This window comes from Euleptes europaea, chromosome 18 (genome assembly GCF_029931775.1).
Source record: "Euleptes europaea isolate rEulEur1 chromosome 18, rEulEur1.hap1, whole genome shotgun sequence".
NCBI classification, from domain to species: domain Eukaryota; kingdom Metazoa; phylum Chordata; class Lepidosauria; order Squamata; family Sphaerodactylidae; genus Euleptes; species Euleptes europaea.
Window position 1 is genome coordinate 6,470,759 of NC_079329.1, and position 119,225 is coordinate 6,589,983.

The following is a 119,225-nucleotide window of genomic DNA, read 5'->3' on the forward strand; positions in this document are numbered from 1 at the left end:
CAGATGAAGCTCTTAACTTTACTAGTGTGCCCCCTTAAGATCCAGCGTGGTGTAGTGGTTAAGAGTGGCGGACTCTAAACTGGAGAACCGAATTCGATTCCGCACTCCTCCACATGACGTCTGCTAGGCCAGTCACAGTTCTCTCCGAACTCTCTCAGCCCCACCTACCTCACAGGGTGTCTGTTGTGGGGAGGGGGAGGTGATTGTAAGCTGCTTTGAGATTCCTTAAAGGTAGAGAAAAGTGGGGTATAAAAACCTCCTCCTCCTCCATACAGATTTTTCCTCTGCGTAGAAAACCATCATGACAGTAGCTTCACTTTGACATTTAGCTTTTTGTATGCTGGAATTTTTTGTTTGTTTGTAGGAAAATAGTGGGAGCAGTCTGACATGGCCCAAGTCAGATGGAAGTTTTCCGCTTCCGTGCAAACTGGGTCAGAACCACTAGGCTGAAAGTGGCCAGCCTGTTTGCACCTGGATCGAAACCAGGCTGGACGGCATTTTCCGTAGATGGCTGATTTTTCATTACCGGTTCTCTAATCTAGTCCATTTTCATCCCGCCCTTCCTCTAAGGCGCTCAAGGTGGCATACATAGTTCTTGCTGCCTCGTTTGATCCTCACAACAACAATCCTGCGAGGTAGGTTAAGCGGGGAGTGAGTGCCTGGCCCAGGGTCACCCAATACGCTTTATGGCACATGGGGGATTTTCTAACCGAGCAGTTCCTCAATGGAACAGGCTTCCTTGGGAGGTGGTAAGCTCTCTTTCCCTGGAGGTTTTTAAGAAGAGGCTAGATGGCCATCTGTCAGCAATGCTGATTCTATGACCTTAGGCAGATCATGAGAGGGAGGGCATCTTGGCCATCTTCTGGGGATGGAGTATGGGTCACTGGGTGTGTGTGTGGAGGGGAGGTAGTTGTGAATTTCCTGCATTGTGCAGGGGGTTGGACTAGATGACCCAGGTGGTCCCTTCCAACTCTGTGATTCTATGATTCTAACCCAGGACTCGCAGATCCCGCTCCATCCCTCTCACCATTACACCACACTGTCTCCCCCCCCCCCCCCCGCCGTTTTGGAAAGTCTCTTTCTTTCCTTTAAGGACACTTTTGGTAGGTGGAATTTTGCTTTGGGACTCTTGGCCAATGGCACTAGGGGGCGCTTGTCTTACGGCACTTCCAGTTCACTCCCAATGTGTTTTGCAACTGGGTTTTACTGTGAGAAACGGCAAAATCCACTTGCGAAATGATCACTAAAGTGCATTCAAAGTCACTTGGAAATCTGGTGGCAGCGAAAGGGCTTGTTAGCTTTGAAGCTGGCCCTTTCTCAGTGGGTTGTTAATGACTAAAGGCAGGAAAAGGACTAACTGTCTCTAGAGACAGGAGACATTCCTTTCTTTCTGCCATTCAATAGGGCCGATTGGAGGAAATGAGTGAGTTGTGGGAGAAAGGACAATAAACTGAGACTGTGTTTGGGCCTCTCCTCTTTCCTGGAAGGTGACTCATCAGCCTACCCTCTTGGAAAACTCTGACAGTTTTTCATTTCCAGATAGCCAGGATCCTAAAATATAACCAAACGGGCATGCTCCCTCACAACATGGACTTCGTCCGGTGCTCCGGGAACGACAAAAACGGCCTGTGATTGTGATCGAAACATCCGAGCGTGCAAGGCAGAGACTCACTCATTTCTCTTTGTGCAAAGATGCGGAAGCACTTTGCAATGCAGAGATGCAGAAGCGCATTGCAAGGTGGAGCGCGCATGGACGCCGTGCGTAAGCCACGAGGCTGGAGTACAAGAAAAAAAAATGGGTTGTTATGGGCCTCAGAATTCAGATGCTCATGTTTCTAGCCATTGTGGATGGAATGATATGGCTCGATGTGTCAACTCCTGGTAAATCACATAGCCAATGACAGCCAGCGTGGGGTACTGGTTAAGAGTGGCGGACTCTAACCTGGAGAACCGGGTTTGATTCCCCACTCCTCCACATGAGCGGTGCACTCTAACCTGATGAACCCGGTTGGTTTCCCCACTCCTACACACAAAACCTGCTGGGTGACCATGGGCTAGTCACAGTTCTCTTCGAACTCTCTCAGCTTCCCCTACCTCACAAAGGTGTCTGTTGTGGGGAGAGGAAGGGAAGGAGATTGTAAGATGGTTTGATTCTCCTTAAAAAGCAGAGAAAATCGGCATAGAAAACCAACTCTTCTTCAACTGGAGTTAAGATTTCCAGTGGCTGGAGGGTGGATCTTCTACACAGCTCTTCCTTGTGACAAGCAGCATAAATTATGCAAAATAAGGGAACACTTGAAAATGCTCTTAATTTATGCAGGTTGAAAAACCCTACTTTTTGTTGCATTAAAAAAAGACTAATGTCATTCCTCTCTTTGTACAGAGACTCATCTGATTCCCTGGTTGCGTTTGATTCCCTTCCCCCTTCCGTAAGGTACTCACACAAGACGCTTGTGCCAGGGAAATAACCGTCTCTGCATGCAGAAGCCTGTCTTTGTACCCAGAACAGGTTTTGTATCCTGGCCCTTGAAGATAATTGTCAAAAGACTTGAGGCCTGATGACTAATAGCAGAAGTGTGAGAGCAGCACACATTAAGATGTGGTTTGCTGGTGGAAGGTATTTTAGGAAGTTGGGCCTGTCCATGTGGTTTCGCTGAGCTGGGGATTATTTTCTATCAAACAAAAATTATACTGTATATTTTGAAAGACCCATGCATGCACTGTCTAAACATGAGAGGGTGGATTAATGTGGCTATGAACGTTCTGTTTTTGAGGGGAGATGACAGAATGAGCTCTCTCGCAAGCAAACTTCCAAGCAAATTCCCCTCCAAAAGGACACTTTTTTTAATTAAAAGGGGACATTGGAGAAAACGACAGTGAGGGGTGGCTTGAAAAAAATCGGGCCACATCAGGGCTGTCCTAGAGATCTGTGACACTTGAGAAGTGGTATCTTAGCAGCTAACTTCTAAAAGAAGAGGTGTCAGCACAATTTCCTCCTAACCCCAGACATTTGGGGCGCGTGGAAATTGGTGACGATGACTCATCGGTGAAAGGCACTCTGTGCATGCTCAAAAGTACTCTTTTTATTCAAACTTTGCTTGGCCCAGGGCCAGGAAAGGTCAGCTGACTTTCTACGACTAGAAGAAGAAAAAGAGTTGGTTTTTATATGCCAACTTTCTCTACCACTTAAGGGAGACTCAAACCGACTTACAACCCCCTTCCCTTCCCCTCCCCACAACAGAGGCTTAGAGAACATGACTTGCCCAAGGTCACCCAGCTGGCTTCATGTGTAGGAGTGGGGAAACAAATCCAGTTCACCAGATTAGCCTCTGCCACTCATGTGGAGGAGTGGGGGAATCAAACCCTGTTCTCCAGATCAGGGTCCACCGCTCTTAACCACTACACCACGCTGAGAAGAAATACACCACGAGAGAAGGAATAATTAGGAGCAGAATCACTCCTCTTTTGGTTCCTGGAGGCTGCAAACATAGGCTTTCTCAAAAATGAGGCTTATCACATGAAGGCAGGCTGAGGATGTCCCAGCAGCCTGTAGCTAATGTTAACCAATTAGCAAACGTTTCTTACAAGCCGAATGTGAAGATAGCAGCTCTTCCCACCATCTCTGTTTCCTGGAGCTGGCATCAAGAGGTACACTGCATCTGAACATGTGAAGTGCCGTCAAGTCAGTTCCAACTCACGGCGACCCTGTGAATCAACGTCCTCCAAAACATCCTATCGTTAACAGCCTTGCTCAGATCTTGCAAACTGAGGGCCGTGGCTTCCTTGGTGGAGTCAATCCATCTCATGTTGGTCTTCCTCTTTTCCTGCTGCCCTCAACTTTTCCTGGCATTATTGTCTTTTCCAGTGACTCTTGTCTTCTTATAATGTGACCATAGTACGACAGCCTCAGTTTAGTCATTGTAGTTTCTAGGGTCAATTTAGGCTTGATTTGATCTAGAACCCACTGAGTTGTCTTTTTGGCAATCCGCAGTATCTGTAACACTCTCCACCAACACATTTCAAATGAACCAACTTTCTTCATTGTCCAGCTTTCACACCCATAAGTAGTAACGGGCAATATGGTAGCATTATCTTGATCTTGGTCGCCAGCGACACATCCTTACACGTAAGGATCTTTTCTAGATCCTTCATGGCTGCCCTTCTCAGCCTCAACCTCCTTCTGATTTCTTAGTGGCAGACTCTCTTTCGGTTGATGGAGCCAAGAAACAGCAAACCTTTTAACAATGTTGATCTGTCCCTCAAGCGGAAAGTTGCGCAATTCCCCAGTAGCCATTGCTTTTGTCTTCTTGACATCCAGCTGTAATCCTGCTTTGGCGCAAGAAGCCAAGGGTTTGCCAAAGCACTTTGTGCTTGGATTAGAGCATCTATCAACAATTGATTGGAGGGAGCACGTTGCAGCCAAAGTTGGAGCCCTCTGAAAGCCCCATTGATCTGGGCAAGAGAAACTGGAGAGAGTTCTTAACTCTCCCACTGAAATGAATGTTGAGAAATGCTCTCTGCTGGCTGGCTGGAATGTGCTCTTATCTATAAGTACCCCCAATTGGATATTGACAGAGCTGTAAAAAGGTAAAGGTAGACCCCTGTGCAAGCACTGGGTTACTACTGACCCATGGGGTGACGTCACATCCTGACGTTTACTAGGCAGGCTGTGTTTATGGGGTGGTTTGCCAGTGCCTTCCCCAGTACAATATGGAGGCTCAAATTAAGGCAGGGATTGTGTATATTTATTTGCACAACACACTCCAAAGACTAGGTGCTTTCACAAATCCTAAATAATGCACTTTCAATCCACTTTAATGATTGTTTGCAAGTGGATTTTAGCCGTTTCACACAGTAAAATCCAGCTGCAAAGTGCATTGAAAGTGGATTATTTGGTATGTGTGAAAGGGTTTCCAGGCCCCTCTTAGCTACCAGTGGGAGGTTTTTGGGGTGGAGCCTGAAGAGGGTGGGGTTTGGGGAGGGACCTCAATGCCAGAGAGTCCAATTGCCAAAGCAGCCATTTTCTCCAGGTGAACTGATCTCTCTTGGCTGGAGATCAGTTGTAATAGCAGGAGATCTCCAGCTGGTACCTGGAGGTTGGCAACCCTAGTGAAACTGCCCTGTGTGTGTGGTGGGGGGGACACACCAAGAGAGTGTGCAACCATCATACTGGCTACTGAGGAACAACTATGATAAGAACAAAATGCAGGTGGGGGGGAGGAGAGCCATAGTTTATTTTATTTATTTTATTAGATTTGTATCTTGCCCTTTTCTGACCACGGTCGGGCTCTGGGCGGCTACCAAGCCAGGACAAACTATCAGTTTTGAAGTACATCCTATAAAGTTTAAAACCTCATAAACCTTATACAATCTAAACTTCAGCTGGCTCCCTATCAATAAAGGACAAAATAAATACAATGTAGTGACAGGGACAGGCAACAGGAAGGAGTGGAGAGGAAGGCGAGGGAAAACAAAACCCAAGTCAGCTAAAGAAATGAAAGGAGGTAAATAAACATGGGGATAAGGACAGGGAGGCCAGCCAGAGTGGAACCATTGCGACTTCAACCTTCTTGCAGTCCCTGTGGAATTGAGCCACGTCCTGCAGGGCCCGGGTCTCACTCAACAGAGAGATCCACCAGCCGGGATCTCTGGCCCTGCTTGAGGAAACTGCAGGAAAGGGAACAGTTTTGAAAAGGTAAAGGTCCCCTGTGCAAGCACCGGGTCATTCCTGACCCATGGGGTGATGTCACATCCCGACGTTTCCTAGGCAGACTTTGTTTACGGGGTGGTTTGCCAGTGCCTTCCCCAGTCATCTTCCCTTTACTCCCAGCAAGCTGGGTACTCATTTTACCCACCTCGGGAGGATGGAAGGCTGAGTCAACCTGGAGCCGGCTACCTGAAACCGACTTCCGTCGGGATCGAACTCAGGTTGTGAGCAAAGCTTGGACTGCAGTACTGCAGCTTACCACTCTGCGCCATGGGGCTCAACAGTTTTTCCTTTTGGTTAATTTACAGTCGTATTTTTTCCTGCATGTCTTGGCTGCAGTCGCCAACCCTGGTGGAGCTGGAGATCTCCTGGAATCACAATTGCTCTCCAGGAGAGGGAAATAATTTCCCCCTAGAGAAAATGTGTGTTTTGGAGGGTGGACTCTCTGGCATTATACCCCGCTGAGATCTCTCTCCTCCCTAAATCCTAACCCTCCCCAGGCTCCATTCCCAAATCGCCAGGAATTTCTCAATCCGGAGTTGGCAACCCCAAACTACACCACACTGGCTCCAGTACATGGGGTAGGCAAAGAACAACTTAAGCAGAGCAGATCCCTGCTAGAGTTGAACACACATGAACACATTAAGCTGCTTTATACTGAATCAGACCCTTGGTCCATCCAAGTTAGTATTGTCTACTCAGACCGGCAGTGGCTCTCCAGGGTCTCAGGCAGGGGTCTTTCACATCACCTACTTTACTAGTCCCTTTAACTGGAGATGCTGGGGATTGAACATGGGACCTTCTGCATGCTTAGCAGATGCTCTGCCGCTGAGCCACAGCCCTGGTTGCCATCATTGGATTGGGAAATTCCTGGCGATTAGGGGCTGGAGTCTGGGAAGATCAGGATTTGGGGAGGCCAGGGCCCTTAGTAGGGTATAACGCTATAGACCCCACCCTCCACACCCGCCATTTTCTCCCCGGGGGACAGATCTCTGTAGTCTAGGGTTGCCAGATCTGGGTTGGGAAATACCTGGAGATTTTGGGGGCAGGACCCGAGGAGGGCGGGGTTTGGGGGGAGGGACTTCAATGCCATAGAGTCCAATTGCCAAAGTGGCCATTTTCTCCAGGGGAACTGAGCTCCATCAGCTGGAGATCAGCTGTACTAGCAGGCTATCTCCAGCTAGTACCTGGAGGTTGTAGGAAACGACTCACTCTACTGTAAACCAACAATTAGTAAAAAAGAAACAGTATAGACTCAATATATATCAAACATTGTATTCTGTGCAACTAACTATAAAACTAAGTGCAACAAGGACAGTCAAAAATGACAGTCAACGACGCTTGCAGCATAATAGCTCTCTCCAAAGGAAGATGAAGGCAAGAGAGTCCAAATAAGAGACGATGGTTGATAACCTAGCGTTTCCGATGGCAAGTTGCTCCAAATTTGCTCTTCGTTCTTCGCCTTTGCCATAGAGCAATTTTGGAGCAACTTTTGGAGCAACTTGCTCCAAAATTGCTCTATGGCAAAGACGAAGAACAAAGAGCAAATTTGGAGCAACTTTTGCCATCGGAAACGCTAGGTTATCAACCATCGTCTCTTATTTGGACTCTTCTTGCCTTCATCTTCCTTTGGAGAGAGCTATTACGCTGCAAGCGACGTTGACTGTCATTTGTGACTAACACTTGTATACATTTGTATATTGTATGTAACCACGTGTATTGTCCTTGTTGCACTTAGTTTTAGAGTTAGTTGCATAGAATACAATGTTTGATATATATCGAGTCTATACTCTTTCTTTTGTACTATTTTTTTTTTTTACTGCTTGTACCTGGAGGTTGGCAACCCTATGGATTGGCTCCATGAAGGAAGCCACGGCCCTCAGTTGGCAAGATCTGAGCAAGGCTGTCAAGGATAGGACACACAGAGAGGCGTTTTGCACAATCCTGCGCGGGGCGGGTTTTGCACGCAGCCTGCTTTTTGCTGCCGCCGGCCACTCCCTCCCCGCTGCACGAAGGCGAAAGCGCCTTTTTGCACAAGGCATCTGGCGGAGGAGCCCTTCCTTTGTGCCAATCCGCGCCGGCTCAAGCTCTCGCCCCCCCCCTTCCCCCCGAACGGGAACTCCCAAAGAGCGCGGCCGTTCTCCCTTTTGCAGCAGCCGGCTCTTCTCCGGCGCGCCGGGAGGGGCTTGATCCCTTCCCGGCGGGAGGGGGGCGGAGAGGCCGGGTCCTGGCGGAGGATCTGGTGCCAGATGGATCGCCCCTGCGGGGAAACGGCTCCGGAGGAGGTCTGGCTGGGGTAAGGGATCCCACCTCCCCTACCCTCTTGGCTGTAGGAGCCGCGGCAGGCTTCGCGGAGGCGGTTTGTCGCTGGGCTTGAACAAAGAGGGGGGAGATCTGAGTCGGGAGAGAAATCTCCCCGCAGGAGGTTAAGGCCGTTTGTGCCTGGCAGGTTGGGCCTTGGGGTTGCTGCGCTCCAGACGCACCTTTCCCCCACCCCCCCCCCGTCTGAAATCTCAGAACTCAAAAAGAAGCCCCCCGTGCAGAGTTTGGACAATTCGGATGGGGGAAAGGTGCGTCTGGAGAGCCGCAAATCCAAGGCACAACCTCCCAGGCATCAATGGCCAGAGAGATCCCCCTGGGTGGTGGATGGGTCTAAGCTGTCATAAGAACCTAAGAAAGGCCCTGCTGGATCAGACCAGGGTCCATCCAGTCCAGCAGTCTGTCCGCACAGGGGCCACCCAGGTGCCTCCAAGAAGCCCCCGAACAAGACGGCTGCAGCAGCATTGTCCTGCCTGTCTTCCACGGCACCTAATGTAATAGGCATGCTCCTCTGATCCTGGAGAGAGCCGAAGCTCTCTTTGTCAGACGCGTGTAGGAACGGAGATCCCTCAGTCCTTATACCCCTGTGGGGAGGGCGTTGCGAAGAAGGGGCTCGGACGCAAAGGTACACACTGCAAAAATGCAAGCAGCTGGATTGGAGTAGCGGGGAGAGACTCAAGGGCTTGGCATGCAGAAGGCCCCAGGTTCAATCCACTGACCACTGCATCTCCGGTTAAAGGGACTAGGCAAGTAGGCGATGTGAAAGATCCCTGCCTGAGATCCTGGAGAGCCGCTGCCGGTCTGAGTAGACAATACTGACTTTGATGGACCAAGGGCCGGATTCCGCATAGGGCAGCTTCATGTGTTCAAGGGTTGTTGCTTCTTGTGCTGAATGGCGCGGCCAACCCTTACTGGGGTTTGGTCCTGGCAAGGGTTTTCCCCATCTCCCATGGCACTCCTGCTGTGTGTGTCTGAGAGAGAGAGAAAGGGAGGCTGGATTTCTTCTCCCAAGAGATCGGGGGATTTCCTTGGCCCTCTTCCTGCAGAATTGATCTGGTTAAGAGTGTCTTCAGTGACAAATTGCGGAGACCAGCCGCTAGGGAACGGATCCACCCTGGGGGTGTGGTGGCAGAAAGGAACTAGTTGCTGGAGCAGGTGTGGAAGGGGGCGAGGGTTTGAACATCATCGAGGGTTGGAACACCATCGAGAAATATCTCCTTTTATTTCTCCGAGGAGCAGAGGAACGGGACCCCCCCCCCGCCCCCTACTCCGTCCCCAGACACCTGGAGGAAAGGGAGACATGTCCTCCAAAGGAAAAAGGGGCACGCTGCAAAACGGTGTTTCTCCCCCGCCCCCAAGGCACAAAGCATGTAGGACAAAAGAAGGAAAATGGGAGGTTTTTCCTGGCATTCCAGTCTTGCTGTGGGTTGTCCTAACCAGCCTTTTTCATGTGGTCCTGATTTTGAATGATTCACCCAAGCCGTTTGATTTCCACATTTGGAGCAGCGGCAGACCGAAAGACGCAGGGAGGACAGAGACTTCTAGCCTTTGAGCAGGGAAGAGCATAAATCTAGGATGCGGAGCGGGGACTACAGGAGGCGATCAAAGGCGTGCTTTCGAGCTTGTGCAGAATTGCCAAAAAAATACACACAAGCCAGATTTAGCAACTGGATTCCACCTAGTTTGAGGCAAGAGAGATTTCCCCCAAAGCTAAACAGCGCCATTTCCCAACCTGTTGCACAAATCAGATAGTGAGTCATGGGAATGATGCACCTGGCTCTCATCATTCATGCCAGGTGTAAAACCGGTAGTATGTCTGTTGCAGCGGCCGGACTCGATGTTTCTCCTGCCCTCCCTTGTAGTAAATCAGACGTAATCCCAATCCACCATTTGTATTTTGTTCTGATATGAAGCACACGGGACAGTTCTTTCTTAGTCACTTTAGTGTAAAGCAGGAGTGACAAATTTGGTGTCTGTTGTACTGGTGACTCCCCCTGTATTTTTAGTTTCTGTAAGAATCCTGGGGGGGGGGGTCTTGATTATGGCAACCCCCGAGAGATGTTCAGAGGTGGTTTGCCATTGCCTGCCTCTGCGTAGTGACCCTGTTATAATCTTTTGTGGTCTCCCATCCAAATACTGACCAGGGCCGACTCTGCTTAGCTTCTGAGATCTGATGAGATCGAGCTAGCTTGGGCTATCCCGGTCAGGGCCCCACCATTTTACCTTGGAATAAATCAAGAGTACCCTTTTGAGGTCAGTAGTTTTTTTCTGGAGTGACCCTTTCCGCCTTTAAGTGACACAACTCAGTTGGTCCTATAATATACCTCCGGAGTGAACGTTTGTCCATGTTTTACCTTGGGGTAAATTTGGCTGGGGGTGGAGAAGGCAGCATGGTATAGGCCGATCTCGTCAGATCTTGGCAGCTAAGCAGGGTCAGCCGTGGTTAGTATTTAGATGGGAGACTGCCAAGGAAATACAGGGTTGCTATTCAGAGGAAAGCACCGGCAAACCACCTCTGTTAGTCTCTTGCCCTGACCTGGCTGGCCCAGGCTAGCCTGCTCTTGTCAGATCTCGGAAGCTAAGCAGGGTCGGCCCTGCTTAGTACTTGGATGGGAGACCACCAAGGAAATCCAGGGTTGCTATGCAGAGGAAGGCACTGGCAAACCACCTCTGCTAGTCTCTTGCCTTGAAAACCCCATAAGGGGTCGCCATAAATCAGCTGCGACTTGACAGCACTTTGCACGCACAAGTTTGGTGGGAGTTTGTTCCCCTCGGATAGTATCTTTGTTGGAGCCAACAGGGCGGGACTATCGCTTTGTTGCTCATCCTACTTTAAACGAGGAATAACCTCCTGTGGTCAGCCAGTACAGATTCTGCTCTTTCTTCCCCCCTCCCGTTCACATTTTCGTATAAACTGGTGTAAAGAAAAAGTCCCTTTGTAGACTTTGAATGAATCCCTCCCTTGGTCTGGATAGATTTGACAACTCATGGCATAAGAATCCAAGACTCTGAATCTCCTTTCCTCTCCAGCAGACTCCCTTCCACTGAAGCCGGTGTGAACTGGCAGCAGAAAATGAATGGGAGGGGGTTATATTTTTTGGCAATACATGCAGGGCCTGCTGTTTAAAGAGGGAGAGAGGTGTGGGCTGGCAGCTGCTCCCAAAGGTTTGGGCAGGATTCTGAGCTCCTACAGCATCCGTGCAGGCAGATGTAGGTACAGTTGCCTCTGGATGAGCCACAGGGAGAAAAGAAGAAGAGTTGGTTTTTATACGCCGACTTTCTCTACCACTTAAGGGAGAATCAAACCAGTTTACAATCTCCTTCCCTTCCCCTCCCCACAACAGACACCCTGGGAGGTAGGTGGGGCTGAGAGACCTGTGACTAGCCCAAGGTCACCCTGCTGGCTTCATGTGTAGGAGTGGGGAAACCAACCCTGGCTCACCAGATTAGCCTCCACCACTCATGTGGAGGAGTGGGGAATCAAACCCGGTTCTCCAGACCAGAGTCCACCTCTCCAAACCACTGCTCTTTACCACCACACCAAAACACAGGAGCCCCAGCTGTATCCATGAATAGAGGTGGTGGTGGTGGCAGAGAAGACGAGATCGCTGGTGAATCTGACCCTAGAGTTGATCCTTGTTGAATCCTGGTATTTGATTTTGTTGGAGAGGCTAGGAGGATCCTGAGACCGGGAGTATGTAGCCTGCTCATAGAGTCTCTTCTCCTGACAGATTGCCAAGATTTAGCTATAGAGTCATCTCAGATCAATAAACCCAGATTGGGGGAAAAATTGTTTCGGAGGGCTAGACCTGGTGCCGCAAGTCCTGAGAGTTTCCGTTCCACTCTTGGACCAAATCTCCTGGTACCAAAATGAACACATGTTGCATTACATAAACATGAATTCAACTATTTTAAAACTTCTTCTTTAAGCCTGATGTTGAGAATTGCTCCTTCTGTTCGATTCCCTTTTCAAGCTGTCTGTGGCCATCCTGGGGCGGTGAATTCTGTATTTTAACCACCCGTTTAAAAAAGTATTTCCTTTTGTCCATTCTGAATTTACTTCCTGTCAGCTTCATTGGATGCCCCCGAGTTCTAGTATTTGGGGAGAAGAAAAAGTCCCTCTGTCCATGCATAATTGTATAAATTTCTATTGTGTTCTCCCTAGTCATCTCTAAACAGAAAAGGCCCAGACTCTTCAGCCTTTCCTAACAGGAAAGGTGCTCCATCATCTTGGTTTTCCTCTTCTGTACAGCCAGTGGTGTAGTGGTTAAGAGCGGTGGTTTGGAGTGGTGGATCTGGAGAACCGGGTTTGATTCCTCACTCCTCCACGTGAGCGGCGGACGCTAATCTGGTGAACTGGGTTTGTTTCCCCTCTCCTCCACATGAAGCCAGCTGGGTGAACCTTGGGCTAGTCACAGCTCTCTTAGAGCTCTCTCAGCCTCACCTACCTCACAGGGTGTCTGTTGTGGGGAGGGGAAGGCGATTGTAAGTCAGTTTGATTCTCCCTTAAGTGGTAAAGAAAGTCGACATATAAAAACCAACTTTTCTTCTTCCTCTACAAAGAGTGAAGAAGCTGTGGGGTTGTGACAGGGTCAAAGCTCAGAAGGGAAACTGAACGTTGTCTGCAGCCTAATTTTGGTTGCAGGATATGGGTTCACATTAGGTTTTATAATATAAATAACTTCAAAATGTAGCTGCTGAGGGGGGAGGGGAAAGTGTTTACAGTACTATATTTAAAGGAGAGTTTTAAGAGTTGGATGATCAGCCTCTAAAATTGGTAGACGGGAGGATTAGGATGGAAGCGACATCACATGGAGTACTGTCGTTCCCTTGAACCAGTTGCCAATGGTTATTGTGTTGCTGGCCAGTTTTGGACTAGATAAAAGGAAGCATTTCTTCACACAGCGCATTGTTAAATTGTGGAACTCCCTGCCCCAGGATGTGGTGATGGCTGCCAATTTGGGAGGCTTCAAGAGGGGAGTGGACATGTTCATGGAGGAGAGGGCTATCCATGGCTACTAGTCAAAATGGATACTAGTCATGATGCATACCTCTTCTCTCCAGGATCAGAGGAGCATGCTTGTTATATTAGGTGCCGTGGAACACAGGCAGGATAATGCTGCTGCAGTTGTCTTGTCTGTGGGCTTCCTGGAGGCACCTGGTTGGCCACTGTGTGAACAGCACTGTGTGCTGGACTGGATGGGCCTTGGTCTGATCCAGCAGGCTTTTCCTTATGTTCTTATGGAGGATGGGGCTATCCATGGCTACTAGTCAAAATGGATACTAGTCATGATGCAGACCTATTCTCTCCAGGATCAGAGGAGCATGCCTATCATATCAGGTGCTTTGGACACAGGCAGGATAATGCTGCTGCAGTCGTCTTGCTTGTGGGCTTCCTAGAGGCCCCTGGTTGGCCGCCGTGTGAACAGACTGCTGGACTTGATCGGCTTTGGTCTGACCCAGCAGGGCTTTCCTTATGGTGGGGCATGAGGACCACAAGTGGGGGGTGGGAGAAAAAACCTCATAAAGGGGCCCATGGATAATTACGCCCAAGACCCATAAATACCTGAAGTGAGCCGTGCAGAGGGCTTTTGATGGGGAGAAGCATCCTGTGCTCTTCAGTGAGCAGTCCAGGAACTGAGTGCCCCTATTCAAGATGGTACTAGAGTCCGAGCCCCGGTTTGCATGATACCTGAGCTCTGATGAGCAAAGGCCAGGGAGGGGGGATGGATATTCCCATCATGCTCTGCTCCTGAGCCTGCTTTGCTGGCTGCTGATGGGTGACGGGATGCTGCATAGCTAAGCCAATGTTCCAGCTCAGCAGGGCAGTTCTTACTGCTTGCTGGGCAAGCTCAAGGCTCCAAGATATCCATTTAAGTGAAATGTGTGTTTAATGCCCTTTACTGCAGACAGCAGTGGGGATTTGGCCAGGATTGTGGCGACATGCTCTAAATGAGATGGATGATTATGCATATTCTTTTAAGCAACTAAGTGGTTACTGGACTGTACGCACGAACACCACGGTGGGGGGAGGGGAACGGTGTGTTTTATGGGGCCAGCTAACTATTGCTGAACTTGCTGGAAGCGATCTCTTTGAGGAACAGTGGCTGGAGTGTTAATACTAGGATCGGGCAACCAGGGTTCGAATGCCGACTTACAAGTGTGAGGTATCTTACAACATAAGAAAAGCCTTGCTGGATCAGACCAAGTCCCATCAAGTCCACCAGTCCATTCACACAGTGGCCAACCTGGGGCCTCTAGGAAGCCCACAAACAAGATGACGGCAGCAGCATAATCCTGCCTGGGTTCCACAGCACCTAATATAATAGGCAAGGCTACAAGATGCAGGGTCTGTCTCTTCTATGCTCCCCTTTGCCATCTGGGGGAGGTTGCGGGGGGCCCTTATTCACAATGCTAGCCCAGGGCCATGATCTGGATAAGTTGAGCGTGCGATTCTTGCCTCTCGCCTGATCCTTTTGTTAGCGTTTCCTCGGCTTCCTAGCAAGCCAAATCCAAGCTGAGGCTCTTCATTTCCTGCCTCCGGAAAGACGCATTTCCCTTCGATGTGGACAGGAAGGACCTAGCCTCTTCTCTAGGCTGCCCATGGTCTGAGAAAGCTGCTTCTTGGCTTTGTCCCTGGAGGAGAGGAAGGAGGCTGGCTGGATCTCTCCAGGTACTGTTGGTCCCCCCTGCTTTTACTCCGGTCCTTCATTCCACCTTTCTTCTCTGACACCTGACAGATAGGAGTCTGGGGAGGGCAGTAAAACCTCTTCCAACGGTTTGGAGATGAACCATGGACTATATTGCAGTTAGCCACAGGTTTGATTTTGTAACTAGTGAGGACTAGAAACCTGTTCTTTGCAAAGTGAGCTCTGGCCTATTATTTGCTACTGCGCAAGTGAGCTACTGTTTATAGTGTAGGTATGTGCCTCTGTTTATGGTGTAGGCCTATGTTCAATAACTTCAGGGGGGTAACTGTGGTCAGGCCCTCTTTGGTGTTCTGGAGTCTGCGCACTTTAAATTGGTCAACCATTAGGCATTTTGTAATGATGTGCCCTGAGTGATAACAGGAAGGGTACTGGGGTGGAAAGTGGAAAGAGGTGTCCAGTTGCAGCTGACTTATGCCATTTATGCATGGGCAGTTTTGCCTTGGATTTGCCGTTGTCTCTATGCACATTTTCCCCATCCGAATTCTCAACACTAAAAAATAAATCCCCATGCAGAGTTGTGAGAACTCAGATCAGAGCGGCAAATCCAAGGCAAAACCTCCCATGCGTAAATGGCCTTGCAGTGACCCATAGGGTTTCCAAGGCAAGAGACTAACAGAGGTGGTTTGCCATTGCCTGCCTCTGCATAGCAACCCTGGATTTCCTTGGTGGTCTCCCATCCAAGTACTAACCAGGACCGACCCTGCTTAGCTTCCAAGATCTGACAAAGTCAGGCTAGCCAGGTGAGGGTAATAGGGAGTTGTTACATGAATAAAATGAATGTGATTGTGCATAATCTAGACCCTCTTCCTTCTTTTAAGGAATTCCTTTCCTGCTAAGGCTGGAACTCGGCACTGTTAAACATAAACCAGGGTCTTTAATTCCATGCGACTGAGTCCCTGGGTGTCTCTTAGATGTGCTGTTTCAACTCAGTTGCACAAGACTTGCTCGGCATTTTCTGACCTGCCGCCTTCTGGAGTTGGGCGTGAGCTTTAGAGCATTGTAACCCAAACAAAGCGAAGCTGCTCCTATTCCCAGGTCACCCACGGAGGAGCTGGAACAATCCAGGCTTCTAGGGCACGGCCTAGATTGCAGCCGGGCGGAGAGCCTGTTTTGCATTTAATCCAGAATGGGGCTAGGATGTGCTTTTCTGCTCCAGACAGTCCTCAGGGAGGTTGGAAGCTGGTGTGTCACAAACACAGTGATTCCAGAGGTGGAAAGAAACTGGTACAGGCCGGTGCACAATACTGGTGAGTGCCACCTCTTTATCTTCTGCTTTAAGCCCCCTGAGATAGGCAGTACCAGTAAGAGGTTCAAATTACTTTCTGCCCTTATCAGTTCTTATACGTTCTGCTTAATGAGGAGAGGCCTTGGCTTGGTGGTAGAGCACACGCATTTGCACGCGCAAGGTAACATGAGCATAAGAAGCTGCATATGACGAATCAGACCCTTGGTCCATCGAGGTCAGCATTGTCTACTCAGACTGGCGGCGGCTCTCCAGGTTCTGTCTTCCAGTGTGGTGTAGCGGTTAAGAGCTGGATTTGTTTCCCCACTCCTCCACATGAAGCCAGCTGGGTGGCCTTGGGATCGGCACAGTTCTCTCAGCCCCACCCACCTCACAGGGTGTCTGTTGTGGGGAGGGGAAGGGAACGTGATTGTAAGCTGGTTTGATTCTTCCTTAAGTGGTAGAGAAAGTCAGCATATAAAAGCCAACTCTTCTCATTTGAGGGAGACCTGGAAGATCGTTTTAATTTTGTCGTTGTGATTTTCTTTTACTTCTTCACTGCAAGCCAGTGAGCCTGCAGTGGTGTAGTGGTTAAGAGCGGTGGTTTGGAGCAGTGGAGTCTGATCTGGAGAACTGGGTTTGATTCCCCACTCCTCCACATGAGCAGCAGAGGCTGATCTAGTGAACTGGGTTGGTTTCCCCACTGCTACACATGAAGCCAGCTGGGTGACCTTGGGCTAGTCACACTCTCTCAGCCCCACCTACCTCACAGGGTGCCTATTGTGGGGAGGGGAAGGTGATTGTAAGCCGGTTTGATTCTTCCTTAAGTGGTAGAGAAAGTTGGCGTATAAAAACCAACTCTTCTCCTTCTTCTCATTCGAGGGAGTCCTGGAAGATAGTTTTAATTTTGCCGTGATTTTCTTTTACTTCTTCACTGCAGGCTGGTTCTCACCCACCCCCAAAAAAACCTCTGAAAGTCTCAGCTGCCGGCAGGCGGCTCACAAGCTGTCAAGGGGAGGGCAAAGCAGAGGGACGTGAGCCACCCAGATCCCCCGGGGGAGGATGTGGGAAGCGGCCGGCTGGTTAGCGGGTGGAGCAGATCCTCAGCGGGTTTGTTCCCTCTCAGTCATCGATATCATGAAGCAGGCGGGTTAGTGCAGCGGGAGACGGGGAACGAGTGGATGAGGAAGACCTCAGGCAGCGCTTCAGACGCGGGACGAGGTCTTCCTTTTTAAGCGGTGCCCAGATTTATGCAAACAGGCCCGAGCGGGCATCAGGGCAATGCAGGGACAGAAAGGTTCGACACATTTTTCTCTGCTCTGGACAGAAACCAGACTTTTTATTGCCGCCTGTACCAAAAGATGCAGGAGAAGGAAGGAAAAGCGTCCTGGTTGCCGTGGCCACCCTTGTGGCTTGCAAGGGGTACATTTCCCCACCCAGACTGAAACTTGATGCCATGAACCGCTGCTCAAGGGGAGGGGCGGTGGCTCAGCGGCAGAGCATCTGCTGGGCATGCGGAAGGTCCCAGGTTCAATCCCCGGCATCTCCAGTTAAAGGGACTAGGCAAGTAGGTGATGCGAAAGACCCCTGTCTGAGACCCTGGAGAGCCGATGCCGGTCTGAGTAGACAATGCTGACGTTGATGGACCAAGGGTCTGATTCAGTAGAAGGCAGCTTCATGTGTTCAAGAGGCAGAAATTCAACAAGTGAGGGATGTGTCCTACTGCATGACACGGCAGAGCAGCAACAGGGAAAGGCCACGTTTGTTGAATAGCTGTCTGTCAGCTAGCAGTTAAGATCACGGAAAAAAGCACGGCAGCCCTTAGAATCATCGAATCATAGGGTTGGAAGGGAACGCCAGGGTCATCTAGTCCAACCCCCTGCACAATGCAGGAAATTCACAACTACCTTCCCCCTACATCCCCAATAACCCCTACTCCATGCCCAGAGGATGGCCATTAAAAAAAAAAAAAAAACCCCTCCAGGATCCCTGGCCAATCTGGCCTGGAGGAAAATTGCTTCCAAGTGGCCATTGGCACTAACCCGGGCCACGCAAGAAAGGGCCACGAGAGCCCAACACTGATGCAAACCTTCCTGCCCTCCCTACATTCCTCCTCTGGGCTGGGCTGTCATGTTTCCTTTCTTCCTTGGCCATGCTCCATTTCATGTTTTGTCCACCTTCTAGGAGAAAAGTGCCTTCCAAAACATGAAGCTTATTGCCCCAGTTTTTAAAAGAAACGTTTAATCCCCCACCCACCCACCCCCCGTAAACCCCAGGTTTTCTTCCAGTGTTGCCAAAACATAAGTGGTTCCGTTGTGTGGATTAAAAAAAAAAATCAGAAGGGGGGGGATACCCATTAGTATTAAATATATAGATACTGCCTCTGAACATGGAGGTTCCATTTAATCACCATGGCTAACAGCCGCTGATGAAGTGATCCTCCAGAAGTCAGATTAAATGCTTTTCTTTTTAAAAATTTTTTATTCATTTATATAGGGGATACAGAAAAGAAATAAAGTGGTAAAACAGATAGAGAAAGTTTACATATCATTTTGCATAGCCCTTCTACATACCTTTACCCCAAAGCTCAACAAGCGTTTACTAGATACAACTTCTAATTCAAGCCCCTTAATACTTCATTTCTATTCTGTATTCTTCAATTAGTAACTTATAGTTAGTTCTATACTTCCTAAACCAGTGATGGCGAACCTTTTAGAGACCGAGTGCCCAAACTGCAACCAAAAACCCACTTATTTATCGCCGAGTGCCAATGCGGCAATTTAACCTGAATGCCACCCCCAGAGGGGGCCCAGAGGGAGAGGCTAGGGTTGCCAAGTTCCTCTTCACCATGAGTGGGAGGTTTTGGGGTGGCGCCTGAGGAGGGCGGGGTTTGGGGAAGGACTTCAGTGCCATAGAGTCCAATTGCCAAAGTGGCAATTTTTTCCAGGGGAACTGATCTCTATTGGTTGGAGATCACCTGTAATAGCAGATCTCCAGCTAGTACCTGGAGATTGGCAACTAGTTCCTTAGTGTTTTCTCTCTACATATCAAGACAAATGGAAAGGTGTTTGGAGGATAGCTTGTGGGCACTTCAAAGGTGGAATAGGACTGCACTCCCCTCCGCCCGCACAGACCCAGAGGGTGCCGGAGAAGCCGCTGGAGGGAAAGAAGGAAGGAAGGAAGGAAAGAAGGGAAGGGAGGGGGAAAGGGAAGGAAGGGAGGGAGAGAGAGAGAGAAAGAAAGAAAAAGAGAGAGAAAGGGAGAAAGAAATGGAGCAAGGGAGAGAAAGAAAAGGACAGAGGGAGACAGAAAAAGAAAGAGGCCATTTATGCATGGGAGGTTTTGCCTTGGATTTGCCACTCGGTGGGGCGCGGTGGCAGGCTTGTGAGAGGCGAGCAGGGTGGGGCAGAGGGCGCCTCCTTCGCACCCACCGACCAGCCATGCCCCTCCGCCCGCACAGGCCCAGAGGGCGCCGCAGAAGCCGCCGGCCATGCCGAGTGTGAGCGCCCGGCTTCTGTTCCCCGCTCTCCCACCCGCCTGGCCGGCCGCGCACGCTCCAGCGGCGGCAATGGCGGCAGCTTCTGTGGGAGAGTCCGGGGGCCACCGCCAATGATGTCGGAGGTTCCCCACCCCTGGGCTACAGCCTCCCCCATCTGGGGCGGGGCAGAGCCGGAAAGGCCAGCGGCTTGGAGGAACCGTGCGTGCCGGCAGAAAGGGCTACGCGTGCCGGAAGTGGCACCCGTGCCATAGGTTCGCCAACACGGTCCTAAACTGTTTAGCTTCTGAACATCAACATATTCTCAAAGACCTTATAATTCAATTTGTTTAAAATGATTTAGCCCTCTCATTGCAACATCATTGTTTTATGTTTTATGTTTTATCAAAGAATAGTTGCCATTTCAGTTTGTACTCCTCAATCGGTATTCCTCTGAGCAAGTTTGTCAATTTTGACATAGTTGCAAACTCTTTTCAAGGCTACCAAATTTCGTGCTCGTTACTACATCCAGCGGCAGTGAGTTCCACAGTTATCAGAGCGACTTTGTGAGGAAGCTGACCAAAAAATGCTTCCCGTAGTCCCTCGCAGGCCGTGGGCGAGTAGCGGGCCAAGTAAAGACGGTACGGAGGCCGGACTTGGTCTGTGGGCCGTCGGTTGCTGTCCGGGGCTGTCCCTCCGGCCCCTCATGTTTTTTCCATTCCTCCCTCGCTGATCTGTTTCCTGACCCTCTCTCTGGGCTCAAAGCCCATCTCTCTCCACCCAGGCGGTGGGCCCAAAAATATCTAGCCAGCAGCTGACACCTTCCAACTGTCTCCTCGGAGGCAGCTGGCCCGGGGGTTTGTTTCCCCCCCTCCGCCCTCCCCGGTAATCGCAGCGCATTCATGTATGAGAGCGCATGAAGTTCGCGTGTCTAGCATTCTTCTTCAGGAGGCATCAGATGGCCGTCGAGAGGGAAGTCTCTAGAATAACAGGATGGAGGTTAGAATTGTTCAAGGGAACGGCTCTGTGCGCGCACGCATGCGTGCATGAATTGTGCAAGGGTGTGCCGGCGTGGTCGGCTCTTGAATGCTTTTCTGGAGTTGAAATCTAGGCCGGATTTAAACAAGAACAGTCGGCCTGGGAATTAATTTGCTGGGGTGGAGGTGGGAAGGGTGGTGGTGGAGGAATCACATTTTTCCAGCCCGGCTCAGCCGTGGATCCAGAAGGCTTTCTATAGAGCTGATCAGAAAGATACTGGGCAGAGGAATCGAGGCTAGTCCGAAGGGAAGCCCTGCAACCCTGCGTCTCCTCTATAAAAAGAGGTCTCTGATTCCTTCATCAAGCAACCAGTTATGCAAAAAATGCTTTATTAGCTAACAGTGCTAATATATTACAATGAACCCCGTGGCACAGAGTGGTCAGCTGCAGTACTGCAGTCGAAAGCTCTGTTCACGACCTAAGTTCGATCCCGACGGAAATTGGTTTCAGGTAGCCGGCTCAAGGTTGACTCAGCCTTCCATCCTTCCGAGGTCGGTAAAATGAGTACCCAGCTTGCTGCGGGTAAAGAGCGGTGGACTCTAATGGGGAGAACCGGGTTTGATTCCCCACTCCAGCACGAGCGGCGGACTCTTATCTAGAGAACAGGATTAGATTCCCCGCCCCTCCACATTCAGCCTGCTGGGTGACCTTGGGCTAGTCACAGTTCTCTTAGAGCTCTTTCAGCCCCACCTACCTCACAAAGTGTCTGTTGTAGGGGGTCACTGGGTGTGTGGGGGGGAAGTAGCTGTGAATTTCCTGCATTGTGCAGGGGGTTGGACTAGATGATCCTGATGATCCCTTCCTACTCTATGATTCTATGATTGTGGGGAGGAGAAGGGAATTGTAAGCTGGTTTGATTCTCCTTAAAAGTAGAGAAAATTGGCATGTAAGAACCAACTCTTCTTCGTCTTCCTTTGGAAAATGGAAAGAGAGGAAAGCAATCAATGCAGAAGCAATGTGGCACTATCCATGCCCCATGTAGGACTATTCTCTTGTGCCCAAACCAGGCAGAGGTATGAGAAAGGGGGTGGTATCAGCATCTCTCCTTTCTAAACACCCCCTGCAATCTTGCATGAGGGGGGGTCAGTGTACTTTTTTTCTGCTGTCTCCCAATAGTCTGTTTCATTTCTAAATTTCCGAGGCAAGCTCCGAGCGGCCTGCGCAATCCTGTTGTGAGATCTTTCCCAGCTGGAAGCGTGAGCCGCGCCCTGGAGAATGCCGTCTGGCCAGAGAGCCTGCCTTGGCGGGCAGCCCGGGGGGAGGGTAGCGTCAGTTAGACAGGCGTGCGCAAGCCTCCCCGAGAGCAGGATGCACACTCTGCCTGCCGAGCGGCGATGAATGATGTGGCCGAGCAGGGACCGGGCAAACACCGCCAGGACTATGCGTCCGCTTGCGGAGAGAGGTTTGGGAAGCCTAAGTCAACCACTACACCACTCTGGATAGTAGAGGATTGTATGCTTATTTATTTATTCATTCGCCAATCAAATTTTAATTTCGATACATTAGCAGCTCTGAATAAAAATCAAAGTTAGGTTAAAATAATAAAAGTTGATGGTTCTGGGGGTGTGATTTGAAGGAGAGAAGGAAAGATCTTCTCTGGGGAGAGGTTTTCAATCAGCCGTTTACGAATCCCACTAGACCGGAGGCACAATTTGGCTACTTGAGTGGTTATCTCCCGAGAGGAGTCTGCTAAGAGAAGGGAAACTTTAGCTTCTTCCCATCTCCCAGGAAAGGATGACAACATGGGGAGATTGTACTGCGATCTTACATCGTTGTAGAAAGGACAGTGCAACAGAACATGTCCTATTGTTTCCACTTTCTCTGTTTTGCATGGGCATAATCATTGATGAAAGGGAGTGCGGAGATACCGGCCTTCCAGGAGAGCTGAAGGTAAGGCACTAAGAACATAAGAAAGGCCCTACTGGATCAGACCAAGGCCCATCTAGTCCAGCAGTCTGTTCACACAGTGGCCAACCAGGTGCCTCTAGGAAGCCACAAACAAGATGACTGCAACAGCATTGAAACGCGCAAGAGTAAAGGTCCTTTGATATTCTATTGATAGGCTATACAGTAGCCAAGCAAATTGGGAATATGTATTCTGCATACTGTATTTATCTATATACTCAATGTATGTGCTTTCTGATAGACTTATTTTACCAAACTTCTGCTATTATTAAGCATTCAAATTTTAATAGTATACTGCTTTCGTTCTACTTGATATTAATTAGCTATGTACCGCCGCATTCCCCCTCCCCATTTTTAAGTATCTAAATTTTAGTTGTATTGGTTGGTTACCAACTTCCTGAAAGAAAGAATGATTGAAGATTAACAGAAGAAATGGGAATGCTATTTTGAATATATTAACTGGAAAGGGTAGAATAAAAATTTAACAGAGATAGAAAATAATAGTTATACATGCTGAATAAGTTATAGCTAAAGATAAATTTAGAGTATAAACATAGACAAGTTCAGTAATGTATAAGTAAATATTATAACAGTAGAATACTGTTCATGTAAACTGACCCCTGAAGTAAGCACAAAATGTATGAATGGAAGTGTATGTATATGTTTGTTTGTTATCTTTTCTTTTGAAAACGTTAATAAAATATCTTTAAAAAAATTAAAATAAATTTTAATTGTATTTTGTTCTTGTTTTACTTTATATTATTCAGTTTGATGGTCTATGACTGCAAATAAAATGAGGATGATATTCTGTTGATTCATTAAAACATTTATATCCCACCTTTCCTCATGGTTCATGCTAGGGTTCAGCATTCCCCCTCTTCAGGTAACTCATTAATAGGACCATCCAGTGCTCTACAAGAAGCCTGGACTTCATGCACAGTGGAAAGAGGAGTTAAAGTCACGGGGTAGTCAAATTTGGAAGTGATCAGACCTTGAGGGTTCTGCTAACACCGTCCCTCTTTCCTTGCAGGACATGAAATCATGGTGCCGCACCCCGTGACTCTTTCTCGGTGAAGATGTCCTCCCTGGACCCCCTGCCTCCAGCCACCCCTCCCTCCCAGAAGCCCACCCGGATCATCAAACCTCGCCCACCCACCAGGCCCCGGCCTTATTTACCGCCCAGGCCGGACTCGAGCAAGCTGGGCCAGGGCCCCACGCCGCCGTTGCCGCCGGAGGACTCCACGGCCCAGCCGGCAAACGACGACGGATGCCGCAAATTCCCCGAACCCCCGTGCAGCACCGAGCGGCAGCTCCACATCCTGCAGAATTCGGGGGCCGTCCGGAAGATCGTGGTGCGCTTTGACCATACAGGGCCGGAGAAGGACGAGGCCGACAAGCCGGCGCGGCCGATTCTGAATGGCAGCCAAGCGCCCGCCCCGGTGGCTGAGAATGGGGGAGGGGAGACGGAGGAGGAAAAAGAAGCACAGGGCCAGTTGGGTAAGCGAGCAGGGTTGTGGCGATCGCGTGCTTTAGCTGTTGCCACCTTTCTTGCCTTGGCCCGGGAGAAGAAGAAGAAGAGTTGGCTTTTATATGCCGACTTTCTCTACCACTTAAGGGAGAATCAAACCAGCTTACAATCACCCCCTCCCCACAACAGACACCCTGTGAGGTAGGTGGGGCTGAGAGAGTGTGACTCGCCCAAGTTCACTCGGCTGGCTTCATGTGTAGGAGTGGGGAAACCAACCCGGTTCACCAGATTAGCCTCCGCCGCTCATGTGGAGGAGTGGGGAATCAAATCTGGTTCTCCACATCAGATTCCATTGCTCCATACCACCACTCTTAACCACCACACCACACTGGCTCTCAAGAGATGGTCTCTGGCCCCGCTGGCTTCATTCAGCTTTAAGAGCTGTGAGCACTGCGCTGAAAAATAAAACTCTCATTTCTGCATTGGGCAAAACTCAACCTGAAGACATTATTTCTTATTTTGCATAATCTGCTTTTGTAAAGGCCTATTATGCAATGGTTTTTGCAAGGCACTGCCGCTTCAACCTTTGCCTCTCAGAATTGAAAGCATGAAGCTGCCTTCTACTGAATCAGACCCTTAGTCCATCCAAGTCAGTATTGTCTACTCAGACCGGCAGCAGCTCTCCAGGGTCTCAGGCAAAGGTCTTTCACATCACCTACTTGCCTAGTCCCTTTAACTGGAGATGCTGGGGATTGAACCTGGGACCTTTTGCATGCCAGGCAGATGCTCTACCACTGAGCCACCGCCCCTCCCACCTCACCCAATCCTGGCTTCTGAAATTGTACTAGAAATTGCCTGTGATCTTCAAAGCCATAAGTAATCAGGAGGACTAGAAACTTACCTTTTTCTTTTAAAATGAAAGCTACAATTCCTGGGATGCTGAATTCTCCAAAATTATTTCATTGTGATTGTGAAACAGCTATTTCTGTTTTATATAGGCTTTATTCTAAAGGCCCAGGGCTGAGCCTGGCTGAACCAAGGAGGGGCGGGATAGAAACCAACTAAATAATAGTGGTTTAGTGGTTAAGAGCTGTAGTTTGGAGCGGTAGACTCTGATCTGGAGAACTGGGTTTGATTCCCCACTCCTCCACGTGTGTGGCGGAGGCTAATCTGGCGAACTGGATTTGTTTCCCTGCTCCTACTCATGAAGCCAGCTGGGTGATCTTGGGCTAGTCACAGTTCTCTCAGCCCCACCTACCTCACAAGGTGTCTTGTGGGGAGGGGAAGGGAAGGTGATTGTCAGCCGTTTGATTCTGCCTTAAGTGGTGGAGAAAGTCAGCATATAAAAGCCAACTCTTCTTTTTTTCTTCTCAAGGCATCCTACCAGTAAAAGCGTCGTGCTGACCAAAGATTTATCTTCCTATCTAATATATTTCTTCTTTCTTCTTCCTTCTTCTTCTAATATTGGAATGTCTTCACCGTATAGAAGAGCAGCTCCTTGTAAGTTTTAAATTTTGTTTCATTCCTGCAGATCCTAGTGATGGCACGCCGCCGTCCACGTTGGCTGTGGTGGAGCAGAACGGTGTAGAATCCCCATTTTCCTGCCCCTCGGTCTGCCCCTGCGTGTGCCACCAGCAGCGAGCAGGCATGGTCTTAACCTGGGTCCCGGCACCTTCTCAGCAAGCCAAGCGAGACAACGGCGAGGAAGAGCCCGCCTCGGACCTCTCGTCCTCCGCCGACGAGGGGGGACCGCTCTTCCACCGCTTCCTGGCACTCAACCCCCCGCCCGCCAAACCCCCTGCCAAAGGCGGCAGGGCCCCCAAATCCCGCCGTTCTCCCCGGAGCAAGAAGCCCCCCGACCCCCCGCCCTCGGCCAACGGGCACGCCGAAGGCAGCGTGGTGCTGACTGGATACCGCTCCACCGCTGAGCCCCTGCCCCCGCGCTGCCCCCCGCTGATACCCAAGCCCCCCCGTCGCAGCAGGGGGGTCTCCCCTGCCTTTTTCGACAGCGAGCCCGTGCCCCCGGCCATCCCGCCCAAAGCCCCGGTGAAACCGCCTCGCAACTCCTTGGGGCCCTTTTCCTTCCCCCGCAGGGGTTCCCTCCAGTTCCCCCTGGAGTCCAACCACGTTCACGGCGAAGCCTCGCCCCTCTCCCCCGGGGAGGGCCTCCTCCTTTCGCCCCCTTCCCAGCCCCCGCCGCCCCCACCGTCTTCCCAGGGGTTGCCCCCTCCACCCCTCCCTCATCAGCAGCCTCACCCGCTTCCTCCCTCCCAACTCCCCGCGATCCTGACTCCACCCCCTCCATCCCAGCCTCCTCCTCCATTGCCTCAGGGGCTGCCCCCACCGCCAACTCAGCCCCCGCCACCCCTGCAGGACACGTCGCCGGATGGAAGTCCGTGTCAAGGTAACAGCTGTGCTATGTGAGGGGAGGGGAGGTGGGGTGTGGTGGGAAGATGGCAGGATCTCTCTTCAGGGTCTTGCGATCCACAGAATGACTACTTTTAGTTTGACCTCAGATTAGAGCCAGCGTGGTGTAGTGGTTAAGAGCAGTGGTTTGGAGCGGTGGACTCTGATCTGGAGAACCGGGTCTGATTCCCCACTCCTCCACATGAGCGGTGGAGGCTAATCTGGTGAACCGGGTTGGTTGCCCCACTCCTCCACATGAAGCCAGCTGGGCCACCTTGGGCTAGTCACAGCTCTCTTAGAGCTCTCTCAGCCCCTCCTACCTCACAGGGTGTCTGTTATGGGGAGGGGAAGGGAAGGGGATTGTAAACCGGTTTGATTCTTCCTTAAGTGGTGGAGAAAGTCAGCATATAAAAGCCAACTCTTCTTCTGCTGCTGCTGCTTCTTCTTGTGGAGACTGAAAGCCATACAAAGGCAGCCATATTTGGCCATCAGGAAAGAAGAGTTGGTTTTTATACCCCGCTTTTCTCTACCTTTGTCTCAAAGCAGCTTACAATCATCTTCCCTTCCCCTCCCCACAACAGACACCTTGTGAGGTAGGTGGGGCTGAGAGAGTTTGGAGAGAACTGTGACTACCCCAAGGTCACCCAGCTGGCTTCATGTGGAGGAGTGGGGAATCAAACCCAGTTCTCCAGATTAGAGTCCACCGCTCCTAACTGCTATACCACACTGGCCTTGATTAAATCGGTTGGAATATTTATGACATTGCCCAGGGTTGTCAGTGGCTTAGCTCACTTGTTTGAGCCATCTAGTGTGCTTCACACTCGAAATGGGGTAAAGGAGGGTACTTGCATGTTGTTTGCAGAGCTGCAATGGTTTTTTCCCCTTACCTTTCACTGGAAAGGGTAGACGAAATAAAGTCGCCTTCATCCACCCCTCGTTTTACCAAGCTTTACTCTGGGCCGGCTTAAATTACAGGCTCCCTAACGGTTCTCCTAAATGTGGCGAGGGGGTTAGAGGGAGTGAAAGTATGCCCACTGGGGGATAGAACAGACAAGCTGGGCAAATGTATGTACAACCTGACACATGCATGGCCAGCTTTCCTAGATAAAGCCTTGGAATCACCCATCCACTTAGTATAACCTTCTTGTTTAATATTGTACATGAGTATGCTTGCTTCAGACATTAAGCTGCTGCATGGATGTTCAGGGGTGGGGTTAGCATTCGGGGGGGGGGGTAAAGGACGGGCCCATCCTTCTCCCCCTTCCTTGTCCCTCCCCCCACCATAGGTAGGGGAGAAATCGGGGCACGTTTTATCTTAACCCTACCCTAATTCCGCAAAATTTCTCTCTCCAGGTGGCTGCGAATCTGACTGCCCGGAATCAGGCGAATCTGACGCAGGGACCCCAAAGGACAGGTGTGTTGGCATCCCCCACCCCCCTCCAGCTCCCATCAAGTCTTGGAAGAAAGATTTGCCTTTCTCCAGTCTTTAGGGATGCAGGAGCTGTGGGGAGGGACCAGGAGGAGAATAGCTTAGCCATCCTCTCTGCTGTCAGGGACGGGTTTTGGTAAACTGGGTCCTTTATCACCACGCTGGGTAAGGACAGCGAGGAGCGAAAGTAGATGCGGCAGTGTCCTGGTGTCCAACACTAGGACACTGCCACCATATTGCTAAAATGGGTGAATTAAAAATACTGCTGGGGCCCAATGGGGCCCATTCAATTTGGGGGCTTCCTGCGTTCCATACTTCTTTGTGGAAGCAGCCTTTGAAACTAGATTGCTGGACTAAACAGGTCTGTGATGTGACTCATTTTTGGAGGTTTCTTAGGGTTGCTGGTTTCTGACTATTGCATTTGTTGTCTGTCGCAGATCCTCCTCGGTGCTGTCCCCTAAGGGCCCTGACTGGGGTCTTTGCTTACAGGACGGTAAGTGGGAAATTGGGAGCAGGAAAAGATCAGGTGGTAGAGGGGAACCCAGTTCAAGACGTTTTGCTCATTAAAGGTGGAGCCCAAAATGTTGTCCCTCTCCACCATCCTGCCTAGGATTGCCAAATTGACATTGAGAGATTCTGGGGATGGAGCTTGGGGAGGACAGGATTTGGGGAGGGACCTCCACAGGATATAATGCTACAGAGGCAACTCTCCAAAGCAGCCATTTTCTCCAGGGGAATGGATCGCTGTCATCCGGAGATCAACAGTAATTAGGGGAGATCTCCAGGCAACCCTACTCCTGCCTGCTGTCCCTCCCCCCAGGTGTTCGAGTTCGCCCAAACAGTGCACTTTTACCACCACTACCACCTTCTGTGTCTCCCTCCACCCAAGAGCTGGACCAGTATATGCAGCCAGCTTGGTGTAGTGGTTAAGAGCAGAGGACTCTAATCTGGAGAACCGGGTTGATTCCCCACTCCTCCATATGAGTGGCAGACTCTAATCTGGTGAACCAGGTTTGATTCCTCACTCCTCCACGTGAAGCCAGCTGGGTGACCTTGGGCCAGTCACAGTTCTCTTAGAGCTCGCTCAGCCCCACCTACCTCACAGGGGTGTCTGTCGTGAGGAGGGGAAGGTGTTTGTAAGCCGGTTTAAGTCTCCCTTAAGTGGTAGAGAAAGTCAGCATATAAAAACCAACTCTTCTCCTCCTCCTCCTCCCAGCCCCACCTCCCTCACAAGGTGCCTGTTGTGGGGAGAGGAAGGGAAGGCGATTGTAAGCCGGTTTGAGACTCCTTAAAGGTAGAGAAAGGCTGTGTATAAAAATCAACTCCTCTTCTTCTTCCCAGCTGCACTGGCTCTTTGGTGCCACCATGAATGACCCCCGTTTCCCAGTCCTGGATTGGCCTCAATGGATATTTGGGTGTCATCTAAGGTTGCCAGTCTCCAGATGGGGCCAGAGACCTCCTGGACTTACAGCCGATCTCCGTACGATAGAGATCAGTTCCCCTGGAGAAAATGGCTGCTTTGGAGGGTGGATTCCAAGGTCTTCTACACCACTGAGGTTTCTCCCTTCCCCAAACACCAGCTTTTCCAGGCTCCGCTGCCAAATTTCCAAGAATGTCCCAATCCAGAGATGGCAACCCTAGTCTCGCCTATGTAGCGCCTTTCTCTCTTTTCCCTAACCTTTGCCCGCATCTTCCCCACCCCCTGCAGAGCCCTTGTACCAAACCTACCGCCAGGCTGTCATCTCCAAGGAGATCAAAAGGCAAACGGTCCCTCGCAATAGCAGCTTCAGCAGCTCGGACTACGGGGCCCCGTCCCCTGGCGAAGGTCCTGCCGGGCCCCGCGGCCCCATCCCACACAGCACGTTGTGGCAGGAGCTGCCGGCCGTGCGGGAGAGCGGCCTTCTGGGAAACATGGGCCCCGAGGAGAGGAAGATGCAGGAGGTGAGTGACCCAGGGGCACCGTGGGACCCATCCCTCTCTCCCCCTGCCTCGCCAGCGTGGTGTGGTGGTTAAGAGCGGCGGTTTGGAGCGGTGGACTCTGATCTGGAGAGCCGGGTTCGATTCCCCCACTCCTCTACATGAGCGGGCGGAGGCTAATCTGGTGGACTGGATTGGTTTCCCCGCTCCTACACACAAAGCCAGCTGGGTGATCTTGGGCTAGTCACAGCTCTCTTAGATCTCTCTCAGCCCCACCTACCTCACAGGGGTGTCTTGTGGGGAGGAGGAGGTGTTTGTAAGCCGGTTTGAGTCTCCCTTAAGTGGTAGAGAAAGTCAGCATATAAAAACCAACTCTTCTCCTCCTCCTCCTCCTCTGTGCTTGCCATAGGGCTCAGAGTGAGACAAGATCTTATCTCCTCTGAGCTCAAGCCTGGAGGAGGCAAGAAACAGCAGATTCTCCTCCAAATACCAGTGGGAACGAGGTCAGAAGCCGCCTGTCCCTCCAGCATGCTGGGGCATGCAGAGAGCTCAAGGGAGAGAAGTTTTCTGGCATTTGACGAAGAGTGCTTGTTAATGGTTCCTCATCCACTTGGAGAGGAGTGACTAGTGGAGTGCCTCCGGGATCTGTCCTGGGGCCTGGAAGCTCATCCAAGTCCGTATTGTCTACTCAGATTGGCAGCGGCTCTCCAGGGTCTCAGGCAGAGGTCTTTCCCATCACCTACTTGCCTGGTCCCTTTAACTGGAGATGCCGGGGATTGAACCTGGGACCTTCAACATGCCAAGCAGATGCTCTACCACTGAGCCACAGCCCCTCTGCATGGCTCTCCAGGGTCTCAGGCAGAGGTCTTTCCCATCACCTACTTGCCTGGTCCCTTTAACTGGAGATGCCGGGGATTGAACCTGGGACCTTCTGCATGCCAAGCAGATGCTCTACAAACTGAGCCACGGCCCCCAACTAGTCTTAGCTTGCTCCTCTCCTACCACTGACCCTGCTGCTCCGCGTTTCTTCTCCCCCACACCCAGAGCCTTTTCGAGGTGGTGACGTCGGAAGCCTCCTACCTGCGTTCGCTGACCCTGCTGATCGAGCACTTCATGGAGTCTCGGGATCTGGCAGCCACCATCCTTCTGCGCGAGCACCGCATCCTCTTCTCCAACATCCGCAAGGTCAAGGAGGTCAGCGAAAGGTCAGTGCCGCCTCTTCCCTTTCCCCTCTGACCCTTTGGCTCGTGCTCCCCGGAATTCACCCTGGGGGGGAAAGGACGACGACGAAAGGCAGAGCTACAATCCCAGCCTGTTCATTATGGGTTGAGGTACAGGTTTGGAAGAATCGTATGGTACAGCCCTGCGCGGGCATTCTGGAAGGGCTGTACCGCTTGATTTTTCTGATCCATAGTGAACATAAGTTCACCCTTTAAAAAAAAAAAGATGAGACTGATTAAAGGTGGGGCTACGTTCCCAGCCTGTTAGAGTTCATTATGGGATGAGATACAGGTTCAAAGGAGTTGCATGGTACAGCCCGACATAGATATCCTGGAAGGGCTGTACCACATGATTTTTCACATCCATAATGACCATAAGTCCACCCAAGGAGACTGATTAAAAGTGGGGCTACATTCCCAACCTGTTAGTGTTCATTAATTATGGGATAAGGTACAGGTTCAGATGAATTGCATGCTACAGTCCTGCACGGGTATCCTGAAAGGGCTGTACCATGTGATTTATTTCCTAGTCAGTAAGGAACATGAACAGATTGGGAATTCAGCCCATCTTGATGTTGGAAATGGGGTTGTAGGATCATGCTTTCAAAAGCTGTGCCGTGAGGAAAGGGAAATCCCCGTGTCCCATTCGATGTTGTTCCTAAACCCTCCCCTCCCCATTCTGCACCATCAGGTTCCTGCAGGACTTGGAGGGTCGCCTCGCCGAGAGCCTGCAGATCTCAGACGTCTGCGACATCGTGGAGGACCATGCGAAGCAAAGCTTCTCCGTCTACATCGACTATGTCCGCAACCAGCTGTACCAGGAAAAGACCTACAGTACCCTCATGTGAGTGTGACCTCGAAAGAGTCTGTTGGATGGTTGTGGCTCAGTTTGTAGAGCATCTGCTTGGCACGCAGAAGGTCCCAGGTTCAATCCACGGCATCTCCAGTTAAAGGGGCAAGGCAAATAGGTGACGTGAAAGACCTCTGCCTGAGAACCTGGAGAGCCGCTGCCGGTCTGAGTAGACAATACTGACTTCGATGGACCGAGGGTCTGATTCAGTATAAGGCAGCTTCATGTGTTCATGGAATCCATGGCTTCTGCATAGCAATAGGGACATTTGTGAAACTCCCCCCCCCCTTGGTCTAAATAATGCAAGGTTCATATTCACCATTCATGAATTAAGGTGGCCCTAATCTGCTGTCTCCTTAAAGGTAGAGAAAAGCGGGTTATAAAAACCAGCTCTTCTTCTTATAGTTATTGACATAAATAACCACGAGAGCCAGCGTGGTGTAGTGGTTAAGAGCGGTGGTTTGGAGCGGTGGACTCTGATCTGGAGAACCGGGTTTGATTCCTACACACAAAGCCAGCTGGGTGACCTTGGGCAAGTTTCAGTTCTGTTAAGAGCTCTCTCAGCCCCACCTACCTTACAGGGTGTCTGTTGTGGGGAGGGGAAGCGAAGGTGATTGTAAGCCAGTTTGAGTCTCCCTTAAGTGGTAGAGAAAGTTGGCATATAAAAACCAACTCCTCTTCTTCGTCGTCTTCTTCTAAATAAAAAGAGAGAGCTTGCTGGCATCACAGCTCAATGAGCTGTGTCCGTATCTCATGAAGCCTCGTATTTCCTGCAATCACGGAAGCTGGCGTTGGACACAGAATCCTATGTCCTGTTTCTTGGCCTACAAGGCCTCTTGATACCAGGACTGACCCTTGGTCTGTGTCGCTTAGTTTTCTCTGCTCCGCCCTGCCCCGGAGATCCTTAAATGGGGCCTGTCAAGCAACGATCCTTGCCGACCATCTGCGCAGCTGTGAGCTTCGCCCACTGACTCCGCCGGCCTCCTCTCTCCCCTCCCAGGGAGAAGAACCCCCAGTTTGCCGTTGTCGTGACCCGTCTGCAGGAACTGCCGGAGTGCCAGCGGCTCCCTTTCATGTCCTTCCTGTTGCTTCCTTTCCAGAGGATCACGCGGATCAAGATGCTCATCGAGGTGGGAAGAAGTCCTAAACCGATCGCTCTGCTCATGTTGCTTTCTTGAGTGCCATTTCTGTTCCACCTGGGAAGGCATTTAAGTGGGATTGGAGTGTAGGGTGTGCTGAAAGATACGAGAGCCAGCGTGGTATAGTGGTTAAGGGTGGCCGAATCTAATCTGGAGAACCAGGTTATATTTCTCACATGCAGCCTGCTGGGTGACCTTGGGCTAGTCACAGTTCTTTCCGATCTCTCTCAGCCCCACCTACCTCACAAGGTGCCTGCTGTGGAAGGGAAGGTGATTGTAAGCTTCCACAGAGAGCCAGTGTGGTGTCGTGGTTAAGAGCGGTGGTTTGGAGGGGTGGACTCTGATCTGGAGAACTGGGTTTGATTCCCCACTCCTCCACAAGAACAGCGGAGACTAATTTGGTGAACCGGGTTGGTTTCCCCACTCCTACACAGGAAGCCAGCTGGGTGACCTTGGGCTAGTCACAGCTCTGTCAGCCTCACCTACCTCACAGGGTGTCTGTTGTGGGGAGGGGAAGGGAAGGTGGTTGTAAGCCGGTTAAGTGGTAGAGAAAGTCGGCATATAAAAACCAACTCTTCTTTTTCTCCTCCTCCTCCTCCTCTGCTTTGAGACTCCTTTTGGTAAAGAAAAGCAGGGTATAAAAACCAACTCTTCTTCTTCTTTGGCAAGGTTGTTGGGGCAAGGATTTCTCTGAAGGCAGAATGATTGAAAATCATTATCCCTAGTGCATGAGAAAGAAATCAGACAGCCCAAGAAACCCAAGTGTGGTATAGTGCTTAAAGTGTTGGGCTAGGATCTGGGAGACCCGGGTTCCAATCTCCTACTCTGCCATGGAAGCTTACTGGGAGACCATGGGCCAGTCACACACTCTCAGCCTAACCTACCTCGCAGGTTGCCATGAGGATAGAATAGAGGAGAGGAGAAGGATATAAGCCTCTGGTCGTCCCCGTTGGAGTAAACAAATTAATAAACAAATGAAAAGATTTGTCCCACTCCTCGTTCCCCATCTAATTTTGTTCTGTCTTGTAGAACGTCCTGCGCCGGACGGAAGAAAACTCCTTGCGAGAGCAGAACGCCATGAGAGCGCTGGGCTCCGTTTCCAAGGTGAGCCAAATGAGAACAGGGAACGTTATTGTAATCACGAGAAGAGGATTAGCAAGGACTCGAGAAGGGGAAATCCTGTTCCCCCCTCTGGGTCTGGTTTCTCTCCTACCTCCCTTCCTTCCTCCTCCTTCCCCTGGTATTCTTAGCGTGGTTGTAGTGGTTAAGAGTGGTGGTTTGGAGCGGCAGGCTCTGATTTGGAGAACCGGGTTTGATTCCCCACTCCTCCACGTGAGCGGCAGACATTAATCTGTTGAACTGGATTGGTTTCCCCACTCGTACACATGAAGCCAGCTGGGTGACCTTGGGCTAGTCACAGCTCTCTTAAGAGCTCTCTCAGCCCCACCTATCTCACAGGGTGTCTGTTGTGGGGAGGGGGAGGGAAGGGGATCGTAAGCCGGTTTGATTCTTCTTTAAGTGGTAAAGAAAGTCGGCATATAAAAACCAACTCTTCTTCTCCTTCTCCTCCTCTGCCCAAATGCCAGGGAGTGGTTTTTCCATAACTCGTAAAGTTATGTATTCATTTTTAAGCATGTATATGCCACTTTTCTCCTTGAAGGGAACAGTAGAATACAAAAATACAAGCCCTGTTTGCAAACCCAAAATAGTAGCTGCAGCGGACCCCATTTTGCAGATTTTCGCAAGGATTGGCCCTTGGGTATTAGAACCTGCGATGCGTAAACAATACCTAAGTGTTCTCCTTCCCTGGCAGCAAAGCAGCAGGTCTCTGATTCTCCTCCTTCTTCTCCCCCTTCCCCAATCTCTGATCCAGATAATAGAAGAATGCAACTCGGAAGTGGGGCGAATGCGACACATGGAGGAGCTGATCCACATCGCCAGCAAGATCGAGTTCGACAAGCTTAAGGTCAGGGATTTAGCCTGGTGCCTTTTCTTCTCTGGGTTTGCTCCGACTTGCCTGGGCCGCGTTCCCCCTTTCTCCGCTCGTTGCTCTGGGCAGATTAAAATTGTGCTTCTTGAATTGAGCAACATAGCAACAGTACGTTAAATAAGCCGTTTTCTCACGGTGAGCTCCTGTTTTTCTTCCCCCGTTGCCGCTACATCTGTCCTTTTGTCAGCCAATAGAAATCTTCCTACCGGGTTTCCCTGCAGTCATTCAGCTAACCCCGGAGAGGTCCTCCAAAAATGCTCTCAGTGAATCTCTAATTCTCCAATTCATTCAGTTGCTGATTCTAGAGTAGCAGTTCTCTTCCAAATAGATTTCAAAGGGAGATTAGAAAGAGAGACTGCTGAATTACAACTAATAATGAAGCTCAAGACTATGCATTCTCTGGGACTGAATAGGGACCTGGGATTCCTGTCTCATTACCAATGCTGATTTCTCCATGCCTACTACCCCTCTGCGTATCACACCTAATCCAATCACACCTGCTAATGTCATTTACTTGCTTTTGACATTTACATTGCGTATCTAATTCACCTGTCTCTACTTAAGGACAGATGGACTCACATTCTAGCTGTATCTGAAGAAGGGAACTGTGGCTCACGAAGGCTCATGACCCTGCCAGAAATTTTGTTAGTCTTGAAGGTGCTACTGGACCCTTCTCTTTTATACTGCTAATTCTCCAAGGCATTATTTACACAGCCGAGGGTGGTACCCCTGAAATTTGGCTTCATTGTTTGGCTCTCTTTTTTAAAAACACTAGGGCTACCAAGGCCCTGCTTGGGGCAAAAGATCCCCCACCGAAAGCATCCACTGACTGCTGCCCCTTCAAGGGGCATCAGGAAGAAAATGTAAAAAACCTCACCAGTGTTGCTAGTGTGATGGTGTCACTTCCGGGGAAAATCTGGAAGCAATGTTGGTAGCTCTAGGAATTGCTGGGAGGTCTGTGGTTTTGCCATAGAGTTTCCAGCGATTCCTAGAGCTCCCGCCATCACTCGTGGGTTTCTTCCAGGAAGTGACACCATCACACTCTGGCAATTCCTAGAGATTCCTGCAATTCCTAGAGGTGACATCACTTCCTGGAAGAAACCCACGAATGATGGCGGGAGCTCTAGGAATCGCTGGAAACTCTATAGTTTTACCATAGAGTTTCCAGCAATTCCTAGAGCTCCCGCCATCACTGGTGAGTTTCTTCCAGGAAGTGACGACACCACCCCCACACACCCTGTCCTCGCCCCTTACCCTAGCCCATACCTTGTGTATATATGAATGACCTGCGGAGTTTTGTTTCAAGCTCATATCTGTGGTAAGACCCACGGTGGCCTGGGCAACAGAGGGCCGATGTGTTATGGACCACTTGTGTTATGGACCGCTGAAGGAAAGAACAGAAGACCCCCTTAGCGGGGCCCTCTCTTGACTCCTCTCTTTGGCTCTCCCCCGCGATTCAGGCGGTGCCCATCATCTCTCAGAGCCGGCAGCTGCTGAAGCAGGGCGAGCTGCTGGAGGTGGTGCATCGGGGCACGATCTTCGGCAACAAGCCCAAACTGGTCCCCATATACCTCTTCCTCTTCAACGATCTGCTCCTCATCGCCCAGCGGAAGAGGTGAGGTGCCCTTCCTTGAGCCTACGGGCCAAACCGGAGGTGTGCTGGAATCTCCATACCAAAGATTTCCGTGTGGCTGAGTGCTCTCTCTCTCTCTCTGTCTCCCTCTCCCTCCCTCTCTCTCTTTCTGTGTGTGTGCAAAAGGGTTGTCAACCTTTGGCAACCCCATAAGGTTTTCAAGGCAAGAGATGAACAGAGGTGGTTTGCCATTGCCTGCCAGTGTGTAGCAACCCTGGACTACCTTGGTGGTCTCCAGCTCCTCACCTGCACCCTTCAGCCAGCGTGGTGTAGTGGCTAAGGGTAGTGGTTTCGAGCGGCGGACTCTGATCAGGAGAACCGGGTTCGGTTCCCCACTCCTCCACATGAGCGGCGGAGGCTAATCTGGTGAACTGGATTTGTTTCCCCACTCCTACACTTGAAGCCAGCCGGGTGACCTTGGGCTAGTCACAGCTCTCTTAGAGCTCTCTCCACCCCACCTACCTCACAGGGTGTCTATTGTGGGGAAGGGGAGGGAAGGAGATTGTAAGCCGGTTTGATTCTTCCTTAAGGGGTCGAGAAAGCCGCCATATAACAAACAACTCTTCTTTTTCTTCTTCTTTTTCCCTCCAGCTCCGAACGCTTTGTCGTGCTGGACTACGCCCACCGCTCTCTCGTTCAGGCCCAGGGCTGCGGGGACGCGTCTGTGGGCAGCAGCTCCGAAAACAGCTTCTACCTGACCCTACTGGAGAACCACCAAGGCCGGAGTATCGACCGCCTCTGCCGCGCCCCGACACAGTGAGTCGTTGGGGTGGGCGAGGTCGAAAAGGATAGCGTCTCCAAGGGCACAGATGGCGCGGAGGGAGTGAAGGGAGTGGATTGTTTTTCCTTGGTGTCCTCAGAGATGCCCTGCGGTGCGAGAATTTTGCTAAGAGTAGTAAAATATCCTATGTTATTGGGCGGGGAAATCTAAGGGAACTAGGAACTGGCTCCGTTTTGCAGGGCCTGCAAGGCTGAGATGTTTCACCAGGCCTGTGGCTGAGGACAGCGACGGTTCTGCTCTGGCTAACCTCCCTGTCCCTTCCCCTCCTCTTTCTAGGGAGCCAGCGTGGTGGTGTAGTGGTTAAGAGAGGTGGTTTGGAGTGGTGGACTTCTGGAAAACCGGGTTTGATTCCCCCACTCCTCCACGTGAGCGGCGGAGGCTAATCTGGTGAACTGGGTTTGTTTCCCCACTCCTGCACACGAAGCCAGCTGGGTGACCTCGGGCTAGTCACAGCTCTCTTACAGCTCTCTCAGCTCCACCTACCTCACAGGGTGTCTGTTGTGGGGAGGGGAAGGGAAGGTGATTGTAAGCTGGTTTGAGTCACCCTTAAGTGGTAGAGAAAGTCGGCATATAAAAACCAACTCTTCTTCCTTTTTCTTTTCCTTCCTTTCCCGCTGCCCTTCTCTTTCTCTTCCCTTTCCTTTTTCCTTTCCCCTTCCTTAATGGTTCTCCCCCTAATTATAATTATTATGCATTCGGTAGGGGCGCTGTCTTGAATTTTAATGGGGAGAAAGGATTTTTAAGGTCTGTGCAGAGTACTTCATTGAACTGTATTTTATTGGTTGTCAGCCGCCCTGAGGCCTGGCTTTGGTTGGGAAAGGGCGGGGTAAAAAATCAACTAAACTAAACTAAATCTTGTATGGCGCAAGAGGATGAAAGAGGAGCCGCTGGCTGCTTTTTCGACCTCCCCTTTTATCTCCCCTTTATCTCTTTCCTTGGCAGCTGATTTCCCCTGCTCCCCACGCCCCCCTGACTCTCAGGGAAAATTAGCTGCCGAGAAAAGAAATAAATGGGGGAAGGAGGAAAAACAACTGAAGAAAAAGGGGAACAAAGAAACTTGACCTCACCGTCGGGAGAAACCGAAAGGTGTTGAGCTAAACACTGTCTAATATAACAACCAAATACATCTGTTTTTATTATACATTGTGCACAATTGTATTTAAAAACACAGGGCCTAAAATACAGGCTTCCTAAAAGCACACACATAGTTGCAAATATTACCAATGCCAGTTGATGTTGGTACATAAAATGACCAAAATCTGACCAGACGCATTTCGGCCTTTTACAGGCCTTCCTCAGTGGTCATACATACACAGTTTTACAATATACATCCTGACATATACACAAACGTTATACAAGGTTAAATATATATATATATAAAAGCCTTTTATTCTGTCTGGCTTTATGTTAAAATAGTTAGTCCGTGTGCCTTAAAACTTGGCTCACGGCTCACACCTGAATGTATAGGGTGTCCAGCATTTCAGGATGCGTATAACATCAACAGACGTGAAGAAAAAAATATATATGTATATGTCAGGATGTGTATTGTAAAATTGTGTATGTATGACCACTGAGGAAGGCCTGTAAAACGCCAAAACGCGTCTGGTCAGATTTTGGTCATTTTACGTACTAACATCCACTGTGTTGGTAGTATTTGTAACCATGTCTGTGCTTTTTAAAAAGCCTGTACTTTAGGCCCTGTGTTTTTTAACACAGTTGTGCACAATATATAACAAAAATAGATTTATTGGTTGTGATATTAGATAGGATGGAGGAAAAAGCAGCCCTTAGCTGGGGAGGGGCGGGGGGGGGGGGCATGAGTCTTTTTCAATGCCTGCCCCTGCAATCCTTTTAGCTGGAGGTGACTGACTCTGAATGCAGCACCTTCTTTGGGGCAGGGCATTTGAGGTACCAGGATGCTCCTTTCCCTGCAGGCCTCCATGGTTTACGCCTTTGATTTCAGATCAGACATGCATCGCTGGATGGGCGCTTTCCCCTGCCATGAATCCCAACCCAACGGCAAGCAGGAGACCATATATGAGGATTGGGGTGAGACCCTCAGCTCCCTCCCTCCTTCCTTCCTGCTGCTGTAGCCTGCCGGAAGAATGTTATCAGTACTTCAGTTAGGGTCGCCACCCTCCCAAGTGGGGCCTGCGGATCTCCCAGTATCAAAGAGAACAGTTCCCCTGGAGAAAATTGCTGCTGTCAAGGGTGGACTCTATGGTGTCATAACCTATTGAGGTCCCTCCCTTCCTCCTTGAGAGCCAGAATAGTGTAGTGGTTAAGAGCGGTGGTTTGGAGTGGCGGACTCTGATCTGGAGAACCAGGTTCAGTTCCCCCACTCCTCCACGTGAGCGGTGGAGGCTAATCTGGTGAACTGGATTTGTTTCCCCACTCCTACATGAAGCCAGCCGGGTGACCTTGGGCTAGTCACAGCTCTCTTAGAGCTCTCTCAGTCCCACCTACCTCATAGGGTGTCTGGTGTGGGGAGGGGAGGGGAAGGGAAGGTGATTGTAAGCCGGTTTGAGTCTTTCTTAAGTGGTGGAGAGAATTGGCATATAAAAACCAACTCCTTCCTTCCTCAAACCCTGACGATGATGGAAAGCCAGGATTCACTTTGTTTATTCCACATGCGCTGGGAAAATAGTATTCCTCCGCGTAACTTGTGCTGATGTCTCTTCCTCCCTCTCCCCCCCACAGATTGCCCCCAGGTGCAGTGCATTGAGGCTTATGTGGCAGTCCAGGCTGACGAATTGAGCCTGGAGCCGACCGACATTGTCAACGTTCTTCGCAAGACCAACGAGGGTAAGGAGATGCTTTAGTCCAACCTGTGCCAGTATTGAGTCAGTACTTAGTATTTAGCCTGAAGTCAGTGTTTAGCCTGGAGAGGAGAAGAGAGGGGATATGATAACCATCTTCAAGTACTTGAAGGGCTGTCATATAGAGGATGGTGCTGAGTTGTTTTATTTTGCTCCAGAAGGTCGGACCAGAACAAATGGATTGAAATTAAATTAAAAGAGTTTCCATCTAGACATTAGGAAGAATTTTCTAACACTTAGAGCTGTTCCTCAGTGGAACAGCCTTCCTCGGGAGGTGGTGAGCTCTCCTTCCCTGGAGGTTTTTAAGAAGAGGCTAGATGGCCATCTTCTGGGCATGGAGTATGGGTCACTGGGGGTGTTGGTGGGGAGTTAGTTTTGAATTTCCTTCATGTGGAGGAGTGGGGAATCGAACCCAGTTCTCCAGATTGGAGTCTGCTGCTCTTAACCACTAAACCGTGCTGGCTGTCTTTACAAACAATACGAGAAGTGAAATACCACCATTGAGATCTTCTAGTTATTTGGCAGCTGGGCAGGGATTTAAAGAGGGGAAAGCTAACACTCCCCTTCCCCCCCCCCCATTTGCAGGCTGGTATGAGGGTCTCCGCCTAGCTGACGGCAAGAAGGGCTGGTTCCCTTCGCGCTACGTGCAGGAGATCACGAACGAGCACGTGCGCCGGCGCAACCTCCGCGAGCGGTACCGCGTCCTGCAGGCCGCCCGCCAGCTCCAGCTGACCCGCACCAGCCACAGCAAGGGCAAATACAGTTCCGCTTGAGACTACGAGGGCAGGTGGACGAAGTGACCAGCGGGAGCGCCGGAGACACCGGCCTACGCATGCGCCTCTCGAGCCTACGCGGCTGGACGCGGAAGGATTGCCACGAGGAGATGTCAAGAGACGGTAGCCGCCAGTGGCTGTAATGTTGACTGAAGGCCTCTAGGGGGAGGTAGAGGGACGTTGCCTTCCTGACCAAAGACAACAGCAGTTGTAATGCCGTAAACGGGCCACCGGAGGTGCCAGAGCGATGCCTCCAAATGAATGTCTTCTCTGCATATGGCCAACACTACTTCACTGTACACGGAACCCCTCATGGTTCCGTTAACCCCGAGAACTAGTCCAGACTCCTTAGACACTGCCTTGCTGGGGAAGGGGATCTCAGTGCTTGAGAGTAACGACGGACTTCCTAACTGGGTTGACGGGGCGTGGAACCGTGGGACAGACCCACAATTGCTTGGGGGGAGGGAGGGCATGAAGATCATCCCTGGCGCGGTGTCATCGCCGGGCTTGGAGTATAGAGGTAAGACATCACAAGAGAGGAACGGTATCAGCTTGGCTTTCCGACCAACTTCCACAGTGCGGGAAGCGCCGGCTCATTTCCTCTCCTGCGTTTGGGGGAGAGGGAGTGACTGACACGCTTATGAAGGGGATGCCTTTGCTTATGGGAAGGCGGAATTGGGCCCACGTGCCCCTTTTCTCCAGTAGTGCACCCAGGGGTGGACCGTGAGAAATTAAAGTGGGCCTGGAGCCAGCCAAGCCCAGGGGACGCTACAGAGTGACCGGGGCTGCTAGGGTCAGATCCAGCGGTGATCGTGGGGCAATCCCACACCTCTTGTCATGGGCACCGGCCCGGTGGGACCCAAGTGGTCCTTGTGTTGCTGCTACCTGGCTGCCAGTGGTTCCCCAAGGCTCCAGCCCACCAGGAAGTTTCCCAGTGAGTTAACGGGCTAGTCCCATCGGGCAACGCGTCTGATGTCACAAGAGAGATCAGCTTTTTGTACAGACCAGTGTGGTTCCCCCGGTTTTTTTACGCAGTTCGAATTGTACAACTGTGCGCAATACTTTCCTCAGATGCTGCCTGAGAGGCAAGGTGCAGCTCGGGTGCTAGCACGCGCGCATGCACAGACCGTTCCTTATGCACCAAGCCGAAGCTGTGAGCTTGAGGCTGTTTGCCGGCTCTCGGGATTCCTGTCCCTGCCCCTCGAGGGTGCCCTTAACGGCTTTGTGTGCCATGCCTTTTCCTCTCGGTCCCCCTTAACGGTCTGGTGGACGCCGCCCCACCCCTCCGTTTTGCTTTTGGCCCATATAAGATCTGCACTGTGACCTTTACCTGCCTGCAGATGGGGTCCTGTCTCGCCGCCACCTCTGCCAGTATTTCATGGGCCCTTCCTGGCATTTTGCTCAAGGCCCTGTCTACCTCAGTGGGGATGCTGCTTTCCAACTTGTGCCCTCCCCCTTAGCCCCCAATTTCACGAAAGGGTCACTGGCTCGGTCCAGATGTGGAGCCCAGAGCATACATTCTCTCCCCTCTGGCGCTAGCGTCTGATCCACTGCCCCCAAACAGATTTCCCCTCTAACAGCCTGGATGAGACCTTTGCAGCTAAGGAGTTTCCCCTCTCCCGTGCCACGGACCAGTTTGTATTTATTAGGGTAATGCTATCTGAATTCCCAGTACGCAGAAAGGAATTCTACAGCTACCCCTATGAACACTCCAGAGCTCTGGTAACCTCAGAAGGGGTGAAGGGGGGGGGAGTGTTTAATTTATTCTGTATCATATTTGCCTGGATTGTCATGTCTTTTCGTTTTGATAGAGGAAAAGAAACCACCCATGGCTTGTTTTGTTTAAAAAAAAGAAGATGGAAAACTGGTGGACTGGTGCCTGTTGTAATTCTTGTTTTCAAAAACCACAGCATTGTGGTCGATCGCGATGGTTAGCCATGTTAGTCTGTCAATAGCAATAAGAACAAGAGTCCAGTAGCACCTTAAAAAAAGGGAAAGGTCCCCTGTGCAAGCACCAGGTCATTCGTGACTCATGGGGTGATGTCACACCCCAACGTTTACTAGGCAGACTTTGTTTACGGGGTGGTTTGCCAGTGCCTTCCCCAGTCATCTTCCCTTTACCCCCAGCAAGCCGGGTCCTCATTTCACCGACCTCGGAAGGATGGAAGGCTGAGTCAACCTTGAGCCGGCTACCTGAAACTGACTCCCGTCGGGATCAAACTCAGGTCGTGAGCAGAGCTTGGACTGCAGTACTGCAGCTTACCACTCTGTGCCCGGGGCTCCTAGTAGCACCTTAAAGACTAATAAAGTTTTTGGCAGGGTATGAGCTTTAGTGAGTCACAGCTCACTTATGCAGATACTACGCTGCTCAGATACTGTATCTGAAGAAGTGAGCTCACAAACGCTCACACCCTGCCAGAGATTAGGGGACTAGAGCAACTGCCTTATGAGGAGCGGTTAAAACACTTAGGGCTGTTAAGCTTGGAAAAAAGGCGACTGAGGGGAGACATCGAAGTCTATAAAATTATGCATGGTTTGGAGACAATGGACAGGGAGGAGCTTTTCTCCCTCCCATAATACTAGAACACGGGGTCATCTGCTGAAACTGGAGGGTGAGAGATTCAAAACAGATAAAAGGAAGTATTTCTTTGTGCGTTGAATTGTGGAACTCCCTGCCCCAGGATGTGGTGATGGCTGCCAACTTGGAAGGCTTGAAGAGGGGAGTGGACATGTTCATGGAGGAAAGGGGTATTCATGGCTACTAGTTAAAATGGATACTAGTCACGATGCATGCCTATTATATTGGGCTCTGTGGAACACAGGCATGATGGTGCTGCTGCAGCCGTCTTGTCTTTGTGGGCTTCCTAGAGGCACCTGGTTGGCCACTGAGTGAACAGACTGCTGGACTTGATGGGCCTTGGTCTGATCCAGCAAGGCTCTTCTTATGTTCATAGTCTTTAGGGTGCAACTGGACTCTTGCAGATAACATTGTGGGTGCAGACAGTCACTGCCCGCTGTGTTTTCAGTTGTCAGCAGAAGGGAGAAATTTTATGGCCTCGTAGTGTCAACAGTGACAACCGGCGGTCAGTATTTACCAACCCACATTGGACAACAGCGGAGAAATACCATCTTCAACCTTTGTCGTCCCCCTTGAGATCTTTGACCAGTCAGAGAAACTTAGCCCCTTTTACAGGCACGGGGGGGGGGGGAGACTTTGCTCTGAAATATAGCTCCTCCTCTCCCTTCCACCTCTCGAGCGCCGTCGACCCAGAAATAGGCTTGTATAAAAGGTACATTTATTCGGTGAGCTGTGGCACGGCCCTGCCAATAACTTAATGCACGCTTTATACAGGAAGCTGCTGACGCAAAGGAATATGGGAGATGGAGCAACACCCCCTGGTAGTCAAGACTTGCCCAGAACCTCCCCGCTGCCTCCTGACACTTCTTGGTTCAGCCATCCCAAAGAAGACAGAGGCACCTCAAAACATCTCTCCACCCCACTCTTGCAAAGGCATCATTCACACTTTAAGAAGCACTTTGGGTTAACCTTTCTGGCCCCGTGACTGGTCAGTGTGTCGTGTCCGCTGCCGGCCTCAGTGCGATAAATACCTGAAGGATGTAAGTGGGTTATAGCTCCCCCAGCCTCCAGGTGGGACCTGGGAATCTCATGGAATTACAGTTCAGCGCCAGACTACAGCGATCCGTTCCCCTGGGGGAAATGGATGCTTTGGAGGGCGGGCTCTTTGGCATGGTACCCCACTGAGGTCCCTGTCCTCCCCAGGCTCCATCCCCAAATCTCCAGGAGTTTCCCAACCTGGATCTGGCAGCCCTATTCCCCATCCTTCACCCCTGGCCACGGGTACTTAGCAACCCTAGCTCTGCCAGTGGGCACTGCTAGAAGAAGAGTTTGTTTTTATACCCCGATTTCCTCTACCTTTAGGGAGTCTCAAACTGGCTTACAATCACCTTCCCTTCCTCTCCCCACAACAGACACCTTGTGAGGTAGGTGGGGCTGAGAGAGTTTGGAGAGAGCTGTGACTAGACCAAGGTCACCCAGCTGGCTTCATGGCGAGGAGCGGGGAAACCAACCCAGTTCACCAGATTAGAGTCCGCCGCTCATGTGGAGGAGTGGGGAATCGAACCCGGTTCTCCGGATCAGAGTCCACCGCTCTCAACCACTACACCACGCTGGCTCGTGATCCTCACAAGCTCCTTATATCCCTTCCCTCTGGGCTGCCGGTGCGCGTTACCGCTCTTTCCCTCCTTCAAGTTTCTTAAAGGAAGTGCTAAGACTTATGCTCACGAGGACACTGGGGGAATCTCTGTTCAAACCTCTATTCTACCGTGATGCTTGCTGGGTGATAGAAGACTGCAAGTTTGGAAGACCTACTGGCTAGCGACAGCGGTAAATCTTGAGGGGGAAGCCCTCTTAAGAGAAGTGGTCGTTGCAGTTCCACAGAAGAGAAGCAACCAGCCTAGAACAATTTTGATCATGGTACGGGGCCGTGCGGTTCAGACTTTGGCTGGACAGGCAGAAGGCAGCGACGGCTCCAGACGCTAGTGGCGACTTAAGTCCAGCACAAGGCAGGGCTGTGACTGCTTGTCTGTGCCAGACAGGGGGTCCCTCTGTCTTCCTTTCAAAGGCACGGTGGAAAGTGGGCAGTGGCACCAGGGGGAGGACCCCTTCTCCCCCATCTCGCAAGTCTCTGGCTTTCAGTGCTTTGACCACGGCGGCCCGTTCTACACCCCAGGACCGAGGAGGGGCAAAATTGGCATTAGGGGTCCACAAAAGAGACCATGATGTAGCGGGTGCCGCTGGTTGTGGGCAATCCTTCGTGGTAGTGAGTGAGGCGTCCGGGGTGCATCAGGCTCCATCCCTTACGGGGGGATTCCACGGTGCAGTTGTAGCGGATAAACCGGCAGCCGCCTCCCTGTGGGGGGACACAGAAAAAAACATATCAGTCCTGTGTAGCAGTTTACAATTCCTTGTAGCCGGAGAGTAGAGTAGCAAGTGGGAAAAATTATGGATTTCTTGTTACCAAACAGTAGTTTAAAAAAATGATATTTTTCAACTTGAGAGAAGCCACAGTCTATTAGAGAAGAAGAAGAGTTGGTTTTTCTATGCCGACTTTCTCTACCACTTCAGGAAGAATCAAACCAGCTTGCAATCACCTTTCTCCTCCCCTCCCCACAACAGATACCCTGTGAGGTAGGTGAGGCTGAGAGAGCTGTGACTAGCCCAAGGTCACCCAGTTGGCTTCATGTAAAGGAGAGGGGAAACCAACCCTGTTCACCAGACTAGCCTCCACCGCTCATGCGGAGGAGTGGGGAATCCAACCCAGTTCTCCAGATCAGAGTCCACCGCTCCAAACCACCACTCTTCACCACGCGGAAGTGTTTTGCTGCAGTGGCTTTCAATCTTCCTCCCCCCTGGATTGCCCCTCTTCATCGTTCCATCTGCCCCGCACCTCTATGCCCTGCAAAGGATTCTTGCTTGTGTTCTAAGCTGCACAGCCCCGATCATATAAACCTAGAATGTCTCCGTTATCATCCCATTTCAAGAGCACGGATGCTAAAGAGCAGAGTTGGTATGATCTAGGGCAGGGGTCCCCAACGTGGTGTCCATGGGCGCCCGCTGACCCCTTTCTTGGCCTGCGTCAAGTATTTTTAGAAAGTGGCTGGGGCCAGGCGGGGCTTCTGATTGGCCACTGAAGATCTGATCAGCTGCGTGGATTAAAAGGAAGTTTCCGTGGCAGCTGCCACTGACAAGTGCTCTGAACATCTGTTGTCTGCAAAGAGAACGTACCCTTGCAACGGCCATAGAAAAGAGCAAGAGTCCAGGAGCACCTTGAAAGGCTAACATCATTTCTGGCAGGGTATGCACTTTTGTGGGTCACAGCTCACTTCTTCAGCTACCCTTGCAAGGGGGCGTTCGCCTCCCATCTCCCTCAACCCCACAGGCTTTAGCCACCCTCTCGAGGGGGATGCTCACCTCGTAGTCGACGCCTTTATGGTTGAGAGCAACGTTGATGGTAAAAGTGGACGAATCGTGGTGAGGGCGGAGGAAGGGCTGCTCGTCGGGACGGTACCGGACCATGAAGTTCATGATTGCCCGAGCCTGCGAGGTGAGAGAGAGTCAGCGTTTGCCTGCCAAAGGAGACCCTTGCCCCCAGTTACCCACGCGTCCCTAAAATGGGGATTATAACTGGGTCGATCCCAGATTCTACTGTAGCGAGAAAGCGTACTGGAGAAGCGTTGGTTTCCTTCACCCCACAACTGACTGATGCGTGAGCCTAGTAACAATTTACTGCCTTGCAAAGCAGTAGGCAAGTTTCCCAACATCAAAAGAAGTAGCCATTTATTTTCAACTACATTTTTTTCCTAATCGGTTTTTAAAAAATATCTAGAAGAAGAGGAGTTGGTTTTCATATGCCGACTTTCTCTCCCACTTAAGGGAGAATCAAATCGGCTTACAATCACCTTCCCTTCCCCTCCCCACAACAGACACCCTGTGAGGTAGGTGGGGCTGAGAGAGCTCGAAGAGAGCTGTGACTAGCCCAAGGTCACCCAACTGGCTTCATGTGGAGGAGGGGGGACACAAATCCAGTTCACCAGATTAGCCTCTGCCACTTATGTGGTGGAGTGGGGAATCAAACCTGGTTCTCCAGATGAGAGTCCACAACTGCTCCTAACCACCGCTCTTAACCACTACAACCACACTGGCTCTCTCACTACACTCATGCTGGCTCTACTTAATCAACTGCTTGCCCTGACCTGGATGGCCCCAGCTATTCCGGTCTCAGAAGCTAAGCGGGATGGTCGACCCTGACAAGTATTTGGATGGGAGGTCTCCATGGAATACCAGCATCATGTTACAAAGGTGGAAAATGGCAAACCACCTCTGAACATCTCTTGCCAGGGGTCACCATAAGTCAGATGTGACTTGACGGCAAAAAATCAATCCAGAGGAAGGCAACCACCTCAGTCTCGTGCCTTGAAAACCCTACTGGGTTGCCACAAGTCAGCTGCAACTTGGCAACGCTTTACACACACAAGCAACTACTTTGATAGCCAGTGTGGTGTAGTGGTTAGGAGCAGTGGACTCTAATCTGGAGAACCGGGTTCGATTCCCCACTCCTCCACATGAAGCCTGCTGGGTGACCTTGGGCTAGTCACAGTTCTGTCTGAACTCTCTCAGCCCCACCTACCTCACAAGGTGTCTGTTTCGGGGGAGAGGAAAGGAAGGTGATTATAAGCCACTTTGAGACTCTTTAAAGGTAGACAAAAGCGGGGTATAAAAACCAACTCAGTTTAATGGACGAAGAGGGCTACGGTGACCGACTTTTCCAGTTCTCCCTGCCCCTTGCTGCATTTTCTTTAGAGATTTTTTCAGCTCCCCCTGTCTGGAGTTGGTACCTTGGTGTAGTAGCCAGGATAGAGCTTCTCTGTGACGGGTGCAATGTAGTCCTGCAGGAAGCGAAGCCACTCCTTCTCAAGGCCAATTTGATTCATGTGGATATCGACAGTCGGGACGTTCTCGTAGCCGCCAGCCAGTCGCGTGTCCTAGAGCAGGCAAGGACGTGGAAAATCAGTAAGGTGGAAGGCCCTTTAAAAGGTGTTGTTCTATTCATCTGCTAACAACCCTCATCAAGCAAGATTCGATCGAGCTGCACTTATTTATTTACACATGAAGCGACCTTATACCAAACCAGATCCTGGGTCTATCGAAATCAGCACTGTCTATTCAGACAGGCAGGAGCTGTCCAGGTTCTGAAGCCGAGGTCTTTCACATCACCTGCTACCTGATCACTTTAACTGAAGAGGCCGGGGATCGAACCTGGGACCTTCTCCATGCAAAGCAGATGCTCTACCACTGAGCCACAGCTCCCTACTTCCTTTATAGCCCATCTTTCTTACTGAGGCTCAAGACAGAAAACAAAATATAAAAAACAATTGAAACATATGGCAGGGACCCCCAATAAACCAAGAAGGAGGGCAAGGAGCCCCGTGGTGCAGAATGGTAAGCTTTGCTCACGACCTGAGTTCGATCCCGACGGAAGTTGGTTTCAGGTAGTCGGCTCAAAGTTGATTCACCATTCCATCCTTCCGAGGTCAGTAAAATGAGTACCCAGCTTGCTGGGGGTAAAGGGAAGATGATTGGGGAAGGCACTGGCAAACCAACCCGTAAACAAAGTCTGCCTAGAAAAATTTGGGATGTGACATCACCCCATGGGTCAAGAATGACCTGGTGCTTGCACAGGGGACCTTTACCTTTTAGGGCAAGGATTAGCAAAAGTGGAGAACAAGGCAAACAAAAAACCTCTCTGTGATATGAAATAACACCCCGCAGAAAGTTGGGTTATAAAGGTAGAAGACAGTGGAGTAAAAGGAAGGTGGACTTGATGGATCATGGGTCTGATTCAGTATAAGGCAGATTTATCTGTTCAAGGTGATAGGGAGGGGCTGTGGCTTAGTAGTTGAGCCTCTGCTTGGCATGCAGAAGGTCCCAGGTTCAATCCACTGCATCTCCAGTTAAAGGGACTAGGCAAGGAGGTGATGTGAAAGACCCCTGCCTGAGACCCTGGAGAACCATGGAGGGGCTGTGGCTCAGTGGTAGAGCATCTGCTTGGCATGCAGAAGGCCCAGGTTCAATCCCCAGCATCCTCCAGTTAAAAAGACTGGGCAGTAGGTGATGGTAAAGATCTCTGCTGGAGACCCTGGCAAATTGTTGCCAGTATGACTAGACAGTAGTACTGACTTTGGGAGGCTGTAGCTCAGTGGTAGAATCTCTGCTTAGCACACGGAAGGTCCCAGGTTCAAACCCCGGCATCTCCAGTTAGAAAGGACCAGGCAGTAGGTGACATGAAAGACCTCTGCTGGAGACCCTGGAGAGCTGCTGCCAGTCTGAGTAGGAAATACTGACCATGACAAGACAAGGGTCTGATTCAGTATCAGGCAGTTTCACGTGTGGTCACTCAGTCAGCCTTGCAACAGACTACAGTCATACATCGCCTCATGCTCACCTCATGCTTCCCCCCGGACCACTGGCCAAAGTGTTCAGCCTCTTCCACCAGTTCATCACACATCTGGTCGGTGAACACCGGGAACCAGTAAACGTCAGGGCACGGCTGCAGCGGGGAGAAGGGATACGGATGGAGTAATGAGAATGCAAAAGATCGAGAGAGAGAGATCTGCATCACATGCAAAAAGCCCCCAACAAAAACAAACACCAGTGACTACCTGCTTGTAGTGTTCCCCCTCCAGCACTTGCGAGTAATTCTCATGGATGTATTTCTCCTGCCAGTCCTGAGCCAAGCCAAAGGGGGAAAGATGCCAGGGTTACAACTGATTGATTTATTGCATCTATAGCCCTCCCTCATTCCCAGCAAGCCAGGCTCACAAAGCTGGTCACAATATTTCAGTTAGGTCCCGCAGGGCCCTGATGTTACTCGGGAGACTGTTCCACCAGGCTGGGGCCAGGGCTGAAAAAGCCCTGGCCTTTGTTGAGGACAGCTGCGCACTCCGTGGGCCACCAAGAAGAAGAAGAAGAGTTGGTTTTTATATGCCGACTTTCTCTACCACTTAAGGCAGAATCAAACCGGCTTACAATCGCCTTCCCTTCCCCTCCCCACAACAGACACCCTGTGAGGTGGGTGAGGCTGAGAGAGCGTGACTTGCCCAAGGTCACCCAGCTGGCTTTGTGTGTGTGTGTGTGTGTGTGTGTTAAGTGCCGTCAAGTCGCCTCCAACTCATGGCGACCCTATGAATGAAAGTCCTCCAAAATGTCCTATCTTTGACAGCCTTGCTCAGATCTTGCAAATTGAAGGCTGTGGCTTCCTTTATTGAGTCCATCCATCTCTTGTTGGGTCTTCCTCTTTTCCTGCTGCCCTCAACTTTTCCTAGCATGACTGTCTTTTCCAGTGACTCTTGTCGTCTCATGACGTGACCAAAATACGATAGCCTCAGTTTAGTCATTTTAGTTTCTAGGGTCAGTTCAGGCTTGATCTGATCTATAACCCATTAATTTGTTTTTTTGGCAGTCCACATAATCCGTAATATTCTCCTCCAACACCACATTTCAAAGGAATCTATTTTCTTCCTATCAGCTTTCTTCACTGTCCAGCTTTCACACCCATACATAGTAATAGGGAATACAATGGAATGAATTAATCTAGTCTTGGTGGCCAGTGAAGTAGGAGTCTTAGTGGCTTCGTGTGTAGGAGTGGGGAAACAAATCTAGTTCACCAGATTAGCCTCCGCTGCTCATGTGGAGGAGTGGAGGAATCAAACCCGGTTCTCCAGATCAGACTCCACCGCTCCAAACCACCGCTCTTAACCACTACACCACGCTGGCTCCAAACATTCATAATCTGAAGAGCTACCCATCCTGCCCCTTCCTGGCAGTCCAGCAAACGGTTATCTCCTTGCAGGAAACTCAGCTCTGCTGGCAATTTGGGCATTTTATGGCCCTCCTCTTTGGAAAACCGCATTGCTCCCCCGAGCTTTGGGGACCCCTCAGTGAGCTTCAGAGCACCTTACATCTCCTAGGCGTGACGGGGCAGTGTGGTTTTGGGATGTTGGTCATCATACCCCAGTGTATCTTGGGGTCATCCAGGATGGGTAATTGGCCTGCTACTCACCAGGGGGTTCTCTATAATCTGCCACAGCTCTGGATGCAGACGGGATGTGTTGAAGCCGACGGTGGAAAGGAGACGCCCAAACTCATCCCGGTTGCTGATGTGAAGAAAGATACCCTGGAAAGGAAGAAATTTGGAGGGAGTGAGGAAAGGGGGGAGAGGAAATTAGTAGAAACCCATGGAAGCCCAGCATTCAATAACAGAAGGGTCAAACGTGGAATTTTCATTTAAAAAAAAAAAAAGGTTCCTAGTCCTTAAAGGTAAAGGTCCTCTGTGCAAGCACCGGGTCATTCCTGACCCATGGGGTGATGTCACATCCCAGCGTTTACTAGGCAGACTTTGTTTGCGGGGTGGTTTGCCAGCGCCTTCCCCAGTCATCTTCCCTTTACCCCCAGCAAGCTGGGTACTCATTTGACCGACCTCGGAAGGATGGAAGGCTGAGTCAACCTTGAGCCAGCTGCCTGAAACCGACTTCCGTCGGGATCGAACTCAGGTCGTGAGCAGAGCTTTTGACTGCAGTACTGTAGCTGACCACTCTGCGCCACAGGGCTCCTTCCAAGTGTTTAAACATGCCTATATCTACCAAAGTTGCAGCATTAAGTTCTTTTTGAGTGAAGAATTCATACGGGGCCGGATGAACACAGGCCTCCAATGGATGCAGCTCCTCACCTTCTCACGCACACTTTTGCAGAAGGCCATGTCAGGGTCCGTGTCATCCAAAGTGAAGACGTTGTGCTGGACCAGCTCACGCCGTAACGTCTCCCCCCTCAGCAGGTAAGCCAGAGAGATGTAAGGGACATTCCACACCCCTCTGCAGTGGAGAAAAGGGACGAGAGATTGAATCATAGAGTTGGAAGGGACTACCAGGGTCATCTAGTCCAACCCCCTGCACAATGCAGGAATTTCACAACTACCTCCCCCACACAGCCCCAGTGACCCCTACTCCATGCCCAGAAGATGGCCAAGATGCCCTCCCTCTCATGAACTGCCTAAGGTTATAGAATAGATTGTTCAGTCCCAGAAGCACCAGCGGCTGCCACATTACACATACATATAACCCACACATGCAATTGCCTTATACTGAATCAAACCATTGGTCCATCAAGGTCAGTATTGTCTACTCTGACTGGCAGCAGCTCTCCAAGGTATCAGGCAGATATCTTTCTCATCATCTCCTGCCAGATTCTCTTTTTAACTGGAGATGCCAAGGATTGAACCTGGGACCTTCTGCATGCAAAGCAGAGGCTCTTCCACTGAAGCCGCAGTCTCTTCCTATGTGTGGAAGGGTCAACTGAAGGGACTTTCATGCCCAGAAAAGCCAGTGTAGCATAGTGGTTTCAGCGTCGGACTAGATAGAATCTGGGAGAGAGCTAGCATGGTGGAGTGGTTAGAGTATCAGACTAGGATCTGGGAGACCCAGGTTCAAATCCCCCACATTGCTGTGGAGGCTTTCTGGGTGATCTTGGACCAGCTGCAGTCTCTCAGCTAGCCTACCTCACAAGATTGTTGTGAAGATAAAATGAAGGAGAGGCCAATTGTGTCAGCTACCTTGAGTCCCCATTAGGGAGAAAGGTGGGATATAAATAAGGTAAAAGAGGGATCATAAAGGAAGCCACAGTCCTCAATTTGCCCTCAATAAAGGAAGCCATAGCCTTCAGTTTGCAAGATCTGAGCAAGGCTGTCAAAGATAGGACATTTTGGAGGTCAAAGATTAGACATTTTGGAGGACATTGATTCATAGGGTCGCCATGAGTCGGAAGCGACTTGACGGCACTTAACACACACACACACACAAAAGAGGGACATAAATAAGGTAAAGGAATCAGTTAAATAGGAGACCGGGTTCAAAAACTACGTCACTGCGGAGAAGCTTTCCTCCCACCCCGCCGAGACTCACATCCTCTTGCCCTGCACCAGTTCAACGTAGTCCTCGGAGCGGGCGTAGTATCCGTCGGGGCTCAGCGCTCCCCAGAAGTTGGACCAGAGCTTTCCGTGACGGGACATCATGGGGGCGATCACCTTCCTGGAGGGCAGCGGGAAGCAAAAGGGAAGTCACGGGAGTGAGAATGTTGAGCTGAGGGTTGCGGGCCGTCAAAACTGCCATAAGCCAACCTGAGCATCCCTCACAGATTACAACACTAGGCTATTATCATATTATGTACTATATTCACTAAGAATTTCTATCAAACATGACAGGAATGCATAGAAACCAAAGTACTCTTTCAATATTTTACATGCAACTGCTCAGAACCCAACCCTCCAAAGGAGGTAAAGGCAAACCCGAGAGTTCAACAGGTAAGTCAATAAGTGTTCAACAGGTAAGTCAATAGCAGTGCATTCCTAAGGAGAGTTACTCCAGTCTATGCCCATTGAAACAAATAGGCTTAGACCGGAGTAACTCTCCTTAGGAATGCACCGTTAGTCTGTATCTTAAAGAACCAAGTAATATTTCTTCCTCCTTAGGTGCAAGGTTCCTTGAACACATGAAGCTGCCTTATACTGAATTGGACCCTTGGTCCATCAAAGTCAGTATTGTCTACTCAGACCGGCAGCGGCTCTCCAGGGTCTCAGGCGGAGGTCTTTCATGTCCCCTACTTGCCTAGCCCCTTTAACTGGAGATGCCGGGGATTGAACCTGGGACCTTCTGCATACCAAGCAGATGCTCTACCCCTGAGCCACAACCCCTCCTTGTTTTGAGCATCTCCCACAGGCAGTGCCGGATTTACCTATAGGCTTGGCAGGCTGAAGCCTAGGGCCTGAAAATCTAGGGGGCTTCCGGCCAAGGTGTATAATATTTTTGACACTGTCATAGGCCTTTCTTACATATGCTGTCATAATGCACTATAGTCTCTAAAGAACCCTTCAGTGATGTTCCTCGCACTCCATTTCAGAATAATTCAATTTGCCTAAAAATCCCTGCTTATTCCACAAAATGTTTACTAAGTTAGGTGACTGCTGAAGTTTTTCACAGCGTTAATTTTAACATTTATGCTCCCCCGCCCCCCGCAATTCACTACAGTATTTAACAATAACATATTATGTCCTTTATAGGAGGAATTATGAACTGCAGAATCTGGTGAACTGGATTTGTTTCCCCACCCCTACTCATGAAGCCAGCTGGGTGACCCTGGGCTAGTCACAGCTTTCTCAGCCCCACCTGCCTCGCAGGGTGTCTGTTGTGGGGAGGGGAATGGAAGGTGATTGTAAGCCGATTTGAGTCTCCCTTAAGTGGTAGAGAAAGTCAGCATATAAAAACCAACTCTTCTTCTTATTAAACACCTGTCATCGTCCTCAGCTTCACTGAATTTTGTTTAAAACACTCTTCCATCTTCCTCTAGCTGTGACAGTGGGGCATTGGGAGGGGTCTCACAAGTGGAATAGCCTAGGGCCTCTCTTCATCTAAATCTGGCCCTGCCCACAGGGAACGGCCCTTTTATTTAACTTTCTCACTGAGCCGGCAAATACTTCTTGTAACCATTGGCTGGCTGGGTCCAAGCCAAGTAGCCACTGCGGAGTTGCCGGGGCTCTGCTCAACTCAACTCGTTCTCAGCCACCAGCCCCCCTTCCAGGAAACATTCCCGTAAGATAAAGGGCCAGTCCATCCCCGGCTGCATGTGGTTTCACAGGGTCAGGGCTCTCACTTGTTCTCCTGGATGAGAATCTGCAGAATTTCTGGGTTCACCACGACCACGTCAGCATCCAGGCTAAAGTAGTAGTCACAGGCGGAGTCCTGGCGGCAGAGATCCCTGTTGCAAAGAGAGGGGAAGAGGGTCTTGTTAGATCCAGCCCGAGGGTTGCCAGGCAGTGGCTGGCACCAGCTGGTGGGCTGAGGAGGGGGCAGCGTTGGGGTTGCCACTGGCAGGGGATGGGAGGTGGAATTGCCAGTTCCACATAGGGAAACTCCTCGAGATTTGGGGATGGAGCCTGGGGAGGTCAGGGACCTCAGTGGGGTACCATGCCAGAAAGTCCACCTGTCAAAGCATAGGTAGGGTTGCCAGATCTGGGTTGGGAAATACCTGGAGATTTTGGGGGTAGAGGCTGAGTAGGGTGGAGTTTGGGGAGGGACTTCAGTGGGATATAATGCCATAGACTCCACCTTCCAAAGTGGCCATTTTCTCCAGGTGAATGGATCCCCACTGAAGATCAGTCTTAATAGCAGGAAATCTCCAGCCACCACGTGGAGGTTAGTACAGGAGCGAGAACGTAATTAACAAAAGTGCAAAATGATTTTATAAGCTACATAACACATAAACATTACTATGAACAAACATGACCTACACTATGCATCCTTACCCTGATGGGGATGTGTGATATTATTGACAACATTTGGATTAAAATATAGGAATGTAAGAAGACCATTATTTGAAGGACTGATGAAGAATTACTAATTAAGAATTTGAAACGGCCGTATCCTCATCAAGATTTTGGCTTCTACAGGACTACCTACTACCTAATACCTCATTTGAAGGAACTTCAATGTACTCTTACAGGAGACTATCTTGAACTTTATGTATTCACTGCACCTTGTCACTTTACATGTTTGCTACTGTGTAGGTCATGTTTGTTCATAGTAAAGTTTATGTGTTACGTAGCTTATAAAATTATTTTGCACTTTTGTTAATTACGTTCTCGCTCCTGTACTAATTTCCTAATCTTTTGATACCAGTACAGTGTTGCCTATTTTCTCCCCACCACCTGGAGGTTGGCAACCCTAGCCATAGACCATTACCCCATTCCTCTGGGGTTTCTTCCCCACTATTGCCCTCCCCTTTGCTGGTACTTACATGGCCATATCTCTGGCCTCACCCTCACTCATTTCCTCTTCCGGCCCAACAAGCTTGATGCTGTCGAAGGCCCCCCGAAGCTGTTCCCACTCAGCCTGGATGTGCGGCTCATGATACACCTCCTGGAAAAAAGTTCTGACTTGTCACACACGAAGGTGCCTTATAGCAAATCCGGCCGTCGGCCCATCGTTCCAGGCAGCGAAGGAAGGGTCACTCACCCGGTTGTGGATGAAGAGGCTGAGGTGAGAGTACGGGTAATCGAAAGTCAGGAGACGCTGAAGAAACTGAGGCAGGAAGGGAGTTGGCTGCTCAATGAACACGCCAACCAGCACATTAGGGTAGGAGTCGTCCTGGAAAGGAGAAGCCATGGGAAAGATGAGTGTGCCCCAAAAGACCCCCCCTTCAAGTGGAACGTGAAAAGGCATCCAGGAAGCTACTCTCCTCTCCCTAAACAAATGAAGCTGCCTTCTACTGAATCAGACCCTTGGTCCATCCAAGTCAGTCTTGTCTACTCAGACCTGCAGCGGCTCTCCGGGGTCTCAGGCAGAGGTCTTTCACATCACCTACTTGCCTAGTCCCTTTAACTGGAAATGCCAGGGATTGAACCTGAGACCTCCTGCATGCCAAGCAGATACTCTACCACTGAGCCACAGCCCCTCTCCTAAATCATTTCCCTCTATTAAACCTGATGTTCTCCTACCCACATTCACACATGAAGCTGCCTTACACTGAATCAGACCCTCGGTCAATCAGAGTCAGTATTGTCTCAGACAGGAAGCGGTTCTCCAGGGTCTCAGGCAGGGGTCTTTCACATCACCTACTTGCCAAGTCCCTTTAACTGGAGATGCTGGGAATTGAACCTGGGGCCTTCTGCATGCCAAGCAGATGCTCTACCACTGAGCTGCAGCTCCTCCCTTACATGCCAACTGGGCTTCTTTCTAAATCCTTCATCCTCCATCAACTCACCGCCAAGCCAGACAGGTCCAGGAGTCCTTGGTCACACACTTCACAACCGCCCTCATACGTCCAGACATTGGGGATGTAATTCCCCAAGTAATTCAGCTGCAGCTATTTGGGGGGGGGGGCGTGGAGGAGAGAGGAGCAAGAAGTCAGCAAGCAGAAGGTTAAAATGGCTTCCTCAAATGGCTCCAAAGCTTCTTCAGCTGGGGATATGGGCAGAAAACCCAGGGGGTGGGTGCTTATTCAAACAGAAACTCCCCACCATCACCACCACTGAAAGAAAAGTGTTACCTTGGTGGGGCCATTGCCGTGGATGACAACGGGTAGGGTGTCATAGGCGACATTTCGGGCACGCACCCGGGTTGGCTCGAACTTCAGAACGACCTCGTCTGTTAGAAGAAGTGGATATGGGGTGCAAAAATGGACCCGATGCTTTTATTCCCTTCGCTCAAGAAGGAAACAGAAGCTTTGCTTCCCAGGACATGCCCATGAGCTCCTTCTGACTTTGCGGTGAAAAGTTGCAGCCGACTTATGGCAACCCTGTAAGGTTTTCAAGGCAAGAGACAACCAGCTGCTTCTATGCAGCAACCCTGGACCTCCTTGGTGGTCTCCCATCCAAGTTCTAACCAAAGGCCACCCTGCTTAAGCTTTGGGGATCTGATTAAATCGGGCTAGCCTGGGCCATTCAGGTCACTTCTGACTTTACAGTTAGGGTTGCCAGGTCCCTCTTTGCCACTGGTGGAAGGTTTTTGAGGAGGGCGGGGCTTGGGGAGGGACTTCAATGCCATAGAGTCCAATTGCCAAAGCAGCCATTTTCTCCAGGTGAACTGATCTCCATCAGTTGGAGATCAGTTGTAATAGCAGGAGATCTCCAGCTAGTACTTGGAGGTTGGCAACCCGATTTACTGTTCTATTAAAGGGGTGCCAATTAAATAATCTGCATCTCAATGGTTTTTCAGTCAGAGTTTGAAAACTATAAACATGCAAATAGGGGAGGCAGCAAAGCAGTGATTGGCCAGTTGGCAGATGTCAGATGCTGTCACAATGAGTCTTAATATGATTAAGAGAGATCCTTTCCCCTTGCTGCCATTCCTAAGGGGGGTGCTGCAATTTGGTGGAGGCTGCATTCCATGTGAAAACTCCCCAAACTGTCCTGCTTTCCCCTCCTACTCAGCCCAGCCATGCTGGCAAAGAAATTCGGGAGGAGCAGCTTGGTAGACTAATGTGCTTTCTTGCAGAAATCTGGAACATTATTACAGAAAACACCGACCACTCACCAATGGCGCCATTCAGATTCTGAAATATTTTTGACTTGTGATCCAGGGTGATTCCGTATTTCTCCTATAGAGGCAGAAGAGCAAAGAGCAGAAATTAGGAACACATGAAGTCGCCGAGTCAGACCGCTGGTCCATCTCCCTGCAATGAGTTGCAGGGACTCAGGCAGAGAAACACCTGAGATCCTTGAACTGGTATTCATTTTTATCCTGCCTCTCCATATAAACATATTCGAGGAGAATCGCATTGTAAATCTGAAACAAAACATCAAGTAAAAGTAGGAAAAAAATCACTATACAGATAATAAAGTAAAAAGCATCCAGTTTAAACAGAACAAAAAAAATCCTTTAAAAAAGCATTTAAAACCACAGCCTAAAAGCAAGAACAACAGGACAGGGTAGCTAAAACCAACATCAGGGAGTCTAAAAGGCTTGAAATAATTTTTTTACAGTATGGCACTTGAAAGAATACAGATTTGCCCCTAGGCAAGTGTTCCGGGAAGGGACCTCCAAAGCGATAGTGCCACCTCTGAGAAGGCCCCGTCTCTGGGGTGGGGGGTTCACCCACCTCGCATCAGAACATGTACACAGAAGCAGGACCTCTGGCAAAGACCTCCATGGCTCAGCAGGTTCACCTTCAGGAGAAGGTGACCCTTCAGGCGCGTGGTCCCAGAGGTTTCAGTGAAGCATCATGACCGAGAGTCATCGATGGACCTATCACTAAATCCTGAGGCGGTGAGTTTCAGTGAGGCATCATGACCGAGAGTCATCGATGGACCTATCACTAAATCCTGAGGTGGTGAGTTTCACATGTCAGTTGTGCTAACAAGTATATCAGCAGGTGTGTGAACTGAAGTATCTTCCGGGGCCAAGCAGGAGCCCTCTCGTGCAGGGGCAGCGTCAGAGACCCCCGCTCCTGACCACTCTCACTAGACTCACCCGCAAGGCAGGATCCAAGTAAATGCGCGTGTAGAAGAGCTGGTCATCGTCGTCATCCTTGTACTTCCAAAGCTGGACGATGCGATTGATGATGGCCGCGGAACCAATGAACCCTGGCATGACAGAGGAGCAGGGATTTGGCTTTCGGTTTGCCGCTTTTCAAGCACACGTTTTTCACGCGCAATAGCATTGTTCTTCTTAAGATCTAGAAACTTGTGTTTTAAAGCCCAAATTCTCAGGATTCCAGACCCCACAGGAGTTCGGACTCTCGAAAACGTATGCTCCCAAAATTCTTGTTCGTCTTTAAGGTGCTAATGGACTTGAATCTGGCTCTTCTACTGTAGACCAACACATCTACCCACTTGAAACAGACTCTATGAACACATGAAAACATGAAGCTGCCTTCTACTGAATCAGACCCTTGGTCCATCAAAGTCAGTATTGTCTATTCAGACCGTCAGCAGCTCTCCAGGGTCTCAGGCAGGGGTCTTTCACATCACCTCCTTGCCTAGACCATTTAACTGGAGATGCCAGGGATTGAACCTGGGACCTTCTGCATGCCAAGCAGTTGCTCTACCACTGAGCCACAGCCCCTCTATAGCAGGTATGACCAAAGGGAACAGTATCCCTGTTCACAAGTTACAGGGAATGCACGTACAATCCATGTACAGTGTACACTTGATTCCCCCCCTTTTTGTGTGCATTTAATAATTCTCATGTTACATCCCACGCATGTTACATCCAACACATGTCATTGAAACCACACATTTAAACAGATACTGGTCCCTGGTTTCATTTGTAAAGTCAACACACATTGGCTCTTTCTCACAAAGAGATGTACGCACATACAGGCAGAACACAGGTGTGTTCACTGTAACATGAGAACAGGACTGTTCTTTACCTGGATTCGCTCATACTCTGTTAAGGATAGTTACACACATGGCCCATTAGAATTTTAAAGCATACCCACTCTATAATTCAACCCAAGGAGGGCATCTATTGATATACTCATCCCCCGCTTTTTAACTCACTGGGAACCCAAAGAGGCTTAAAGCATCATTCTCCCGCCATCTGTTTTTATCCTTACAACAACAACCCTGCGAGGTAGGTTAGGCTGAGAGAGAATGACTGGACCACGGTTACCCAGCAAGCTGCCACAGCAGAGCAGGGATTCGAACTTGGGTCTCCCAGATCTTAGCCTGACCCTCTAACCACTCCATCACACAGTCTCTTGCACATCTTTGTTTGGATTGCACTGATAATTCACAGAACCTTTTCCTGGCAGAATTAACAGCCCTCCCCACACACACACATTTTACCTCCGGAATTGAGAAACCGGTTTCCCACAGCTACCGGTGGGTACTTTTCCGCCAGCGACCACTCCGGCCAGCAGAAGCTTTCCGCAGAGAAGACTAGGTTGCTCTTGAATTGCCAGAACTTCTGCAGGAGTTCAGTGGGGCTGCCAGCCAGGATCACGTCATAGCTGGGAAAGAGGGCAGATCCAGTAGCTGGGTTTAGTGTACTGAAACCAACATTTCATTTCGGGGGGGAGGGTGGGCGGTGGAGAAAACACATGAACACATGAAGCTGCCTTCTACTGAATCAGACTGTTGGCCCATCAAAGTCAGAATTGTCTACTCAGACCGGCAACAGATCTCCAGGGTCTCAGGCAGGGGCCTTTCACATCACCTACTTGCCTAGTCCCTTTAACTGGAGATGCCGGCGATTGAACCTAGGACCTTCTGCATGCCAAGCAGATGCTCTACCACTGAGCCATGCCCACCCTACCCTATGAACGAGCAAGCAAAAATGTGTCCCTAAACCATACACATATTCCCCTCATCTCACCTGCTCTTAGTTTTTAGCTAAATAATAAATAAATAAATCCCGTGTAATCCTCCTTACAGCCCTGAGAAGCAGCTCCCGATGACGCCTTTTCTGCCATCCCGTTCCTGAGGCACGTGTTCAGAGACCTGGACCAAATAATCCGGATCCCAATGGCCAGATTGCGAAACCACCCCGAAAGATCCAAAGCTCTCAGTCTTGGAAAGTTGCATTTCCCTAGGATGAATCCACAGCCATGTTTCCAAGCTCACCTGTCCACAAACATGACTATCAGATCTTCCTCGTTGGCATACTTCGTCATTTCTGTTTTCAGCCAGCGGACCTTCTGTCCTCCGCCGACCGTCCGCGCAACATCCCCTCCTCTCCAGTCTTCCCCTAGGCCGAGGGTCTGAAAGGCAGGAGAGCAACAGGAAAGACAGGTTGTGTGTGTGTGTAGGGGGGGTTTCCAAAAAGATAAATTCTCACCCTAATTCAGATACTCCTATGCCTAGGAGAAAACTCTTCAGACATGATGGTAGAGTCCTGAGAGGACAAGGTGGCAGAGGCAAAGATACTTTTATACCTAGCAGCAAACTCTTTAGGCAAGGTGGTAGAGGCAGAGCTACTTCCATACCCAGGAGCAAACTCTTTAGGTAAGGCAGTAGAGTCCTGAGCAGACAAGACTGCTTCAGACTGCAAAATGAGGGAAGCCGATGCAAAAAGCTCCTTGCAAATTAAAAGTCGGCAGGAAAGACCCTAACTGAGGAGGAAAAAACATTTTTGGACTGGGCGACCCCCAAGCAAAAAATATTGTGCTCACAAACAAAAAGGGGAGGGGGAAAGACAAAATGCTTGGCCAAATAAATCTCTAAACTAGGTATGAGGTGTATTTATTATGGTTTTCCAGGGGAATCAAGGTCTAAAGCCCTGACCTGGATAGCACAGGCTAGTCCAATTGAATCAAATCTCAGAAGCTAAGCAGGGTTGGCCCTGGTTCGTACTTGGATGGGAGACCACCTTGCTTGGTCCAGGGTTGCTGCAAAGAGGAAGGCGATGGCAAACCACTTCTGTTCATCTCTTGTCTTGAAAACCCCTACAGAGGGTGGCTATAATTGATCTGACACTTGATGGCACCTTTCCACCACCAAAGGTATCAAATGAGGCTACTTTGGACGTGTCAGGCTAAAAGCACTTATGGTTTCAGGGCCCACAGTGATGTGATTGCGGTGGAAGAAAATCCATCCTTCATATCCTCTTTTGCTCTCCCCTTAAGTGTGACATCTTACCAGGGGCTTAGATTTTAAAATGCCTGCCCAATTTAAAAACAAAACAAAAAGAGATTGTTAATTTGCATTTAGTTTCTTGGGTGAGCATGAGGATGGGAGGCTCATAGTACCTTAACAGTGTAGTTGAAGTATTTGGCTGTCCGTAGGAAGCGTTGGTACCCTTCCGTCTCCTCTGTGGCTGCTGTCAAGACCAACAGCTTTCCTAGAGAAAGGGAGACAAAACAAATTAAAACAAACGTACATTACAAATTCCTGAAGATATGTGATGGACATCTTTCCGTCTCTATCAGAGTTTGGATAGCAGCACTATACAACTCCCAGGCTCCGGGTTGCCCGGGTTCCTAAAAATTTTTGACTGGCGGTTTTGATGGGTACAGCGTAAACCTTTTTCTCCCCAGACCAACCATTCTGTGATTAACAGTCTTGGACTAGGATTGTGAAGATACAGGTTCAAATCCCCATGAAGCTCACTGGGTGGCCTTGGGCCAGTTCCTGGCTAACCTTAGCTAGTCTACATCCCAGGGCTGTTGTGAAAACAAAATGGGGGGGGGGGCAAAATTAACCTACACCACCTTGATCTCTCTGGAGAACAGGTTGGATAAACACAGAAAACAGGTGGCACTAAATCGACTGCTAGCTTTCCATAGCCCTATGGATTAAAGATTGTGGATCTGTTCACTCCAGTTCAAACTAGAGTTCCAGATTCGACTTCTGCTTTCCAGACACACTAGGGTTGCCAGGTCCCTCCTCGCCACAGCAGGAGATTTTTGGGGTGGAGCCTGAGGAGGGCAGGGCTTGGGGAGGGACTCGAATGCCATAGAGTCCAATTACCAAAGCGGCCATTTTCTCCAGGGGAACTGATCTCTATTTGCTGGAGATCAGTTGTAATAGCAGGAGATCTCCAGCTAGTACCTTGAGGTTGGCAACCCTAAGACACACAGATGTGTCAATCAGAGTGTGGCCTTTGTAGGAAGCAAATTGGGAGGTGAGGCCAGGTGATGTTTAACCCCACACCAACCTGTAGGGAAATGCTGCGGGTAAAAATCACAAGAGTTCAAATTCAGTGGGTTGAATTTTATAGTTACCAGCACCCTCCTATTCCGGGCCCAGATTATCCTCTCCACAGTGGGGAGGGGGGGATGCACTGAACACGAAAGCTGAACTCTAAAGCCCCCCCACTTATACAACATCCAGCCTCAACTCAACCCCACACCTCCTCACCCCACCAAGCTATCACATTCCTGGCCAGGAGGTGGTTGAAAGATGATTCTCTGTCCTCAGGGCATCCAGCTGCTGTGAGAATCTAAAAAACTGGGGGGCTCCACTCTCCATGGGTGTGTGTGGGGGGGGGAAGGCAGAGAGGGGCCTCCGGGGGATCGAGGGGAGAGAGGAGGAACACAGGATCCCTGTTCAACTGGAATGAAAATATCATGCGCTCGGCGAGCCAGATAATGTTTGTTTTGGGCCTACACCTGAGCAGAGAAGGGGGCACGGCTTTCAGGTGCCTGTTACGTGTCGGGCAAGCAGAGGATGAGGCAACTCTCCCCCCTTCCCCAGATCCCACCTCCTTAGCAGCAAACATGATGCGCTCTTTTTCGTGCGCTCGTGTTCCCGTCCAGCTGGTGAACATGATTTATGGGCATAATCGACTGGAGCTTTAAAAGGAGGGGGGAACCAAACACTCGATCCCCACCCCCCTGCCTCTCAGACCGATGATGCAGAAGCCACAGGTCTGGAGAGAGGATGGGGAGGCCGTTCCATGCGCGCGCACCATCCCATAGTTAGGGGGGGAATCCACACAGCTGCAGTGCTGGCTGGAACCTGGGCCGCTCAGCAAGGACGACGTGTCCATCCCGCCTTGTCTCCAGGGCTCCCTCAGTCCAAACCAAGCCAGATGCTGGGAAGGCTTTGATCCAAGATTTATTTTCTGAAGTTTCAAGGGTCTAAGGGCTAGTCACTTCAGATACAAGATTAAACCCAGGTTATGCACAGGGGGCTTCTTTAGTTCACAGCGGAGGGGTTACAGCCCACCTTTGCGGATTCCAGAATCAGAGGAAAGGGCTTCCAGTGGGAAGCACGTAACACCAGACAGGTTTTGTGCCTCCCTTGCCGAGGAGATTGACGTGGGAACTCCTTGCTACTCTGCGTCTCTAGGGCTCCTCGCTGCCCAAGCTGTACCTCCTAGGCCCCATACAGCTAAGTGGCTCAAGGGATTCTTGAGAGACAGCCAGTGTGGTGTGGTGGTTAGGAGTGGCACATTCCAATCTGGAGAATGGGGGTTCGATTCCCCACTCCTCCACATGAGCGGCGGACTCTAATCTGGTGAACCGGGTTGGTTTCCCCACTCCTCCACACGAAGCCAGCTGGGTGACCTTGGGCCAGTCACAGCTCTCTTCGAGTTCTCTCAGCCTCACCTACCTCATGAACACACGAAGCTGCCTTCTACTGAATCAGACCCGCGGCCCATCAAACTCAGTATGGTCTACTCAGACCGGCAGCGGCTCTCCAGGGTCTCAGGCAGAGGTCTCTCACATCACCTCCTTGCCTAGTCCCTTTAACTTGAGATGCAGTGGATTGAACCTGGGACCTTCTGCATGCCAAGCAGATGCTCTAACACTGAGTCACAGCCCCTCTCCACGTCTCTCCAGGGTTTCAGGCAGGGGTCTTTCACATCACCTCCTTGCCTAGTCCCTTTAACTGGAGATGCCGGGGATTGAGCCTAGGACCTTCTGCATGCCAAGCAGATGCTCTACCATGGAGCTACAGCCCCTCCCCTCACAAGGAGTCCGTTGTGGGGAGAGGAAGGGAAGAAGATTGTAAGCCACTTTGAGACTCCCTAAAGGTAGAGAAAAGCAAGGTATAAAAACCAACTCTTATTTTTTCTCAGCAGAATTGGCCATGATATTCTGGGCTGCTTCTCACTGTGATTCATTTCTCCTCCCTTAACCTGATGCCGCTCATCTTTCCATTTGGCTCCGACGGGCAGCGGCAGAGCCAGGCAGCAGCAGGGCATTTGGTTCCTCAATGAGTCTTTCATGGGGCAGGAATGTCGTCTTGGGGGGAAGCCAAGGCTGCTGCTCTGGCGGAGATACCTGACACGTTCTGGAAGGTTCTTCTTGCCAGTTAAGCTGGTGCTATATGGGGATGACTGGGCTGCTTTTGGCAGGGAGGGTAGAGAGGCGGAGCAGCTCCGCGTCGAGTCTTTCTCTGCCCTTCCACTGCAGCCTGGCACAGTGCGTACGGGCATGGCTACATGCCACAAAGCAAGGCTGTTGAAACAAGAGAGCCTGTGACCACTGAAGCCATTCTCCGATTACACTTCCACATCTTTAAACTATGTATTTACCTATTTATGTATTTACCTATTTATTTATTTTCAGTACTGGGCTCACCCTTGCAACCCGCAGAGGACATTGTGTGCCTCTGAGCTTGTGCAGAGTGCCCACCTCTCACCGCCAGGCTCTTCTTATCTGGAATGTCCAGGTTAAAGGACCCGGAGCTTCCAGCAGTTGTGGACTTTAGCACTGCTCTCCGCTTGAGAATCAGCTGCCAATTCTGTCTCTCCCTATAGAATCCTATTCTACCCTTTGCAAGCACAAAATTACTGTATGTCAATTTCAGCCTCCAGCTGAAATTGACTATCCTTTGAGAATTTGCCCCAAAGTCCGCCCACAGATCATCAATCCAAACTTCTTCAGAATTCGGCTTTTCCTTTCTTGGCCTTCAATATTACTGCCTGGCCGGACAGCAAATGACACAATCCTCCTGGCGCGGTTCTCCCAACTACCATGTCTCAATCTGTAAACATAGGAAAATCTGTCTACAGGCTCCTCTGCACGTCTCCAGCCCACAGCCAGAGATTCAACAACTTGCCAGCGATGGCTCCAAATTGCTAGTTTGCAAAGGCAGGAGCCAAACACGGGAAGGCAAACCAGTCGGTCAGATGGGAAGGCAGGCAGGAGAGAGGGAAGGACTCGGACAGTGCAGAGTTACTAAGCCGCAGCCTGAGAAATCTGCCTTGGGAGCAGGGAATCAGGATAACAAAACAGTATTTGTCTAGTGACAACACTAGAATATTGTCATCGTGATTACTGAGCCAGGAAGATCTGCCCATACGGCGCCCGACGGGATGACATAGGCAAAAATAGAGGTCCCTACCGCCAAACAGCATACTTTAATGATATTGTTCACATGGCCAATTCAGCCTTGAACAATGTCGCACTGAGATCAAAATGAGAAAAAAGTAACTCTCTAACTAGCCCATAAAGAAATTAATATTTTTTAATCTTAATTGTCTGGGAAAGGAATTTGGCAATTGCCAATGTAATATTAAAATCCACCCCTGCTAAAATAACCCTCAGATTATCCAATTTAGAGACAGATCCGCAGATAAAAGGCTTTCTCCATCTGTCTCTAGCCTCACTGAGCGAGTCACAGCTAAACAAAGCGTGCTGAAGAGTTAGGGTTGCCAACCTCCAGCTATACATGGCTGCCTTAATGATAACTACCCTTCGTGGGAACTAACATGCATCCAGTATTTTGAAATTTAATCTTTAAGATGTGCAATATTAGAGGAATCTATATGAAGGACTGATGAAGAATTCTACCCATAAGAATTTGAAACGGCCGTATCCTCCATCAAGTTACTCCTCTAAAATTGGTATTTCTGCTAGATTTGCACACTTACCTGCATGGGACATATAGAAGAATGCAGCACCTTGCCAAAGATCTTGCATTTTTTTTGTGAATTTTGTTAGTGTCTGTGTCACCATCTATGTGGACTTGTTTGGTTGTGCTTGTTAATTTTGTATGCTTGTATATAACACTGTATGTTTATATGTATAGTTGTATTTAGACACCATAGGATAAACATTGGTTACACTTAATAGTAATTGTTATTGTACATTTTTGTCGCCCCTGTACTGAATTCCTAATCTCCTAACCTCCAGGTAGTAGCAGGAGATTTCCTGCTATTTCAACTGATCTCCAGCCGATAGAAATCAGTTCACCTGGAGAAAATGGCCACTTTGGCAATTGGATTCTATGGCATTGAAGTCCCTCCCCTCCCTAAACCCTGCCCTCCTCAGGCTCTGCCCCCAAAACCTCCTGCTGCTGGCGAAGAAGGACCTGGCAACCCTATGAAGAGTGTCTATTTGGCCAGAACCACATTGACATACTGTCTCACAGTACCGCCAAACAGTGTACAATCTAAGACAGAAGAGATCACAAAAGTGGGGGAGAATGAATACCTGCCAGTACTGTTATTAAAAACTGGGTTACTGGGCAAGGAAACCCCTAAATTCTGCTACCAGATCACCTCCACTTCTGTGGCTGCATTCTGCTAAAGGGCCAGAGACACAGCAGCATGTGAACTTTGGCTGCCCGCTGTGAGCAAAGGGCTCTTTAATATCTTCCTCCCAGGAGTGAACAGCAACAGAGCCCTTGGCAGAGGCCCTTCCTCAATGCCCTCAGCTGCTCATTATGCACAAACAGGAGGGGAGTCAGCCAAGGGCTCCACCAAGACCTTGGCTGTAGGGATGCCAAACTCCAGGTAATGGCAAGAGATTTCCTGCTATTACAACTGATCTCCAGCCGACAGAGGTCAGTTCACCTGGAGAAAATGGCCGCTTTAGCAATTGGACTCCATGGCATTGAAGTCCCCCCTCCCCAAACTCCTCCCTCCTCAGGCTCCGTCCCAAAAACCTCCCACCGGTGGTGAAGAGGGGCCTGGCAACCCTACTTGGCTGCCATTTGCCTTTAGGAGGTTAAAGAGCCTTTGGCTCAGGAATTGCATACCGACTACACTGTGTATACTTGAGTGCTGGGGATGCCAGGTCCCTCTTCACCACCGACAGGAGGTTTTGGGGTTGGAGCCTGAGGAGGGTGGGGTTTGGGGAGGGACTTCAATGCCATAGAATCAAATTGCCAAAGTGGCCATTTTCTCCAAGGGAACTGATCTCAGTAGTCAAGAGGTCCGTTGTAATTCTAGGAGATCTCCAGCTACCACCTGGAGGTTGGCAACCCTAATCTGCAGGCCCAAAAAGGTTGGGGACTCCTGTTTTAAATGAGAGCCACAATCCTACGCACCCTTATGTGGGAGAAAGTCCCACTGAACTCAGTAGGGTTCAATTCCAAGTAGACCTGCTTAGAATTGCTCCTGCTGAGGGTTTCAAATAATGTCATTATGGGCGTTCTTGTTTTTAGGCATCATTGTGAGTTTTGGGTCCTTAATTGGAGAAGAGGGGGACAAATATCCTAAATAAATAAAAAGCATTCTGCTTCTGTTTAAAACAACAACATGGAAGAGTTAATACGCTCCACTCTTGTGGACATTGAAGCATGAGGTGGGTCTCCCAAAGGGGATATGGGTGGAAGGCCCAAGTCCCACCCATATCTAGGGTTGCCAGCTACCAAGTACTAGCCAGAGATCTCCTGCTGTTACAACAGATCTCCAGCCAATAGAGATCCGTTTCCCTGGAGAAGACGGCTGCTTTGGCAACATGGACTCTATGGCATTGAAGTCCCTCCCCTCCCCAAACCCCACCCTCCTCAGGCTCCGCCCCAAAAACCTCCCACCGGTGGAGAAAAGGGACCTGGCAACCCTACCCATATCCCTCCCAGCCACAAAACAGCACTCTTGTGTGAACTCTGTGTGTGTGTGTGTGTGTGAGAGAGAGAGAGAGAGAGAGAGAGTGAGTGAGTGAACTGGCTCTTCTCCAAAGTAGGACAGCTGTCTCCACCATCCACAAACTTCCTCTTCCAGCAGGATAATGTTTCAAAAAACCGGAAGTCGCCAAGGGCCTGAAACCCTACCCAGTGGCTTCTGTAAAAATCATCACAGGCAGAAACAGAATGCATCTCCCTGCAACATCCGAGGTTGACGCCAGACCCGTCCCCAAGCACGAAGCAAATCGAGAAGGTTCGACGAAGAGCGAAAGCTCGGTCCGATCGCGTTTCACCTCGATCCGTCCAGAAGCGGCAAAGTGCAAGACGAACACAGAAGAAGGTGCCGCAGAAAAAGCTTCCACCAGCTGAACAGACCTGTTGCCTGATTCTGGTTCTCAGATATACCAGACAAACAGTCACGGTGCACTCAACTATACAGAGTATAGTCTGTATACAACTCCTGGGCTAAAGTCCAGCCTGCAATTTTAACAGGATGGCCAGCAAAACTGGAATCCAGGCACTGTAAACCATGAGTTGGGACCCTCCGTTGGGTTGTAGAGACCTCCCAATTACTCTGTTTATTGTATGCTGATATAAATGCCTAATAAAGGTGGTAGTGGTGATGATGATGATGACCTCCTAATTCCTACTGACCTGCCAATTTCCCCCCTGCCTTCTGGAAAGACCTGCTGCATAGAGATCACTCAGTGGTGGAGAGAATTCATAAGAAAAGCCGTGCTGGATCAAACCAAAGCCCATCAAGTCCCCATCAATGCCTCATCATCCTGGAAACACCTTGTCATGCTTTCTGAATGTCCCCCGCTGCCAACTCTGCAACTTTTCTGCTTCATATACCAATAAGGGAATGCACGAGGCTTGCTAGAAAGGAAAACAAGACACTTCCTCAACCCGTCTACAGTAAACAAGAGCCAAACTGCAAGAGAAAATTGCAGAGTGACTCAATCCCGGGGCAGAATCGCATAATCTTTTAGGGGGCTTCGTAGGCACTTAAGTGGCACCACAAAGCCCAGTTCCCACGTCAGCATGTCGGAAAAAAAGGAAACTTTCTAAAGCAGGTTGAACTAAGATGTGTCAACTCACCGCTCGGACAAGTGCAAAGCCCTTCAGAAGACTAGTTCAATATCTGCCCTCTTTTAAGAACCATCTTTTACAGCCCCAAGTCCTATGAGGAAAGGTTGAAGGAGCTGGGTATGCTTAGCCTAAAGAGAAGACTGAGAGGTGATATAATAACCATCTTCAAGTACTGGAAGGGCTGTCATAGAGAGTAGGGTGCCGAGTTGTTTTCTGTTGCCCGAGAAGGTCGGACCAGAATCAACGGGTTGAAACTAAATCAAAAGAGTTTCCGTCTAGACATTAGGAAGAATTTTCTAACAGTTGGAGAGGTTCCTCGGTGGAGCAGGCTTCCTTGGGAGGTGGTGAGCTCTCCTTCCCCAGAGGTTTTTAAGCAGAAGCTAGATGGCCACCTGTCAGCAATGCTGATTCTATGACCTTAGGCAGATCATGAGAGGGAGGGTGTGTTGGCCATCTTCTGCGCATGGAGTAGGGGTCCCTGGGTGTGTGTGTGTGGGAGGTAGATTTCCTGCATTGTGCAGGGGGTTGGAATAGATGACCCTGGTGGTCCCTTCCAACTCTATGATGCTATGATTCTATGCCTCTCTCCGCCTCCAATATTCCCTACTAAACCCCAGGATCAAAGTGGCACCAAGAATAGCCTGAGCTTAGCTTAGATTTCAGGGCTATTGTCAACAGCACAGATTGGCGCTAGGACCCACAAAAGACTCGAGTCCTTTGAAAAATGTGCCCAGCATTGGCTTCTTTCCAATGGAGTGACCTGTCTGTTTCTACTCCTGTTGGGAACTTGGAGCACAGAGGACATAAGCTGGCAAGCAAAAATGCACTCAGCTGCCTCAGATGCTCTCTGCCAATATGTCTCCCCCCCCCCCCCACACACACACACGCCCAACATGGTAGATCTCGATTACTCCTTCTTGCTTAGCCCATAGACCGGCCAATTTCTTTCTGCCCCATTCCTTGATCTTCTAGTGTCTGATGCAACCAGCCATCTTTCCCGTTTTGTTCCCCCCAAGACACACATCTGACCATCAGCAGTACATGAAGGGCAGAATAGATGTGGACAGAATCAAGTGGGTGCAGAGGAGAGCGATGAGGATGATCAGGGGGCCTGGAGACCAAGCCCTACGAGGAAAGGCTGAGGGACTTGGGCATGTTCAGTCTGGAGAAGAGGAGGTTGGGGGGGGACGTGATTGCTCTCTTTAAGTATTTGAAAGGCTGTCACTTAGAGGAGGGCAGGGAACTGTTCCTGTTGGCAGCAGAGGATAGGACATGCAATAATGGGTTTAAATTATGGGTGAAAAGGTACTGGCTGGATATTAGGGGGGAAATTTTATAGTAAGAGTTGTTCGACAGTGGAATCAGCTACCTAGGGAGGTGGCGAGCCCCCCCTCACTGGCAGTCTTTAAGCAGAGGCTGGACAAACATTTGTCAGGGATGCTCTAGGCTGATCCTGCACTGAGCAGGGTGTTGGACTGGATGGCCTCTATGGACCCTTCCAACTCAATGATTCTGTGAACCCGGGACCTTCTGCATGCCAAACAGATGATCTACCGCTGAGCCACAGCCCCTCCCGGCACCTACCAGAAGCTACTCAAAGAGGAGAAAGAACTGGTTTGTCAGCACTGATAAATGCACAGGTGTCTTTGAATACAGGAAAGGTTGCCGCAGGAGATGAAAACAGGCTTCTGAAAACGGAGTTGGGCCTACCTTAGCTCACGCTCCTACCTGATGAGCTGATAGGCTGCCTGGGATAAGCTGTGATTTGGGAGGTCACGGGTTCAGATGCCCCCTCTGCCAAAACATTTTTGCTCTCTCAACCTAAGCACCTCCGGTCTCCAACATGGAAAACACTAACACCGTCCTGCCTTATTCATTTGCTTCATTTAAACCCTGCCTTTCTCCCCAGGGGGAACCCCAAAGCCGCTTACACGGTTCTCCTCTCCTCCGTTTTATCATCACAGCAACCCTGTGAGGCAGCCTAGGCTGAGAAGGTGCGACCAGCCCGAAGTCATCCAGTGTGTTTCCATGGCAGAGTGGGGATTCGAACCTGGGTCTCCCAGATCCTAATCTGACACTCTAACCACTACTATGTACGGGTGCGAAAGCTAGACAATGAAGAAAGCTGATAGGAAGAAAAGTAGACTCCTTTGAAATGTGGTGTTGGAGGAGAGCGTTACGGATACCGTGGACAGCCAAAAAAACCACAAAACAAATCAGTGGGTTATAGATCAAATCAAGCCTGAACTGACCCTAGAAGTTAAAATGACTCAACTGCTGCTGTCGTATTTTGGTCACATTATGAGAAGGCAAGAGTCACTAGAAAAGACAGTCATGCTAGGAAAAGTTGAGGGCGGCAGGAAAAGAGGAAGACCCAACAAGAGATGGATTGTCTGGATAAAGGAAGCCACGACCCTCAGTTTGCAAGATCTGAGCCAGGCTGTTAAGGATAGGACGTTCTGGAGGACATTGATTCATAGGGTCGCCATGAGTCAGAAGCCACTTGACACACGCACACAGCCACGACACCACACTGGCTCTCTCTACCTTGCAGGGCTGTTGTACAGCGATGGCGCAGAGCGCTAGACAAAGGATGAAAATTTTGATCTTCCTGTCCTCCCAAGTGCAACTGGAGCCATGCTTTCTGGTGCCACTGAGAGCCAGCGTGGTGTAGTGGTTAAGAGTAGTGGTTTGGAACTTTGGGGCAGTGGACTCTGATCTGGAGAACCAGGTTGGTTCCCCCACTCCTACGCAGGACGCCAGCTGGGGGACCTTGGGCTAGTCACACTCTCTCAGCCCCACCTCCCTTCCAGGGTGTCTGTTGTGTGGAGGGGAAGGGAAGGTGATTGTCAGCCGGCTTGAGTCTTCCTAAAGTGGCAGAGAAAGTCGGCATAGAAAAACCAACTCTTCTTCTTCACGAATAACTTGCTACAGCCTCTTCCCTCCGCCCGCTCCCCTTCAATGGACGTCCGGATCGGCAGACGGTCCGCAGCCGTCCAAAGCGCTCTACAAAGCGTCCCGTTAGCGGCGCACGCACCGATCCTCCCTTGGTTTCCCTCCCCAGCCTTTCCCTGTCGGGGTCCCCCTGGCCACCCCTCCGTCCCCTTGGAGAGCCAGCCGGGATCCCCCTCGCCCTGGGGGGCGGCCCGAAGCTCCCCTCCCGCCGCGCCACCCTACCGGGATCCCCCGACTCCAGCTCTTCGGCGGCGCCCACCGTGCCCACCACCAGGCTGAGCAGCAGGGCGGCGAGGGCACAGCCGGACGGGGTCTTCCTTTGCCGCTTCATGGTGCGGGCAAAGCGGGCACGGGGCGAGCAGGCGCTGGGGCCCGCCCGGGTCTTTTGAGCTCTCGCGATCGGCGGGGGTGGATCTCCCCTAGGCTCCTCCCAAGGGCCGCCCTACAGCTGGAAAGGGAAGGGGGAGACCTGGGAGGGGGTCGACAACCTCCCTCCGATTTCCTTTGGGCACTGGGGTAGGCCCTCGAGCTCCCTTCTCCCCCCACCCCCGGCAAAGCCCCCCAGTCCCATCCTTCCCCGCACTATTTGCCGCTTAAGGAGAACAGAGTCACTACAAACTAGAGAATCCATCATTTTCTTTCCTTTTTTTTTTCAATGGAGGCCGTGGGAAAGTGGCACCGGCCGCCGTCCAATCGCAGGGCGGCTCCACCAGCGGCTCGCCAATCAGAACGCGAGGGGTCCCCCGCTCCGGGCCAATCGGACGTCTAGAAAGTTCTGGACGGGGAAAGAAAGCCGAAGGGGGGAGAGAAGAAGTCTCTATTAAGAAGTTGAAAGGGATGGAAGGTCGCGCCGCGCTTCCGTTGCTGCCACGTTGCCAAAAAACCTGAATGGGGGTGGGTGAAAGATTGAGGGTGGGGAGATAGCGGCTGGGGATTAAAGGGGGAATCCAGCGCTCTGCCCCGGGACATTTTTTTTTTTTTTTAAAAGCCAAGATCTCTAGACCAAGGAAAAAATGAGGTCATAATTAAGTGAAGCGTTCCTTTCTTTGTCCCTTGACGGCAGTGACGCGGAAGCCAAGCGGATTAGCAGTCTTGTCCAGGATACCCATCAGAAAGTCCACGGCCACATAGAAAAAGTGTAGTTTATTTGTACAGTGCAGAAATATATACAGATACTCCTTTCACACTCTCCGCTCATAACATCCCGCATAGAACTGCGGTTCCACTTCAATATATACACCTGGTGGTTGCAGCCACCAATCACAGTAGATATCCAATTATCCTGGCATTGCTACTGCATTGCATCAGCCACCTGGCTCTAGCTGGATCAGGCCAGCTTTCTCTAGCTCCCCAGGTACTTTCCAGGCTGATTACATCGTCCTTAGATCTCACTGATCTATCCTGCCCTGTCAAACTAACTGACAGACTTGTAATCTTGACAGGCAGATGGGATTTCAGGAATAAGGGCCTCTGAGGTTCCAAAGAATGTGGCTTCACCATGCAGGGTTTGAGCCTAAGAACATAAGAAAAGCCATGCTGGATCTGAGCAAGGCCCGTCAAGTCCAGCAGTCTGTACACACAGTGGTCAACCGGGTGCCTCTAGGAAGGCCACAAACAAGACGACTGCAGCAGCACCATCCTGTATTCCACAGCACCTAATATATTTGGCATGCTCCTCTGATCCTGGAGCCTCTAATGCCCAAACAAACAATTAAAAAAAATACTGTGACAAATTTCAGCAAAAAAACAAAACATGCGTCTTGGGACACCCCAATTTCCCCTTATCATCAGCTTGAGTGGTTTACAGATGGGCAATATCTGGCCAAGGATGCTGGCTGCCTATCTGATCTCCATAGCATTCTTAGAGCTGATGATACAGGGGTCCAATTACTCTCCTGTCTCCGGGGCAAAAGCCAGCCTAATGGTTTACTATGGAAATGGGTAACCTAAAAAGAGCCAGAAGACAAGTAGAAAGATGATATTATGCCAATAAAGGTTTATGTATGTAAGTAGAAAGATGCTGGTGGAAAACTCGCACTGAATCCTACAAAGCATGCTATATAGATCCCTTTGGGAGGCCTATGAAATGGCACTGTTTGCAGCAAAGGAAAGTTATTTCTTTGCAAGACATTGCATCAGCTAGTTCACAACCATCCCAGTTGTTTAAGGTATCTCAACATCTGCTGACTCCTGAGACTTAACTTTTACAATGTCAGGAACTGACAGTTAGCTAAGATGTCTTTGCAAAGCCAGCATGGTGTGGTGGTTAAGAGTGGTGGACTCTAATCTGGAGAACTAGGTTTGATTTCCCACTCCTCCAAATGAGCGGCGGACTCTAATCTGGTGAACCAGGTTGGTTTCCCCACTTCTACACATGAAGCCAGCTGGGTGACCTTGTGACCTTTGGCTAGTCACAGTTCTCTTCAAATTCTCTCAGCCTCACCTACCTCACAAGGTGTCTGTTGTGGGGAGAGGAAGGGAAGGCGATTGTAAACTAGACTGATTTTTCCTTAAGTGGTAGAGAAAGTCAGCATATAAAAAACAGCTCTTCTTCTTCTTCATGCATCTGCACCGATCTGGATGCTGGCTGTAATATAGACCAGGCAAAAGAAATAAGAAAAGCCATGCTGGATCAGACCCAGGCCCATCAAGTCGAGCAGTCTGTTCACAAAGTGGCCAACCAAGGGCCTCTAGGAAGGCCACAAACAAGACAACTGCAGCAACATTATCCTGCCTGTGTTCCAAAGCACCTAATATAATATGCATGCTGCTCTGAGACTGTATATAGGTATGCATCATGACTAGTATTCATTTTGACTAGTAGCCTTGGATAGCCCTATCCTCCACGAATTTCCGTTCGATTTCAGATTTCTGTAATCCAAACTCTATTGCATTGGATGCCCCATCTTGTTGATCTTATTGACTTACACTGTGTAATCCGCCTCGAGCTCCTGTGAGAAAAGCGGACTATAACTAATGTGTGTGTGTGTAAAGTTCCATCAAGTCACATCCGACTTATGGCAACCCCTTTTTGGGGTTTTCATGGCAAGAGACTGACAGAGGTGGTTTGCCAGTGCCTTCCTCTGCACAGCAACCCTGGTATTTCTTGGTGGTCTCCCATCCAAATACTAACCAGGGCTGACCCTGCTAGCCTGGGCCATCCAGTTAATATAACTAATAACTACTTAAAAAAATACAGGTCACTTTGACTAAATTTTTGACTAAATTTTATTTATTTAATTAATTGTATTTGGACTGTTCTCTTCACAAATAAAAGTTTGTGGGGCTCCAAACTGCCCTTCATCCTGATAAAACTTCCCTTCACTCCCCAATGTCTCCCCATCGCACTGGATGGTTGGTTGAGGACTCTGCATGCATTCTGCACATGTTCAGAAGAACTCTCTATTTCTGATTTCGCAACCCTGGAGCTAGAATTTTCTGAGGCTAAGTGAACCCTTTCTCCGTCTCAAATGAATGAATGAAAATTATATTCCTTTACTTTACAAGAGGAATATAATTTTCATTCATTCATTCATTCGAGACGGAGAAAGGGTTCACTTAGCCTCAGAAAATTCTAGCTCCAGGGTTGCGAAATCAGAAATAGAGAGTTCTTTTGAACATGTGCAGAATGCATGCAGAGTACTCGACCAACCATCCTGGATAGCCTGATTTTGTCAGATTTCAGAAGCTAAGCAGGGTCGGCCCTGGTTAGTATTTGGATGGGAGACCACCAAGGAATACCAGGGTATGAGCTTTCTTACCCTATCTGAAGAAGTAGAAAAGGGCAAAAGCCCAGTAGCACCTTAAAGACTAACAAAAATATTTTCTGGTAGGGTATGAGCTTTCGTGAGCCACTCTTCGCTTCTTCACTTCTCACTTCTGAAGAAGTGAAGAGTGGCTCATGAAAGCTCATACCCTACCAGAAAATATTTTTCAGTAGTCAAAAAGGGCAAGAGTCCAGTAGCACCTTAAAGACTAACAAAAATATTTTGTTAGTGGCTCATGAAAGCTCATACCCTACCAGAAAATATTTTTGTTAGTCTTTAAGTTGCTACTGGACGCTTGCCCTTTTTGACTACTGCAAACAGACTAACACGGCTACCCACACACACGCACGCACGCACACACACACACACACACACACACACTCTTACTTCACAAGAGGGGGGAAATAACGATTAGAACGGCCTCGTTCCTAATATGGGGGAGTTTAGGACCCAGCGAAGCAGTACTGGGCGCGGCTGCAACAACTCCATTGGCAGCCTTGGGAGGGCGACGTCACTGAGACGCCCTAAAGGGGCGTGGCTTCTAAGGGCAGGCGGAAATGAGTGTGCCTCTGGCAGCATGGCGGCGCCTTGCGGGCGGCGAGCGTGCCCACGTTTTGCATAGGGGAACGCGACTGGAGCCCCGTGCAACTTGCACTTCCGGGGATAAGCTGCAAGCAGCTGCTCCCCCCAAGCCTCTATGGCCTCCTCTGGATGAGGGACTGGGAGTGGAGCCGCTCTATCCGTCGGCAGCTCTGTGGTGGGAGCCTTTGGCATTGGGGAAATCGACCGGGAGTGGGGGGGAAGGCCGGGGTTCGTTTTGGGCCTGCGAGGACCAGCCCTCTCTTTGGTTTGCTTGCAAGCATGGTGGAAAAGAAAGTATCAGGTACTTTGTCAAGGATCAGAAGAGCATGCCTATAATATTAGGTGCTGTGGAACAGGGGCAGGATGGTGCTGCTGCAGCTGTCTTGTTTGGGGGCTTCCTAGAGGCCCCTGGTTGGCCACTGGGTGAACAGACTGCTGGACTGGATGGGCCTGGGACTGGTCCAGCAGGGCCTTTCCTATGTTCCTAAGGGGGTGGGGGCAGAACGAGGGACTGCCAGAGTTTGATTGATTTTATTATTACGGCGATAGCCAGACAAACAAACTACAAACCCTACCAGTTAAAAAACTGCCAGAGTTTGCAAAACACGTCCCTTGCTTTAAGGAAGGGCGAAAAGGGGCTTTGACCCTCGAAAGCTCCGTCTCCCCCAAATCTTGCCAGTCTCTAAGGCGCAGCTGGACTCGAACCCGGCTGCTCTGCTGCAGACCAACACGTCTGCCCACCTAGGATTGCCAACCTGAATCTGAGTGTCCTATAGCTGAATAAGTTGTGTTTGATGAATTATACAGAGTTGCATTGTATTATGTTGCATAGTATATAAAGTTGCATAGTATTATGTTGTTGAGCCTGTGCTGTTGTTAGATTTAACCTCCAGGAACTAGCTGGAGATCGCCTGCTGTTACAACTGATCTCCAGCCCACAGAGATCAGTTCACCTGGAGAAAATAGCTGCTTTGGCAACTGGGCTCTATGTAGGGTTGCCCATCTCCAGGTACTAGCTGGAGATCTCCCGCTATTATAACTGATGTCCAGCCAACAGAGATCAGTTCCCCTGGAGAAAAGTACCGCTTTGGCAATTGGACTCTATGGCATTGAAGTCCCTCCCCTGCCCAAACCCCACCCTCCTCAGGCTTCACCCCAAAAACCTCCCACCGGTGGCGAAGAGGGACCGGGCAACCCTAACTCTATGGCATTGAAGTCCCTCCCCAAACCCTGCCCTTTTCAGGCTCCGCCCCAAAACGTTCCACTGGTGTCAAAGAGGGACCTGGCAACCCTATGCCCACCTGAAACCCACTTTGTGAAAACGACTTTTCATTCCAAAGCACGAACACATGAAGCTGCCTTATACTGAATCAGACCCTTGATCCATCGAAGTCAGTATTGTCTACTCAGACCGGCAGCGGCTCTCCAGGGTCTCAGGCAGAGGTCTTTCACAACACCTACTTGCCTAGTCCCTCTAACTGGAGATGCCTGGCGTTGAACCTGGGACCTTATGCATGCCAAGCAGATGCTCTACCACTGAGCCACAGCCTAAGGGCAAGAGGACAGAAGGACTGCTAACTTGGTGCAGGGCTCTTCTGGAGTGAGGAACCCCCCTTTTAAAAAAAGTCAGGTGCATCATGCTAGTCCTCATCGAGTTCCAGAGCACAGATCCGGCGGGCTGCGTTTGAGGGTTGTCAACCTCCCCGTGGCACCGGGCAATCTCCTGGAATGACAACTGAGCTACAGAGGACAGGGATCAGTTTCTCTTGAGAAAGAAATGACTGCTTTGGAGGGGGGACTCTATGGCATTGTGTCCCACTGAGATCCCTCCCCAGTCTATAAAATTATGCATGTTATGGAGAGAGTTGACAGGGAGAAGCTTTTCTCCCTCTCTCATAATATTAGAACGCTGGGTCATCTGCTGAAGCTGGTGGGTGAGAGATTCGAAACAGAGAAAATGAAGTATTTCTTCCCACAATGCATAGTTAAATAGTGGAACTCCCTGCCCCAGGATGTGGTGATGGCTGCCAACTTGGAAGGCTTTAAGAGGGGAGTGGACATGTTCATGGAGGAGAGGGCTATCCATGGCTGCTAGTCAAAACTGATACTAGTCATGACGCATGCCTATTCTCTCCAGTATCAGAGGAGCATTGCGTATTATATTAGGTGCTGTGGAACACAGGCAGGATAATGCTGTTGCAGTCATCTTGCTGGAAAACTTCCTAGAGGAACCTGGTTGGCCACTGTGTGAACAGACTGCTGGACTTGATGGACCTTGGTCTGATCCAGCATGGCCCTTCTGATATTCTTATCTCCCCATTGGGGAATAGGTGGGGTATGAATGAAGATGAAGTAAATAATAAAAAACGTCATTAAACTACGCGAGCTTTCAAGTTTCCCAGAGAGTTTAGGCGCGTAGTCGGGTTGGCCTGCAGTAAAAGAGCGAGATTCGAGTCCAGCAGCACCTGAAAGACCAACAAGACGTCAAGGTATAAGCTTCTGAGAGTTAACGCTCCCTTCATCAGAGTTCTTCGTCAGGGTGGATGTTAATGCAAGAAAACAAAAAAAGGAGAAACAACAAAAATGGGAACAATCAGGGTGTGATGGAAAAGTCCTTCTCGTTCTTCAAATATTTGGACTGTGACCTCTAAATAAAATCCCTTAATGAAACCCTGGTTTAATTGCAAACAGGAAGGACCAGTTTATGCCTTTCAGGCCTTGTGCTGAGACATTTTGTAATCCTTCAAGACCATCTGCTCTCAATCTGGCGCAGTTGCTCCCGGTGTAGACCGGGTGACATTTCCCTCCTAGTACACCACAACAAATTCTTGCAAATAAAGCTTTGGAGTACTGTGGCTCAAAGCTTCCAGTTTGCATAGCTGAGCACATATAATTCTGGTCATGGGAAAGACCCAGGTTCAGTCGCCGGTATCGCCACTTAAAAGGGTCAGGCAGTAGGTGATGGGAAAGATTTCTGCCTGAGACCCTGGACAGCCATTTCCAGTCGGAGTAGAAAATACTGACCTGGATGGAACAATGGCCTGATTCAATGTAAGGCTGCTTCATGTACTTTTCCTGGCCCCAAAGCCTGTGTTTGTTTTTTGCCACACTATAACTGGCAATGTTTGCTCTGCCATGGGTGATACCGGCTCTTACCACACGATGGCACATTCAAACAACATAAACTTGTGATGCATATTGGGGCAAAAAAAATCCCAGCTTCACATATTCACTGATGGGATCTGTGCTGGTGAGAGATTCAAAACAGGCAAAAGGAAGTATTTCTTCACACAACGCATAGTTAAATTATGGAACTCCCTGCCCCAGGATGTGGTGATGGCTACCAACTTGGAAGGCTTTAAGAGGGGAGTGGACATGTTCATGGAGGAGAAGGCTATTCATGGCCACTAGTCAAAATGGATACTTTCCTTTACCCCTTAGAAGCTCCTTGATCCGTTGATCTTGAGCAGCGTAACAAAATGGATCCTAGTCATGATGCAGACCTGTTCTCTCCAGGATCAGAGGAGCATGCCTATTATATGAGGTGCTGTGGAACAGGGGCAGGATGGTGCTGCTGCAGTTGTCTTGTTGGTGGGCTTCCTAGAGGCCCCTGGTTGGCCGCCGTGTGAACAGACTCTTGGGCTTGATGGGCCTTGGCCTGATCCAGCAGGGCTTTTCTTACGTTCTTCTGTTAACATAATGTGCAATTTTAAGCTTCACGAGTGCTCAGTGAAGTATGCGGAGGCTACCTCCAGTTGCTGCCTTGAGTGGGGGCGATGCCAGTTGAACGGTTGGTGATAATGCTGAGGGCTCCAAACAGCTGCTGGCAAAACGTTGCCCTGTCTGTTGGTTGGCGTCACGCCCCCTCCTCTCCTTTCCCTTCAGCGCGATCCCAGGATCCCGGCCAGCGGCGCATCTTGGATCGGGCCACCCGGCAGCGGCGTCTGAACCGCCAGCTCGAGGCCTTGGAGAATGACAACTTCCAGGACGACCCCCATGCCAACATGCCCCAGCTTGTGAAGCGGCTACCGCAGTTTGATGATGACGCCGAAACGGGTGAGTTTGGGGGCGGGTAGGGTTGCCAACCTCCAGGTACTAGCTGGAGATCTCCTGCTATTACAACTGATCTAGCCAATAGAGATCAGTTCACCTGGAGAAAATGGCCGCTTTGGCCATTGGACTCTATGACATTGAAGCCCCCCCCTCTGCAAACCCCACCCTCCTCAGGCTCCACCCCAAAAAACTCCTGCTAGTGGCGAAGAGGGACCTGGCAACCGTAGGGGCAGGGCCTGGTGGCTACTGCCCTCATCTCGCAAGGCCTTGCGTCTTTACCAGACAGGTTCTGCTGCAGTATCGTGGTTAGAGGGTTGGACTAGGATCTGGGAGACCTGGGTTCGAATTCCTGCTCTGCCATGGAAGCTTGCTGGGTGACCTTGGGCCAGTGTCATGTTCTCACCCGAACTTCCTCATAGGGTTGTTGTAAGGATACAGTGAGTGAAAGGAGAATGATGTATGCTGACTGGAGGTCTTCGGAAGAAAAGCAACATTTTTTAAAAAAGCATGCTAAAGAGGCAAATCACAAATGAATCTTTGAGGAATTGAATGGGGGCAGGTGAGAGAAAAGTGGGGGGAACTGGAAAGTTAAATTGTTCGTTTTTATTTATTTATATACTCCTGTTTACACCACCTTTCTCCTCAGTTAGGGCCCAGAGCAGCTTACATCTTTCTCGGGGTTTTTTTTCATTGCTGTTATTTTCACAGGGAAGAAAAAGAAGAAAACCCGCGGGGATCATTTCAAGTTGCGTTTCCGCAAGAACTTCCAGGCTTTGCTGGAGGAGCAGGTGAGTGTCAATCTTCTTGTTTCTATTGTAGGGCGTGGGTTGGGTGTGTGTTTGTCTTTCCCAGACACTCAGGGCTGGTACTGACTTAACCATCTGGGCGTTGAGCATTTGGAGTCAACTGGTCTGTGAGACAGTGAGCCATAAAACTGTGAACGGTTTGCAAAATGGGGAAATCGAAATCTATTCATTTTTAATTAAATGTCTTGGGAGTTAAAGATGTGTAAAGTAAAGATAAAGGTAGTCCCTTGTGCAAGCACCGGGTCCTTCCTGACCCATGGGGTGACGCCACATCCCGACGTTTACTAGGCAGACTTTGTTTACTGCAGGGGTGGGGAACCTTTTTCCCACCAAGGGCCATTTGAATATTTATAATATCATTCGTGGGCCATACAAAATTATCAACTTAAAAATTAGCCGACCAAGCCCCAAGCAGGCAGTTGCCCCAGAGGACACCCCCGGCGCGGGCAAGCAGGCAGGCATCCAACCGGTGGTGCACTCTCCCACCTGGTGACACTGGATGGTCTGTTGTAGCCAGGTGTAGCCGTCCAGCCACATGCTGGATTTGCTCCTGCTCCGCATGGTCGGGGCCGGATTCTACAGCCGGCTCCTGCTACCTCTACTTGCAGAGGTGAAATGAGGACGCACTGGCTAAGAACTCGCCTCCCCCGTGCATTCTGCCCCTGCCCCCTTTAACCCCTCCACTTCCGCCCCCAGTCCTCTTGTAGTACAGAGAGAATACGTTTCTCCACGGCCTGGGTGGGAAAGGGTGAACACAGATTCTTGGGTGGTCCTAGCAGCTCCATAGCTAACGACTCTTCTGCAAGGGGGGGGGAAGGTTCCTTTTCTCAGCAAAACAAACTCACATCGGCCTTGAACAGAGGCTATTCATGTCCGCGGGAGGGGGCGGATTGCCAGTCTTAGATCCTTCTGAGCTAGAGATCTGCCAGGACCCACGAAGGGCCAGACCAAATGAGTTCGCGGGCCTTATATGGCCCCTGGGCCTGACGTTCCCCACCCCTGGTTTACGGGGTGGTTTGCCAGTGCCTTCCCCAGTCATCTTCCCTTTACCCCCAGCAAGCTGGGTCCTCATTTTACTGACCTCAGAAGAATGGAAGGCTGAGTCAACCTTGAGGCAGCTACCTGAAACCGACTTCCATTGGGATCGAACTCAGGTCGTGAGCAAAGCTTGGGCTGCAGTACTGCAGCTTACCACTCTGCGCCACGGGGCTCTTCAAGATGTGTAGATGTGCAATAATAATAATGGCTGATGGTAATCTGTATCACTGGGGATGCCCAGGACTTCCTTTGTGCAAAGTATGTTGTCTCCCACTGTCCCACAGTTATAGAATCATAGAGTTGGAAGGCCATCTACTCCAACCCCCTGCTTCATGCAGGATCAGCCTAGAGCAGTGGTTCCCAACCTTTTTTTGACCAGGGACCACTAGGACTTTTTTGTTCGGTGCAGGGACCCCAAGGTTCAAAATAAAAATTCTGAGAATTTGAAAATAAACTTTAATCATAACTGTTAGTTAAATATTAAACTTAGAATAACATTTGAATATATATTTTTATAATAGAGAACTTTTAATTGAAAATATTAATTTATTATGGGTTTATAACTTTGTTTCGCGGACCTTAATTTAGTTCTCGCGGACCCCTGGGGGTCCACGGACCCCTGGTTGGGAACCAGTGGCCTAGAGCATCCCTGACAAGTGCTTGTCCAGCCTCTGCTTAAAGACTGCCAGTGTGGGGGAGCTCACCACCTCCCTAGGTAGCTGATTTCACTGTCGAACAACTCTTACTGTAAAAAGTTTTTCCCTAATATCCAGCCAGCACCTTTCTGCCCTCAATTTAAACCCATTATTGCAAGTCCTATCCTCTGCTGCCAATATGAACAGCTCCCTGCCCTCCTTTTAAGCGAAAGCCCTTCAAATACTTAAAGAGAGTAATCATGTCCCCCCCTCAACCTCCTCTTCTCCAGATGGAACATTCTCAGCTTCCTCAGCCTTTCTTCGTAGGGCTTGGTCTCTGGGCCCCTGATCATCCTCATTCCTCCTTGACTGGGTCATAGCTGCCCTCCTGACCTCTCCCCCTTGGTGCCTTGTGCAGAACCTCAACACGAGCGAAGGGCCCAACTATCTCACAGCCTGCGCTCCTCCCTCTAACTTGCCCCAGCGTCACTTCTGCACTGTCTGCGGTTTCCCCTCAAACTACACTTGCGTGTCCTGTGGCGCCCGCTACTGCTGTGTGAAGTGTTTGGGAACGCATCAAGAGACTAGGTAAGATGTGCGTGTAAATAAACTGCCTGGTCACCTAGGGCGATTGGGGATCTCATCCAGATGACCAGGCCGGGAAGGTGTTGTTGATTTTTGTTTAAAAGTGTGTTTTGGATATTCCTTGATACTGATTGATAGTGATATGCGCACTGTGTGCAATGCCAGCCCATTCCAGAAAGAAATAATTAAACTGCATTCCGTGGTTGTGTGCTGTTACAATTCAAAACATATTTAAGCAACATTCTTGTTTTATTTTTAATAAATTTTTATTGTTTTTGTTACAAGGCATGGGTAAAGGAAAACAGGGAAAGGGATAATTTGATTATATTCACTTACATTTCTATTATACCGGGTACAGACATTCAATGTCATTGTATCTATCATAATCTTACTTTTGATTTATTACTATTACATCGTTCCAATTTTCTAATATTGGTTTTATTGTCTCTAATGTTACCTTTTGATCTATTATTAAAAACAATCACCAATATCTTAACAGTATTGTCTAAAATATATAGTTATGCTCTATCATATTTGTCATAAAAAGATTGCCATTTTTGTTTGTGTTCTTCATATGATTCATAATGTAGCATGGTGGATAGTTTTGACATCATTGCATATTCATACATTTTTGTAATCCACATGTTTAAGTCTGGTATCTGCTTATCTTTCCATTTTTGGGCCAATAACAGTCTCGCCACTGTTGTTGCATATTGATACAATTCTCTTTGGGTGAAATTTGAGGTGGGATTATGCCTAGTAAAAAGTATTTGGCGTCTAGTTGGAAGTTGGTGTTCGTAAAGTCTTGTATTTCTTTATGTATTTTTTTCCAAAAAGTTTGTACTTTCTTGCATGTCCACCATTGATGAAAGTAAGTTCCTTCTGTTTCAGAGCATTTCCAACAGTTTGCTTGATTTGCTTTATACATCTTCTGCAGGTCTTTCAGTGCATAGTGCCATCTAAAAAAATATTTAAACAACATTCTGTTAGCATAGTCCACTTGGAATACATCTTATGATACATACCCAGGCTGATATAAAATTGTTCTATTTGTTTATGATTGTTTAAGTGTGCATTATATGTTTTTCTAGAAGGCCTGTGGGCCGAAATGTGTTTGGCATTTGGTTTTAGATTTTCAACCCTGTATCTGTTGCCATAAGGGCTTGTTTTTAATATATGTGTTTACTTTGTCATAAATATATTCCATTGTTTGATTTATTTTAGTTTACCCAACCTTTTGGGTACCTAGTCACCTAGGGCGATCAGGGATCTCGTCCAGATGACTAGGCCAGGAAGATGTCGACTTTTGTTTAAAAGTTTGTTTCAGATATATATATTGTTTACAAAATAGCAGGATAAAATGGAAACTTGAACCAGTTGGTCCCCTGTGTCTGTGAAAATCAGGGTGAAAGACAGCTGTAGCATGGGTTCTGTTCTCCTTATTTTGTAACTGCTTTCCCTAAAATTTGTAACTAAAATTTATTAGTGCAGCATTCCCAGCAAATGGGGGGGGGGGGTAATCCAAAAAGGTGGATAGTTCTTTTTGCCAAGTTAGGACGAGATTAGTTTCACTGTAGTGGTTAAGAGTGTAGTATAGTACCAGCGTGGTGTAGTGGTTAAGAGCGGTGGATTCTAATCTGGAGAACTGGGTTTGCTCCCCACTCCTCCACATGAGTGGCGGACTCTAATCTTGAGAACCGGGTTCAATTCCTCACTCCTCCACATGAAGCCTGCTGGGTGACCTTGGGCTAGTCACAGTTCTTTCCGAACTCTCTCAGCCCCACCTACCTCACAAGGTGTCTGCTGTGGGGAAGGTGATTGTAAGCCTCTTTGAGACTTCTTAAAGGTAAAGAAAAGCAGGGTATAAAAACCAGCTCTTCTTCTTTCTTCTCTTTCTGCTGTATAATTGTTTAGTGGTATTCGGATATGTTTATAGGCTGAAACACCTGCTCTCTTTTATACGCAGGTGTCTGAAGTGGACGGTTTGATGTACGTCCTGAGGAACGTTGCTGGCTTGTGTGTGGAATGTGATCGATCCCTGCCTGTTGCCCATGGATCTGTTCAGCTGTTGAGGCCCAGTGGTTTGTCCCACAGAGCTGAAGTCCGGAAGACTGAGTTCCCCGGGCTGAGTGAAAATCACTTGCCTTGTACCAATCTGCCACAAGCGTCCGAGTAATAAAAACAAGGTGTTTAATCCAATTTTCTTTGTGTGACTTTGCTCATTTTTTCCCTCCTGTCGTCTGGAGCGGTTTGTTCAGCGGTTGAAGCATATTTACTCTTTGCTTGCACTGAAAAGTCACACTTAATCTGGATTTGGTGCATTGGAGCCTGGCTCAACAGCTGCCTTGTTTTGGAAGGAGAAGGGGCCGTTACTGGTTGGGAAAATCTTGAACACATGAAGCTGCCTTCTACTGAATCAGACCCTTGGTCCATCAAAGTCAGTATTGTCTACTCAGGTCGGCAGCGGCTCTCCAGGGTCTCAGGCAGAGGTCTTTCACATCACCTACTTGCCTAGTTCCTTTAACTGGAGATGCCGGGGATTGAACCTGGGACCTTCTGCATGCAAAGCAGAGGCTCTACCACTGAGCCACAGTCCCTCCCTTAGACCCAGGAAAAAAGTGAGAGACTGCCGGCAGCTCCGAGCCAAATTTCAGTTCGGTTGTGCAATGAAAGCTCCAAGAGATGTTTATTTCAGTAGTGGCCCTGTTTGTCTTCATTTGTTACTTATTAATAGAACCTATCTCCACACACACACCAAACAAAATCTTTGGGTTAAATGCATTTCTTCTGTCAGTCCAAAGTTGCTTCTGGATCGTATCAAGCAAACATACACCAGGCAACTGTATCATGCAGCAGTTCAAACTCTGGATTTTCGTATGCAGACTGGCTTCGATGAACCTGTAGGTCAGTGAATGACCTTTGAGGTACCTCTCAGCTTTGATCCTGACTGTGGCATTGAGAGGTTCACACCACTGGGGCACGTATGGACAAGAGGAGGATTATGAACATTGCGAACAAAGGAAGTAGAAGATAAAGGTTGTCTGTATGGAAGTAGAAGATCTCCCACTTTCTGCCTACTGAGATAATATCAGGTGGGTAGCCGTGTTGGTCTGCAGTAGAACTGGGTTGGTTTCCCCACTCCTACACATGAAGCCTGCTGTGTGTCCTTGGGCTGGTCACAGTTCTCTTCGAATTCTCTCAGCCTCACCTACCTCGCAAGGTGTCTGTTGTGGGGAAGGAGATTGTAAGCCACTTTGATTCTCCTTAAGTACAAAAGCAAGATTCGAATCCAGTAGCACTTCCAGGGGAGAAGCTTCCGAGAGTCGAAGCTCCCTTTGTCAGATACCTCGAAGAGTTTTGAGTCTTGAAAGCTTATACCCTGGAAATTTTGTTGGCCTTTAAGGTGCTATGGGACTTGAATCTTGCTTTTCTGTATACCGGAAGGTGTTGATCTTCACAAGGAAATGTATATTGTTCCAGATTACTGAGGCTGGGTCTATCACTATGGCTTGGCCTACGAGGAACTGGAGTCTGAGTCCACGATAAAAAGCAAATGTCCCTGATATCTCTCCTCCATATGTGCTAATTGACTTCAGGGATGGTCTGGAATTTCTAGGAGAATGTCTTCTGATAAACTCTGGTCTTCAATGGAGCCCTGAAGAAGGTGACCTCTCCCAAGAGAGGAAAGAGACTGGTTAATATGTATGTTCATGTGTAAAAGGAGAATCTGCAGTTTTTTGGGCTTTCTTCTTTCAGTCATGTTCCACTCGGAGAGCAAACGGAAGGTTGCTGAAGATTGAAAATGAAACAAAACCCACTGGCGCCAGTTTCTGTGGTGGGGGAGGTGACCTGCCGCCCTGTAAAAATTCCCCCTGCAAATAAATACAGCAAATATCGTAAAGGTATTGTATGTCTGTGGGTACCGTCTCAAGGCTGCCTCCTTCTTAACCAGACAGCAGCTAATTTTAAACAGAAGAATATGCAAAAAACAAGGTGTGGATCGAGAAGAATGTTCCTCCAGGTCTTACATGGGCAGGAATGCTTGTTTTGAAACTGGTGCATGGCCTGATGAATCAAAAACACACAAAACCCCAAGGAAGTGGTGCCTTTTGTCCCCCACAAGTTGCATTATACATGTTTCTGCAGACTTAGCCATCTCTCACAATTAATTTGGGTTGCCAACCTCCAGGTACTAGCTGGAGATCTCCTACTATTACAACTGACCTCCAGCCAATAGAGATCAGTTCACAAAGAGAAAATGGTTGCTTTGGCAATTGGACTCTATGGCATTGAAGTCCCTCCCCTCTCCAAACCCTGCCCTCCTCCAGCTCCACTCCAAATACCTCCCACTGGTGGCAAAGAGGGACCGGGCAACCCTACAGTTAATCACTTTAGAAGGATGTTTCCCCAGTACTTACATGGATAGGAATGCTTCTTTTATTTATTTTATTTATTTATTCGATTTATAACCCGCCCTCCCCAGTCAAAGCCGAGCTCAGGGCAAGTAACAATATTAAAATCAACATGTCACAATATCTAAAATTCTTTAAAATTATACACATTTCAACAGTCTAAAAGCATGTCTAAAACATTAGATGGCGCTAAGTCCAGCACCCGCTGAGAAGGCAATCAGCCAGCTACCCCCTCTAGCTTTAAACCATACAAGTAAAGAGGGGGGAAAGACAGGGGAGCCAACACTGATGACATCCGAGGCTAGGGTTGCCAGCTCCAGGTTGGGAAATACCTGGAGATTTTGGGGGCGGAGTAATCTGCTATGTACCTTGACTTGCGACTTGGGAAACAAAACTTCAGGCTGGGCATCAGTGCGATCTTCCTCGTCAGCCTCACTCTTTCGTTGTTGCAGAGAACAAAGAGGTGAGTCACGCAGCTTCGTTGCGTTGGGGACCTGGGCTAGCGGGGCTGGAGCAGCCCCACTGTGGGTGCTCGATGCTAAAATGACCCACAGGAGGATTACCAGTTGCAAGGTTTGGGTTAGGGACCGAGTCCCCACAAGTGGTTGAGCTAATCTGGTGTAGTGGTGAGAGTGTCCGACTAAGATTGGGGAGTAGGGTTGCCAGCGCCTCCGGCAGGAGATTTTGGGTTGCCCGGTCCCTCTTTGCCACCAGTGGAAGGTATTTGGAGTGGAGATGGAGGAGGGCAGGGTTTGGAGAGGGGAGGGACTTCAATGCCATAGAGTCCAATTGCCAAAGCAACCATTTTCTCCAGGTGAACTGATCTCTATCGGCTGGAGATCAGTTATAATAGCAGGAGATCTCCAGCTAGTACCTGGAGGTTGGCAACCCTATCGGGGAGATCTGCATTCACATGCCTGTTCTGTCATGAAACTGGCCTGGGTCCATAACGGCAGAGATAAAATGACAAAGGAGAACCATGTACACCACTCAGAATTTCTTGTGGGATACATGATGAAATGAGATCAGTTCCCCTGGAAAAAAGGACCGCTTTGGCAGTTGGACTCTATGGCTCTGCCCCAAAAACCTCCCACTGGTGGTGAAGACAGACCTTGCAACCCTACATTCACCCCTGAGCACAAAGCCGTGCATGCCAACCCCCTGGGTTGACAGGCAACTTTTTACGAAGCCACGTTGAGGAATAAAGGGAAGAAATATATACCTGATTAATATGTTCAAACAAAGGCACTATTTATGAGAACCATTCACCCGTTAGCGCATAGCCGTGCGTGCCAACACCCTGGGTTGACAGGCAATCAGAATTGCTGCTGCCGTAACTGCCAGTGTGTTTTCATACACTAAACAAACAGTTTTGGTTAGCAACATAAATGCGAAAGAAATAATTAAGTATGGCTACTAAGTTAGATGGCCTGGCCTGGATGTAGGGTGGCCCTCTTCATCACCTGTGGGAGGTTTTTGGGGCGGAGCCTGAGGAGGGTGGGGTTTGGGGAGGGGAGGGACTTCAATGCCATAGAGTCCAATTGCCGAAGCGGCCATTTTCTCCAGGTGAACTGTTCTCTATTGGCTGGCGATCAGTTGAAATAGTACGAGATCTCCAGCTACTACCTGGTGGCTGGACACCCTAGTTTGGACTGGTTAATATCTGGGTGGAAGACCACCAAGGAAGTCCAGGGTCACAATGCGGAGGCAGGCGATGGCAAATCACCTGTGGCCATCTTTTGCCTTGAAAACCCTACGGTGTTGCCATAAATCAGCTGTGACTTAATGGCACTTTCTACCACCACCGTGGATTATCTAGGGTCAAGAGCATCAACAGCTGAGATTGTGTACAACCAATCAAAACATATGGCGTGTATGGACAAGGAAGGTGAGAAAATTCGAGGAAATAGATTCGTCAACTGAAACCAACAAATAAGGCATATAAGCAATTTCATATTTTATGTAGAGCTCATAGGCAATGATTAATATTGTCTGCAGCCTTTGAAACTTCTTCGTACGCCCCACCATTAAAAAATATACGGGTAGTGATTTTACGATCCTGACAAACTTGAAAAGGGAAGGTACACTCCTTTGGAAAGGATATGTCAATTGGTTATTGTTGGATTCAGTTTGTAAGTATGTTTTTGGAGTGCTTGTCAGTAAAATTGTAATTTAATAATTTCACAGAGCAAAGGTTCCATTGTTAAGACACCATAGGATCGTCGGGCTTGAAAAAACGAACGTGAAATGGAGATTTTACCGGAAACCCATTGAATTTGGCTTCTTTGGACTTTAAAAGCGATTATAATTTCGCATCAAGGATGACACATTCAGCACACTGTATATGTGTATGAATTTAATCTCTGTGTAGTTACTTGCTACATGAATATGGTTTGAAGATTGTGGATATGTAGTATTTTACTTAGTTTGGAATTTCAAAAATTGTCATAAATTGCTGCATAACACTGCCTTGTCTAATTTTTGCATTGTGCTTAATAGCATGCATGAGCCATGAGTGTTTTGTATTTGATTTCTAAAAGTACCTGGAGGTTGGCAACCATATGTACCAGTAAGGCCACCAGTGCCCACTGTATGTGTTTTATGTGTGTTTCTGGAATGTATGGCAGTTATTGGGGGCAAGCTGACATGAAGTCCAGTTATGGAGGCATGGCTTCCTTGTAAAGGCAGGTTTCTTGGGTTGACTCCAGAGAAAACAATGCTTCTTGTGCCAGCGTGAGAAGCAGCCGCAGAGGACAATCCCTGACCGATCCAAGGACCCCAGCAGAAGCCAAGGAGGCAGGGAGACTCCGGCTTGTCGGGGGTCAGTCGACTTGTGTGCTATGTACCTTGACTTGCGACTTGGGAAACGAAACTTCGGGCTGGGCATCAGTGCAATCTTCCTCGTCAGCCTCACTCTTTCGTTGTTGCAGAGAACAAAGAGGTGAGTCACGCAGCTTCGTTGCATTGGGGACCGGGGCTGGTGGGGCTGGAGCAGCCCCATTGTGGGTGCTCAATGCTAAACTGACCCACAGGAGGATTACCAGTTGCAAGGTTTGGGTTAGGGACCAAGTCCCCCCAAGTGGTTGAGCTAATCTGGTGTAGTGGTGAGAGTGTCCGACTAAGATTGGGGAGTAGGGTTGCCAGCGCCTCCGGCAGGAGATTTTGGGGATAGAGCCCGAGGAGGGTGAGGTTTGGGGAGGGAAGGGACTTCAATGCCATAGAGTCCAATGGCCAAAGTGGCCATTTTCTCCAGGTGAAATGATCTCTATCGGCTGGAGATCAGTTGTAATAGCAGGAGATCTCCAGCTAGTACCTGGAGGTTGGCAACCCTATTGGGGAGATCTGCATTCACATGCCTGTTCTGACACGAAACTGGCCTGGGTCCATAACGGCAGAGATAAAATGACAAAGGAGAACCATGTACGCCACTCAGAATTCCTTGTGGGATACATGATGAAATGAGATCAGTTCCCCTGGAGAAAATGACCGCTTCGGCAGTTGGACTCTATGGCTCTGCCCCAAAAACCTCCCACTGGTGGTGAAGACGGACCTGAGCACAAAGCCGTGCATGCCAACCCCCTGGGTTGACAGGCAACTTTTTACGAAGCCACGTTGAGGAATAAAGGGAAGAAATATATACCTGACTAATATGTTCAAACAAAGGCACTATTTATGAGAACCATTCACCCGTTAGCGCATAGCCGTGCGTACCAACACCCTGGGTTGACAGGCAATCAGAATTGCTGCTGCCGTAACTGCCAGTGTGTTTTCGTACACTAAACTGAAACAGTTTTGGTTAGCAACATAAATGCGAAAGAAATAATTAAGTATGGCTACTAAGTTAGATGTCCTGGCCTGGATGTAGGGTGTCCAGGTCCCTCTTCATCACCTGTGGGAGGTTTTTGGGGCGGAGCCTGAGGAGGGTGGGGTTTGGGGAGGGGAGGGACTTCAATGCCATAGAGTCTGATCGCCAAAGCAGCCATTTTCTCCAGGTGAACTGATCTCTATCGGCTGGAGATCAGCAAGAGATTTCCAGCTAGTATCTGCAGGTTGATAGAAAAACAAACACCTCTATACTTAACTGGTATGCAAAATTCAGTATAGGATACTGTATCACACTCAAATGGAATTCTTCTCTCTCTTTCTCTCTCTCTCTCTCTCTCTCTCACACACACACACACACACATATACATACATAAATCACACTAAATGCAAAACAAAAAGGATCCAATTTGATTACATGTAAATTTCACAAATAGTCCACATGTTAATCTTATGATATTTCTACAAGAGTCCATATATCATCTTCAGCTTTGTGACTTAAATTTTACTTATACGTTGTCAGCCAGATCAGCATCTCCCGTTGATTGGAGAGTCCTTGTAAATTCCACATTGGTATTCACAAAACAAGGTAGCACAAGGGTCCTTGTAGATTTCACAATGTAATTCACAAAGTAGGGTAGCACAAATATCACGCACAAACGGTCATCCCAGGTAGAGTACCGTTTCAATTCTTCTTCAGTGTGCAATATTACCCACTCATATTCAGTTTCAAAAACGCTCAATTGCTTAACCTCTTGCTACAATACAGGGACATAGTGAGCCAATATTCCGCTCTCGGAATAAGACTTCTAATGCTCACCCTAGCTGATGAGCAGGTCTGTATAGCTGCTCTGTCAAAAGGACACATAAAGTGTGTATGTATCTCTGTTGGGGGTAGGGTATGCTGTCGGTTAAGTGCTGTAGAGTCTACTGCCCTTTTCTTTATGGGTGACTTTTCCAGAGACCAGGCTTCACCACAAGCATTGGCGAAGTGCCGGAAACTGAAAGGGTTCCTTGGGACTGGAAATCTGTTGGAAAAGTGAGTACCTTAAAAAAAAAAAATCTTTATTTTTATGCATGCCTTTCTCTCAACCAAGTCAGGACTCATCGAGTATCATTGACAGTTCCCAGCCAATTGGGGACTGTCACCCAAGTCTACAGGGAAGAACAGCCCAAAGAGTCAGTGGCTGATTTGGCTCAACAGGTGAAATTTAGACCTCCACCGTCATTTTGGATTGTGGTTCTGTGTTTGCATATGTTGGAGGCTCTGCCAAGCTCGAGAACCTGTTCATGTATATGCGAGTGACCGATACCATGAAAAGTTAAATTAAAAAGAGGAGGCCCTAAGGACTAGAAGATTGAGATTTGGGCGATTCTGAGATCTGATTGAGGAAATCAATCCCATGTGCAATTCCACTCAACTTTTTCGGGATCGATCGGCCCTAGTGGATATAAAATCATAGAGTTCTTCCTAATGTCTAGACGGAAACTCTTTTGATTTAATTTCAACCTGTTGGTTCTGGTCTGACCTTCTGGGGCAACAGAAAACAACTCGGCACCCTCCGCTATCTGACAGCCCTTCAAGTACTTGAAGATGGTTATCATATCCCCTCTCAGCCTTCTCCTCTCCAGGCTAAACATACCCAGCTCCCTCAACCTTTCCTCATAGGACTTGGTCTCCAGACCCCTCACCATCTTTGTTGCCCTCCTCTGGACATGTTCCAGCTTGATATATGCTAGGTGTCCTTTGTTTGCCCCTCTTTCCTGCTAGGAGCGTTCTCCTTCATTTGACAGCCAGAGATGAGAAGATGCTTCGTGCCGTTGAGAAATCGCCTGTACAGGCAAAGGACAGAAAGATTTTGGAGCACCTGCTACTGACGCAAGGATGCCCTTGGCAGCCCAATGCTACAGTATTGGCCCAGTACAGGTAGGACCATTTGTCTGCTCAGAGAGGAAAGTGCAGAGGCAAATTGTAACTTTGGGACATATAAAATCTCCAGTGGAGCTGACTTGGTGTTAAGGATATAGGAATCTGCTTTCTTTCTGTTTTCATATGTTGTTGTTGTGGGCCTTTTAGTTTCATCCAGTCTCCTTGGTGGTCTTCCTGATTTTTTTTAAATTCCTTTTATATGCTACTGGCAGACTTTAAGCAGAGGCTGGACAAACACTTGTCAGGGATGCTCGAGGCTGATCCTGCAATTTAACTTTTAACTTTTGTAGTTCAATTTCATGCTCCTTCTCTTTCTCCTTCAGGAGAAATCCAATTCTTTATCTCTTGGACCAACCTTCCTCTCCTGTTTCTTTTTATTTTGGGGCCTAATTTTGCAAATTTTATTCTATTCTGTTGTTTTCCAGATATCTCGCTGATTTAGATTAACATTCACCCCAACCGTGGCTTGTTTTGATGTTTACTCATTCTATGTGGTTAATGTTTTGGACACGTGAAGCTGTCATACTGCATCAGAAGACAGAAGGGTACAAAAAAGTACTAGAGAGAGTGAGGAATCAATTGATTAGCTATAGTGTATAATAAGTCAAAAACTTACTTGAACATAGAGAAATAGGGTTGCCAGATCTGAGTTGGGATATGCCTGGAGATTTTTGGGGTGGAGCCTAAGGAGGGCGGGGTTTGGGGAGGGACTTCAATGCCATAGAGTCCAATTGCCAAAGCGGCCATTTTCTCCAGGTGAACTGATCTCCATCAGCTGGGGATCAGTTGTAATAGCAGGAGATCTTCTGCTATTACCTGGAGGTTGGCAACCCTAACCAGGAAAGGTGTCTGGGCTCCATAGTGCCCGTTCCTCATCTCCCTCCCTTTCCGTTGCAGGACCAAACTGGGGAGATGCTGCAACGCTTCTTTCTGGATGGCGGTCACCAAGGAAAACACACCTGTGGGATCGGATATCCTCTTAGATGGGGAGAAAGGCAACAAACTGCCAGTGAAAGATGAGCTGATGGACTTGCTGCCAAAGGTGGGAGACCGGAGTTTGTGGGTTCTGCTTATTTTGCTTTTGGGATGTAGCAAGAGATGGGGCAGAGAATGTACATAAACCGATCCACTATGATGGATCTTTTGGCTTCTCTACGAAGATCGCTCTCGATTGCATAATACATTTAGGACTTCTGCCACTGAAAAGCAAGCCTGAGATGAAACTTTGTACCAATTAAAAATGAGGTGGGATAGGGCAAAGCTTCTTAAGCTGTGGGTCGCGACCCCATATGGGTAACTGAATGTGAGGGTCGTGAAAAATTTGGCAACAGTATGCAAATATGCATTTGTCTTTAATAAATAGTAAAATTAAATGTATACTAAAGAATTGTTTTAAAATAAATTTCTTTATGATTTATTATCAGTAAGTGTTTGATTTGTATACCGATTTTATATACCTATATACCCCAGGGTCGCATAAAAATTTCTCGGGTGAAAAGGGGTCCTGAGTGGAAAAGTTTAAGAAGCCCTGGTATAGGGGACTTGCAAATCCATTCCTTCACATATGCTGGGATCAGTGTGTTACCCAGTTTGTTTTTGATTCACACTGGGAATGAGGGGAAGGGGTAGTGTCACAAAGAGAATTTCTCTGACCTCCCAGGGATCATCCTGAAGAACAGGAGGCTTGCGAGTAGGGTTGCTAACCTCCAGGTAGCAGCTGGAGATCTCCTGCTATTACAACTGGTTTCCAACTGATAAAGATCAGTTCACCTGGAGAAAATGGCAGCTTTGGCAATTGTACTCTATGGCATTGAGGTCCCTCCCCTCCCCAAACCCTGCCCTCTCCAAAAGTCTCCAGGTATTTCCCAATCCGGCCCTGGCAACCCTACTTGCGAGTCCATTCCTGGGAGTGTGAGACTCATTTAGGGTTAGGGTTACCAGGTCCCTCTTCGCAACCGGTGGGAGATTTTGGGGGCGGAGCCTGAAGAGGGTGGGGTTTGGGGAGGGGAGGGACTTCAGCGCCACAGAGTTCAATTGCCAAAGCGGCCATTTTTCTCCAGGTGAACTGATACCTATCGGCTGGAGATCAGTTGAATTAGCAGGAGATCTCCTGCTACTACCTGGCGGTTGGCAACCCTATTTAGGGTTGCCAGGTCCCTCTTCGCCACTGGCGGGAGGTTTTTGGGGTGGAGCCTAAGGAGGGCAAGGTTTGGGGAGGGGAAGGACTTCAATGCCATGGAGTCCAATTACCAAAGGGGCCATTTTCTCCAGGTGAACTGATCTCCATCGGCTGGAGATCAGTTGTAATAGTGGGAGATCTCCACCTACTACCTGGAGGTTAGCAACCCTGGACTCATTGCCTTTCAGCTAGTCTAGTGACCTGAAGTAGGAAGGTGTTAATCAACCTCCTTCTAAAGCCAAGGTCCACTAATGGGGGTAGACAGCAAAAAAAGGTCCCTGTTTGGCAGGGGTATATGATTTTGGGCAACTACCTCCACTTGGTGCATGTAAACATTTTTAAACCTTCTTCTTCTCTTTCTAAAACCTGTAGAGATCACCCATTTCAAGCATTCTGTATGACCAATGTGCAGTGGTGGGCAATGGCGGAATCCTCCGGAACAGCAGCTGTGGGCAGGAAATTGACCAGGCAGATTTAATAGTGAGGTAACTCTTTGGTTGGGCCAGGCCATGCCCGGCCAGCCCAGATCAGGACTGGAGGAGATAGCTGCCTTGGCTGGCTCACTGGCCGGATAAGAGCTCTCAATAGGGTTGCCAACCTCCAGGTACTAGCTGGAGGTCTCCTGCTATTACAATTGATCTCCAGCCGATAGAGATCAGTTCCCCCGGAGAAAATGGCCATGTTGGCCGCAGGGCTCTATGGCATTGAAGTCCCTCCGCTCCCCAAACCCCACCCTCCAAAACCTCCCACTGGGGGCAAAGAGGGACCTGGCAACCCTAGCTCTCAAGGGGTTGAATCCAGCCCCATGGGCTGTATGTCTGACACCCCTGTTTTAGGGGTTTTGTCGCAAGAGCTTTCTAGGAATGAGGGGGTAACATAAGGACTATCCATTTGCCACTTTCAAGATGATTATCGAGAATCTGTTATGCCTTCCATCACATCCACAGAGACAGGAAGTAACTGCTCATATTGGCAGATGTACCCACTTCTTTACGATTCTTTGGAGGACACGACAGCGCTAAAGAACTAATGCAGACTCTCTCTCGTTTCCCTGTCGAGGTTCAACCTGCCTCCTATGGACTGGCCTGAAGATGTGGGAACCAAGACCAGCCTGGTTACCATCAATCCCAGCATCCTTCAGACGAAGTAAGGAGCTGGGTGACAACAGACACAGATTTACTGGCTCTGCCTTGGCAAACAGTAACAGGGCTTCAGAATTGGCCCATGTAGGTCAGTTTTAGGAGCCCTGTGGTGCAGAGTAGTAAGCTGCAGTACTGCAGCCCAAGCTCTGCTCACGACCTGAGTTTGATCTCGACGGAAGTCGGTTTCAGGTAGCCGGTTCAAGGTTGACTCAGCCTTCCATCCTTCCGAGGTTGGTAAAATGAGTACCCAGCTTGCTGGGGGTAAAGGGAAGATGACTGGGGAAGGCACTGGCAAGCCACCCCATAAATATAGTCTGCCTAGTAAACGTCGGGATGTAATGTCACCCCATAGGCCAGGAATGACCTGGTGCTTGCATAGGGGACTATCTTTATCTTTAGGTCAGTTTTATTTAATATCGCAGGGGTCCCCAGTGAGGTCCCGCAGGGGCCATGGACCTGCCAACACCTTTTCTTGCGCCCGCCAAGTGTTTTTAGGAAGTGGACGGGGCCAGGTAGGGCTTTTGCCCAGCAAGGCTTCTTATTGACTATTGGAGATTAGATTGGCTGTGCAGTTTTTCAAATGTCCCTTTGCCAGTAGCTGCCACCTTGATAGAAGAAGAAGAGTTGGTTTTTATATGTCAACTTTCTCTACCACTTAAGAAAGAATCAAACCGGCTTACAATCGCCTCCCCTTCCCCTCCCCACAACAGACACCCTGTGAGGTAGGTGGGACTGAGAGAGATCTAACAGAGCTGTGACTTGCTCAGCGTAGTGTAGTGGTTAAGAGCGGTGGTTAGGAGCAGTGGATTCTAAGCTGGAGAACCAAGTTGGATTCCCCAGTCCTCCACATGAGCGGCGAACTCTAATCTGGGGAGCTGGGTTGGTTTCCCCACTCCTCCATGTGATGCCTGCTGGGTGACCTTGGGCTAGTTACAGTTCTCTCTGAACTCTCTCAGCCCCACCTACCTCGCAAGGTGTCTGTTGTGGGGAGGGGAAGGGAAGGTGATTGTAAGCCGGTGTGATCCTTCCCTTATTTTCTTGAAGGCTTTCAGGGTCAGAGTTCATTGGTTCTTGTAGGTTATCTGGGCTGTGTGACCGTGGTCTTGGTATTTTCTTTCCTGACGTTTCGCCAGCAGCTGTGGCAGGCATCTTCAGAGGAGTAACACTGAAGGACAGTGTCTCTCAGTGTCAAGTGTGTAGGAAGAGTAATACATAGTCAGAAAGGGGTGGGTTTGAGCTGAATCATTGTCCTGCAAAAAGTATCAAAGGTAATGTGCTAATCATTGCCTTTAAGTATCAAGATAATGTGCTAATGAGGGTGTGGTATGTTAAGATGGAAACATTGTATCCTGAAGTGATCTGTTAATGTGTGAAATCCAAAGCTAATCTGCATGGCTATTGTGGACTGTAGTCTTTCTTAGTCTGGAGGTTTTCAGGACAGGAAGCCAAGCCTTATTCATTCTTAAACTCTCTTCTTTTCTGTTAAGTTGTGCTGATGTTTATGAATTTCAATGGCTTCTCTGTGAAATCTGACAAAATAGTTGGTAGAATTGTCCAGTCTTTCAGTGTCTTGGAATAAGACCCTGTGTCCTGTTTGTGTCAGTCAACACAGTCCACAGTCCTTATATCCCGCAAACATTAGATTTACGTTGCTCACGATCAATGGGTCAAGGAGCTTCTAAGGGATAAAAGGAAAGGAACTCTTCTTCTACCTCGAGTTAAGGCCTCCCTTGCTCCAGCTTGCAATGGGCTATATCCTGAACTCGGTTTGCTTTACCCCCTCATTCCTTCTCTCACCCTGCAGGTTCAAGAAGCTGCAGGCCCATAGGAAGCCCTTTGCCGATGCCCTCCGTCCTTTCAGGAGCACCCTGATTTTCATTCCTGCTTTCTCGTTCGTGGGCCACAGTGACGTCTCTTACCGTGCTCTGTATACCATGGAGGACTTTGGCATGGGGCAGCACGCTTACTTCATGAACCCTCGCTACCTGGACGCCCTGGGAATATACTGGAAAGATCATGGCTTCCACCCCCGGCGCCTCTCCTCTGGCTTTATGCTCGTCAACATGGCCTTGGAGTTCTGCAAGCGCATCACCCTCTATGGCTTCTGGCCTTTCCCGCATGACCTGGCCAACCGGACAATACCTCACCACTATTATGACAACACTTGGCCCAAGCCGGGCATACATGCCATGAGCAGCGAGTTCTCACTCTATCTTAAAATGTACGCCCAGGGCGTGTTGCGGTTACGAGTAGGCAAATGCCAGTGAGAAGCTGGGGGGATTGTTTGAGAATGGGCCAAGGGGTCAGGGAATGGGGCCAGACTGCAAGGCCTAGCAAAGCCTGAAGCCTGTGCAAAACTTTCTTTAGATAGATAGATAGATAGATAGATAGATAGATAGATAGATAGATATAGATAATTGTTTTTCAATAATTACTGTACATCTCATTTGACAATACATCCTATATACCAATCTTTGAGTCAATAAAAGATTAAAAAATTATTAGGTGTATGTCTTCAGTATTAAATATAATTAGTTACAATTGACTTCCCCACCGACTTCCTCCATCCCACAAATATCTGGTATCTCCTTTTTATTAATATTTTCTAATCCTTATAAGTCATTATTATTAATGTTATGCTTTCCCCTCATTTAATATATTTCAATAAGCAATAATAATATAATATTGATAATAAAGAAAGGAAAAAGGAAAAAATCATTTTAAAAGTAAAAACAGAGACAGAACAAAACACTTTAACATAGTTTCTCCAGTCACTCATCTCTGTCATATAAAATGGATTAGATCTTAAAAAACTTTATATACCCCCAAGTAAAAAAATAAGTTGATATCATTTTTCTTCTACCCCCACCTTTCCCATATTAAGAGTCAAATTGGTAATCTTCCAGCTTTCTTAACCCTTCTTTTTAAACCTTTTCTTCTGTCTGGAGTTTCTGTTGCTATCTGCATGCTTTCTTGAAGTGGTCTCCTGTCCATGACAGTCTTTACCCATTGCTTCTTGGGCTGTTGATTCTTCTTCTTGTATTCCTGTAGTATCGTCTGACAGCTCATTATTTCTTGTCAAAAAGTTTTTAATATCTTCCAATGAATTGACAGCATATTTGACTTGTTTATAAGTGAAGGTAAGTCCTTGTGGTAGCAACCAGCTGTATTTTATTCCCTTGTTTCTCAATGTCTCAGCAAAATCTTTATAGATGGCTCTCTTTTCAATCAGGTGACGAGGAATGTCTTTGAGAATTATTAACGGTGTATCATCTACACTTAGATGATTCTCCAAATGAAATTTCATGATGATATTTTTCATCCTGATGTCAAAGAAGGAGACCAAGATCTATCTAGCTACCTTTGTTTTCTGTACTCGAGTTGACAAGGGGATCCTGTATATCTTGTTTATTGCATAATTTAATTCTTGTTCATTTAAATGGAATATATCAGCAAGCGATCTTATGATGGTCTCTCTGGTGCCCCCTAGTCGTTCAGGCAAATTACGTATTTGTAGGTTAGATTCTCTCTGTTGTAAGTCCAAAACAGCTAGTTGATCCTTCACTCGCTCTTCCTGGAGCCGTATTGCTTCAATATGTTGTGCTTGAGATTTCATGTCCATTTTGACTCCTTTCAGTTCTTCGGTGTTGTTGTTAACTGAAAGTTCCATCTTCTTCATGCCATTTTTCATTACTGTAATTTGATCCTTTATTTCCTTGATCTTATTTAATAAGCCATCAAATTTTTGTGTAATAATTAAAGTCATTTGTGTAGTTGATTGTTCTTGTTGCATGGAGACCTGTTCAAACTTCTTCTTTAATAATTCAGTTTGCATGGCCAACATTTCCTATATCTTTTCATAATTACTTTCCATGATTGTCTGTGGCTTTTGTATTTTCCAGGCTAGTACGTTACATGTAAGCAGGCAGCTCAGTGCAGAAAAGCTATTAAGTAGTTTAAAAAGCTCTGGCTTGGCTTTGGAGATTGTTCCAGGAAGTATACAGCGAGTTATGAGGCAGCGGGCTTTCCGTCGCTCCCACTCTATGATTACTGAAAGTAGGATTTATTTTGCTGCTACACTGAGTGGGGCACATCCGGCCCTACAGCCCCCTGTGATTTCCTGTCTTCCTAGAGGAGCCACTTCCTGAATGAAAATGTGGCTGGAGGATTCTCCTAAGGTGAAGGAATGGAGAATCAAAAGTGAAGGATTTCTCTCCTCCCCCTTCTGTGCCGCAGCCGCCGATTGGTAGCTATTTATGCCACTCAGTTCTTTCCGGTTGTTTCGTTTGCCTGCTAATTCAGTTTTTTAATTTAATTAAATAGACTTTTTAGTCGGAATGTCACTTAAAATCCTGGGTGAAGGGGTGCAGAATCTGTAGTCGATTTTGAAAAGTTCCAGCCATTCAAAATCGGATTAGTAGACAAAAGGAGTTCATGTAACTTACTCGGATGTTGGAAATCGGGGTTCTCTGTTATTAGCTTGATCAATGTTCGGTAAAAGATAGAGGAGATCGCAGCCTATATCCTTGAGACGTTCATGGCGATGGAGTTCCTCCTCAGCCGGCAGGACTTCGACCAACCCTCCTCTACATCAAGTAGCTCTTGTGGGAGGGGGGTGGGAGTCAAACCGCTCTTCTTCTGCAGCAGGGGGTTGCCTGCATTCCGATCCCCTGTTTTATGGAGAGCCCTGGTTCAGAACGCCTCTTGGTTCCCTTGAGCGATCTCGAGGGACATCTTGCTGGGATCAGCTCTCTACCGGAAGTCCAGATCAGATCTCTACTGGAAGTCCTCAGAACTTTCTGAGACTACTGGAGAGCCAGTGTGGTGTGGTGGTTAAGAGTGGTGGTTTGTAGCGGTGGACTCTGATCTGGAGAAATGGGTTTGATTCCCCACTCCTCCACATGAGTGGCGGAGGCTAATCTGGTGAACCGGGTTGGTTTCCCCACTCCTACACATGAAGCCAGCTGGGTGACCTTGGGCAAGTTACTGTTCTATTAAGAGCTCTCTCAGCCCCACCTACCTCACAGGGTGTCTGTTGTGGGGAGGGGAAGGGAAGGTGATTGTAAGCCAGTTTGAGTCTCCCTTAAGTGGTAGAGAAAGTTGGCCTATAAAAACCAACTCTTCTTCTTCTTCTTCTACCACACCAGCCATTTTATCTGAAATTGCCACCCTCCATTCACAGTTATTTGTGGGGAATCAGGATAATGCAATCCAGTGTTTTGCCTGCTGGCCTACTGTCATTTTTTAAAGACATGGTTTGTGGCGATGTTCCTCTGTTTTAATGGAACTGCAGCACTAGCTTGCTCAGGGTGAACTAATGACACACTGTGCAGGAGAAGAGGTGGGGATGATTATATGGGTAGTGGTTGCACTGTTGATTTGAAATGCACTGCAAAGCAGCCCCCCATTTTTAAAAAAATGTTTAACAAGGTATCAAGAAATATTTAAGCACATTAATGGGGTTGGAATTATTAAATGTTGATGTAAAAATAATTCCAAGGTTTCTGGTACACACCAGGTCAATATATATGGTGTAGTATTGGTGTAGTAGGCAATGGCGGGAGATAGGTATCAATATAGGTTGGATCCTTACTTGGGGTTGCCAGCTCCAGATTGGGAAATACCTGGAGATTTTTGGGGTGGAGCCTGGGGAGGGCAGGGTTTGGGGAGGGGAGGAACTTCAATGCCATAGAGTCCAATTGCCAAAGCGGCCACTTTCTCCGGCCATTTTCTCTAACAACTGGAGATCAGTCATAATAGCAGGCGATCTCCAGCCAGTACCTGGAGGTTGTAGGAAGAAGACACCACTGTACTAGTACCACAAGGTTTGGAAATCAGCACAGATGCAAAAATTAATAACAAAGTGCAAACATTTATATAAATAGCTACCCCAATTCAACACTGTGCATAAACTAGCCTAATATATACAAACCATTAACTATCCTAATACACACATACACACAGTCAGAAGTTTCTGTACTGTCATAAATAGTCCAAATTTCATGTAAGGAGTGGTTCCTCAAAGGATCCCACGAAGTGGAGCCACAGAAAAGCGGGGATACGGGGACTTTCCTGAATTAGATAACAGCATTAAAAACTAGCAGTCGAAATATGGAAGTATTGAGCTTTAAAAAGTGAATGAATATTGGGGGACTGAGGAAGGAATTAAGAGAAGAAATCGAAACGGCCTTATCCCCGCTTTTTATCCCCGTTTACGCACAGTGTTGAATTTGTGTAGCTATTTATATAAATGTTTGCACTTTGTTATTAATTTTCACATCTGTGCTGAGTACCTGGAGGTTGGCAACCCTACCTGGAACAGGAATCTCTCTCCACCCCCTTTGAGAATTTAGAGGTAGCAGAATGGTATACCTTCCTATCCTTGGCCCAAGAATGTTGAACTATATCCAAACAGCAAACACTAGCTCACAGTACAGGAAATGGGCAGTGAACAGGTTATCATTTGTGGTCCCAGCAAACATTTGAAAAACCTCCAAATGTTTCCCCTTGACTTGGCAACCAAGAACTTCCTTTTCTACATGTTATTTGATTGAAGAGCTCTTACTTTGCTCTTCCCCACAGGAAGCTTGTGTTGAGGCCTAGGGAGAATACCAGAGTTGCGGAATAGTTTATGTGTAAAGTTATGTTTATATTCATGATTTTTCTTTTTTTGGGGGGGGGGAGAGGGGCTCTTCAGAGCCTGTTCTTCTGTACTGGTATATAGGGTTGCCAGGTCCCTCTTCACCACTGGCGGGAGGTTTTTGGGGCGGAACCAGAGAAGGGCATGGTTCGGAGAGGGAAGGGACTTCAATTCCATAGAGTCCAATTGCCAAAGCGGCCATTTTCTCCAGGGGAACTGATCTCTGTTGGCTGGAGATCAGTTGTAATAGCAAGAGATCTCTAGCCACTACCTGGAGGATGGCAACCCTACTGGTATACCATGATTGTGGTAAAGTACTGTACTGCCTATTGAAAGAGTTGTGCCAGAAAAAAAATGGATCTTGAATACTCTGTTGCCTTTCTCTCCTAATTTTGTATGTTGCCTTGAGTCTCAGCCAGAAAAGCAAACAACAGAAATTTTTTTTTGATGGTTGTAATTTTGGTGGATCAGTTTCTCTGTGTTTATTGTTGGCTGATTTGATGGTTTGTTTGCTGTACAAACGTGCTCTTATTGATGGTTGTAAACCGCTCTGAGCTAGTGGAATTGTGGGATAGACATGATGAAACAAATAAACGGAGACCGCTCTCTACTTTCTTCTGCTACAACATTTTCTTTAGACTTCACCTTGCAACAACTCGGGTTTGAATTGTCGGTAGGACTATCGACCAATGAGCGATTCGTTTTAAAAAAGTCGACTGATAGCTGTCTTTGACTGATAAAAATTAAAGAAAAACTAATAATTCTGTGCTCTGCCCTGCCCATTTTAGCAATTCATGAGAATGATACAGACATTTTCCGGTACTACTAGGGTTGCCCGGTCCGTCTTCGCCACCGGCGGGAGTTTTTTTTAGGGTGGGCGGGGTTTGGGGAGGGGAGGGACTTCAATGCCATAGAGTCCAATTGCCAAAGCAGCCATTTTCTCCAGGCAAACTGATCTCTATTGGCTGGAGATCAGTTGTAATAGCAGGAGATCTCCAGCTAGTACCTGGGGGTTAAGCAAATAACTCACTCTACTGTAAAAGATATTGCAATTAAACAAAACAGTAGCAGGCTAAAGAAGTAAACAACAAGCAATAGAATGCACACAGTCAGAGACTGTAAATATATTGTAACTTAGACAGAACTAAACTCACAAACCAGGCTAAGCAACATGGGTTACAAAGCAACAAGTAAACAACTGAACGTTGTACAAAGACAAGAGAAACAAACAGGCAAAGTGCTAATTTTTAACGATAGAATAGTTCGTGTAATAAACTTGGCTTGTTTCAGGTCAATTTCATTTTCTTTTTCATTTTCTTACCCAACCGTCCGGACGTAATGGAAGAATAAATTTCTTATTCCTAGAACTGTTTTACAAGCATACAGAAGCACTTGAAGCTTGAAAAAATCTGTGAAATGGGGACTCTACCGGAAGTCCATTGCGTTTGAAACTTACTCTGTTGCTTTGTGTGATATTCACCCGTGTATCTAGACCTTCTCGTCGTGAGCGCCTTGGAGCCTAAAAATCCCGTTATTTTTTGTAACTCTTGCCTGATTATTTGGATGTTAGAACTGTGTCTGTATTTATTGGACTTTGTCCCTTGTTGCTCTTGTCTTTTAGAGGCTTGCTCCTCTTAATATATCCTATTTAGCAATTTACCATCTGTGTTGTAGCTGCTTTATTGAGCTTTCTACGAGTACATATTTTTGAGTTTCCATTCTCCTATGTGTACTTGTTGCTTGCTTTTGTTTACTAACTACCTGGAGGTTGGCAACCCTAGGTACTACTGAAGTGTGAAATTCTATACTATTACACCCCCCCAAAAAAAGCCATTAAAAGTGCTACCATTTACGGGAAAGTCATTCTTAAAGGAAAGCCACTCTTCATATTTCAATTTCATTTACCCGTGACAGAACACACCAGAACTGAACACAACTTTTTTTTATTTTGTTTTTAGTGTTAAATTCCACAGAGGTAACTGTTAGCTTACACCCAACAATGTCTGTACGATTTTGTGGTATTTTATTTATGTATTTAAAACATTTTTGACGCTGCCTTTCCCACCCCATCAGGGTCCCCAAGGGCAGGGAATGTAAAAAAGTTTAACCCTTTGAACAATTAAAAACATTTAAAATGATGAACTATTTCAATAAAAACACACAAACAAACAACACCAGAACCAGAGAGGAGAAGAAGAGTTGATTTTTATGTGCCGACTTTCTCTACCAGTTAAGGAAGAATCAAACCGGCTTACAATCGCCTTCCCCTCCCCTCCCCACAACAGATACCCTGTGAGGTCGGTGGGGCTGAGAGAGCTCTAAGAGAATTGTGACTAGCCCAAGGTCACCCAGCTGGCTTCATGTGTAGGAGTGGGGAAACCAACCCGGTTCACCAGATTAGCCTCCGCCGCTCATGTGGAGGAGTGGGGAATCAAACCAATTTCTCCAGATCAGACTCTACTGCTCCAAACCACCGCTCTTAACCACTGCACCACACTGGCTTTTAAGGAGGGCCGATAAGGTCAGGGTTTTTTTTTTTGAGCCCTACTACCAGACTGATTTCTAAATGTGACTCTCCCACCGTAGCCCCCTCCACTCTAAGAAAACAGAACAAAAGCGACTTGATAAAAGAGATGACATGTTTGAGGTTTGTACTCCAGGTGTGGTGAGTTGCTCTGTAGTGTTACCTGATGCCGAGTGGGATCGCAACAAAGGATTCTTCCTTTTTGCTGCTGTGCTCTCTGTTCCTCTCCCCTTTTTGCTTTCGTGCTATCTATTCATTTCTGGTCTGTATTTCAGCGAGAGCAAATACAGCTGCTCCCTCTGTATAAATGCCTTGTCCACTGAAAAGGGAACCAGCCAGAGGGGAATCTCCTAAACCGACAACAAGGTAAGCGTCAGGGTTGCCAACTCCAGCTTGGGATATCGTGGAGGTTTGGGGGTGGTGTGAACTCCAGGCCCCACCTGGAAGTTGGTACCCGTACTAAGTGGTAGGGATTCATTGGGCCAATACAGGGAATGTGAGGTTACCTTCCATCAGTGTGATTCTCGGGTGTGTGGTAGTTAAGAGCGGTGGACTCTACTCTGGAGAACCGGGTTTGATTCCCTGCTCCTCCATGTGAGCAGCGGACTCTAATTTGATGAACCAGGTTGGTTTCCCCACTCCTCCACCTGAAGCCGGCTGGGTGACCTTGGGCTAGTCACAGTTCTCTCAGAACTCTCTCAGCCCCACCTTCCTCACAAGGTGTCCGTTGTGGGGAGAGGAAGGGAAGGCGATTGTAAGCTGGTTTGAGTCTCCTTAAAAGGTAGAGAAAGTCAGTGTATAAAAACCAATTGTTCTTCTTTTTCTTCTTCTATCTATAAAATCAGTGCAAAATCTTGGCAGATGCAAGGAGAATTGGATTGCTTGGGTTTCCTTTTTTCGGGAGCTTCAGGCCTTCCATGGCTGCTATGCTTTGAGCAACAGCAGGACAGACAGAAGCCCAATCAGTAAAGATTTTCCTGGTCAAGAAGACAGTGGTGTGGAGAACATTTAGCTCAGTGTAGTGGCTAGAGTGTTGGACTAGGGACTGGGAGACCCAGGTTCAAATCCCCATTCTGTTGTGGAAGCTTGCTGAGTGACCTTGGGCCAGTCACCGTTTCTCCCAGCCTAACATACTTCACAAGGTGGTTGTTCTGATGATAAAACAGGGGAGAGGAATACAATATTGTAAGCTGCTTTGTGTTACGGGGGGTGGGGGGGGAGTGCAGGGATTTAAATCTAGAAATGAACAAATTACACAAAATTGTTCTTTATCCTTGTAGGGTTTCTGTGCTTTTAACAGTGGTGCAGCAAGTAGAAATTCAATGAGTAAAGATCCCCCAGGTGAGGGGGAAGCTGGCCAGTTGAATGCCTGCCTGGGACTTTTGAGGCACAGCAGCCCTACTAGAACTAAGAAAGGGTGGCAACTCTACCAAAAATGCTCCCCCGTTTATGGCTTCGGGAGCATATGACAGAGGGGAGGGGAAAAGGTTTGTCAACTGGAAAGTCCTTGCACTAGTCAGGACCATGGTACAGCCTGGGAAGAAGTTTGGATTGGAAAATCTTTGGGTTTTCTGGTGGTCAGTTTGACCAATGTGCTGCTTCCACATCTCCAAATCTTTCCTTTCAGAAATGGCAGCTCACCTGAGTAGACTCGTGATCATCGTTCTTGTGATCAGAGGCAGTGCCATGGCAGGTAAAGGGTGTCAGAAATGGGATGCGGGGAGATGAGGGAGAAGTAGGATTGCCAACCTCCAGGTACTAAGCAAAAGAATGAACAGCATGGTGGCCAAAGAACATTAAATACTCCAGTGTACTATATTATGAAAACGAAGGGACACAAGCATAAGCAAAAATACAGCGACAAAATAACATACCGCATACAACTGTTGCCAAAGATGTATAGGAGCGCGTGAACTCTAAACAAGCGTGCTACAATTGCCGAAGCAAATTATGAGTTTGATAATGATCCTGGTGCTAATAATTCTGAAGCATACAACGACTTCTCATGATCAATTCCAGCACGTAAACAAACTTGAAAGGGGAGTCCGGTTGCTAATGCCTTTTGGAATTCTTCATCGGTCGCATGTAACTGCGTACAGAGTTGAAATTGACCAATATGACTCTCAACGTTCCTCTGTTCCATCAAAGCGATCTTTCAGCAAATATTTTGTCCCTCAATGCCTAGAAAATGCTAGCAGGAGACTCTACCTAGCAGTCTTCCTCCAGTAACATGCTTGAGTTGTAGTATTGTGGGGTAGTGTTTTGGAGCAGTGGAGTCACTCTGATCTGGAGAACCAGGTTTGATTTCCCGCTCCTCCACATGAGCAGCGGAGGCTAATCTGGTGAAACGGGTTGGTTTCCCCACTCCTCCACATGAAGCCAGCTGGGTGACCTTGGGCTAGTCATAGCTCTCTCAGCCCCACCCACCTCCCAGGGTGTCTGTTGTGGGGAGGGGAAGGGAAGATGATTGTAAGCTGGTTTGATTCTTCCTTAAATGGTAGAGAAAGTTGGCATATAAAAACTAACTCTTCTTTTTGTTCACAGGCTCTGAAGAGCCCCTGCAGAGGGTGAAGAGGGATGATGATGATGATGATGATGAAAGAAGATCATCCTCAGGTCTGCTGCTGGACATGTCACATCACAATTTTATTTATGTATTTATTTTTGCTGTCAAGTCGCAGCTGACTTATGGTGACCCCTTATGGGGTTTTCAAGGCAAGAGATTAACAGAGGTGGTTTGTCATTGCCTTCCTCTGCATAGGAGACCCTGGTATTCCTTGGTGGTCTCCCATCCAAATACTAACCAGGGCTGACCCTGCTTAGCTTCAGAGAGCTGATGAGATCAGGCTAGCCTGGGCCATCCAGGTCAGGGCACTGACACCTGGTATTAATTTTCATGGGTTGGGATCCAAAAAGGAACAGTGCTCCCCAAAAACTGTGGTCTTACCCAGCGAGTTTTAAATACAGTTTCTGAACAGTCAGTGTACAGACTGGAGAAGCTGTACCCCAAACTTGGGTACTCAGAATAGGGGTCTGATATGAGCGCTTAGAGATTGTGCATGAGAAAAACAGAGTAGGCTGCAGGTGTTATGGAGTACATTACATAGGGATGCCAACCTCCAGGTGAGACCTGGAGATCTTACATGTCCAGGGTAATGCAGATTGCCGCTTTGGGGCCAGGAAGCAATTTTCCTACAGGCTAGATTGGCCAGGAATCCTGGAGGGTTTTTGTTGCCATCTTCTGGGCATGGAGTAGGGGTCATTGGGGGTGTGGGGAGGGAGGTAGTTGTGAATTTCCTGCATTGTGCAGGGGGTTGGACAATTACCCTGGAGGTCCCTTCAAACTCTATGACGTAGGATTCTGTACTGTGATTCTATCTCCCAAAATTACAACTGATCTCCAGACTGTGGGGGATCATTCTCCCGGAGAAAATGGCTGCTTTGGAAGGAAGGAATCTATGGCATTATATGCTGCTGGGGTCCCTCCCATCTTAAAATCCCACCCTCCTTAGAGGCCCCACCCCCAAAACGCCAGGAATTTCCCAACCTGGAATTGTCAGTTCTAGCATTGCAATATGTTTGTTGTGTAGATACTCCCCCCTTTCACCATGGCCCAGGGAGAATCTTACTTGCAGTGTCCTGATTTCTCATTACTGATATGTCCTCCCTTCCTTGTAGTGGTTAAGAGCGGTGGTTTGGAGCAGTGTAGTATGATCTGGAGAACTGGGTTTGATTCCCCACTCCTCCACATGAGCGGCGAAAGGCTAATCTGGTGAACCGGGTTGGTTTCCCCACTCCTACACACCAAGCCAGCTGGGTGACCTTGGGCTAGTCACAGCTCTCTTAGAGCTCTCTCAGCCCCACCTGCCTCACAGGGTGTCTGTTGTGGGGAGGGAAAGGGAAGGTGATTGTCAGCCGGTTTGATTCTTCCTTAAGTGGCAGAGAAAGTCAGCATATTAAAACTAACTCTTCTTCTTTCCAGGCTCCGTGTGCCCCTGCACTCAAGGGTGTTGTGATCATGGGTGGATCCAGTACAAAGATGCCTGTTACCTGCCTGAACTCCAGAATCCAAAAATATGGGACAAGGCTGAGGTATTTGGGGAGTGTGGGGAGAGGGAGAAAGCAAACCTTTAGATGTCACTAGCAGGATGAGGGAATCCCACCCATAAATTCAACCGAATGGGTTTGCCGTCTTCCAGGTTGGGCCTGGAGATCTCCTGGGGTTACAACAGATCCCTAGACGGAGGAGATCAGTTCCCCTGGAGAAGATAACTGCTTTGAGGGTGGACTCTATATGGCACTGATTATACCCTGCTGAGGTCCCTCCCCTCCCCAAAACCTGCCCTTCCCCAGGCTCCAACCCCAGATTTCCAGATATATCCCAATTCAGAGTTGGCAACCCTAAAACTGACGCAACTGTGGTGTAGCAGCTGGTGTTTGTTGCTAGGCATGACAAAGTTCAAATTTAGCACCATCTGTTCTTTATCTATAGGGTTGCCAGGTCCCTCTTTGCAACCGGTGGGAGGTTTTTGGGGCAGAGCCTGAGGAGGGCAGGGAGGGACGTCATTGCCATAGAGTCCAATTGCCAAAGCGGCCATTTTCTGCAGGTGAACTGATCTCTATCGGCTGGAGATCAGTTGTAATAGCAGGAGATCTCCAGCTACTACCTGGAGGTTGACAATCCTATTTATCTAGAGATTGTTCAGTTTTAATTGGAGTTGTTTGTATGTTCTTACCATGTTTTTTTATGTTGTTGTGAGCTGCCCTGTGCCTGGCCCTGGCCGGGAGAAGGGTGGGATATAAGACTAAATAATTAAATAGAAATTAAATACATAAATCTCCATTCTGCTACAAAACTAACTCAGAGGTTTGGTGCCATTAACTTTCTCCTGTCTTAACTTCTTGGCAGTAGGGCTGCCAGCTCCGAGTTGGGAATTACCTGGAGATTTTGGGGGTGGAGCCTGAGGAGGGCAGGGTTAGGGAAAGGGAGGGATTTCAATGCCATAGAGTCCAGTTGCCCAGGTGGCCATTTTCTCTAGGGGAACTGATCTCTGCTGCCTGGGGGTCAGTTGTAATAGCAGGAGATCTCCAGCTAGGGTTGCCAGATCCCTCTTTGTCACTGGCAGGAGATTTTTGGGGTGGAGCCTGAGGAGGGCAGGGTTTGGGGAGGGGAGGGACTTCAACGCCATAGAGTTCAATGGCCAAAGCAGCCATTTTTCTCCAGGTGATTGGATCTCTATCGGCTGGAGATCAGTCGTATTAGCAGGAGATCTCCAGCTAGTACCTGGAGGTTGGCAACCCTATCTCCAGCTACTACCTGGAGGTGGGCCAACCCTACTGGGCAGGGTTGTTGTGAGGGTAAAATGAAGGAAGGGACAGGACGACATGTGCTGCCCTGACCTTTTTGGAAGGAGGACGAGTGGGATGCAAAATGATAGTGTCTCGAAACTACTTTTCTAATGAGCCAAGGTCCAATTGAACACATGAACACACGAAGCTGCCTTCTACTGAATCAGACCCTTGGTCCATCAAAGTCAGTATTGTCTACTCAGACCGGCAGCGGCTCTCCAAGGCCTTTCACATCACCTACCTGCCTAGTCTCTTTAACTGGAGATGCCAGGGATTGAACCTGGGACCTTCTGCATGCCAAGCAGATGCTCTACCACTGAGCCACAGCCCCTCCCCAAAGGCACGAACCCTATAAGATGAGGAACCCCTGCTTTGGAGCCTGCATTTTTCATGCTCTTACACGGACCTGGATTTGATGACCTATAAGCCACTTTTTTCAATGCCATTAAGTCATAGCCGACTTATGGCGACCCTGTAGGATTTTCAAGGAAACAGATGTCCAAAGGTGGTTTGCTATTGCCTGCCTCCACATCACACCCCTGGTATTCCTTGGAGGTCTCCCATCCAAATACTAACCAAGGTTGACCCTGCTTAGCTTGTGAGATCTGATGAGATAAGGCTATCTAGATCAAAGCCACTTTAGATACTGGAAAAATGAAAAGGTAGAATGTGAATGTTTCAAAGAAACCAGTAAAAAATGGCAAGATTGTGCTCATTCCTATCCAGTTCTGATGAGCTGGGGACTTGTGCTAGGAAGAGTGGGAATCTTGCCAACACTGATCTCTGCATGACTGTTCACCTCAGGAATTCTGTGCTGAGAAGGAAGCTCACCTAGCCTCAGTTCACAGCCATGAAGAAGACAACTTTATCCTTCACCTGATGGGGAATGCCAAAAACAGGCACTACTGGCTTGGAGCAAAGAGAATCATGCAGGTAAGAAGACGTTTTGGGGCTCCAAAACTGTGTTTTCATACTCTTTGGATGTTTATGCATGCGTACTTTCACTCATGTTCGCCCCCAGACTGACTCGGTTGTTCCTTGGCGTTATGCATGAGTTTTCCCTTGTGTATTTGCTTTTGTATGCTCTATTTTGTATGCCAATAAAGGCTTCAGATCGGATCGGCATGAGTTTTCTGTCTTTCAGAGATGACCTTGTGCCAGCCCTTGCAAATCCTAGGTCTTCCCGTTGCTGTTAAATCCCAATTCTTCAGTCTCTCCTGAGATCAGCCCTGGTAATATCGTCGTCCTCCCCTTTCGTTCCTTTAAAAAAGCTCCTTTTTATGAAATGGATTTTACCATGGCACTTGGGTTTCTGCCAAGAAGAGAAGCATCTGTCCCCAAAGTTCATACATTCTGAAACTTTGGATGGGGAGTAGGGTTGCCAGCTCTGGGTTAGGAAATACCTGGAGATTTTGGGGGTGGAGCCTGAGGAGGGCGGGGTTTGGAGAGGGGATGGACTTCAAAGCCACAGAGTCCAATTGCCAAAGTGGCCATTTTCTCCAGGGGAACTGATCCCTGTCACCTAGAAATCAGTTGTAATAGCAGGAGATCTCCAGCCACCACCTGGAGTTTAACAAATTACAGTCATGTGGCACTTGCTATATAGACTATAAAACAACTTTTGCATGAGCAAGGCTAATATCTTATAATGTATTTATTTACAATCACTTACATTTAACTTATACAAGCCTATTTTTTGGCATATTCAATTTGGCGTGCAAACTCAATTTAACAACACAAAAATATATTATTTTGCAATTCATACATTGATAGTTGAAATCTCATTTGAGGGTCATTTGTATGTTTCATAATTTTATAATGTTCTACACATGGGGCATCTAATATTGCATTTCTTATCCGTGAGTGGTGTTCACCGATTCGTATTTTAAGTGTATTTTAAAATATTATAAAATTATGAAACATACAGAAGAAGACATAAGATTTTTTGGAGTATAGCAGCTGAAAACAAAAAAGTTTGAAAGGATTAACATATATAAAATACTAAGTCAGCAAGAAGCACTCTTCATACAACTGTTTAATTGTTTAGCTCCAAATGGTTTAAATGCAGCTAATGATCTATCTTGCGTCTTATAAGGTATAAGTCATTTCAGGATTAACACTTTACATATATGTACTTAATTTCTAGAAGCCTGTAGAAAACATTCCTCCATAATATAACTAGATAATTAACTTAGGAAGATCACGCTGAAATGCCAGAAGCACAAAGGTGACTATCAGGTTTCTTGAAGGATACCACATAGAAAGAAGGATCCTTACAAAATAGGTATGTGAATAGATTGCAAGGCATTGTCGAAGGCTTTCACGGTCAGAGTTCATTGGTTCTTGTAGGTTATCCAGGCAGTGTAACCGTGGTCTTGGTATTTTCTTTCCTTACATTTCACCAGCAGCTCTGGCAGGCATCTTCAGAGGAGTAACACTGAAGGACAGTGGAGTAACACTTCCTACAAGTGTGTAGGAAGAGTAATATATAGTCAGAAAGGGGTTGGGTTGTGCTGAATCATTGTCCTGCAAAAAGAATCAAAGGTAATGTGCTAATCATTGACTTGTAAGTATCAAGATAACGTGCTAATGAGGGTGTGGTAAGTTAAAATGGAACCATTGTATCCTGAAGTGATCTGTTAATATGTGAAATCCAAAGCTAATCAGCATGGCTATTGTTGACTGTAGTCTTTGTTAGTCTGGAGGTTTTCAGGACAGGAAGCCAAGCCTTATTCATTCTTAAACTCTCTTCTTTTCTGTTAAAGTTGTGCTGATGTTTGTGAATTTCAATGGCTTCTCTGTGCAATCTGACAAAATAGTTGGTAGAATTGTCCAGTCTTTCAGTATCTTGGAATAAGACCCTGTGTCCTGTTTGTGTCAGTCCATGTTCAGCCACTACTGATTTCTCAGGTTGGCCAAGTCTGCAGTATCTTTCATGTTCTTTTATCCTTGTTTGTACGCTGCGTTTTGTTGTCCCGATGTAAACTTGTCCACAGCTGCAAGGTATACGATATACAGAGGTGAAGGGGTCTCTTTTGTCTTTTGCTGATCGTAGCATCTGTTGTATTTTCTTGGTGGGTTTAAACAACAAGGGGGAAGTGGAAAGGGGTCTGATTAGGGTTGCCAGCTCCAGGCTGGGAAATTCCTGGGGATTTGGGGATGGTTTGGGGAGGGGAGGGACCTCAGCGGGTATAATGGCAAAGTTCACCCTACAAAGCAACCATTTTCTCTAGAGGAATGGATCTCTGTCATATGGAGATCAGTTGTAATTCCAGGAGATCTCCTCGCCCCACCAAAAGGTTGGCAACCCTGTTTAATACAGGATCTTCTCCACTTTTGAGCAGCTTAGTGTTTTGGGAGGGGGCACCCTTTGAGATCTTCCACCCAGGCTGAGCTCAGGGGAGAGGGAAGAACTGGGTTAACAGAGGAATGGGAAGTCCTGGGATTTGTGAGAGATGGTCAAGGTTATCTCTAATGGAAGGAAAACTCATGCATAACTCCAAAGAACAACTGAGACAGCCCAGGGCCAAATGTGAGTGAAAGTACCCATGCATAAATGATTTTTCTTTCTTTCTTCCTACCTACCTACCTACCTACCTACCTACCTTTGGATCTGTAGGGTGAAGAATTTCTCTGGACATGGACCGATGAATCACCGTTCCAGTATGAGAAATTTTCAAAATCGCCTGCTCCTGAAGAACATCAGAATCACTTATCAGCTGTGAGAGTGACCGATCGCGGTATGGGCAGAGAAAATTGGGGAAGGACCCTTCTCTTTCTCTTGGCAGGGATGCTTGGGCTCTTTTCATCTTGACTAAACCAAGCTGAGATAATGACAAATGGGGCTGGATAAAAAGGCAGCCGTCCTTCCGTGAGGGGAAGGGCAATTCCAACCCAGCATCTGTACAAACCTATACACAGAGGCAGATGGCCAAACAGTATTGCTCACTCAATTCCAGCATTGTTTAAAATCATTTAAAATCATAGAGTCGGAAGGGGCCATACAGGCCATCTAGTCCAACCCCCTACTCAATGCAGGATCAGCCTAGAGCATCCCTGACAAATGTTTGTCCAGCCTCTGCTTAAAGGCTGCCATTGCGTCATATATAGGCTTTTAAGCTATAATTTTCATAAAGATACTGTATTATTCCATGAATTTATAATTTTAAAATGTTTCTTTTCTCAAAAGTTATTTGATACTGGAAGTGTGGGTTATTATATGGATTTTATTTTGCTGGTCTTGGACTGTATTAAATAAATGTATTTATTTAAAGACTGCCAGTGAGGGGGAACTTGCCACCTCCCTAGGTAGCTGATTCCATTGTTGATCAACTCTTACTGTAAACCATTTTTTCCTAATATCCAGCCAGTACCTTTCTGCCCTCCAGGAGATTGGTGTAGTGGTTAAGAGCAGTGGTTTGGAGTGGTGGAATCTGATCTGGAGAACCGGGTTCGATTCCCCACCTTTTGACATGAGCAGCGGAGGCTAATCTGGTGAACTGGATTTGTTTCCCCACTCCTCCACACGAAGCCAGCTGGGTGACCTTGGGCTAGTCACAGCTCTCTCAGCCCCACCTAGCTCACAGGGTGTCTGTTGTGGGGAGGGGAAGAGAAGGTGATCGTAAGCCGGTTTGAGTCTCCCTTAAATGGTAGAGAAAGTTGGCATATAAAAAACCAACTCTTCTTCTTCTTCTTCCATTTAAACCCATTATTGCGAGTCCTGTCCTCCGCTGCCAACAGAAACAGCTCCCTGCCCTCCTCTAAGTGGCAGCCCTTCAAACTTAAAGAGAGTTTTGGACTAGGATCTGGGAGACCCAGGTTCGAATCCCCGCTCTTGCCATGGAAACTTGCTGGGTGACCTTGGGCCATTCACACACTCTCAGCCTAACCTTCCTCACAGGGTAGTTGTGAGGATAAAACAGAGGTGAGGAGAACAACGTCAGCCAATTTGGGTCTCCGTTAGGGAGAAAGGCGGGGTGTAAATGAAATAAATAAATACATTCCATTGTTTGTACTTTCAGCTACGTCGTCTTTCTTTCAGGTGCCATTGTCTGGAATTACCATCGTGGCCATGCCCCACGTCTGTTCATCTGCAAATACTTTCTGGTGTAAGCATACATCTCAGAGTCCATGGTGAACTTCTGGAGCTTTAGAACCTACGGTGCCTCTCTTGGTCTGATGATCCCGTTGCTGAAACTGTTCTGCAGCAGAAGTGAGACCGAGCAGAGTAGTGATTTTTTAAAGTTGCAATAAGTAAAGAAAATGCTTTCCTCAGGTAGGATTAGATATGAGTGGCTTTCACCTTGGAGCTATCCACCCACTAGTGATAAGCCTGTATTACTGTATCAATTCCCAATGACAATAACACAGTAGGAGGTTGATAGTTCAAAGCAGTTTGTTTATTAGTACCAATATACACACCGGGTGAAAATTGCCCAAATGCCCAGGACAATTCACACCAACATCAAAGGAGTGCAAACACGGATATAATCTTTGGTAATGGGAGGTACAAAAGACGAAATACATGGCGTCAATACATAGAGCCAATGATAGATATTTAAGGATTTGAATACCCTATTAGAGATTCGGAGGCATTACATAGAAATGGTGATCTCATTCTCACTAATGAGCAGTGAAGACCCATATTCCCAGGTGCTTCTCTATTTGATCCTAAATTACTGCAATTCTTCTTATCTGGGACCCTGGCAGCTGCCAAGGCTAACTAAAAGGGTTCCTAGCTGGTTCTTATCTCTGGAAAACCAGCTTATGCAAGCATACTAAGGCCATCTATGGATTCTTTAATTAGCTTCTGACTAAGGAGCAACAGTGGGCCTCTTATACTTGAGGCCTGTAACATATGCAAGTGCTTGGTGTAACTATACAAGCCACCTCTAATATGCTGAGTGTGGCATGTTCATGAGTGCAGATAAACTTTATTGAGTACAAAGAATATATTTCAAATCAAAGAATACATTTCCAATACATTTCCCATAGCATATAATTATTTCAGGCATTACACTTGCCTCCATTCTGAAACTGTATGGCTCAGGTCTTGAATATTTTAATAAATTCCGTATATCTCTGATGGTGAAATGTGAGTGTTACCAGGAAATCACAATGAAATCACTGCAAACGAGGCCTTTTTTGCAGGGATGTTTCCCCGCAGTCACCCCACTGACTGCTTGGGGGCTTCCTTTTGATAATGCATGCCTCTTCCACCCATCAGAGGTTGCCTCGCTCCCCACCCCACCCCTGCACGTTTTGCCCGCATTTTCAAGATTCTGGCTAAAGCAGCATCTGGAAAATGCCGGCAAAACACGGTGGGGGGAGTGAGGCAGAGAAGGCTTGCATAATCAAAAAGAAGCCCCCAAGCAGTTGATGGTAGGGTTGCCAGGTCCCTCTTCAACATCTGAGGAGGGTGGGGTTTGGTGAGGGGCGGGACTTCAATGCCATAGAGACCAATTGCTGAAGCAGCCATTTTCTCCAGGTGAACTGATCTCTATTGGCTGGAGATCAGTGGTAATAGCAGGAGATCTCCAGCTA

General features: G+C 48.5%; 5 protein-coding genes across 5 annotated transcripts; 4 read left to right on the forward strand and 1 right to left on the reverse strand.

Moving 5' to 3' along the window:
- Positions 1-22,301: 22,301 nt before the first annotated feature.
- ARHGEF15 (Rho guanine nucleotide exchange factor 15) lies at positions 22,302-40,801 on the forward strand. Its single transcript, XM_056864090.1, has 16 exons — positions 22,302-22,361; positions 23,453-23,873; positions 25,376-26,248; positions 27,604-27,664; positions 28,117-28,172; positions 29,388-29,620; positions 30,641-30,801; positions 31,508-31,660; positions 32,667-32,796; positions 33,835-33,909; positions 34,679-34,771; positions 36,256-36,410; positions 37,020-37,184; positions 39,173-39,258; positions 39,910-40,014; positions 40,614-40,801. Exons 1-16 carry the CDS (start codon positions 22,302-22,304, stop codon positions 40,799-40,801), a joined length of 3,015 nt encoding a protein of 1,004 aa, XP_056720068.1.
- Positions 40,802-45,504: 4,703 nt separating this feature from the next.
- Positions 45,505-73,497, reverse strand: PLOD3 (procollagen-lysine,2-oxoglutarate 5-dioxygenase 3). Its single transcript, XM_056863264.1, has 19 exons — positions 73,441-73,497; positions 62,616-62,707; positions 61,492-61,628; positions 60,715-60,878; positions 59,396-59,508; positions 58,460-58,523; positions 57,474-57,571; positions 57,189-57,290; positions 56,441-56,572; positions 56,223-56,344; positions 55,080-55,184; positions 53,336-53,461; positions 52,108-52,249; positions 51,442-51,555; positions 50,042-50,107; positions 49,825-49,929; positions 48,218-48,364; positions 46,794-46,919; positions 45,505-45,732 (listed from the first exon to the last, which is right to left on the reverse strand). Exons 3-19 carry the CDS (start codon positions 61,539-61,541, stop codon positions 45,577-45,579), a joined length of 1,932 nt encoding a protein of 643 aa, XP_056719242.1. The 5' UTR covers positions 61,542-61,628; positions 62,616-62,707; positions 73,441-73,497; the 3' UTR covers positions 45,505-45,576.
- A 4,349-nt stretch (positions 73,498-77,846) lies between these two features.
- ZNHIT1 (zinc finger HIT-type containing 1) lies at positions 77,847-86,702 on the forward strand. The gene is made up of 5 exons (XM_056863265.1): positions 77,847-77,868; positions 81,453-81,623; positions 82,329-82,408; positions 84,518-84,687; positions 86,651-86,702. The coding sequence occupies exons 1-5, from the start codon at positions 77,847-77,849 to the stop codon at positions 86,670-86,672; spliced, it is 465 nt and encodes a 154-aa protein (XP_056719243.1). The 3' UTR covers positions 86,673-86,702.
- Positions 86,703-87,667: 965 nt separating this feature from the next.
- Positions 87,668-100,436, forward strand: LOC130490266 (alpha-N-acetylneuraminide alpha-2,8-sialyltransferase-like). The gene is made up of 8 exons (XM_056864092.1): positions 87,668-87,707; positions 89,549-89,559; positions 91,829-92,037; positions 94,690-94,845; positions 95,746-95,890; positions 97,400-97,512; positions 98,087-98,173; positions 99,974-100,436. Exons 1-8 carry the CDS (start codon positions 87,668-87,670, stop codon positions 100,434-100,436), a joined length of 1,224 nt encoding a protein of 407 aa, XP_056720070.1.
- An 8,526-nt stretch (positions 100,437-108,962) lies between these two features.
- LOC130490267 (snaclec agglucetin subunit alpha-1-like) lies at positions 108,963-117,794 on the forward strand. The gene is made up of 6 exons (XM_056864093.1): positions 108,963-109,026; positions 109,878-109,949; positions 111,316-111,425; positions 113,487-113,615; positions 116,302-116,422; positions 117,724-117,794. Exons 1-6 carry the CDS (start codon positions 108,963-108,965, stop codon positions 117,792-117,794), a joined length of 567 nt encoding a protein of 188 aa, XP_056720071.1.
- Positions 117,795-119,225: the final 1,431 nt, after the last annotated feature.

What these genes read in the sequence shown, in the direction of transcription:
- LOC130490267 (XM_056864093.1), top strand. Translation starts at nt 108,963, where the DNA reads ATGGCAGCTCACCTGAGTAGACTCGTGATCATCGTTCTTGTGATCAGA. An exon ending in GAGCAAAGAGAATCATGCAG is followed by an intron (nt 113,616 to 116,301) that starts GTAAGAAGACGT and finishes TTGGATCTGTAG; the next exon opens with GGTGAAGAATTTCTCTGGAC. An exon ending in TGTGAGAGTGACCGATCGCG is followed by an intron (nt 116,423 to 117,723) that starts GTATGGGCAGAG and finishes TCTTTCTTTCAG; the next exon opens with GTGCCATTGTCTGGAATTAC.
- LOC130490266 (XM_056864092.1), top strand. Translation starts at nt 87,668, where the DNA reads ATGGACAAGAGGAGGATTATGAACATTGCGAACAAAGGAA. An exon ending in ACAGTATTGGCCCAGTACAG is followed by an intron (nt 94,846 to 95,745) that starts GTAGGACCATTT and finishes TTTCCGTTGCAG; the next exon opens with GACCAAACTGGGGAGATGCT. An exon ending in TGATGGACTTGCTGCCAAAG is followed by an intron (nt 95,891 to 97,399) that starts GTGGGAGACCGG and finishes TAAAACCTGTAG; the next exon opens with AGATCACCCATTTCAAGCAT.
- ARHGEF15 (XM_056864090.1), top strand. Translation starts at nt 22,302, where the DNA reads ATGGGCATAATCATTGATGAAAGGGAGTGCGGAGATACCGGCCTTCCA. An exon ending in GGGTCTTTGCTTACAGGACG is followed by an intron (nt 28,173 to 29,387) that starts GTAAGTGGGAAA and finishes CACCCCCTGCAG; the next exon opens with AGCCCTTGTACCAAACCTAC. An exon ending in GTCAAGGAGGTCAGCGAAAG is followed by an intron (nt 30,802 to 31,507) that starts GTCAGTGCCGCC and finishes CTGCACCATCAG; the next exon opens with GTTCCTGCAGGACTTGGAGG.
- ZNHIT1 (XM_056863265.1), top strand. Translation starts at nt 77,847, where the DNA reads ATGGTGGAAAAGAAAGTATCAG. An exon ending in TGATGATGACGCCGAAACGG is followed by an intron (nt 81,624 to 82,328) that starts GTGAGTTTGGGG and finishes TTATTTTCACAG; the next exon opens with GGAAGAAAAAGAAGAAAACC. An exon ending in AGGCTTTGCTGGAGGAGCAG is followed by an intron (nt 82,409 to 84,517) that starts GTGAGTGTCAAT and finishes TGCCTTGTGCAG; the next exon opens with AACCTCAACACGAGCGAAGG.
- PLOD3 (XM_056863264.1), bottom strand. Translation starts at nt 61,541, where the DNA reads ATGACGAAGTATGCCAACGAGGAAGATCTGATAGTCATGTTTGTGGAC. An exon ending in CCGGTTTCTCAATTCCGGAG is followed by an intron (nt 59,509 to 60,714) that starts GTAAAATGTGTG and finishes CTGTCATGCCAG; the next exon opens with GGTTCATTGGTTCCGCGGCC. An exon ending in GAGGCCAGAGATATGGCCAT is followed by an intron (nt 55,185 to 56,222) that starts GTAAGTACCAGC and finishes TCTTTGCAACAG; the next exon opens with GGATCTCTGCCGCCAGGACT.